Source organism: Dreissena polymorpha, chromosome 13 (assembly GCF_020536995.1).
Source record: "Dreissena polymorpha isolate Duluth1 chromosome 13, UMN_Dpol_1.0, whole genome shotgun sequence".
Lineage (NCBI taxonomy): Eukaryota > Metazoa > Mollusca > Bivalvia > Myida > Dreissenidae > Dreissena > Dreissena polymorpha.
Genome location: NC_068367.1, coordinates 75,169,671 through 75,313,849, shown reverse-complemented (window position 1 = coordinate 75,313,849; position 144,179 = coordinate 75,169,671). Strand labels below are relative to the sequence as shown.

The following is a 144,179-nucleotide window of genomic DNA, read 5'->3' as shown; positions in this document are numbered from 1 at the left end:
TAAACTTGCTAAATAGGCTCAATAACCTGTTAAATGGGCTTAATTGGATGTATGCGTCTACATATGTACTAAGCTTTCTGAATTGGCTGTTAAATAGGCTGAATATGCTATGTAGGATGTATGAGTTAATAAGGATTTATGTGTCTACATAATTTCTAAATAGGCTGTAAAATTGGCTAAATAGGATGTTTATGTCTACCTATGTACTAAACTTGCTAAATAGGCTAAATAGGCTGTTAAATAGGCTAAATATGATGTATGTTTTAACCTTTGTACTTAACTTTCTAAATGGGCCGAAAAGGCTGTTAAATAGTCTAAATGGGTTTAAATATGATGTTAAATAGGATAAATATGCTAAAGAGGATGTTTATCTACGTATGTACTTCACTTGCTAAAAAGACTGTTAAATAGGCTAAAAAGGATGTATTTTTAATCTTTGTACTCAACATTCTAAATAGGCTGAACAGGCTGTTAAATAGGCTAAATAGGATGAATGTGTCTACGTATGTACTTTACTTGCTAAACATGCTGTTAAAAGGCTAAATAGGCTTTATACGATGTAAGTGTCTACGTATGTACTAATCTTGCTAAAAAGGCTGTCAAAAAGGATGTATGTGTCTACGTATTTACTAAAATTGCTAAATAGGCTGTTAAATAGGCTACATAGGATGTATGTGTCTACGTATGTACTTAACTTGCTAAATAGGCTGTTAAATAGGATGTATGTGTCTACGTATTTACTAAAATTGCTAAAAAAGGCTAAATAGGATGTATTTTTTTAACCTTTGTACTTACTTTCTAGATAGGCTAAATAGGCTAAAATGGCTATTAAATAGGCTAAAAAAGATGTTTGTTTAAACCTTTGTACTAAACTTTCTAAATAGGCTGAAAAGGCTTTTAAATAGACTAAAAAGGCTAAATAGGATGTTGAAAAGGGTAGCTAAATAGGCTAAGAAGGATGTTTATGTGTACGTGTGTACTTAACTTGCTAAATAGGCTAAATAAGCTGTTAAATACTAAATAAGATGCATTTTTAACCTTTGTACTAAACTTTCTAAAATGGCTGAAAGGCTGTTAAATAGGCTAAATAGGATGTATTTTTTAATCTTTGTTCTAAACTTTCTGAATAGGCTGAAAATGCTGTTAAATAGACTAAATAGGCTAAATAGGATGTTTAATAAGCTAAACATGATGTATATGTCTACGTATGTACTAAACTTGTAAATAGGCTAAAAAGGCTAGGCTGAATAGGATGTATTTTTGAAAACCTTTGTACTAAACTTTCTAAATAGGATGAAAAGGCTGTTTAATAAGCTAAATATTTTAACTAGGATGTATGTTTGAACCGAAGTACTAAATCGGCTAAATATGCTAAAAAGGCTGTCTAATAGGCTTAATAGAATATATGTTTCAACCTTTGTACTAAAAAGGCTAAATAGGCTTATAGGCTGAAAAGGCGGTTTAATAGGCTAAATAGGATGTACTGAGTATGTTTCAACCTATGTACTAAATAGGTTGAAAAGGCTGTTCAATAGGCTAAATAGGATATTATGTTCAACATATGTACTAAATAGGCTGAAAAGGCTTTTAAATATGCTAAATAGGATGTGTGTTTCAACCTATGGGCTAAATAGGCTAAACAGGATGTATATTTCTACCTATGAACTAAACTTGCCAAATATGCTAAATAAGCTGTTTAATATGCTAAATAGGATGTAATTTTTAACCTTCGTTCTAAACTTTCTAATTTGGCTAATTAGGCTAAAAAAGCTGTGAAATAAGCCAAATAGGCTTAATATGATGTATGTTTGAACCTATGTACTAAGGCTAAATAGGCTGATAAGGCTGTTAAAAAGGCTAAATGGGATGTATATTAAGACCTATGTACTGCATAGGCTAAATATGCTTATATGTTGAAAATTCTGTAAAAAAGGCTGAATAGGATGTATTATTTTTCAACCTATGTTCTAAATAAGCTAAATAGGTTGAAAAGGCTGTTAAATATGCTAAATAGGATGTTGATTGTTTCAACCTATGTACTAAATAGGCTAAAAAGGCTGAAAAGGCTGTTAAATAGAATTAATAGGATGTATTTTTCAACCTATGTACTTAGCATGCTAAATAGGCTGAAAATGCTGTTAAATAGGCTAAATAGACTAAATAGAATGTATATTTCAACCTATACTTAATAGGCTTAATAGGCTGAAAAGGCTGTTAAATAGGCTAAATAGGGTGTATATTTCAATCTATGTACTAAATAGGCTGAAAAGGCTGTTAAATAGGATTGATAGAGAGTATGTTGCAACCTATGTACTAAATACATGTGTAGGCTAAATAGGTTGAAAATGCTGTTAAATAGGCTAAATTGAATTTATTTGTGGTTCAACCTATTTACTAAATAGGTTAAATAGGCTGAAAAGGCTGTTAAATAGGCTAAATAGAATGTATGTTTCAACCTATGTACTAAATAGGCTGAAAAGGCTGTTAAATAGGCTAAATAGGGTGTATATTTCAACCTATGTACTACATGTATATAGGCTAAATAGGCTGAAAAGGCAGTAAAATAGGCTAAATAGGCTAAACTATGTACTTATAGGCTGAAAAGACTGTTAAATAGGCTCAATAGAACGTATTTTTCAACCTATGTACTAAATCGGCTAAATAGGCTGAAAATGCTGTTAAATAGGCTAAATAGGATGTATTTTTCAACCTTTGTACTAAATAAGCTAAATAGACTGAAAAGGCTGTTAAATAGGCTAAAAAGGATGTATGTTTCAACTTATGTACTAAATAGGCTAAATAGGCTGAAAATGCTGTTAAATAGGCTAAATATGCTAAAAGGATGTATGTTTCAACCAATTTATCAAATAGGCTAAATACGCTAAAATACGCTAAAAAGGCTGAAGAGGCTGTAAAATTGGCTAAATAGGCTAAATAGGATGTATGTTTCAACCTATGTACTAAATAGGCTAAATATGCTGACAATGCTGTTAAATAGGCTAAATATGCTGTATTTTTCAACTTATGTACTAAATAAGCTAAATAGGCTGAAAAAGTTGTTAAATAGGCTAACTAGGATGTTGTTTGTTTTAACCTATGTACTAAATAGGCTAAATAGGCTGAAAAGGATGTTAAATAGGCTAAAAAGGCATGTGCTAAATAGTCTGAAAAGGCTGTTATATAGGCTAAATAGGTTAAATACAGTGTTTATTTCAACATATGTACTTTCTAAATTGGATGTTAAATATGCTAAAAAGGCTAAATAGGATGTATGTTTCAACTACTGTTCTAAATAGGCTAAATAGGCTGAAAATGTTGTTAAATAGGCTAAATTGGCTAATTAGGATATGTGTTTCAACCTTTTTACTAAATAGGCTAAAAAGGCTGAAGAGGCTTTTAAATTGACTAAACAGGCTAAATAGGATGTATGTTTCAAATAATGTACTAAATAGGCTAAATAGGCTGAAAATGCTGTAAAAGAGGCTAAATAGGATGTATGTTTCAACCTATTTACTAAATAGGCTAAATAGGCTAAAAAGGCTGAAGAGGCTATTAAATTGGCTTAATAGGCTAAATAGGATGTTTGTTTCAATATTATGTTCTAAATATGCTTAAAAGGCTGAAAAGGATGTTAAATAGGCTAAATAGGCATGTGCTAAATAGGCTGAAAAGACTGTTAAATAGGCAAAATAGGCTTAATACAATGTATGTTTCAACCTATGTACTAAACTTTCTAAATAGGCTGTTTAATATGCTAAATAGGCAAAATAGGATGTATGTTTCAACGCATGTACTCAATAGGCTAAATATAATTACAATGCTGTTAAATAGGCTAAATAGGCTGAAAATACTGTTAACTATAGGCTGAAAATGCTGTTAAATAGGCTTAATAGGCCAAATAGGATGTATGTTTTAACCTGTGTACTAAATAGGCTAAATAGGCTAAATAAGCTGAAAATGCTGTTAAATAGGCTAAATAGGCTAAATAGGATGTATGCTTCAACCTAAATACTAAATAGGCTAAATATGCTAAATATGCTGAAAATGCTGCTAAATAGGCTAAATAGGCTAAATAGGATGTATGTTTCAACCTATTTACTAAATAGGCTCAATAGACTGGCATAGGCTAAAAAGGCTGAAAAGGCTGTTAAATTGGCTAAATAGGCTAAACAGGATGTTTGTTTTAACCTACGTACTAAATAGGCTAAATAGGCTAAATAGGATGTATGTTTCAACCCATGTACTAAATAGGCTAAATAGGCTGAAAAGGCTGTTAAATAGGCTAAATAGGCTAAAATAGGCTAAAAAGGCTGAAGAGGCTGTTAAATTGGCTAAATAGGCTAAATAGGATGTTTGTTTCAACCTATGTACTAAATAGGCTAAATAGGCTAAATAGGATGTATGTTTCAACCTATGTACTAAATAGGCTAAATAGGCTGAAAAGGCTGTTAAATAGGCTAAATAGGCTAAATAGGATGTGTGTTTCAACCTATATACTAAAAAGGCTAAATAGGCTGAAAATGCTGTTAAATAGGCTAAATAGGCTAAATAGGCTAAATAGGCTAAATAGGATGTATGTTTCAACCTATTTACTAAATAAGCGAAATATGCTAAAATAGGCTAAAAAGGCTGAAGAGGCTGTTAAATTGGCTAAATAGGCTAAATAGGATGTTTGTTTCAACCTATGTACTAAATAGGCTAAATAGGCTAAATAGGATGTATGTTTCAACCTATGTACTAAATAGGCTAAATAGGCTGAAAAGGCTGTTAAATAGGCTAAATAGGCTAAATAGGATGTGCGTTTCAACCTGTACACTAAATAGGCTAAATAGGCTGAAAATGCTGTTAAATAGGCTAAATAGGCTAAATAGGCTAAATAGGCTAAATAGGATGTATGTTTCAACCTATTTACTAAATAAGCTAAATAGGCTAAAATAGGCTAAAAAGGCTGAAGAGGCTGTTAAATTGGCTAAATAGGCTAAATAGGATGTTTGTTACAACCTATGTACTAAATAGGCTAAATAGGCTAAATAGGATGTATGTTTCAACCTATGTACTAAATAGGCTTAATAGGCTGAAAAGGCTGTTAAATAGGCTAAATAGGCTAAATAGGATGTGTGTTTCAACCTATATACTAAATAGGCTAAATAGGCTGAAAATGCTGTTAAATAGGCTAAATAGGCTAAATAGGCTAAATAGGCTAAATAGGATGTATGTTTCAACCTATTTACTAAATAAGCTAAATTGGCTAAAATAGGCTAAAAAGGCTGAAGAGGCTGTTAAATTGGCTAAATAGGCTAAATAGGATGTTTGTTTCAACCTATTTACAAAATAGGCTAAATAGGCTAAATAGGCTAAATAGGCTAACTTCACACACGTCACAAATCCCTCCCTGCATAGGCACACTGGTCCTGTCGATTCGCTCACGCAAATACTTTCGCAAGAACTATTTGCACAGTGATCTGAATATTGAAGATAAAATCAATACTTAAAGCAGCTTAGACGTTTATATGAAAGTAAATAAAAATCAAGTGAAATAATTAAAACTCTAAGAATATTAGATCTTTTTAAATACAGGAATTTCGAAAAAGCGCAAACAATAGACCTGTCGGCGCCGGTAATGGTGCGTAGAACGCCACACATGTGGCCTCTAGTATGTTGTATTCCAGAAGAGGCGAACCTCTATCCACTTCGCCAGAATCCTTGTTGAATAGGCGCACCTTGCAACCAAAGTTTATGTCAATGACAAAGACCACGTCCTTAAATATAAAATTAATGTATTTACCTACCGAAACCAAATTTATTTCAAATTTATCACTAAATTAATGGGTACATTGCACAGAAAGTATAAGCGATAAATTTAGTCAGCTTAAATAAATGTCATAAAACATAGGTACTTGATAATTGCACCTTGCCACCCAAGTTTATGTCAATGACAAAGACCACGTCCTTAAATATGAAATTAATGTATTAACCTACCGAAACCAAATTTATTTCAAATTTATCACTAAATTAATGGTTACATTTCACAGAAAGTATCAGCGATATATTTAGTCAGCTTAAATAAATGTCATAAAAAATAGGTACTTGATAATTGTACAAGCAATAGAAATAAAATGCTGCAAAAGGCATGTGTTGTGGTATAGTTTTTGCCTAATCCTAATATTACAGTTAATTCAAGTGTGTTTATTTATATTTCAATTTCGTTGCAGCTGATAATCATGGAATTGTATTTCTTAACATATGTGAAAACGTGTGTATCTTTAAAAGCAAACGATTCTTGTCCAAAACGTACACCTAAGACGTAAACAAACACGTATGTTTTCTTATAAAACAAATGATCGAAAATAAGATAATAGCTTTTACAGCTTCAGATTTTAAAGCTACATTAAATACACACCTTATAACATACAATGAAACATGTAATACTCATTAACATGTTTTAATCAAGTTGAAAAGTACAAAAAAGCTTACAGCAAATACTGCTATATCAAAGAATGTCGAAGATATCAATCTCCGAATCGTGGTTCTCTCTGTACCATCCAAATTTGATCTCTCCACAGTGTCGCGTTCAGAATCCACCCAGTATAGTTTTGACAACGCGATGTCAACATCCAGAGCTATCGGATAGACAATGCCCTGAGATACAATTGTTTTCCGGTCACTTCCGGTGAGACTGGAACGCTCAATCTTTGGCAATGACCCTACATCGCTCCAAAACAAATATCTACAACAAAACGGTGCACCGATTTGCAATCAAAGTACTGGAAGTACTGGTTTGACGATGCTTTTGAAGAGGATGGATATATAGAGGATATTTGTTGGATTCGGTGGAATATCGATTTTCCCAGAAAAACAGCGAAAAATATCGATATTTTCACTGTTATTTTTCAATGTTTAAAACAGTGAAATACCAGTTTGTTTTACTGATATTTCTGTATAAATCACCGAAAACATAAAATAAATAAGCATCCATTTAAGAAAATCTACATCACCGCAATTGTGAAAGTGTATTGCTTATCATTTATCCGCAGGTCAATAGTTTATGATTGTGGTGCAATCGTTTTCGTTCTTGGACACTGCACTCCCTTCAATGAGATTTATTTACCTAAATATCTCATATTTGAACTTACAATTCTTTTGGGAGTAATGGTCCAGACAACTTGATAAAACAGCAACAATATGCTAACCCATTATTTTTCGATGAACATAATTGAGAATTCATGTGCTAGCCCCCAATCACAGTATGTTGGGGTAAAATAATAGTCAAATTTTGTTTTTCTTCTCAAAAGATTGTCGTAGATTATAAGTTGAGGAATATATCATCCAAGACTACAACTTTTAGAAAGCCATTTTTTTCATTTATTTATATTGATAAACAAGGTTTTGTAACAATCTATACTATACATAGATAGCTTTAACAGCGCAATGTGGCTCACATGAAACTGATTGTTTCCTAGAGGAGTTAACTAATTTTTCATGAAGATCTAGAAAAAAGGCATTGTGAGTATGAAGAAACTATTTGCGTCTATCCGATCTAGTTGAGCCTTGTTACCGAGTTCCTACTTTTATTTATTTGAACATTCTGATCAACTGCCATGAAAATCAGGTAAAAAATGTCAGTGTTAACATAGACTTTAATGATTTAGTTATTGATCAAATGCTTGGAAGCACATGACCCACTTTGGAACGTGACCTGTTAATCACTGAGACTAGACCTTGTGACCTAAATGTTGAATATGCTACTTTCAAGCTTGACTTTGAAATCATTTAAAATAATGTTCTAACCAATTTACAAGTGCATCAGAGAGAGAATGTGACCACTTAAGTATTAACAGACCTGTTCTTATATTTGACCTAGTGCCCTAATTTTTGATAGAATATGAAACTCAAATGACATAGATGTGACTAGTTTCATAAGAATCTGACAAAGAGGTGACACCCAAATTTAAACATTGTAAAATGATATCTTATGTGTTCACACTTAACTTTGGATAAAATGCAACAGACAAAGAGTGATAACAAAAGCTCACCTTGTCACATCATAACAAGTGAGCAAAATAACCAAAACTATGACATCATATAATTGCTCAGTTTCTTCCAATAACAATAAAATGTTACTTTTGAAACAAATACAATACCTTCCCTTTCTTACTACAGGCTGTTCTAAAACAAGATAGCCATGTATCGCTCACCCAAAACTCCTTCTATAGTGTCAAAAACTTGTGTATGATTTGACTAAGTTGTAACCTAGCTTTAGGCTGCACATGACCAACGTGCAAATTCAGCTTTTGATTTGATTACGATGGACATTGTAAGCAATTTTCATGAAAATCAGGAAGGTAATGTGACCTGTAGAAAGGTAAAGGAAGTTTTCTATATTTTGACCTAATGACCTAGTTTTTGACAAACTACCAACTTTCAAACTGAAACTTTATTTCATCGAGATAACATTTTGTCCAATTTTCATGAAGATCTGGCAGAAAATGTGACCTCTGGAGTGTTCACTCACCTTTTCTGTGGTTTGGTTTGTTGACCTAGTTTGGACCACATATGACCTACTTTCAAACTTAACCTAGAATTGACCGAGATGAACATTTACCAATATAAGACAAACAAGGGCTTTTTGTAAAACATGCATGCCCCCCATATGGGCTGTCAATTGTAGTGGTAGCCATTGTATGAATACATTTTTTGTCACTGTGACCTTGACCTTTGACCTAGTGACCTGAAAATAAATAGGGATCATCTGCCAATCATGATTAATTTACCTATGACGTTTCATGATCCCAGGCCTTACTATTCTTGAGTTACCATCAGGAAACCTTTTTACTGTAATGAGTCACTGTGACCTTGACCTTTGACCAAGTGATCTGAACATCAATAAGGGTTTTTGATTTGTCTTGTGCAGGCTCTTTTTCCATGACTGTCAAAGTGAAATTTCCATGTGAAAAGGATGTCATTTTTTTCATTCAACCATTGTGTATAAAGAACGGTTCTGCATATAATTTGCCATTTTGATAGGAGATGACCAGGGTGACAGAGAAAAGGGATATGCATTTGAGATCTGGTCAGGACTCCATATAAAAGTGGTTATATTTAAAATGTTTAATTACCACATGACCACGGACTCTAGATCTCTGTGACATGACTACGGTTCTAAATTAATATAGTATGAACATTTGAACTATATCTTTTTAAAACAATTAAAAAATAATATTTGATGTACAAATTTAATGTACCAATGTGTACAGATACTACATAACATATATTTGACTATATTGAATGTAGGAACTAGTTAAACTATCCATTAGAAAAAGAGATCAGGATATGAAATATTCATTGCCTGAAGCAAAGACCCTGGAGCTATGTTTTATATGTTTAAACACTCTGATTAAAGAAGTAAAACAATACATTGATACAACAGAGGTTAAATCATCCCCTCTGAACAATATGATACATAATTATGTATCATATCTTTTTATCTGGATCTGGATAGGTACACAGCAGGATGTTTAGGTGTGCGCGATGCGGGAGAGATATAGGAGTAACTTATATTTTGGATTTAATTTAATTCACTGAAATTCATCACTGAAGTTACAGTATGATCTCATTTGATATAGATGTACATGATTGTATCAAGCAAAATGTATTAAATAATTATCAGTATTAATTCACTGTCATGATTTCAGTATCATTAAAATGATTTTAGTAAAGGCTATCATCCATATGCATATATTTTGTAAATATCAATATAAGTATACTACATAAAAACATTTTTGAAACAAGGGCTGTTTGTAAAACATGCATGCCCCCCATATGGGCTGTCAGTTGTAGTGGCAGCCATTGTGTGAATACGTTTTTTGGCACTGAGACCTTGACCTTTGACCTAGTGACCTGAAAATCAATAGGGGTCATCTGCGAGTCATGATCAATGTACCTATGAAGTTTCATGATCATAGGCATAAGCTTTCTTGTGTTATCATCCGGAAACCATTTTACTGTGTCAAGTCACCGTGACCTTGACCTTTGACTTCGTGACCTGAAAGTCAATAGGTGTCATCTGCGAGTCATGATCAATGTACCTAAGAAGTTTCATGATCATAGGCGTAAGCATTCTTGAGTTATCATCCGGAAACCATTTTGCAAAGTTGAGTCACTGTGACCTTGACCTTTGACCTTGTGACCTGAAAATCATTAGGGGTCATCTGCGAGTCATGATCAATGTACCTATGAAGTTTCATGATCCTAGGCATAAACGTTGTTGAGTTATCATCCGGAAACTATTTTACTATTTCGGGTCACCGTGACCTTGACCTTTGACCTAGTGACCTGAAATTCAATAGGGATCATCTGCGAGTCATGATCAATGTATCTATAAAGTTTCATGATCCTAGGCATAAGCCTTTTTGAGTTATCATCCGGAAACCATTTAACTATTTCGGGTCACCGTGACCTTGACATTTGACCTAGTGACCTCAAAAGGGGTCATCTGTGAGTCATAATCAATGTATCTATGAAGTTTCATGATCCTAAGCATAATCGTTCTTGAGTTATCATCCGAAAACCATTTTACTATTTCGGGTCACAGTGACCTTGACCTCTGACCTAGTGACCTGAAAATCAATAGGGTTCATCTGCGAGTCATGATCAATGAACCTATGAAGTTTTATTATCCTAGGCATAAGCGTTCTTGAGTTATCATCCTGAAACCGTTTTACTATTTCGGGTCACCGTGACCTTGACCTTTGACCTAGTGACCTCAAAATCAATAGTTGTCATCTGCAAGTAATGATAAATGTACACATGAAGTTTCATGATCCTAGGCATAAGCGTTCTTGAGTTATCATCAGGAAATCAATTTACTATTTCGGGCCACCGTGACCTTGCTCTTTAACCTAGTGACCTCAAAAACAATATGGATCATTTGCGAGTCATGATCAATGTACCTATGAATTTGCATGATCCTAGGAATAAGCATTCTTGAGTTATCATCCGGAAACCATCTGGTGGAGGGACATACGGACATACGGACCGACATGTGCAAAACAATATACCCTCTCTTCTTTGAAGGGGAGCATAATAATACAGTAGCATGAACCGACAAGGGAGGTAACTTGTTATGTCACAATTTCGCAGTGTTTAAAAAGTGGTACTTAATTATCTCGCTAAACATGGGTCTAAATTACATTTAAAGCTATTTTCTGATTGGATGAAACAGTCCGAAATCATCCAAAAAACAAAGTCGAGATATTTATCTTGCGGAACAATCATGCATCGCATGCAAGCTATTTATAAAGTAAATATCGTAAATCAAAAAGTTTGTTATGTTTTTTTGCGCGGTCATAGACAGTGTTCCTGGCTGAAAACGATGCAATATTACTTTTAAATCTGTCGTGCATTAGTTTTTAGCAAGAAAGAGGTAAAATATTAGTGTGAAACATAATTTGTTTTATTTAAACTTGTGTCTGCTACAATTAAACGGGTGGTTACGGAAATTACCGATTGTACAGATGTATCGACAGACATATGCAAAACAAAAGAATAGCTTGCATATTTCAACTTTATCAGCCTTGAAATTACCTATTAATAAAATGAGAATCAAAATTATTAAAATATAAACCAGTAATGTTCATTAACACCAAAATCTTTGGGCACAACCATCATATTTTTGGAAACCGTGACGTATTGTTTTTCGGAAACCGACGATCGGTAATTTCCATAACCATATAGAAAATTTCATCACTGACATGTTTCGTTTCTTATGTTTTTCTCAAATATTCTACCACAAAATTATTGTATACCATTAACCAAATGAATGACAAGTAATAATTTCTTGATTTTGGGGAGGGACATTGTCTATAAATGCTTATAAAAACGCATTATGGCTAAACTTAAGTGCATAAAATATTGAAAAATAAATCATAATTCAAGTGTTTTTATCTTTAAACTTCCATTTCATAAATGTTTTTTTGGTAAACGTCGTCAATTATTAATTGTATATAGATTTCTCTATAGTTTGAAAAACATTTAGGCAAAAATTTCTCATGTAAGATAAAATGCAAATAATTAATAAAATATTCCCTTTGAATCAGTATGTTGGTTTATCGGTCAATAACAATATCACTTTGAACATTGAATTATTTAAAAGTTATAACAAACATTAAATGTTCTCCGAACAAATGATTCATAACACATATAACAGATTGATAGGAATATATGAACAAATCAAGGTTGCTAGGATGCCCGCCTAAAATGGTTCTGTTAGTATGGAAGTATTTGATATATAAATGTATTAGCCTGTCGGTGTTGTAAAGACATAAAATATTTTATGAATGTCTCAAAGTGTAGAATTATTTTGCATTTAGTAAAAGAAAGGCAACATAAAACACTTAAGTGGCTGACAAGAACTTGTGGCAGAATACAACTAAAAAGAGGCATTTGGCTTCTTGAAAATAAAGGTAAACATCATTATATATGTATTTTCAGATCAAAAGTGTTATTTTTAGTTAATAGGGGAAATACAACTTCAAGAATAAACAATATAATTTTAAATGTTTTGGCGAAGTGCATCATAGTATTATCATAGTACCAGTTTTGGTCTAAAAATCCAGTAACATTTTTTACCTATTAAAATAAAATAAAAAATGCTTTCTTAGACCCTAGATATTATTTTTGCAATCATTTTTCATCAATAACAAATGTTTAAAAAATATTGTTTCATGCTATTCATGGTACCAGTTTTTTGTCAGAAAATTAATTACATTTTTAAAAAATGCGTTACCCCTTGTTGCCAAAAAATTCATAAAAAATATAATTTTCAAAGATATCCTTTAAAACAAAAAGAAAATGCCTTCTTAAACCTTAATATTATTCCTTCAAGCATTTTACATCAATTATTTATGTTTGAAAAAAACCATTGGTTCATGCTAAATACTGTTTGATATACTGTAAATAATGTAACTACACATCCAAGTAGTGAGTCCATCAAACTATTGCAACCGAAACACCTGGTGTGCCAAGGCACCAGCCGAAGTCAAATGCCTTCTGACTTAGTGCATTTCACAATTTATATTTGAATGCATTTGTTTGTGTTTGAAAAAACGTATAATCTTAAATGACATCTTCTGACCATGCATGTCCTAGATTTCAAAATCCAGGCCCTGGTCTGACACATTGGTAAAATTAACGTTAAACTGTTACCAGGCTTCTGAATTTAATTAGCCAGGTCACAGGAAAATGGCAGTCTAATCAGTATCCAATTAAACTATGCGTCATTGTCAGAAAACCGCTCTTAAGCAAACAGCTTTCAAGCAACTGCAGGCTGAACTGGATCTAAACTGGCCACAATCGCCTTAATGTCTCTTTTATTGGGATACAGACACAGTTCATTTAACATTTAAGGGATCTTTTCACGGTTTGGTAAATTGACAAAAATTAAAAAAAGTTGTATCGGATTCGCACATTTTCGTTTTAGTTATGTTATTTTTAGGAAGCAGTATTACTGAACATTTACCATGGTCTAATATAGCCATTATATGCATCTTTTAACGATTTAAAAATTAAAAAGCGTTGCAACGCGAAACGATTGAATAATTTGGAGAGTTATGTTGTTGCTGTTTAATTGTGTGAAACTACGAAGATTGCTTATATTAGGTATAAAATACGTCAACCATTTATACTTGGCAGAATAGTCGAGCAGGTTAATGCGTTTTTACTCCAGGACTAAGGGGGTCACTGGTTCGAGCCCTGCTGCGGACTACTTTTTTTTAAGAATTTTATTCTGGATTTTTAACTGGAGCTTTTAAGATCCAATGTTTACATTTATCAATATAAAGCATTTAATGACTAACTTCAAAACATGTCAAAATCTGTGAAAAGGCCCCTTTAACATAATATCTACTCCTATAAATATGAGGTCGATATACATGGACTAAACGGTAAATTACGTCTAATTATTTGGACTATAATGATATCAACTACTTAAATAGAAAGAAGAAAGAATTCATACAAACCAGAATTTGAGTAAAGAGTTTGTAATCAATGTTGTATTTCAGGACAGCTTGGTGATATGCAAATCCCATATGACATGTTGATATCGGGTATCATAGCCATTCAATAAGTCGAAAAATGCTCGAACAAAATTTATAAAGCAAAATGTAACTTAAATTGATAACTAAAAATGCCAGTATCATCAGTATGCCAGTTCTGCTTGTCAAGCTGTCGAGATCCAGAAAGTGCTTCATTCACATTGAATATATCCTTCGAATTCCATTTATTGTTGAATTTCTAAATAGCGAAACAAGCCGATTTAAGCTGTAAGAAAGTTTTGACACGAGTGTTATCAAGTCTATCATGCCGTCATAGGCGAAGCCATTGTTGTAGAAAGTGATCAATTCACATCGAATATATCCTTCGAATTCCATCCATTGTTGTCATTAGCGGAGATTTAGTGAATAAATAATTCATATATCATAAATGACAGCTTCTAAATAGCGAAACAAGCCAATTTATGCACTAAGAAAGTTTTGACTCGAGACTCTCATGGGGGCGGCCATTGTTGAATGTTGAAACACGAACGACAACTCTGCTAGGAGAATGTTATCAATGAAAATCAACGAGGTCGATGTATTTCGATTAGAAAAATCGAGTTATCTCAATCTCAATCGGATTGGCTCGGTCTTTTACATAGGTCGCCATTGTGAAGATTTTTTTATGGTAATCATACCTTAGACGATGCTGTTCCAGCATCGTCAAAAAGCACACGAAATTAACGGATGAATTACTACATTGAATATTCAAAACATATGTAATGATGTCACATAACAGGGTAATCAGTATGACACCACGTTGTGTTTGACCGTTTCGTTACAAAGTTTCATCTCTAAACACCTTTCTTCTGCATACCTGTAGTTTATGTTGTTATTACAAAATATTATTTTATAGAAAGTTTTTTAAGTGTCCTTAATTTTGTCTTTTAGTATATTGCGATTGCTATTGAGGCATTTGAAGACTAAAACGTTGTAATAAAAACAAAATCACGAGATACAATTTAATTAAGTAATACAGATAGTGAAAAATATTTATTCACACTTGATCAATCAAAAGTTTGGTTAATGTGCTTCATTTAAATATCTTAAATATCTTTATATAAGCCATTTTAAGCAGTGTAACTTACTTGTGGATCGGATTTAGGGCGATTCCCGTCGGCCTCTCGCCACTGTCGTGAATGAGAATCATGTAATGCGAATGATTTTGCAGCGACTGAATTGCTATCCATCTAAACGTTGGATCTGTCCAGTAAATATTGTTGGAAATCCAATCAATAGCTATTTTCACGTGCGACCTTGACAGACCAGAATGCAGAATCTTAAATGCCAGATTGCGGCCATTGATTTCGGGATCAAACTGAACGTTTTGAAGCGTCGCCGTGTAGCTGTTATAAACATACAATTGCTTACGAGTGTAATCAACGTCAATGCTCATAGGCTGTTCCAAGAAGTCTTCGTAGTGAAGCCATCTTGATGATGTGTTTGTGTAAACTTTTGTGTGGCCGTTAGCAGTTTCAGTCGGTAGAGAGAGAAAATGAGCAATATTATCTGACGAGTCATGCATACCGGATCCACCAAGTACAAGATAGCCCGATGACATGGCATCTGAAAATATTAATATTCTCTGGAACACTTTCACATTAAATGTTTATGGAGGGCATATGAAGAAAACCGAATAAATGAAAATAACCATTTTATTAACCATGTGATAGTGTATTACAGTGAATATCTCTTTTTCTTTTATCAACTTTCGTTATATTGTTTGAATGGAAATGCATACACCTCGTAAATTGTAGAGTTCACTCTAAAGTTTTCGTCGTGCGTTCAGAATTATCGTAAGTGTATAAGTATGCGCATTGCACCGATTTTTTTCTAATGCCTTCTGCTAAATACAAAGAGACGAATGAAAATGGACAATATGATTGCAGTTTAAATAAGTACTATTTAGTATTAAATGTTGCAACTTCCTTTATGTCAATGCTTGATAATCCGATCGCTAACCAGCTCCATTTCCCAATTAGCCCGTTCCGAATGTAAATAGAAAATATTAATTACCGAAAAACTACGTTTTGATAACGACTCTATTTTGCAAGAATTGTAATGGTTGTGTTTTTTATATTCTTCAATCGCGAAAATACGTGATAGTTTGGCGCGATATTTGTATATATATATATATATATATATAACTGATTAATTAACGGTTGCATTATGTTTGTGTAATTGTGAATACATTTAAACAGAATAATTGTTCATTTATGCACATACAATTCGCATCTCGTCATTTACATGAAGTTTACAATGTTTATCTACTTTGCCTTCCATAAGTTTATACAATTGCATCTAAAGTAAGACACATGCGAAATGTAAGGATAGTACCCGTAAACATAGCGTTTTGGTTTAGTGTTAATCGGCAAACTTAGCAACAATCCGTATGCAGGGACACAAAGTTCGTTACATGTTAGATAATAGCTTGAGTCACAACAGATTACCATGTTAAATGCTTAACGTGTTTAAAGGCTCTTCACGTTTTGGTTAATTGACAAAAAAATTAAAAATTGTTTCAGATTGGCTGTTATGATGGTATTTGTGAGAAAACAATAATACTGAACATTTACCATGCTTAAAAAAATCCATTATAATTATGCATCTGTCGATGACTTTAAAACCTTAAAATTATAAAGCGTTGCAACGCGAAACGGTTGAATAATTTGGAGTGTTCTGTTGTTGTCGTTATTTTTTGTGACACTGCGAGGATTGGTTATATAGTATAAAATACATCACTATATGAGCACGGATGGCCGAGTAGTCTAAGCGATATACTTTTACTCCAGGGGTCAGTGGATCGAGCCCTGTTGAGTTTTTTTTTTCTTAAATGTTATTTTTAGATGCAATGTTTACTTTTATCAATATAAAGCATTTAATGACAAACTTCAATAGATGCCAAAATCTGTGAAAAGGCCCCTTTAATGCAGAAATAGATAATGTATCAAGTATCTAAATTGTTTTCAAATGCTATACATCGAGTTAGATAAATATATTTACCTAAATTGTTATTAAATCTATATAATTAAGTGTGTTTTAAATAAATAATATTCTCATATAGCATCAACGTGTTTGTTAAATTATAACAAAAATGTGAATTTATATTGCAGATACATATAATGGAAAAAAATACGAAATTTTCAAAGCGGATTTAACATGCTGCAACTGTGTTACATGTCATTTAACTTGCTATAGCGTAAGTGTTCTTATCAAACAGTTGTTCGATTACGTATTTTGGTGTAATGTTACCCATCGTCTGTTTTATGTTATTCGCGCACACATATCGACTCATGTAAAGTCAGTTGTGAATCAAGTTTGTAGTGCAATACAAAGTATTTAAGTTTCGCATACGCGTTCCAATCGCAATTAAATGGAATTGCATTTCTTACAGATAATGTTTTTATATGATAGCTTTTTATTCAATTAAATATATTAACGCAAAATGTAGGCAACGACGAAATTGCTTCGATATATCGTATCTTTTTGATGGTAATACAACCTGGTAGATGCATACCAGAAATCACTGTACCGTAACCTTTGCTTTATTTGGGTAAATATTAATATGTACCCGATGAGCATAATGATCTCACCCGATACCTTTACGTAGTTACGCAGTTGAAATGATCTTCGTATCATTCTGCTTGATATATGATCGGTTTTTGTTTTGTTTAATATCAAGAACAAGTGTTTTCGTTCATTAAGTGCCAATTTATTATGATAATATAAATTCCTATAAAAATAGTATTTTTAGGTAAGTGACTGTTTAGTACTATTAACCTATTATGCCTAGCGTCTAGTAAAAAGGCCTTTGCAAACAGCGTAGACCCAGATGAGACGCCGCATCAGCTAGGGTCTGCGCTGTTTGCTTTAAGGAATTTCTGTAAGAAATATTCTAAATATAGAAATAAATATACTAGACATCCCTAATTTGGGAAATAAATTGACCCAATTTTGAAGCTGGGAGAATCCACTAGGCATAAATGGGTTAATTGAGTTATCTAAGGCAGCATAACCTCGCACAAAATCTGGAGTGTGATAAGAAGGCTCTAGTTATAATGCATTACATATAAACGAGTTGAAAGAACAAACAACACAATACTTATGAGCGTACTGACAGTATATATGAGTTTAATTCAAATAAGTTCATACTACATTATATTAATTTGTGCTGTGTGGTCTAAGTTCTAAATTAGGGTAATTGTCTGTAAAACAACATCAAACATATTGAAGAAGATGTAGATTAAAAAGATCTATTTTCATAGTCATTCTTAATATTCGGACAGATACTTTTGGAAATATTTTCGTGCATTCAAAGTGTGTCACAAGACAAAATATTTATTTTCTAATGTCCCAAATCTTAGAGTAATTACGGGATGTTATAATAACAATTAATAAAGCGGGTAGGGTGAAATCAAGCTATCGCAAGATTTCGAGGTCGACTTTAAAAAACATAATATAATCAAAATCATTAAAGGCCTAGTAAATCATGTTTGGTCTTTTGTCAGACACTCTTTATTCTGCATTCAACATAACTCTTGTTTTATTTATTATGTTGATTAAGTGGCGGTCCATTGTTTTTGCAAATCTCAACATGCATACATGTATACGCAGTATAATAGTAAAATATCGGGCTACATGTAATTGCCAATTAAATACAGTTAAAAAATTAGGAACAAAAGAACATAAGCAACTATTCGAAGCTTTAAATAACTCACTTACTTGAAACGAAAATTTCACCAGCAAATATAAACACCACAAATATGCGAGAAATCCAAATTTCTGCAAACATGTTTAAATGTTTATCGGTCGTTAGTACAAATGTGACATTTCAATGCGGAAGTCTTACATCTTATGTTCAGTACATCAGCTTGTTTAGTTTTGTTCATAGGCAAGTGAATTAAATGCATTCAACCATGATTTTTAATCTGCAAGCAGTCTTACACTTTACCCAACGATACTTCCATAAACATTTTAACATTTTCACTAACCTTATTAACATAAACCTAATATAATTTTCCTAACCTTGTTTTAAAACAATGTGCTCTAGTCGTATGTTTTTAATCACTTAAACGTTTTTATGTCCATTTACATTTAAACCATATACTGAAATGTCTATAAAACACACCCGGTGTCGGTTTTTAAATAAAGCAGTGCGCAACATACTTTAAATTATGTCTTTAAGAGACGCTAATATTACTTTGGTATTGCCCATCGAACTCTTCAAAACATTGTGACTAAGTTAGACGTGTAAAACGAATTCGCATAAGTATCCAACATCAACACTTGCAAAATCATTTAAAATACAATTTATACTTCGTTTTTTTTTTAATATTGCTGTAGAGTTCAACTATACCATGATATCGCATTTTTAAAAAGCACTTCGTGTTTATGATACTTCCTTATACTTTACAATAGCATAGCATCATATTTGTTTTCTTTTACAACTGTAATATTGTTGTGCTTTTACAATGACTGTATTGACTTGAATTAAATTATACACATGTATATGATATGAATTTCATTTAATCAATAAGGTTTGACGCTTTGTTCTTCTAGATTGTAAAACCGAGTATTTTGTTAATTACGAAATGTTTTTGGATACAGAGTATTTTGTAAATTGCAAATTGTTTAAGGTTATTTTATTATTAAGTAAATGATATTATAAACACGTGCTTTCATTATGTTAACTGACATTATGTTCAAATAATTAGTATTATTGCTTTTGTCGATTAAAGTAGGTAGACATTGTATTTAGATTCTTTTCAATGGTTGCCCTCTGCCGAAGCACAACACGAACACGGGACATAAATGGTCTCGCATTTACAATGAGTAAAAGGTATTTATAGATTGGTCCTCAAATAAAGATATTTAAAAACGCCCACACGCGCACACAAACGCACACCTGCATAATTCAGATCCTGTAGTTGTGATGAAAATTATAATTTGCATCGCTCAGCTTCGAATCTGATCTATTCAGTTTTAATTAATTATCAACTTTGTCCGCATGCGTCATTTCTCAACTGACCTGTGTGAGTCTACGCTGTGAATGATGGGTAGGAATTACTTTCATGGTGGAGGCAGTTACCCCGCGAAGCGTTGTTATGTGAAGTAAGTTGGCAATACATTTTTTTTATAAATACAAATATTTATAGAGTTGTATAAGTAAAAGATAAAATCAGAAGGTTACGTAAATTTGAGAATAAAAAACGCAATAATTTACAAAACACATTTTTTTCATGACAAAATTGTTAGTAATCGCGTTTTAAAATCCAAACACATATAATAGAGAAGAGGGTGAACCATATTCCCTGCAGCACTATGAAGGGTATTTTATACGAGTCCTTTCCTAAGAATGGTCTGAACATTATATATTGTGGTTTTAGTTTTCCAAGGTTTCGATGCACATATTGAATTATGGATAATTCATATACGCATACTATAGAACTATGTTTGCATGTATTTTATACGTGGCACATGTATTCTCAATATTTGCCCAATTTCTGTATATATGAAATATATGAAATTTATCGCATTATGAAATACGTGCACAGTGTTTATTAGCATTAACGGTGGTGTTTACAGATTCGCTTCAAAAGGCGTGAGTTATAAAAAAAATAAAACCGGTCGACTGCGACAGGCAACTAGGAAGAGGAATATAGTCACTGATATGTGATACATATCATAAGGGTTGTTAGCTAGGTTAATTTAACTTGGCGTGTGGACCAAATATCTATATTAATAATATTTGGGTTGCTATGCTTACGCAACTGAAATATGGAGTACACGATAAATCAAAAAGTGCCAGCGTCGGCATCCGAGAGAGGGTCATAGCAAAATATGAACGTAAGTACTGTTTTGTCGTAAGACAATACTTGTGGTTGCTATGGGTACAGATTCAGGAATTGAAATCTTAAACCTGGATCTTACGATACCTCCCATGAACGTAAGCTAGTTTGATGACACTAAGTATGCCGAGGGCCTTATGTTGAATATATAAGTTTTTTCAGTTTTACCTGTCTGTCCGTCCGTCTGTCCTTCCAAATATTCTGAAGCTGCAATTACTCAAGGATTAACTTAAGCTAAGTCGTAATGGTAATTAAATTGAATGCATTTTAATTCCCTTTTATTATTGTTTAATTTGAGTTGCAATGCTATGAGGTTAAATTTTATTTACACTTATATGTATCATGAATATTGCTGGACCAAGTGTGAGGTTGAGCGCTCTAATACCGGTTTAAAACCCAAATGTTTTGCATTGACCGTTCCAAAGTGGTGAACCCAGGTTTATTCTTCTATGTGTGTATGCTGTTTCGTATAGTGCCGTTGACTTACTGTTTTGGCAATTGGTCACTTGCCTTTAATAAAGAACCAACTAATTATTTATAATGAGAATGCAATACTGCTTCAGCTGCTCGAGTTTCACTTCTTTATATTAAATAAAAGAATGATAACTCTTATACATTGTTTATATGTTATGTCTTGTTCAAAGACAAAAAGTTATTATTATAGCTTGGATATGTTTTATATATGTAGTTGATTTTCAAAATTTTAACATTTAAATAAAGATTTTTCATGCATCCAATAATTATAATTCCATTTCTTAAGTAGAAGTTGTTTTAATAAATATGGATTGTGCAATGTAACATTATATATACATGTATCTACACTGATACTCAAATATTATAATATTTTGTTAAAATTCCCAAGGTCTAAACGTTGTGCATATATGCTAGTTGTGTGTGTGCGTGCGTGCGTTTGTGTTTAAGTCAGAGTTTTCAAGCCCTGCTGCGTCTTCACGACTACGTTTATGTGAAGACCAGCCATGTGACCTTTCAATGGATTTTTATTTGAGCACATGTAATTCGAATTTACCCCCCCCCCCCGGCTGCTTAATTTAAACCCAATGTATACCCCGTTGGGATCCTCACTGTTCGCAATGATAATGTTCACGAATTATGTATACATGTATTTGTATTCAGAGAAAAATGAATTAATTAAGCCTGTATTTACATATTGTTTCGTAAACACAGTTGCATCTTAAAGAAAAGGAAAATAAAATAAAACAGATTCTTCTTGAAAGGCGTTATTGGCGGTAAAACACGCCCAAAAAGGAATAAACACAAGTATATAAAAACAAATACAAAAACTAAAAAGGTATACACAAGAAAAACCTGAGATGCAATATAACAATGAAAACGATGAAATGCTGTTATAGATCGCTATTTCTCAATAATAAGGAACACCGAAATATGAAAAACGTATTTTGTAATATGTTTCGTACACACAATATAATACTTTTGGCGTCTTTTAATGTAATTTGAGCCACATCAAACATTTTATGAAAACGCTAGAGCTGTTTTATAAAAGACGAAGAAAAATCAACAATATTTACGTTGCCTACTCGCTATGGCCATGTTTAATCAATTTATATTATTTGCTTTTTTTGTATTCTTGAACAGTTTTATATCAAAATGGTTTATAATGCATCTGTTGATACATCTGCCAAATTTCATATAAGCAAGTCAACAACCTATTCGCTTATTGTTTGCGCAAAAGTTTTGTTAACAAAAAAAATTGTGTTTGAAAATTAACATATTAAAATCGAATATTTGTCAATACACTTAATATATTAGACATTCATAATAGGACTATTTCAGATGTATGTTCATAAAATCGCATACTTATTGTTAAAAAATAACACATATTAACACCATTGAAAACTATTTTATTTGTTATGTTTTAACCTCACAACATAAGAGTAACGTAATGTATGTATCCAACACAATAATCATGGTAACTTAAATCCAATCCAATCAAAGTAAACGAAAACATAAACTCACAAACATACAACCGTTAAACATTTAAACAATGCAAATGGTTTACATGGTAAATAAAAATCTCGAGAATCTTTTGCACCTTTCGTAAAGCTAAAACCTGATATTGACTGATAACGTAAATAGCTCTATAACTTTAGAATATCTAGCGGTATGTTTTGCCACTTAAAGTCTGGACAGATTGTGCTTAAAATATGTCGTTTAGAATAACAATACATCTTTATACAGACTCCAAGGACGATGAATGCATTCAAAAATTGTAAATTCATATGCAAATATGCTATAAAATGTATGGTAACATGGGTATGAAGTAGTAAGTAACGCAGATATATTTATTCTGTCATTTCTGGGTTTCTATTACTAACTGATACCAGTTGTTCTCATCATGTACATTCTTACACAGTTCAGCCATTTATGATGTTTTTTTCGTTGTAACGGATACTTAATAGTCGTTTCGATCTTCTGGTTTATTTTGGTGTTTCCAGCTTCATTATTATATCTTCGTTTTTTAACCATATAATGTCAACTGATTTTGGCCACCTATAACATTCTTCGTTGACCTTTTCCATGAAGGTAACTTTACAGTCTTGGTCCACCTTATCAATCTCAAGCACCTTTCCAACATACGCACTCCCTTCATACCAATCTGCAACAAAATCTCCAACCTTCAATCCATGTATAATGTCACTTGCTTCATGTTCTGTTCTATTTTCTTTGTCACCGTTTTCTTTTTTTCGCCAACTTTGATCACATTATCTTCTGCCGATTTTGCATTACATTCAGCATTCTCACTTACTTCAACAAGAATAACCTGTTGCTCCTGCATTTTGTTTTCGCAAACTTTGATCACATTATTATCTGCCGATTTTGCATTACGCACAGCATTCTCACTTACTTCAACAGGAGTAACCTGTTGCTCCTGCATTTCGATATCACTTCGACTTTGGACATCAACCCATTCACATTTTTCTTCAATCCACGATTCACAGAAACGACCAGTAATACACGTTGTGCAGTAACAAGATGTCGTCCTTGTCTTGAACACCTTGTCAGTTGCACATAGAGCAATAGCATGCACTTTCATGGTGTTCTTCACTGGTTTTATGTTCAGATTTGAGAATAGTTCTTGTTTGGCTTCGCACTTTGCTTTGTCGACATAGACTACAAGAATTTTATGTCTTTCATAGTTGTGTTTCGGGCCCAATTGTAAGTCATCTGCGCCTTGGATGAGTGACTTACCCTGACGTGAAGCCTCGTCTACCATGCGTTTAGTTGTTCCGCCAATTCCATCGCATGCACTTTTGCCATGCCCAGCCTCAAAGAAATTCATTTGAGCGTCGCAGCCGTACATCTTTTTGTAATAAGCCATGGTATAAAACATGAATCGATTCCTGTTTTGGCTCGACGGACTGTCTGTCCAATGGTAGAACAGAAATGGGGGTTATTTCTGTATATTATAAAAACAACCATCCATTCAAAATCAATGATCAATATTTTGCGGGTTTAATGACAGTGATTTATTGACATTAAAAATATATCTTAATAAGTTGATTCCTACGTTACTACTAAGTAACGTTGGTATCGTTTCATGTACGGCATACCACGTGTTTATTGTAGGTCTAAATTACAAACTTATTGCAATTAATAAAGAAAAAATATTTCCGGAAGTGATTTTGCTAAACAATTTTTCTTTAAAATAATAAAATACAAATCTTACCTTAAGATCCAGTGGCTAGGGAAAACTCCTCCTTTTTGCTCATTAGTTTATATAGGGACAACTTTGAAATAACTTTTCTCAAAAATCAACTGCAAGGAATTTGTGGACTTGATGACGTTTTACTAAAATGATGACGCACTAACTACGTAATCAACACTTAAACCGATTGCGAAATTATGTAGTTACGCATGTATTTGTAACCTATGTATTTCAAATGATAATAATGAACTATCAGATCATAAATGAAACATCAATTTTAGATGTTTGCACTGTTTTAGAAATATAGTTATATATTAAGGCATTTTTCTTACTAAATTTCAGTTTATGTTTATATCAATTTGTCTTAAACCCGGTCACGTTTGTATTGAGCTTAAATATACGATTCCAGATAATGAGTGTTATTGGCTTATTTATCTGGAAAAAAATAAATCAACGGCGTTGATTTGTGCATTTATTTTATTTATAAGTCTTTATTGTCAGTATGAAACACTTTTATGTGAAGTTTATAATGCAGATAAATGTGATTATTGAAAGAACTAAGACTCAGTAACGTTGGTATCATACTTTTAGCGACACCGTAGAACATAAAATATAAACTGACAGTAATACATGCAAAAAGTTTATAATTTTATAAAAGGTATATTCCATTGTAACCTAGGTTAGAATGTGTTATTCAATCAGTCCTTGTTAAGTATTGAGTACACCTGGTTCGATCGGCGACAAGTAACGAAAGTATCATTGTTATTAACATTCGCAGTTAGTTCACTAGCATAAAATAGACGTATAACATTTTAAACTGTTTGTTTTTTTCCAATACATATGGTTATACTATTATATCAATAGAACATATCTCAAGTAAAAGCAAGTTTAGTTTCATTCTACAGCGACATCGAAAATAAAATATGTTCCTTATTACTGAGAATTGGCGACATTACAAATACAGAATTTGAAAGTATACCAATCAACTATATGGGTGAGAAAGGATGTAGGTGGGTCTTAAGCACAATAAATCGTGAGGCAGCTGACTAATTCAAAATCCGAGCAATTCTGGCGGATATCGAATTTGGTTTAACAAAAGTGCTCATGTGACCCTTAACCTAAATATGATTAGAGGATAACAAAATAATGTTGTTGTTTTAAACACAAGTAAGGTTAAAAACAACTCTTACGGTAACCGAAATTTTTTAGTTTAGATGGCGAATAAAAAAATGTGTTCATGGCATGCTATAAATCTTATCTGTTTTGGATATGATTGCATGGAGTTAACAATAAGGACATTATGTTCATAGAGATCAAACAGACATGGGCTTACCGTTTCTGTCACAAGATGTCTGCTCGTTGATCAAATGGAACTACTTCCGCTTCATCGGGCTGCACGGGTGATAGCATTCGGACGTGAATTTCGTCTATGCAACCAACGCCGGATGGAATTCGCCTTACCCGGAAGATGTCGCTTACTAGACACTATTTGTCGGTCTTCGTCGCTGATTGGAAACTTAATTAAACAGGCATTCAGTCCGAAAATAGTGTCGACGACAGCGGTCACTAGCCGAGACACAGTACTGGTACTTATTTCGACGCCGAATGTGTCGGCGATAACATGATAATTCCGAGTAGCCAAGCATCGCAAGAGTAATTGTGGTAGCGTTGACAGATTCCTGTTCCGCCACTTATGTCGTCGTAAAATAAGTTCGAACAGTTTTTCTTAGATCGGGTAAGAAACCCTACAACTTCGCGACAGGTCGTCGTCAGTAATTAAGACCAGCAGGCCTTTGCTAGTCAATTCGTCGAAATCGTCTCAGTACATGTTTATTAAAAGTTTCTATTAAATGACGTAAACAGTGAAGTGATTCGAACGGTTAGCTCTTGTGGGTTCTTACACGTATGGCCAATAATCATATATCAGTGGGTAAATAGCAATAAATTGGGCCTGGGGCCAAATACAATGCAATACACTTATACTACCTCGTGCACAAATAAATTCTCTAGTTGTACGTCTGGTCACTGCGCAGTCCGCTGTCTGGCGGTCCCAGCAGGCATCAGCTTCCATCTGATTGGTCGCGAGCTCCATCCCTGGCAGCATGGTCCCGTCATCCTAATGTCTCACAAGCCGGGTACCTCTCTGCAGGGGGGGCGTGGCACCGGATGTCACTGGCACTACACTCCCCTCACTCTTCTCTTTTTGGGACGACCCCCTACTCACCAAGGAATCGTCCCACCGAATGTCATAGTCAGTCCGCCACAGACGTCCCGTCGCACCCGAGGAAGTATATTGACTATCTCTCGGACCCCAATGCCCCTTTCGTAAGCAAGGAGGGCGCCTTTGCCATGCAACGTACTCTAAAGCCACTGCGCCCAAGCCGTCCCATGCAATCCAAGGAAGTATATTGACTATCTCTCGGACCCCAATGCCCCTTTCGTAAGCATTGAGGGCGCCTTTGCCATGCGATGTACGCCTAGACGCAGCGACTTAGCGGAACTATGACAGTGCCCAGACTCCCCAAAGTCGGGACAACCTAATTGTATCAATACTACGGGCACGCCGCAACATGCAGATTTGGGGCCCCAACCCTAGACAGGTGGTCACGGATCAACCCTTTAAAACCACAGTCGGCCATGTCCAACACCGGTCTGAGTATATTGGTATATGTACTTATTTACTTATTTATTTATCTTTTATTCTATTCTACTTGTATGTGTTATTCTTTATCTATCTTTTATTCTATTCTACTTGTATGTGTTATTCTGTCTTTTATTCTATTCTACTTGTATGCGTTATTCATTTACTCTATTCTGATTATTACTAATTGTATCACTATTTTCATCTATTCTATTCGTATTATTAGTAGTAATTTACACTGTAATGTATCGTTATTTCTATCTGCTCTATTGATGAGGTATTTACCTATGGAACATTATACATCCTGAACTTTAGTGAAAGAGGTAACTAAACTGCGCCCAACGCAACACTAAAGACTAATGAAACACACTTGCAAGGCAGCCTTAACACAAGAAAATGGGAACTTAATAAAGAATGAACAACAAGTACAAAAAAAGAAAACTTCTGTCCACAAAACTGGACAAACCCTGCTGGACTATTCCAGTAGGATTCCGACGACAATACCTAGTCATCTTTAAACATGCTAACACCTCAAATCCTTAAAATGACAGATGCAAACATTAAATTGTTCCCGGACAAGAATATTTATAATACGTATGCAAACAGTGTTATTTTGATTTATAGTGTACTGCAGTGGGCGACTCGTTTACAGACGAAATCAGGAACTATTACAAAAACAAGAAAGAAGGGACTCTGGGATAAATGGGCTCGCCCTGCCAGTTTATCTACAAAGTGGAACCATTAACAGCCTTCGGCTGCAAACAGCTACAGCATTGAAATTGGCCATTATAAAGGCATGGATAGACAGCAAAACACGCTACCGAAAAAAAACACTGACATAATGTGCCATGTCACAGACTGGAGGGGGCAGGGTTACGCACAATTATGTTGATAGAATCGATGTGTTTGATTAATCAGGCACGCGTCCACTTATTCGATTTGTCCCCCATATGTCAATTGCCATAGCGGTGGCTCTAAATAACAACATAAATTATTATTAATATTTAAATAACCATAACACCACGGGAGACGAAAAACTACAACGGGCGAGGCATGGTCAGGGGTGATAACCCCAAAAAAGGGTTAGGGTAAGGGTTAGGGTTAGGGGTCGGGTTAGGGTTAGGGTTGGGTTTAGGCTAACCCAAACCCTAACCCGACCCCTAACATTAACCCAAACCCTAACCATAACCCTCTAACCCCCCCCCCCTTGCGCAATACCATACCATGCCTCGCCCGTTGTAGTTTTCCGTCTCCCTAACACCACAGGGAGTGGTATGCAACAGTTTCCCACGGCATTGACATGCCACAAGTCCGGATTTTCAGAGAACTACCAATGATAGTTGGCTGAAAGAGATCACCGTTAGACTACACTAGATGCAACTTATTACTGCCTGAATTTCTCGCCCTGCCGCCAACTACCCGCCAGTATTTGGCGAGGCTACGCGTACCTATTTACGACCTTATGCGTGTTACACTTGGGTGAAAACACACCCTCGGTACAGGCACGAAAATAGAAATAATAAAAATGTTAATATATAAATTATTTTTTTTTTAAACTCTAATAACAAAATTGTAATAATCTTTATTTATTCTCTATTTATTTCCGGGTGGCAATACCAACTTCAGCATATCCACTCCCAATCAGGGAAACATGAATAAACAGATATACTAAACAATCAGACAAGAAAAAATGGTAAGAGTACACGAATGATGTACACAAAGAGGGGAAGCCGAGGTATGAGTGTCAGGTCTACAACCACCGCCTTACAGTGGCCAACGTGCACCTACATCCTACCAGCCAAATTTTATATTACAAAAAATATCCGAATTATAAAAAAAATAGAGACGGTATATTAAACAAGAAAAATGAAAAGAACATACCAGTGAGTTCTACTCACAGGAGACCGTACAAAAATAAAAAGAACCAAAAGACAAAAGAATAATGGACTGGTGGGCGAGGCCAATAAAAGGCTAATGGAATAAATGGCCTGAGCCCTAAAATAAAACAACTCTCCCACACTCACAGCCCAGGCTTATAGCCTGTGACGGTGTCTTAAAAATAAATCAACTACAGTGAACTTGCACCGGATAAACAAAGCAAAGAAAGCTGTAAAAAACAAGAAGTTATGAATTTGAACACTTGAACCCCAATCAGCCTGCGCAAACTTCGCAGGCCAGGCCACTAGCACCACCATCATCACAACCTACTACATCCACCACCGCCCTAATCATTAAAAAATCATCACCACATTTACCAGCTAAACTACAAAGACTGTCATCATCACTAGCACCACCATCATCACAAACTACTACATCCGCCACCGCCATAATCATTAAAAAAATCATCATCACATTTACCAGCTAAACTACAAAGACTGTCATCATCACTTTTACCAGCTATACTACAAAGACTGTCATCATCACTAGCACCACCATCATCACAAACTACATGTGGGTCATTTGGCATGGAGAAATCACCCACAACTTGCCACCTTGCTAGATCACCATCAACAATAATGTTCTGTACTTAAGAAAAAAACAAAAGCATTTATAGGAAAAAAAATTGTGGTGTCAGACTAATGCAACATGCGGACAATTCCCGGAAAAAAATAACTAAAAAACATAATGGAAGAAAATTGAAATGCGGACTGGAATGAAAAATCCTCTCACTACCGAAAAATGCAACATGCGGAAGATTTAACTTTCAATTCTATACAGAAAAATGGCAAAGACCCGTACACCAAGGAAATTAAAAGAAATGGAATGCAACAACAATCCGTACAAGAAAATAAAAGAGACTATCGCCCCCTACCTACATTACACTAACGGTACTATCCACAGACAGAAAAGAAATGGAATGCAACAACAATCCGTACAAGAAAATTAAAAAAACTATCGCCCCCTACCTACATTACACTTACAGTACAACCTACAGACAGAAAAGAAATGGAATGCAACAACAATCCGTATGTAAGAAAATAAAAAAAACTATCGCCCCCTACCTACATTACACTTACAGTACAACCTACAGACAGAAAAGAAATGGAATGCAACAACAATCCGTACAAAAAAAATAAATATAAGAAACTATCGCCCCCTACCTACATTACACTTACAGTACAACCTACAGACAGCCCTCATCCCTTACCAGTTTAAACGATACTCTAGTGCCCGAGTGTTAGCCACTGTGGCCCTGAGCACACTTTTGGTGCTCTCGCCTCTAAACCGACCCACATGTTTGGCTGCCCACCCAACCACCATTGGGGATGACGTATTCCCAATGGTGGGGCCACCAAAATACGGGGCATCTGTCTCAATAAGCAAACGGTCGGAAGGGACTAACCGAAGTGCCATTTCCGCATCATCAGACAAATCGTCCACATTGTGTGTATATCCCACGTAAGTGTTGGGGAAAGAATTCAAGAAGGTACGTAGAACCTCCATGTCTCCTTGGAAACAATGTAAGTGGATACGCTGCTCTGGACTCACTACTCCGAGCATGATGGACAAGAGGCACATGTGTATCTCTTTTCCATATATGTCCCCATCTGCCCCCCTACAGTGTAGGACCAGAACATGGCGTTCTTTAAGGAAACTAAGGACTCTTTTAAGTAAGATTGCTTGCCCCAGCCACTCTGCATAAGGCACTGAGTGGTCGAGCCCGACTTCCCCGAAACCAACTACCTCTGGCCTTTCCAGTAACATACAGAATTTCTGAATGTCGGCGTCCGTATACTTCGAGGCTCCCTTAGGGTGCAAACCAATCGTTGAAAAACAACGGACGCCATATAGGGTCTCAAGTAGAGAGTTATCAGGATAAGTGGAAGGGTCACAGAAATTAGTGACAACGGCTCTCAAATTGATCTCAATATCCACCACTGGGGACATACAGGCCATACTATTCCAGATGATAATATCCAGGTTGACGTAAACCCTCCGTGACCACCTGTCTAGGTGACAATGGCTGTCTACAGCCTCCGGCCACCTAGACTCCCTATCCTAAAGAGAAAGTGCATATGTGGATCTAAAAAATTCCTGCTCATTAACTGGAAGAAGGGCCCACAATTTGGTCAGAATGATCCAGTGTAGCAAATCAAGGAACGCCACTGCCTCTTCCCCAGAGGCTCTTGCGAGAGCTCCAGCGGCCTCAATCTGGGACGGGTTTCCGGATGCCCCATGATGAGTGTACCCCAAGGTCGAACAAAGCCTCATTAAATCCACCAAGGTAGTGCCCTCCCGATTTACCCGGGCCCCCATAGCCAAAAGGAAACCTAGCCTCCTACGGGTAAGATTATCATGTACTGGTACCCGAAGGTCCATTACTTCTGGAAGGTGTGACCTTAAAGTATGGCGTAGCGAGAAATCCCCTCTGCATCCACGTATTGGGCACGAATCAGACTTGGTCATCTTGGTGGACCTTATATCCTCATTCCCGGACCCATCCCTTGGAGCATGACGTTTTCTAGCACTTAAATGTTTCCCAGATCCCCCATCCCTCCCTAGATTTTCATGACTAGACCTATGTCTTAGCTGTCGTTTTTCCCGGGAGTTGTGGGCGACGTTATAACCGTACGCACCGCCAGGGCGGTTTACCGAGGAGTTGCTATTACTACGATGATCCCTCTGGGTGTTACCCGCGGTGGGAAACCGGCGACTGGACGACATCTGGTGGTTACCATAGCCAAAAAACTCCTGTTGGTGGTCACATGTGTGATACCGGTACCCGGACGACTCACCGCGATTTACTCCCATAACTGGGCAATCCCTGCTCGGCCTCGGTGCAATGCCAGCAGGATTCCCATAGCCGGACGATACAAACCTGGAAGACCCCTGATGGACTATACCAGTGGAAAAGTTGGGCAATCCATGTTGGGCTATGCCAACAGGATTCCCATGACTAGACGATACAAACCTGGAAGATCCCTGATGGGCTATGCCAGTGGAAAAGTTGGGCAATCCATGTTGGACTATGCCAACAGGATTCCCATGGCTAGACGACTCTACGAATCTGGAAGGTTCCTGTGGGTCTATGCCGACAGGTCTCTTGGGCAACCCTGTAAGGACTGTGCCGACATGGTTCCCGTAGCTAGACGATTCTTCTGACGTGCTCCGAAAACTGGACAACTGCTGCGGGACTATGCCGGCAGGTCTCTTGGGCAACTCTGTAAGGACTATGCCGACAGAGTTCCCGTAGATAGACGATTCTTCTGACGTGTTCCGAAAACTGGACAACTCCTGCGGGACTATGCCGGCAGGTCTCTTGGGCAACTCTGTAAGGACTATACCGACAAAGTTCCCGTAGCTAGACGATTCCTCTGACGTGCTCCGAAAACTGGACAACTCCTGCGGGACTATGCCGGCAGGTCTCTTGGGCAACTCTGTAAGGACTATGCCGACAAAGTTCCCGTAGCTAGACGATTCTTCTGACGTGCTCCGAAAACTGGACAACTCCTGCGGGACTATGCCGGCAGGTCTCTTGGGCAACTCTGTAAGGACTATGCCGACAGAGTTCCCGTAGCTAGACGACTCTTCTAGGGCTGCGTTGCCCACACTGGACACCTCCTGCGGGACTATGCCGGCAGGTCTCTTGGGCAACTCTGTAAGGACTATGCCGACAGAGTCCCCGTAGATAGACGACTCTTCTAGGCCTGCGATCGGGACGATGTCGCTAGTGTCCATCTCGACAACCTCCTGTTCCGCCCTGTCTTTGTCGTCCATCTGTGCCGCCTAACTTGGGTTAGATCGAGGGCCCAACCCATCCATATATTTTAGAAGCAGAATCTCATCCATTTCAAAGCTATAGTCCATACTGAAAGGAAATGGGAACGTGAATACTCCGCAACGCCGATGGCGAAGCCAAGCATAACAGAAAATAAAAATATAATAAACAAATCTGGAAGATCCCTGCTGGACTGGATACGGCTTGCAACTGTTTTCTCACTCCGCTGTAGCTTCACCGTCACCGACGCCGCCAGTCTCACCGTTGCACCTTACAGGGCTCATGTCGGTGCACACCCCAATGTGACGGACAACTTCGCAAACTGTAGGTAGCTGCAACGGAACCGCATCATCGATGACTTCGGTGAACTCGTCTTCTCTGCCGCCGACGCCGCTAGTCTTACCGTTGCCTCCTTCAAGTCTCTCGTCGGTGCAAACCCCAATGTGACGGACAACTTCTTGAACGGTCGGCAGCTTGATGTTACTAGTGGAGACTCGGTAACCGCACGCACTGTTCCAGCGGACTTCCGATGTTACGCCATAACCGGAAGCCCTTTTCCGAGGGTCTGCCGCGGTGACACCACAACTGGACGCTTTCTCCCGGCTGTCTTCCGCGGTGACGCCAGCCGGATCTGCATGTCCGGCGGTCGGGGTGGCCCTAACTCCAGACTGGACCGCCACCCGCTGCACACAAAACGTACCGACATAACTAGAACCCCCACAGTCCCGCTCAGTGCACTCATCGGTGACCATCTGTGGATCCCGGGCGACTTCTGAAGCTGTCGGCAACGCAAACGTAACTGCGTCATGCACGTGGTCGGTATGCTGTAGGCTCCCCCTTCGAGGCTCAAAACCTGCCCATCAAAAATAATAGTGGCCTCAGCCATATTGATGATGGCCCTGCCCGGATTCATCAAAATGTCGAAACCAAGTAGCATATCGACATCTGTCGGGGCTACATACAAATGCTGCTGATACCAGTTGTTACCAATCTTTAACTTAACTGGGCCTACGACAAAACCTTGCATGGAGGCATCTCTTCCTGTCATCAACAGCTTGACATCACGCTGCTTGGGAGGTGGCTGCTTCATGGCCTTATAGACCCGATCTGAGATGAGGCTGACCTCCGCTGCCGAATCAATCACTGCATCAACCATTACGTCACCAACCTGAACCTTCAAACAAAACTGCGCAGCTGAACCCAACTGGTTGACGCGACCTACTTCCGGTCTACTCTGCTGCTCAGCCGCCTCGGTAACTGACATCGGTATTGACTCATTGTTGGCAACGGACCCGGCGCCCACACGACAACCACACCGGAAATGTTCCAAATCACCAAACACGCACCATATGTCCCGCCTCGCCATCCCGGGATACTCGCCCCAATTTGAACCATACCTGCCTCGCTTCGATCCCTCGGGGCGGACATTTGAATTTTGGTACCCACTACGGTACCCGTTGTTTCGCCGGTTACCGGCGCTCCCTTGGTAAGCATTTGGGCCGGATCCCCTTTCGTAGGCATGTTGGTCCCGATGCCCACGTGGACCGCCGCCACCCGAACCCTCGTGACACCTAACGTGGCGTTGCTTGTTGAACCCCCGGTTCTGGGTGCCGTCTTCATTGGAACCTTCGGCCGCATACTCGCCATACAATCCCTCGTCTTCATCGGAACGGAACACCTGAACCGGTTGTCTGACGCGAGAATCATCGTCCTGGCTCCCACAAGAGTCCGATAATTGCCCCACAGAACCCAGCAGCCGATCGACCACCTGGGTCAATTTGTCGACCGCCGACCCAATTACCGTATCTGGAGAGGGTGCTCTCCTCACGAACACACCTCGACACTTCTCGCTCTCTCTCTTGGCTATCCCTCGTAGCCGCGGCGCAAGCCAACTGAACATGGCTATATATCTTCATCATGTTCATCGCATCCCCCATTGATGTGGGTAATATGCAGGCTTACATGCTTGTCGGCCTCCTTGTCAAGCAAACCGTGACAAAACTTCGTCACTGCATGCTCAGTGGCGTACGCATAGGGTAGATCACGAAATGCCGTTGTTGCCAGTATCAGCACCTGATCGGACCAATCGTCCAGGGACTCGCCTACTTCTTGTTGGACATCCTGAAAACGACCCTGCGCGATGGCTGGGAGCTCCCTGGCACCAAAGCGCTCCTGAAGCCGCTGCATAAGCTAGGCGTAAGGTACCGTCTCCCTTCCTTCGGTCAGTAATGCATAAAAGTCCACCGCGTTACCAGTTAAACACCAACTAAGACAATCACCGCATTCTTCGTCAGACTAATCTTGCATTCTGGCGTAACGCTCAAACTTCCTCTTAAACAACAACCAATTGCTGCACCCATCAAATAGCAGGCTATTTGGCAGCTTGGTCAAAACATCCCGATCACGCTGGGTCGGGGGTTTATTGGGACTGGAGGGCTTATCTGAACGGGGATACTGTTGGGTAAGGCAACGGTTGGGTCGTTTGGTGCAATTGTATTACCTAATATGGGTAAATTGCTGGCTGCTATAAGATTACCTACCACTGGTAGGGTGCTTTGCACGGGAACACTACTCACAACGGTTGGGTTATTAGGCATTGAGAAGCCACTTACAACAGGTTGGTTGTTATACAATGAAACGCCACTTACAACAGGTTGGTTGCTACGCAGTGAGACGCCACTTGCAACAGGTTGGCTGTTATACAATGAGACGCCACTTACAATAGGTTGGTTGCTAGGCAGTGAGACGCCACTTGCAACAGGTTGGTTGTTATACAACGGGACGCCACTTACAACAGGTTGGTTGCTAGGCAGTGAGACGCCACTTGCAACAGGTTGGCTGTTAGGCATGGTGAAATGGGTTGGACATGGACGCGTTATAGGAGCAGGGAGGCTTCTTGTGGCCCGAAAGTGTCCCAAATATTCTGCAGACATCTCTCTAAGTAATGTTGGCATGTCGTGATCTGCCGTGCGCCAGGGATTATGCACTGGAAGGGCCATGGAAGAGGCCTCTGAAACAACCGAACGACAAGGGCTACTTCGCCTAGGTCGCTCGATTGCCCTATCCGCCCTCTTCCGGGGAAATGCTAATGACTGGGGCGGGATGGGGACGCTTGATGCGACATCAGACGGTATCTGCGTGCCTGTCACCACCACAGGATCTTGCTGAAACAACAGATGCTTCGGGAACAAAGGCTTTGCAAACTGGGGAAGGAAATCGCTCCATATCCCCGGGATCTCCTCCCATCGAGTAATGTCCGCCTCTAAATCTGATATCTGAGAGGCTAGCTCTGCCTTCATCTGGTCCTGGTTTAGGTATGGCGCGCTTTCAAACATTGGCTCAGGGGCCCTGGACCTACTTGGTTGTTCTTCTTCCGTTCCACTGGCTTGGGACGCCGCTGCAAGCATCGGATTTTCTGCAAAATCCAGCTGGTCTAACTCCCTCTCACTTAGGGGCCGCCCAATTAGTACCTCCAAGGTGTCCAGGTCTAAGTTACCTGACCCTTGTCTAAGTTGGACAATGACCCTCGCCAATTTGGGCCTTATTCCGGAGATCAACATCAACGTTTGTGGGGGATCGAAATTTACCCTTACAAGACCCGGAGACATATTTCGGCTACTCATTTCTAATGGATCACATTACATAAAAAAATTGAAGAAACACAGCACGCACAATAAAAATACGTCTTACAATTTATTTCCAAATTCAATGCAAATATTAATTGCAATAAAACAATTATTTCACCATATACATTACACCAATCCAAACAAAACACTACCCAACCCGCGCTGCTCTAGCTACACCACAGACGGACTTGCTCATAAACCCCGATTTCTCGTACTCTGTTTACATTTTGAACAGCGACGCAAACATTGTAAACATTCAGGTCAGCGAGTGCACTTAAACTACTCCGCACCAATAATCACGCGACCTCAAACGCAGACAAGGTAAATTCCCAGCAGTCAGACCACGTGGTCACCTTGCGACACGTCTAAAAATAGACGGCTAGCGCGTTACACATGTCTAGCATAGACCACTTTACGGTACAATTGGATTGGAAAAATAAAAAAAATAAAAACGATTCGTGGTTAAATTTAATCACAGGGTGCCGACTTTTGCAAAGAATAAGCCTAACCGTTAAAACACGACTGCACTAATCCCACTTCTGACACCATTGAAGGGATTCGAACGGTTAGCTCTTGTGGGTTCTTACATGTATGGCCAATAATCATATATCAGTGGGTAAATAGCAATAAATTGGGCCTGGGGGCAAATACAATGCAATACACTTATACTACCTTGTGCACAAATGAATTCTCTAGTTGTACGTGTGGTCACTGCGCTGTCTGCATCGAAAGAGAGCGTGGTCAGGGAGTGGCGGTCCCAGCAGGCATCAGCTTCCATCTGATTGGTCGCGAGCTCCATCCCTGGCGGCATTGTCCCGTCATCCTAACGTCTCACAAGCCGAGTACCTCTCTGCAGGGGGCGTGGCACCGGATTCACTGGCACTACAACAGTAATCCAGACTTTCGTTAAAGTCTAATACATAATCAGTCTTGCCTAAATATATTGATTATACGGGCAAAAGCCCGCGAAGCGGGCGTTAACCGTTCATACATATGGAAATTTATACCATAAAATAACATAAGAATACCATACAGGGATGCGCCTCAAAAAAATTTGCCACGCGACATATATTTTCGCGATGCTATTTATGACCTTGAACAAATCAAAAACACTTTGACATATGCTAAATCACATGTAAATACATACCTCAGGAATCATAATTGTGTAGCGAATTGCACTTAATATTCTCGCATTATTTGTTTTTCTTCGCAACCGTTCCAGAATTAAGTCATTACTCAATTATCTCCCCTGAATGCTCTTCTTCATTGGGTATAAGCCGAAGACTGGTTCACTACATATAGTGACAGTCTTTACCAAACACAATTTAGGTGAACATAACCCGTCTTTACTATATTGCCGAATCTCAGATTTCTGTCGAATTTATTTGCTTTGATCTTTTCGATATCTTATTGTTATTATTATCCTGACAAATCACAAACGCTTGTTAAAAAATTATTTGTTTTAAACATTATAGTTGGCATCTCTAGATATTCTTCCAGTATTCTCAATAACGACACCCTACTGTTTATTTGTCAGAATTTGTGACGCATTTTTCATTCGCTTTCAGAAAGAAGTTTTACGTGTGCTCATGAGCAATATTCTGGTAAGTTGTCGTTGTTATCCACCAGAAACACATTTATTCACAAAATTTAAAGATATTCCGATCTAACTTTTTAGTCTTTTAGCTTTAATTTTTAACGTATTTACACCTCGTCTGCTCGCACTTTACCGATATCCCGAAAGGTTACATATCACTACAATTAGTTTAGGCCTAAAACCACAAAATCCGATACCGTTGGATTTTCGTACCACAATCTTACGTAAAAAAAATCTTCCAGATTCGAAATCAATAAAAAACAAGACTGATTTCCGTTCTTTTGTGTAATTAATAAATTGGTTGTTACTTGTTAATCCATGATAAATGTTTTATGGCTAGTACAAAACCAGCAATGTTAATTTTGTAAAAGGTAATACAATAACACCACTTTGTAATTTCGTATACGTAAATATTCTTGAAATGTAGGTTGATGACAGTGTTTTAGTTTTACTTATTTTGTAAGTAATATTTTGTGTGCAAATAAATGATGTGAAGTGTTTTGTATCTCCACACAATACCACATAGCTTTTTATATATGTACTGTGTTATGTTTTATTTGAATGTTTAAATAAAAATACATGTATATGGATGATATAACATGATGCATTCTAACATTTGCATTCAAATTGTAACTATAGAGCTAAGTGTATGCAGTTTAGACTGTGATGTTAGAATTGCTACAAAGTGGCTAGTTTTTTACTGGCGACAAAATTTAAACTATTCAACAATAGTTTGCGAAAGAAAATTAGAAACCTGCAAGATACCTGTATTTATTAAATATTTTAATTGCGAAACAAGTATGTTGTTATGCTGTTACACATAATCATACATTGATAATAAATAAGAAGACAATTAGTGGTGTTAACGTTTCCCAACAGTAGAAATCATTCTTCTGATGAAGTCAGTGATATACAGACGAAAGCTCCAGGTATGGCTTTCAATACAAAGTGTTTGTTATTTGACAGTCTAAAACATATTGGATAAAAAAAATCCTGTTAAATTTCTCAATCAAATTTGATTTGACACATCACATGATTTTGATTATGTTAAATCTGTACTGTATGCTAAATGCAACTGCTTTAGCAAGCTGCCAAGTTGAATTGCGACATTTGATGAAACAAACTGTTTCCTGGGTAGGACCAGTACTTAGTGTCTATATGACGTACCATGACGTCGAAAGTCTACAAGACCTACTAGGTATAACGAGTAATGTACTTCGACGTACAATTTTCACCAACCCTTGAGTGTTAGCCAATCAGAAGACACCTTACGTCTGTTGCTTTTAGAGATATTTGACATTGAACATTATTATTATTATTATTATTTATACCGAATTATGCGACTATCGACCGCTAACTCATAAATATTGTGCGTATTTATTAAACATTATTATTTTCATAATTTATACCAAATACGCACAATATGAGTTAGCGGTCGATAGTCACATAATTTGGTATAAATTACCCACTTAAGGGATCAATACAGAGACCTCCCAGTGACTAAGCCAGTAAGCAGACACTCCATCCACTATACCACAGACACCGAACCAGCTATAAATTCCTGTGGCTAGAAAACAAAAAAATATAAGATGCTAGATCTTTAAGCTTGGAACATGTAACTCGTTTGAAGATTGATTTTTTTGGATGCATTACTTAATTATTGCAACAATTATAATATTTGAACACAATCATGTCCATATATTTATAAAAAATACATGGTTGTCAAAAAAACTTAAAAGCTTTTGCCCGTAAATTAGGTAGCACCTATAATCATATTATAATAGATCTCTTATCAAGGCACGTTCGACAACATTAATTTTGCGACCTTCTTAAAAGAAAAAAAGATTTTTTTGTGTCTAGTGATTTTTAACCGCAAACGATTTATATGAACTATACAAATTTCAAGATGGCCTCCACTGTCAAAAAATTAACAATCCTCTCAAAATCATTTTCAAAGAACGCATTCGTAAGATGTTGAATATTATTGATTTATTAAGAATGGCTTTCAATGTATATTCAATGGCATTTTAGCTTGAAATGTAGTACGTATTTTACGAATGTCACGGTTTTTGCATAGTTGACATTCCGATGAAAACCAAAGTCACGCTGCAAATAATGAGAAGTGACATAGCTTTCGGATAGTACATTTCGGATGACAATAATAAGATGCTAATTCACTGCAGATACAATATATCATGATGTCCCATGTATCGCAAGTCGGCTTTGGACCACATTTTTTGAACTCACTAAAGTGTTCTCTTTAATCTGACTCTTATAACAAAATTAAGATTGGTCCAGATATTTGTGCATTGTACATTACATTTACACTTGTGTAGTGTAACAAACAAAACCTTAACTTGCAAAACATCCAAGACATGTTGCCAGCTGTTCTTAATGTTCTCCTTTTCTGGTAATCATATCAGCCAATCAGCGCTAAGGCATCCAAATACTTGGCAGGGGTTTTCCTGCTATTTAAAAAAGGCTGTTAACGGACCCAATCACATATCAAAACTGTTTTTCCCACTTAAGAAGAACAAATTATTTAAAAAATTCATCGAGTGTAAATTTTTTTTTTGTTTAAATTAAATGTTAATTGATAGTGATTCAAGTACACATGTGTTTAGTAACATGCCAAGACCAGCATTTCTGCCCACAATCACCGCAACATGTTCTTAACATGACTCAATCATATATCATTAGGAGATAGCCTAATAAATTAGAATTGTGTCTATCCGGAATCCATGCCAATTTACGTATGCAACATAGTGATATGGAGAATGATTACTATTGCAAAAATCACACATAATTTTTTACTGAGCATAACATGCCTTTTAACAAAAGTGAAAATTATGCGTTAACGATCAAAAAGTTCAATGCTTGGGGTTGTTCCAAACGAACAGATTTAATTTCTTAACAAACTGCTGGCAAATTTTGTTCGTGTCAGAAATGATACTGAATCTATCCTTACCCAAGGTCCTTGAACTCATTATACATAAATATCAAAAGTAAAATGTGTCTAATGTGTTTTTATGCCCCCCTTCGAAGAAGAGGGGGTATATTGCTTTGCACATGTCGGTCGGTCTGTCGGTCGGTCCGTCCACCAGGTAGTTTCTGGATGATAACTCAAGAACGCTTGGGCCTAGGATCATGAAACTTCATAGGTACATTGATAATGACTCGCAGGTGACCCCTATTGATTTTGAGGTCACTAGGTCAAACGTCAAGGTAAAGGTGACCCGAAATAGTAAAATGGTTTCCGGATGATAACTCAAGAACGCTCATGCCTAGGATCATGAAACTTCATAGGTACATTGATCATGACTCGCAGATGACCCCTATTGATTTTCAGGTCACTAGGTCAAAGGTCAAGGTCACGGTGTCCCAAAATAGTAAAATGGTTTCCGGATGATAACTGAAGAACGCTTATGCCTAGGATCATGAAATTTGATAGGTAGATTGATCATGACTCGCAGATGACCCCTATTGATTTTCAGGTCACTAGGTCAATGGTCAAGGTGACGGTGACCCGAAATAGTAAAATGGTTTCCGGATGATATCTCAAGAACGCTTATGGCTAGGATCATGAATTTTCATAGGTACATTGATCATGACTGGCAGATGACCCCTATTGATTTTCAGGTCACTAGGTCAAAGGTCAAGGTCACAGTGACAAAAAACATATTCACACAATTGCTGTCACTACAACGAAGAGCCCATATGGGGGGCATGCATGTTTTACAAACAGCCCTTGTTTTATTCAGCCATCCAATTATAAAGCCCATGATTTCCTCAAGGAGGAATGATGTGTTGGTGTGTGTGGACCTACTTGGTTGTTCTGCTTCATGGCCTTATAGACCCGATCTGAGATGAGGCTGACCTCCGCTGCCGAATCAATCACTGCATCAACCATTACGTCACCAACCTGAACCTTCAAACAAAACTGCGCAGCTGAACCCAACTGGTTGACGCGACCTACTTCCGGTCTACTCTGCTGCTCAGCCGCCTCGGTAACTGACATCGGTATTGACTCATTGTTGGCAACGGACCCGGCGCCCACACGACAACCACACCGGAAATGTTCCAAATCACCAAACACGCACCATATGTCCCGCCTCGCCATCCCGGGATACTCGCCCCAATTTGAACCATACCTGCCTCGCTTCGATCCCTCGGGGCGGACATTTGAATTTTGGTACCCACTACGGTACCCGTTGTTTCGCCGGTTACCGGCGCTCCCTTGGTAAGCATTTGGGCCGGATCCCCTTTCGTAGGCATGTTGGTCCCGATGCCCACGTGGACCGCCGCCACCCGAACCCTCGTGACACCTAACGTGGCGTTGCTTGTTGAACCCCCGGTTCTGGGTGCCGTCTTCATTGGAACCTTCGGCCGCATACTCGCCATACAATCCCTCGTCTTCATCGGAACGGAACACCTGAACCGGTTGTCTGACGCGAGAATCATCGTCCTGGCTCCCACAAGAGTCCGATAATTGCCCCACAGAACCCAGCAGCCGATCGACCACCTGGGTCAATTTGTCGACCGCCGACCCAATTACCGTATCTGGAGAGGGTGCTCTCCTCACGAACACACCTCGACACTTCTCGCTCTCTCTCTTGGCTATCCCTCGTAGCCGCGGCGCAAGCCAACTGAACATGGCTATATATCTTCATCATGTTCATCGCATCCCCCATTGATGTGGGTAATATGCAGGCTTACATGCTTGTCGGCCTCCTTGTCAAGCAAACCGTGACAAAACTTCGTCACTGCATGCTCAGTGGCGTACGCATAGGGTAGATCACGAAATGCCGTTGTTGCCAGTATCAGCACCTGATCGGACCAATCGTCCAGGGACTCGCCTACTTCTTGTTGGACATCCTGAAAACGACCCTGCGCGATGGCTGGGAGCTCCCTGGCACCAAAGCGCTCCTGAAGCCGCTGCATAAGCTAGGCGTAAGGTACCGTCTCCCTTCCTTCGGTCAGTAATGCATAAAAGTCCACCGCGTTACCAGTTAAACACCAACTAAGACAATCACCGCATTCTTCGTCAGACTAATCTTGCATTCTGGCGTAACGCTCAAACTTCCTCTTAAACAACAACCAATTGCTGCACCCATCAAATAGCAGGCTATTTGGCAGCTTGGTCAAAACATCCCGATCACGCTGGGTCGGGGGTTTATTGGGACTGGAGGGCTTATCTGAACGGGGATACTGTTGGGTAAGGCAACGGTTGGGTCGTTTGGTGCAATTGTATTACCTAATATGGGTAAATTGCTGGCTGCTATAAGATTACCTACCACTGGTAGGGTGCTTTGCACGGGAACACTACTCACAACGGTTGGGTTATTAGGCATTGAGAAGCCACTTACAACAGGTTGGTTGTTATACAATGAAACGCCACTTACAACAGGTTGGTTGCTACGCAGTGAGACGCCACTTGCAACAGGTTGGCTGTTATACAATGAGACGCCACTTACAATAGGTTGGTTGCTAGGCAGTGAGACGCCACTTGCAACAGGTTGGTTGTTATACAACGGGACGCCACTTACAACAGGTTGGTTGCTAGGCAGTGAGACGCCACTTGCAACAGGTTGGCTGTTAGGCATGGTGAAATGGGTTGGACATGGACGCGTTATAGGAGCAGGGAGGCTTCTTGTGGCCCGAAAGTGTCCCAAATATTCTGCAGACATCTCTCTAAGTAATGTTGGCATGTCGTGATCTGCCGTGCGCCAGGGATTATGCACTGGAAGGGCCATGGAAGAGGCCTCTGAAACAACCGAACGACAAGGGCTACTTCGCCTAGGTCGCTCGATTGCCCTATCCGCCCTCTTCCGGGGAAATGCTAATGACTGGGGCGGGATGGGGACGCTTGATGCGACATCAGACGGTATCTGCGTGCCTGTCACCACCACAGGATCTTGCTGAAACAACAGATGCTTCGGGAACAAAGGCTTTGCAAACTGGGGAAGGAAATCGCTCCATATCCCCGGGATCTCCTCCCATCGAGTAATGTCCGCCTCTAAATCTGATATCTGAGAGGCTAGCTCTGCCTTCATCTGGTCCTGGTTTAGGTATGGCGCGCTTTCAAACATTGGCTCAGGGGCCCTGGACCTACTTGGTTGTTCTTCTTCCGTTCCACTGGCTTGGGACGCCGCTGCAAGCATCGGATTTTCTGCAAAATCCAGCTGGTCTAACTCCCTCTCACTTAGGGGCCGCCCAATTAGTACCTCCAAGGTGTCCAGGTCTAAGTTACCTGACCCTTGTCTAAGTTGGACAATGACCCTCGCCAATTTGGGCCTTATTCCGGAGATCAACATCAACGTTTGTGGGGGATCGAAATTTACCCTTACAAGACCCGGAGACATATTTCGGCTACTCATTTCTAATGGATCACATTACATAAAAAAATTGAAGAAACACAGCACGCACAATAAAAATACGTCTTACAATTTATTTCCAAATTCAATGCAAATATTAATTGCAATAAAACAATTATTTCACCATATACATTACACCAATCCAAACAAAACACTACCCAACCCGCGCTGCTCTAGCTACACCACAGACGGACTTGCTCATAAACCCCGATTTCTCGTACTCTGTTTACATTTTGAACAGCGACGCAAACATTGTAAACATTCAGGTCAGCGAGTGCACTTAAACTACTCCGCACCAATAATCACGCGACCTCAAACGCAGACAAGGTAAATTCCCAGCAGTCAGACCACGTGGTCACCTTGCGACACGTCTAAAAATAGACGGCTAGCGCGTTACACATGTCTAGCATAGACCACTTTACGGTACAATTGGATTGGAAAAATAAAAAAAATAAAAACGATTCGTGGTTAAATTTAAACACAGGGTGCCGACTTTTGCAAAGAATAAGCCTAACCGTTAAAACACGACTGCACTAATCCCACTTCTGACACCATTGAAGGGATTCGAACGGTTAGCTCTTGTGGGTTCTTACATGTATGGCCAATAATCATATATCAGTGGGTAAATAGCAATAAATTGGGCCTGGGGGCAAATACAATGCAATACACTTATACTACCTTGTGCACAAATGAATTCTCTAGTTGTACGTGTGGTCACTGCGCTGTCTGCATCGAAAGAGAGCGTGGTCAGGGAGTGGCGGTCCCAGCAGGCATCAGCTTCCATCTGATTGGTCGCGAGCTCCATCCCTGGCGGCATTGTCCCGTCATCCTAACGTCTCACAAGCCGAGTACCTCTCTGCAGGGGGCGTGGCACCGGATTCACTGGCACTACAACAGTAATCCAGACTTTCGTTAAAGTCTAATACATAATCAGTCTTGCCTAAATATATTGATTATACGGGCAAAAGCCCGCGAAGCGGGCGTTAACCGTTCATACATATGGAAATTTATACCATAAAATAACATAAGAATACCATACAGGGATGCGCCTCAAAAAAATTTGCCACGCGACATATATTTTCGCGATGCTATTTATGACCTTGAACAAATCAAAAACACTTTGACATATGCTAAATCACATGTAAATACATACCTCAGGAATCATAATTGTGTAGCGAATTGCACTTAATATTCTCGCATTATTTGTTTTTCTTCGCAACCGTTCCAGAATTAAGTCATTACTCAATTATCTCCCCTGAATGCTCTTCTTCATTGGGTATAAGCCGAAGACTGGTTCACTACATATAGTGACAGTCTTTACCAAACACAATTTAGGTGAACATAACCCGTCTTTACTATATTGCCGAATCTCAGATTTCTGTCGAATTTATTTGCTTTGATCTTTTCGATATCTTATTGTTATTATTATCCTGACAAATCACAAACGCTTGTTAAAAAATTATTTGTTTTAAACATTATAGTTGGCATCTCTAGATATTCTTCCAGTATTCTCAATAACGACACCCTACTGTTTATTTGTCAGAATTTGTGACGCATTTTTCATTCGCTTTCAGAAAGAAGTTTTACGTGTGCTCATGAGCAATATTCTGGTAAGTTGTCGTTGTTATCCACCAGAAACACATTTATTCACAAAATTTAAAGATATTCCGATCTAACTTTTTAGTCTTTTAGCTTTAATTTTTAACGTATTTACACCTCGTCTGCTCGCACTTTACCGATATCCCGAAAGGTTACATATCACTACAATTAGTTTAGGCCTAAAACCACAAAATCCGATACCGTTGGATTTTCGTACCACAATCTTACGTAAAAAAAATCTTCCAGATTCGAAATCAATAAAAAACAAGACATTTATAAATTGTCTGCATTATTGATCAAATTTTAAGATATTTGTTGGTTTTCCGTTTTTAGAAGCTGTTCTGCCAAGGCAAGAGCTGGGCATCATACAAGCCATTCTATCCAGCAAAACTGACAGTTTTGGTTTACAGAAATCAACAAAGGAGGGATTCCCGAACTTTCAAAATTTCCAAAGCTATACACACAGTTATTATCTGTGGTGATCTTTATTGGTTCTGTTTGTTTACTTGGATGGAACATGTGTGAACTTTTATAGAACTTTGAAAAGTCTATATATGTCTATCTATAAACAAAAATCAGCTATGGTATAATAAGATCAGATGTGCAAACAATGTCAAAGGGTTGTTAAATTAACAATTTGAAGGCAATTATGCGGAAAAAAATATGAAAGTTCCCATGCAAATTTTGTCTGTATATCGACAAGTGTCTGCCGATAATTGTCAAACTAGTAATACAAAACTTACCACAAGTATGTAAAAGCACTAAGTACCTGTGATCATTTTTAGTAAGATAGTGTAATTCTAAACAGTAGCAAATAGCTTGTTTAGTAAATGCATAATGCAATTAATATGATTTCCGTTCTTTTGTGTAATTAATAAATTGGTTGTTACTTGTTAATCCATGATAAATGTTTTATGGCTAGTACAAAACCAGCAATGTTAATTTTGTAAAAGGTAATACAATAACACCACTTTGTAATTTCGTATACGTAAATATTCTTGAAATGTAGGTTGATGACAGTGTTTTAGTTTTACTTATTTTGTAAGTAATATTTTGTGTGCAAATAAATGATGTGAAGTGTTTTGTATCTCCACACAATACCACATAGCTTTTTATATATGTACTGTGTTATGTTTTATTTGAATGTTTAAATAAAAATACATGTATATGGATGATATAACATGATGCATTCTAACATTTGCATTCAAATTGTAACTATAGAGCTAAGTGTATGCAGTTTAGACTGTGATGTTAGAATTGCTACAAAGTGGCTAGTTTTTTACTGGCGACAAAATTTAAACTATTCAACAATAGTTTGCGAAAGAAAATTAGAAACCTGCAAGATACCTGTATTTATTAAATATTTTAATTGCGAAACAAGTATGTTGTTATGCTGTTACACATAATCATACATTGATAATAAATAAGAAGACAATTAGTGGTGTTAACGTTTCCCAACAGTAGAAATCATTCTTCTGATGAAGTCAGTGATATACAGACGAAAGCTCCAGGTATGGCTTTCAATACAAAGTGTTTGTTATTTGACAGTCTAAAACATATTGGATTAAAAAAATCCTGTTAAATTTCTCAATCAAATTTGATTTGACACATCACATGATTTTGATTATGTTAAATCTGTACTGTATGCTAAATGCAACTGCTTTAGCAAGCTGCCAAGTTGAATTGCGACATTTGATGAAACAAACTGTTTCCTGGGTAGGACCAGTACTTAGTGTCTATATGACGTACCATGACGTCGAAAGTCTACAAGACCTACTAGGTATAACGAGTAATGTACTTCGACGTACAATTTTCACCAACCCTTGAGTGTTAGCCAATCAGAAGACACCTTACGTCTGTTGCTTTTAGAGATATTTGACATTGAACATTATTATTATTATTATTATTTATACCGAATTATGCGACTATCGACCGCTAACTCATAAATATTGTGCGTATTTATTAAACATTATTATTTTCATAATTTATACCAAATACGCACAATATGAGTTAGCGGTCGATAGTCACATAATTTGGTATAAATTACCCACTTAAGGGATCAATACAGAGACCTCCCAGTGACTAAGCCAGTAAGCAGACACTCCATCCACTATACCACAGACACCGAACCAGCTATAAATTCCTGTGGCTAGAAAACAAAAAAATATAAGATGCTAGATCTTTAAGCTTGGAACATGTAACTCGTTTGAAGATTGATTTTTTTGGATGCATTACTTAATTATTGCAACAATTATAATATTTGAACACAATCATGTCCATATATTTATAAAAAATACATGGTTGTCAAAAAAACTTAAAAGCTTTTGCCCGTAAATTAGGTAGCACCTATAATCATATTATAATAGATCTCTTATCAAGGCACGTTCGACAACATTAATTTTGCGACCTTCTTAAAAGAAAAAAAGATTTTTTTGTGTCTAGTGATTTTTAACCGCAAACGATTTATATGAACTATACAAATTTCAAGATGGCCTCCACTGTCAAAAAATTAACAATCCTCTCAAAATCATTTTCAAAGAACGCATTCGTAAGATGTTGAATATTATTGATTTATTAAGAATGGCTTTCAATGTATATTCAATGGCATTTTAGCTTGAAATGTAGTACGTATTTTACGAATGTCACGGTTTTTGCATAGTTGACATTCCGATGAAAACCAAAGTCACGCTGCAAATAATGAGAAGTGACATAGCTTTCGGATAGTACATTTCGGATGACAATAATAAGATGCTAATTCACTGCAGATACAATATATCATGATGTCCCATGTATCGCAAGTCGGCTTTGGACCACATTTTTTGAACTCACTAAAGTGTTCTCTTTAATCTGACTCTTATAACAAAATTAAGATTGGTCCAGATATTTGTGCATTGTACATTACATTTACACTTGTGTAGTGTAACAAACAAAACCTTAACTTGCAAAACATCCAAGACATGTTGCCAGCTGTTCTTAATGTTCTCCTTTTCTGGTAATCATATCAGCCAATCAGCGCTAAGGCATCCAAATACTTGGCAGGGGTTTTCCTGCTATTTAAAAAAGGCTGTTAACGGACCCAATCACATATCAAAACTGTTTTTCCCACTTAAGAAGAACAAATTATTTAAAAAATTCATCGAGTGTAAATTTTTTTTTTGTTTAAATTAAATGTTAATTGATAGTGATTCAAGTACACATGTGTTTAGTAACATGCCAAGACCAGCATTTCTGCCCACAATCACCGCAACATGTTCTTAACATGACTCAATCATATATCATTAGGAGATAGCCTAATAAATTAGAATTGTGTCTATCCGGAATCCATGCCAATTTACGTATGCAACATAGTGATATGGAGAATGATTACTATTGCAAAAATCACACATAATTTTTTACTGAGCATAACATGCCTTTTAACAAAAGTGAAAATTATGCGTTAACGATCAAAAAGTTCAATGCTTGGGGTTGTTCCAAACGAACAGATTTAATTTCTTAACAAACTGCTGGCAAATTTTGTTCGTGTCAGAAATGATACTGAATCTATCCTTACCCAAGGTCCTTGAACTCATTATACATAAATATCAAAAGTACAATGTGTCTAATGTGTTTTTATGCCCCCCTTCGAAGAAGAGGGGGTATATTGCTTTGCACATGTCGGTCGGTCTGTCGGTCGGTCCGTCCACCAGGTAGTTTCTGGATGATAACTCAAGAACGCTTGGGCCTAGGATCATGAAACTTCATAGGTACATTGATAATGACTCGCAGGTGACCCCTATTGATTTTGAGGTCACTAGGTCAAACGTCAAGGTAAAGGTGACCCGAAATAGTAAAATGGTTTCCGGATGATAACTCAAGAACGCTCATGCCTAGGATCATGAAACTTCATAGGTACATTGATCATGACTCGCAGATGACCCCTATTGATTTTCAGGTCACTAGGTCAAAGGTCAAGGTCACGGTGTCCCAAAATAGTAAAATGGTTTCCGGATGATAACTGAAGAACGCTTATGCCTAGGATCATGAAATTTGATAGGTAGATTGATCATGACTCGCAGATGACCCCTATTGATTTTCAGGTCACTAGGTCAATGGTCAAGGTGACGGTGACCCGAAATAGTAAAATGGTTTCCGGATGATATCTCAAGAACGCTTATGGCTAGGATCATGAATTTTCATAGGTACATTGATCATGACTGGCAGATGACCCCTATTGATTTTCAGGTCACTAGGTCAAAGGTCAAGGTCACAGTGACAAAAAACATATTCACACAATTGCTGTCACTACAACGAAGAGCCCATATGGGGGGCATGCATGTTTTACAAACAGCCCTTGTTTTATTCAGCCATCCAATTATAAAGCCCATGATTTCCTCAAGGAGGAATGATGTGTTGGTGTGTGTGAAGTCTTATGTTTGCATGCTTTAAATCATTGCAGAAGATTTGCCTGAAATTCATGAGAATTGTGTATGTGTGGCAAGATTTACTTAATGTTGCCTGAACAATAAAAGTTGTTAAAACTTGCCAATGCTTTTACATGCATTTGAAAATACTATCCTGGTAGGAGTGGCATATAGCAGTCTAGTCTGTCTGTCTGTCTGTTGGGCATTCCCTTTTCCTGAGAGTGTTTTACAAAACGCTGTCAGATATTTAGCTGATTTTTGGTTTGTAAGTTTGCCTACATACCCTACACAACACGGTGAATGCAGTTTTCCATAGGCTTTTTACGTAAGTCTCTCAGATATTGAGCTGATTTTTGGTATGTGAGTCTACCTACATGAGTTTGACATACAGATGAAGTATGATATTCACTCGGTCCATTGAAGTTTTGCCTCTATGCTTATCCATTAACATATATATATATATATATATGCATGAATGGCCTATATTGCAATCTTGATTTATTGCAATCACGATTTGTAGATCCTCGAAACAATGGAACTGTAGGGTGAATTTTTTAATAATCTGATGTAGCAACATACGGCACTGTTAATTATTTTACAGATAACGTGATTGTTGTTTAAAACGTGATTTATGTGTAATAAATAAAGCAAAAATCATATAACTTCGTACACCATGCAGAATCTTTTGAACATGCAATGACAATTGATTTTGTGTCTATTTACAGGTTTGTTCGAGACATTTACATTACAGATGCGAAAAGAACTTATCATGGCAGCGTCACTTCCTACACAAAGCAAGACCACAGCACACAATATTCTTGTTGTCAGCAAGATTAGCAAGTACAAATGTAAGTGACAATACAGTCTTTCAACATTCTTCAAAAACAATCTACCTTTTGTCTACCATTCACCTTCAAGGGACTTTCAATAGCTCTAACATTATTTGTTTCCTTTCAACTTAATAAATATCCCCACAAATCTAGCCACCTCACAATTTTTGTGAAGCAGCTGTTGGCCTGTGAATTAGCTAACGTGAAAAATTGATACACAAATTTCTCCAAATTGGTGAAAAAACCAATGAATAAAAAAATGATTGGCAAAATCTCAACATTGTAAAATTCATTTTTTTTGTGAATTCCTATATAAAAGCTCCTTTAAATAATGGTGTCTGGACACTTTCTTTTTTCAAATTACAACATACATTCATATCTAATGATGTCTTAGCTGAGTTAAAAAATGGTTCTGGTTCAAGACATAACCCACCCTTGTCAAAAAATAACCCACTTTCATACCAAAACACACTTAAACCAACATAAAACTGTGTTTTTTCGGAGTTTTTCTTAGCGGAAGTTGGTTTTTGCTAATAAAAGTGAGTTTTATGTGCGCTAAACTGTGCTTAACTGAGTTTAAAGTTGGTTATTTTAAGAAGATGTGTGTTTAAGCGAGTTTTTTTCTGTAAGAAGTCGGTTTTTTGTGTGTCAAAAGTGAGCCTTTTTATTTATGAGTTGGTTTATGTGTGTTTAAGTGTGTCTTTTTGTTTTATAAGCGAGTCTTTTACAACAGAAGTTGTTCTTTTTTTAAACAGAAGTGGGTTTAAGCGAGTTTAACTTGGTCCTTTTGTAAATAAGTTGAGAGCTGCAACGAGGCTTAAAGACTCACTTTAACACACTTTTCAACAAGTTGGTCTTTTGTTTATTAATATAACTCATCAATGAAACAATAATTCTTCAACTGGGTCTTTGTTTGATGTTTATAGCCATAAATAAAACAAGTCAATTGTAAAGGGGCTTTTTTTTACAGCTTGTTTGCCATTGTCCCTATTGTACATTTGTGTGATCCCCATAATTTTTAGGGAAAATTGGATGAAAATGGCTCTTTCAAAACATCACAGGTTCACAGATGGACAACAAGTATCACTGACAAAAACTATAACAATGGTCAAGCTTAGTTTTATACATGGAAATGAAAGAGTTTGTGTTTCACTTTGAATTTTTATCTTTATGTTTGTTTTTATTATAAACAATATCTTATGATTGTTTTATGTCTTTATTTTTTATTTTTTTTTAACAATCTCATATGATTTATCTCATATGATTGTTTATATTTGTTTAAAACAGTATTTACTTGTTAAATCTGCATATTTAAATAATTATGGTATTGGAAACATTATTTTGGAAATAATCTATTTATTTTTGTACATAAGTTATGCAAGATTTTGATATTTGCATATGATACCATCATATCCATTTTCTTAATTTGCAATAAAATAATAAAATGCCAAACATGCTAAATGAACCCTTATTTCACACCACTAACAATAAACAGATAACAATCTGTCAGGCATTCAGAGCTAAACAGGGTACTGCTTATCTAGGGGCAGATAAGGCTACTGATGGGGTTTGCCTAGAGATAAAGCTGTGTGGAATAAGATATAAGGCTTTTGATTGGCTATTGCACTGAGGAAGTTATCTTTTTGAAAACAACAACTTTTGAAAAACAAGCTGGTGTCAGCAATTGAATATTGAGCTAAATTTAATTCAGCAACATTAATATAAAGAAGTGAAAGACTTATAATGGTAGTGTAAAATGTCTTGAAATTCTGTCAGCATGAAGTATTGTGTGATGAAAACAATGTGTTTTTTACTGCAATGTGGAAATCAATAATAAGTTGGTTGGAAAGGGGGTTGAACTGCCTGTTGTTGTTTTTGGAATACTGAAGAACAGTTTTAACAGGTTTGTATTGTCATTTCTTCACCCCTTTTTTATTTAGTTTATTGAATTAATTATGATAATTATCATATTTATGTATTGTCACTGGGAAATGTAAATGGATAAGTTATTGTATTGCAATTTAAAGGATAAACAACACATTTTGAAGCAAAAATAGATAAACTTACACATGAAAAAGTGTAAATGTTGTGTACAGTGAATAATTATGGTTGTGTTTCATGGTTATTGTCATCTAAAATTTTATTTATATCTATTTCTGGTTATTACTGAACGGATTTCTTTCCCTCATACTTAATTAGAACTTATATATTTTAATTTTGAAGGTTAAACTCTTGCCACAAGGCAAAATTGACATCGATGGGAAGATCCTTTGGAAAGAATGTGCATCATCGCCTGCCTGATGTATGGACTTTTAAACCTGGTTTTTACCCTGCACAAGCTGGCAAACTTGAGGGGAACAAGAGTGGGAAAACCTCGCCCTGTCCTTGACCAAGAAAGCTCGATTTGTTGAGAGGTAAACTATACAGGTTATTGCATTTACAATGCCACCAGACCACACAGCCAAATGAGACCACGCATCTCGGTACATTTTCAAACTGCATTTTCTACCAAACGCAATTTCTTTTAATAATTGATGAAAAGTGCTAAGTCACATGTGATCACGGGATTAAAATTTCAAAAATAAACAAACAAAAACAACAAGCAAATAACTTAAATTGATTATTATTAAAGCAACAAGATTACCATAACAGCAATATTTCATAGTTAAGTGGAACGAAAACATAACCAATCAACATGTTTGAAGAATGCCTTGCCCTTTTGAAAGTGATATGGTATTAATCCTTTGCAGATCAACTGGCATAAGAGATGCTCAAGAGGAGAAGGACACAAGCAGCATCAATGGTACAACTACATGTCGCTCCAGCGCCCGCTTTCCAGGTCGCTACCAGCTGCTTTCCAGGTCCCTCCACCCGCCAAGATCAGGTCTAGGTCCCTGCACTGGCTGCTTTCCAGGTCCCCTAGCGGTCAAGGTCTCTCCAGTAGCTGCTGTGCAGGTCCCAACACCGTATGCCGTCAAGGTCCCTCCATAAGCTGAAATCCAGGTTCCTCATTCCATTGCGGTTCAGGTACCTCCAACAGCTGAGATCCAGGTCTCTGCAGCAGCTGCGGTCTAAATACTCCATCCGCAGTGGTCCATTGCGGTCAACCTTTTGCTTTAAAATCTTCCATAAATGTCTATTATTGTATAATGTATTGTAAAAATATTCTGTTTGTATTAATTTGCGGTGTACTATTTTTGTCATATAAACATAATTTTGTACACATTGTGTTTTTTTCCCTTTTAACCACATGGGGCTTATAATGAACTGTTGTAATTGCTTCACAAAAACCATTTTTTCTAGAACATATCAGTCCAAAATTATTTTTTTTCACACTGCAAAATCCCACAAAAGGCTCACAAAAAACCTACTTTCTTAAAAAAACTCACTAAAACACTGTTAAAACTGACAAAAATCAACTTACCCAAACCCACAAATTGCTTTTGTTTTTTTCACAGATAAAATACTGTTAATAACTAGGTTTAAAGCGAGTTAAAAGCATGTTTTCACTTTGAAAAAAACTAACAAAGGCGTGCTTTCAGCTCACTTTTCGCTCACTTAAAAACCGTGTTTAGCCTGCTTATAGCTCACATAAAAAAAACACTTTTTACCCACTTAAAACCAACTCCACAGACAGAAGTTGGTCTAAGCATGTTTAAAAAACCCCAAAAAACCAACTTGTAGAAAATCATACTCACTTTAAACCCACTTAAGATGGTTAAAAAACCCACTATGTTGGTTTGAAGCGAGTTAAACCAAGATTTAACTCAGAAAAAACCAAGTCGGTAAGCTAAAAAACCCAGTCGGTAAGCTAAAAGCGTGTCTGAAAAACCCGCTTTTAGCACAGTGCAAATACCGCAGAGTTAAACACAGATGCCTGAAAATAACTCACTTTAAACCCACTTAAGACGGTTAAAAAAACCACTATGTTGGCTTTAAGCGAGTTAAACCAAGATTTAACTCGGATAAAACCAAGTCGGTAAGCAAAAAGTGTGTTTAAAAGACTCGCTTTTAGCTCGGTGCCAATACCGCAGGGTTAAACCCAGTTTAAAACTGGGTTATAACCGGATTTTGCTCACTTTTTTGGCAAGGGAGGGGGATGGGGGGGGTTACCTTATATGGCCATCTCAACACCTTTTTAACACACTAGAAGTCACTTTTATAGTCCAATATTCATGAAACATGGTCAGAATATACAGAGTTCAAAATGGTTGTGGTTTGTCAAACAAAAAAAACATGGCCGCCAGGAGAAAGGCAGTTTTCCTTATATGGCTGTAGTAAAACTTAGTTGAGAGTCTTAGTAGAAGTCACATTTTTAGTCCAACCATTGTGAAACCTGGTCAGAAGGTTTGTTCTAATTGTAGCATTTCCGAGTTTAAAAATTGTTGTGGTTTGTAAGAAAACATGGCCTCCAGTGAAGTGCAGTTGTAATTATATGGCTACAGTGAAACATTGATAACATTTAAGAAGTCACATTTCTAGTTCAATCTTCATGCAATTGGGTCAGAACATTTAGTACAAATAATAGCATGACTGAGTTCAAAAATGATTGGGGTTCGTTGAAAAACATGGCTGCCAGGAAGGCAGGGGCAGTTTTCCTTACATGGCTACAGTGAAACCTTGTTTACATTCTAGAAATCGCATTTTTTGTCCAATCTTTATGCAACTTGGTAAGAACCTAATAATCTAATGATATATCACCTGACTTTGTAAATGGCTCAGGTCCTCTAATAACATGTCTGTCAGAGGGCAAATGTTATATTCTTATGATCTGAAGATGGGTATACCAAGCGGCTACATACCAGATGTCCCGACGCCACCCAAGCTGGACATTATTGAGCACCTCCCACAACTAAATTCTCTCGGAGAGCCCTATCTGTCGAGCCTTGGCCTTGGGTCCTGGTTCCCACCTGGCAGGATGCAGGCCATATTGGAGTTCTTCCACGTGTCTGTCGATATACCTTGGTGGGCCAGCATCACTGCTGGTAAGTGTTGCTCTTTTAACCCTTTACCACTTAGATATGTATTTAACCCTTTACCACTTAGATACGTATTTAACCCTTTACCACTTAGAAATGTATTTTTACTCTTTTGTAGTCCCTTAGAAAATTAAATTTAATTAACAAGCTTTGTTACTTAATTCAAGTTTTAAAGGCTTAATTTCCATCCCTTAGATACTGATGAGCAGCAAACAGCATAAAACCTGAACATACTGTGAGTTACTCACAGTCTGTTCAGGTTTTATGATGTTTGCTGCTCATCAGTATTTAAGGTTTGGAAATGAAGCCTTAAAAACTTGAATTTAGTAAGAAAGTTCTTAAATTAAATTCTTTGGCAATTAAATATTACGTTCTAAGGGACAACAAATGCCTAAAAATATGTATCTAAGTTGTAAAGGGTTAACCAATTTTTATGAGACTGTAGATAAAGCAAGCTTTCATGGAGACCTGACTTTGGATTGTATTTGCTGTCTGTGGGTCCGCATGCAAGGTCACTGTGACTAAAAATGAAAAATTGTTTCTGCTTGATTACTTGAGTTTGAATGATTGTATTGCTCTGACATTATGTATGTAGATTACAGAAAAAAAGAATTGTTTGGGGATTGTACAATTCCTTACATTATTAAACTAATAAGTACAGTTGTTATTCATTACTGTTCTGTTAATTAAACCGAATGTTTGCTTAAAGTCACTATCACGCTCACCAATACATACGGCTACTGTATTATGCTATATAAAAACATTCAACAACAAGTAGTACCATACGATGGTTAATTACAATGGGAAGACCCTAAAAACAAGTAACATTGATGTAAAAACGTTATATTACAAGTTTTCAGCATCTAAATATCGTTCCACGATGTAATCTACTTTCGCTTTCGAGTCAGAATCGGATTCATTCGGGTTGCGTTCATTTGCATAATTTATACAAGCCATTTTCGCATTCGCTAAGTTCCAGTTACCCAGAATTCATTTGGATTTCACAGAATGATTATTCATGCAGGCTGTCAAGCGGTCATACTTTTTCCTACTTTTTCCTACTATTTCCTACTTTTTCATCAGGATCCTACTTTTTCCTATTTTTTTACCAAATCTTCCTACTATTCCTACTTTTGCATTTTCAATGGAGAAAAAAAAAGAGTTTATTTAGTAAACTTGCAGGATGAATGAATCTATGGCATGACTGTATCCCTGTTAATGTGCATTCATCTAGATGAGACCTGACAACCCATGCTGACTGTCTGCTAGCACCTCTTCAGGAAGCATAAATATTTATTTCTTATGTAACTTTTGAAATTATTGACACGTTTTTTTTAAGTAACAATAGTGCCTTGTTTACTTCCTTAGCATTTGTACACTGCAGACTTCACTACCTTACACAGTTCCAAGTGATGCACGAGCTGAGGGAAGCCATTGTTTATTCCAGTTTTATTTTGTTTCCATTGACAACAATTTAACCAAACCTTATGCATGTTTACATGATATTGCTGTTTGGAATGTAGAGATATAGAGATACATGTATTGTTTGAGTGGTTATGTAATATGGAATTTATTACACAAGTTATTGGAAAAAGATAAAACTGATGCTTTGCCGAGTTTTCATCATTTACAAATATAATGTAATAAATTCTGTATTACATGACAACGGATATGATGTTCTATTGATATCATAGGTACATCATGTTTAGTAATTAAAGATAAATGCACAGAGCCTAAATGCCCTGATACATTTTTATGCTCCCGGTAGGGTGGCATAAAGCAGTTGTTGTTGTTTTTCTTTTTCTTTTGTCCGTTTGTCTGTCTGTCTGTCTGTGTGTCCGTCCGAAAACTTTAATATGGGCCATAACTTTTGCAATATTTAAGATAGCAACTTGATATTTGGCATGCATGTATATCTCATAAAGCTGCACATTTCAAGTGGTGAAAGGTGAAGGTCATCCTTCAAGGTCAAAAGTAAAAAAAATACAATCCAAGGAAGTAATAAGCTTTAAAAGGGAGATAATTTCTAAACCTGCCAAATGATATATTGAAATTTTATTTCAAAGCGGCGCAATAGTGGGCATTGTGTTTCTGACAAACATAATTCTTGTATAATGATGCCATAGCTAGTGAGGTAACTTCAATGTGTTACAGCGTAGTATTCAAATTATTAGACGGCATTATTACACTCCCGCGAAGTCATCAATAATGTAAAAAAACATTATTTGAAATTGGAATAAACAATGTAGTGCAACTGTTTCATTACCCAATCAATGATGTCATAAAAGATGTCAGGTGATAAGGACATATCTCCAGTTGCATAATCTGCTCTGCAATGACCAGTCATTTTGAATATTTTGAATGTAACTGAAGTCATTATAACTGCACCCTATTGTCGATTAAAAGGTTTCACAATGTAGCTGTAGCAGAGCATTGACACTGCTTTATATACTAGTATTAATCTTATACAACAAGTTGGTGTATCACTAAATAAATTTGGTCTTCTGCTTAAGGATATAACATGCACAATATTTACCATTTTATATTGATACACAGAAGACCTCTAACCACTTATTTGATGATACACCAAAATGAACAGCATCTAATTATACTTATTTATCAGGGTAGCTTTGCTTGAAACTTAATTATCATAGACACACTATAAGTGCTAAAATGCCTAGTGGAAAAACAAATTTTAACCCTTCATGGATGGAGAAGTTGGACAACAGTGGAAAAACACTTGGATCATGGTGCAAGAGAGATACCGGCAATAAGTTTGCAAGATATTTTACTGTCTGAATGAAGTCCATCTTGTAGTAATTCTGGTGCTAATCAACTGATGAGTCATGCAGATGGATAAAAACACAAGGAAAACATGAAATACATGCATGATAATTCACAAAAGCGTTTGTTTGGAAGTGTCCCAAAGCCAAGTAGCTCTCAGGGTGGTGGGGATAAATCTATATGTATGCAAGTACATCCATCACACAAGGAACAGATACAAAAGGCTGAAATCTTCTGGGCCCTTAAGGTAGCTTCAAGTTGGTATCCATACAGTTCATGTGATGGCACTCCGACTCTGTTTCAAGCTATGTTTCCTGGACCTGTGTCTAAAAAATAAGTATTATCTATTCCTACTTTTGAGGGAAAAGTTCCTACTTTTTCCTACTTTTTCCTACTTTTTTCCTACTTTTCTTGCAAAAGTAGTTCCTATTTTTTCCTACTTTTTGAAAAAAGGTCACTTGACAGCCTGTTCATGAGAGCTACGTCATGCTTCCGACGCTTACCGTATCCAATCTCGTGTTCACCCGTAAATGTTCGGATATTTCACGGGAGATATAAATGGAATTATTTGTGGCCACAAAAAATAAAAACGAGCATTTTGTATCTCGTTAAATCAATTCTACCAGACAACATCTAACGTTGAAATTTTGCATTTTGCTAAAAGAAACATTGATTTTTTTATGGGTTAGCTTTATTTAACAAAATATTCAATATTTTTGAGCGTGATTGTTACTTTAAAGAAATTTCTGTGAGAAATATCTAAAAATAGAAATAAATATACCAGACATCTCTAATTTTGGAAACAAATTGATCCAATTTAGAAGGATGGCAGAGTCCACCAGGCATAAATGGGTTAACAGAGCAAGTCTCATATGCTTTTAGTGGCGATCACAGTCCGTTGTTTGTTGTTTCCCTTGCTGGTAAAACAGAGGAGGGTCCTCACAAACATGGTGAACCACAAACCCACTGTTGAAAGACTACAAAAGAGGGTTGAAATTGCAAAGGTCAAGGGAAACAATGTAGAAGGTAAGTTTCTATATTAACCCTTTGCATGCTGGGAAATTTGTCGTCTGCTAAAATGTTGTGTGCTGAATTTCTAGAATTAGCATTTTGTTCGATTTTTTTTTCAAAGAATACTATCAGAATAGCAAACAGTTTTGATCCTGATGAGACACCACGTTCTGTGGCGTCTCATCTGGATCCAAACTGTTTGCAAAGGCCTTCAAAATTCGTTGCCAAGCACTGAAAGAGTTAATTATATCAAGAATATGTGTACATAGAAAGAACAGTACACAAGAATCCGCTAACAACATACACGACCCATAATTCTAGAGGCAAGGTCAAGTTCACACATTGATGTCTAAGATAACAAATTTGATGATTTTTGTATCCTTAATTTAGCCATTACTTCATTATCAGGGGATTCTGGAATAACTATCTACAATGGTCTCCATTATTTGGCTGTGTGTCACAGGTTAGATTCAGGTCGCTAGGGTCAAGGTCAAGGTCACACAATAAGGTAAAATGTTACCAATTTTGCGAGGATTGTACCATACATAAAGAGATTTTCAAATTCCCTGATGTAATTGTTCATTATTATTAGGCAATGAGGCACATTCAAGTCCCATGTCCCTATGACCAAGGTCAAGGTCACACAATTAACATTGCACACCCCTTTTTAATAGCTTAGTTATCCCCCGCCATAGGCGGCGGGATATTGTTTTCGCGTTGTCCGTCCTTCCGTCTTTCCGTCGTCCGGCACTTTTTGTCCGGAGCCATCAGTGAGTCATTTTGATGTGCGTCCCGCGTGCCAGACGCACATTTTTTTCTGGGGACGCATCATTCTCAAACAGGTGCGTACTCGGGACGCATTGTTTTAAAAACTCAGATTTTCAACATCGTCAAAGTTGTACATGATACCGAGTTCGATTAGTGGAGATAAGCGAAACACATGTAAACACCGTTTTGAAAAGTAGAACGGAAGTAACATTACTACATTCAAAATGTAATACGCGTATTTTGATTGGTTGAAATATATCAATTACGGCGATATATTAAAAGTTCATTGGACATTTAATTTGCTGTCCCGAATGGTAAACAAAGAAAATGCCACCCAAAAAGGTTTTCAAAATTGATCCTCAACAATTTAAACTCACTGTGTAGATATTTATCGATAACGCAGCCTCGATGTAAAACATGTGGTTTAAATGTGAAGAATAAACGGTGGAAAACACATTTTGTGTTCGTCTGTTGTGAGCGCAAACAATTATATAGTAAAGCGATGTTATTATACTTTTCTGGATTAATTGATCATTGTTGTTTTTTTCTAAAGTGACAATTAAAAATGTGCAAGTTCTGAAATAAATAGCATCTTTTATTTTTATACGGTACATACATAATAGTGATACAGATTGTACAGTATTCCGTCCTATGTAACGTAGAATGTCAGTACATATAACAACACAGACATCTGCTGTTCATACTGGAGGATGTGAGAGGGGTTTTTATGTACAGAATAATGTCTTGACCAAATTCAGAAACAGTTTAACTGTAGGGAAACAAGACAAACTTATGAGAGTGAAGTTGTGCAATTTTGTCAGGAATGAATTTATGGAAAAAGCTCTCCCTGTAAGAAGAAAAAACAAGGCGAGAAGGCTATACACCTTAAATACAGTATGAGTGTTGTTACACTAAATCTGTATTGAAGGTGTAAACGTTTGGACCAAAGCAGAAATTGTCTTTTGTCACACTGTTTGAAAGGGCTAATTTTGAACAAAATTATAAACACTAGTCATCCAATTTATTAAAACTCTAGTCAGTCCAAATTGTTAAATATGTTAAAAGTTCTCTGTTTAAGATGTTATATGTTTCACTGTTTGTTATTTAAAGTAAAACAAATAAAGATTTTACTTGCTATAAACCTATTTCTTTTTTTAGCTGTAAAATTGCATAAATTTTGAGAGCCCCTGGCTAAGGCGTATCATGTTAAGTAGATTATTTGTAACTAATTTACAAAGACACAATCTTGGACTCATTGTTTTCAGTTTGGACCCATTGTTTCAAAATATGTGAGTCCCAGGGACTCATTGATGTAGATTTCAAAATGAATCACTGAGCCATATCTTGGAAATGCTTTGGCGGATTTCATTGAAACTTGGTATGAGTATATATATATGGATAAGAGGATAATGCACGCCAAATGGCATTGTACACCATCTGTTAATAATGGAGTGATGGCCCATTGTATCTTAAAAAAAATGCTTTTTAAGCTGAGTGTCAAATATAACACTTTTGTGTCCAGAAGCATATTGTCGGGGATATCAATTGAACGAATTTGCTTGTTATCATAATTTCTTCCTAAAACATATATTTTAATGATTTTTTTTTAAATAAACTAAATTAAAACACACTGATAGCTGAGAGAGGCACAAGCTTGTCCTTACACACCATCTTTAAAGAACATTATTAATGGCATCCTTTGTAACTTAAACAAAATCATTTTCATTTTGGATATTTTCAGGCAGATCTTCATTTTAAAACTGCTTTTATAAGTTAAACCTTTATTTAAGTATATGAATGAATGATTCTATCAGTAGCTGTGTACAGAGTTATGTGTTGCAAGAATTTGGTGGGAGATATCCTTTCAACAAATTTGCTTGTTCAAACTTAAAATATGTCAACTCATCCTATAGTGAGAAAAAGTGGGGATATTGTGGTGATGTGCTTCTGTCCGTCCTGGCCACCTGCTCCTCCTACACTATTAGCACTAGAACCTTATAACTTACAAACATGGTAGCTATGAGCATATGTGCGACGGTGACAGTGACGAAATTTTGATCTGACCCCTGGGTCAAAAGTTATGGGGGTTGGGGCGGGGCCAGGTCAGAGTTTTTCACTCATTTTTATGTCCCCCACCCACTATAGTGGGGGACATATTGTTTTTGCCCTGTTTGTCTGTTGGTCTGTTTGCTCCAACTTTAACATTTGCAATAACTTTTTCAATATTCAAGATAGCAACATGATATTTGGTATGCATGTGTGTATCATGGAGCTGCACATTTTGAGTGGTGAAAGGTCAAGGTCATCCTTCAAGGTCAGAGGTCAAATTTATGTGGCCAAAATCGCTCATTTTATGAATACTTTTGCAATATTGAAGATAGCAACTTGATATTTGGCATGCATGTGTATCTCATGGAGCCGCACATTTTGAGTGGTAAAAGGTCAAGGTCAAGGTCATCCTTCAAGGTCAAAGGTAAAAAAAATAAAATCAAAGCGGCTCAGAAGGGGACATAGTGTTTCTGACAAACACATTTCTTGTTTTATGTTATTTTACATTAACTTCTTCATTTCTGCACTGATTTACTTCAAATTGATACTGAGCCTCTCTTATGACAATACAGTCAATCTCAACTATGCATGGCCCCATTACCAACCCTGGGGCGCCCCGGCCACATAGGCCACGCCCACCCAAAATTGCCTTTTACTATAATTTATTCATTTCTACACCGATTCATTCAAATTGATACTGAACCTCTCTTATGACAATACTGTCAATCTCAGCTATGCATGGCCCCATTACCAACCCTAAGGCACCCCGCCCACATAGGCCACGCCCACCCAAAATTGCCTTTTACTATAATTTCTTCATTTCTACACCGATTCACTTCAAATCGATACTGAACCTTTCTTATGACATACGGTCAATCTCAGCTATGCATGGCCCCATTACCAACCCTTGGACACCCCGCCCACATAGGCCACGCCCACCCAAAATTGCCTTTTACTATAATTTCTTCATTTCTACACTGATTCACTTCAAATTGATACTGAACCTCTCTTATGACAATACAGTCAATCTCAACTATGCATGGCCCCATTACCAACCCTGGAGCGCCCCCCACATAGGCCATGCCCACCCAAAATTGCCTTTTACTATAATTTCTTCATTTCTACACCGATTTACTTCAAATTGATACTGAACATCTCTTATGACAATACTGCCAATCTCAGCTATGCATGGCCCCATTACCAACCCTAAGGCACCCCGACCACATAGGCCACGCCCACCCAAAATTGCCTTTTACTATAATTTCTTCATTTCTACACCGATTCACTTCAAATCGATACTGAACCTTTCTTATGACATACGGTCAATCTCAGCTATGCATGGCCCCATTACCAACCCTTGGACACCCCGCCCACATAGGCCACGCCCACCCAAAATTGCCTTTTACTATAATTTCTTCATTTCTACACTGATTCACTTCAAATTGATACTGAACCTCTCTTATGACAATACAGTCAATCTCAACTATGCATGGCCCCATTACCAACCCTGGAGCGGCCCCAACATAGGCCATGCCCACCCAAAATTGCCTTTTACTATAATTTCTTCATTTATACACAGATTTACTTCAAATTGATACTGAACATCTCTTATGACAATACGGTCAATCTCAACTATGTATGGCCCCATTACCATCCCTGGGGCGCCCCGCCCATAATAGGCCACACCCACGCAAAATTGTCTTTTACTATAATTTCTTCATTTCTACACATATTTACCTCTAATTGATACTGAACTTCTCTTATGACAATATGGTCAATCTCAACTATGCATGGCCCCAATACCAACCCTGGGGCCCCCCTGGGTCAAACATGCGGCGTGGGGATACGCATCGGCCTCTGCCGCGCCATTTCTAGTTTGCCCTTAGTAATTGCTGATCAAGCTGCTTGGTGGTATTAGTCATTGTTGTTACAAGGCTCTAGTTTTCAGTTGACTGGGTTGTTGACCCAGTTGTTACAAGGCTCTAGTTTTCAGTTGGCTGGGTTGTTGATCCAGTTGTTACAAGGCTCTAGTTTTCAGTTGGCCATGTTATTAACCCAGTTGTTACAAGGCTCTAGTTTTCAGTTGGCTGGGTTATTAACCCAGTTGTTACAAGGCTCTAGTTTTCAGTTGGCTGGGTTATGAACCCAGTTGTTCAATGCTCTAGTTTTCAGTTGGCTGGGTTATTAACCCAAATGTTACAAGGCACTAGTTTTCAGTTGGCTGGGTTATTAACCCAGTTGTTACAAGGCTCTAGTTTTCAGTTGACTGGGTTGTTGACCCAGTTGTTGCAAGGCTCTAGTTTTCAGTTGACTGGGTTGTTGACCCAGTTGTTACAAGGCTCTAGTTTTCAGATGACTGGGTTGTTGACCTAGTTGTTACAAGGCTCTTGTTTTATGTTGGCTGGGTTGTTGACCCAGTTGTTTCAAGGCTCTAGTTATCCCCATGCTTTTTGGAGAAAAAGTGAGGATTATGTGGTTATCTCCGCCGTCTGTCCGTCCTGGCCACTATCTCCTCCTACACTATTAGCACTAGAACCTTAAAACTTACACACGTGGTAGCTATGAGCATATGTGCGACCGTGCACTGTTATGAATTTTGATCTGACCCCTTGGTCAAAAGTTATGGGGGTTGGGGTGGGGCCGAGATTTTCACTCATTTTTTATGTCCCCCACCCACTATAGTGGGGGACATATTGTTTTTGCCCTGTCTGTTGGTCTGTACGTTTGCTCCAACTTTAACATTTGCAATAACTTTTTCAATATTCAAGATAGCACCTTGATATTTGGCATGCATGTGTATCTCATAGAGCTGCACATTTTGAGTGGTGAAAGGTCAAGGTCATCCTTCAAGGTCAGAGGTCAAATATATGTGGCCAAAAATCGCTAATTTTATGAATACTTTTGCAATATTGAAGATAGCAACTTGATATTTGGCATGCATGTGTATCTCATGGAGCCGCACATTTTGAGTGGTGAAAAGTCAAGGTGAAGGTCATCCTTCAAGGTCAGAGGTCAAATATTTGTGGCCAAAATCGCTCATTTTATGAATACTTTGGCAATATTGAAGATACCAACTTGATATTTGACATGTATGTGTATCTCATGGAGCCGCACATTTTGAGTGGTGAAAGGTCAAGGTCATCCTTCAAGGTCAGAGGTCAAGTATATGTGGCCAAAATTGCTCATTTTATGAATACTTTAGCAATATTGAAGATACCAATTTGATATTTGGCATGCATGTGTATCTCATGGAGCCGCACATTTTGAGTGGTGGAAGTTCAAGGTCAAGGTCATCCTTCAAGGTCAAGGTCATCCTTCAAGGTCAAAGGTCAATTATTATTTTTTAAGCAACGTTCTCATGAAGCTGCACATTTTGAGTGGTGGAAGTTCAAGGTCAAGGTCATCCTTCAAGGTCAAGGTCATCCTTCAAGGTTAAAAAAAATATAAAAATTTCAAAGCGGCGTTCTCATGAAGCTGCACATTTTGAGTGGTGGAAGTTCAAGGTCAAGGTCATCCTTCAAGGTCAAAGGTAAAAAAATAAATTCAAAGCGGCGCAGAAGGGGACATAGTGTTTCCGACAAACACATTTCTTGATTTAGGTTATTTTACATTAACTTCTTCATTTCAACACAGATTTACTTCAAATTAATACTGAACATCTCTTATGGCAATAGGCTGAATCTCAACTATACATGGCCCCATTACCAACCCAGGGGCGCCCCTGGGTCAAACATTAGGCGTGGGGATACGCGTAGGCCTCTGCCTCGCCATTTTTAGTTTTCAGTTGGCTGGGTTGTTAACCCTTTAACACTTAGATACGTATTTACCCTTTACCACTTAGATACGTATTTTTAGGTTTTTGAAGTCCCTTAGAAAGTTAAATTGAATTTTAGACCTTTCAAGTTTTAAAGGCTTCAACTCCAAACCTTAGAAACTGAAGAAGTCGCAGTCTGTTCAGGTTTTATACTGTTTGCACATAACCATTTTCACTTTGCTTCTAAGTGGGAAAGGTTTAAGAGAATGGAATATTGGGTTTTAGTTTCATTTTTACAGTGTAACAGATTTTGTCCATTTTAGTTGCGAAGTACGCACAACAGTTGAGAGAGTTCATGGTACAGAATGAGATAAATCCATTAAAATCTCTCTACGCGCCACTTGTGCAGGTAATGCAGCTCCAAGCTGTGTTTTGGATTATAGCGTGTATTTTTTTTAGCTCACTGAGCACATATGCTCATGGTGAGCTTTTCTACTCGCCTTTTGTCCGTCATGTGGCGTCAACATTTGCCTTGTTAACACTCTAGAGGCCACATTTATTGTCCGATCTTAATGAATTTTAGTCAGAAGATTTGTGCCAATCATAGTTTGGACGAGTTTGAAAATAGCTCCGGTTGGTTGAAAAACATTGGCTTTAGTAAAATCTTGTTAACACTCTAGAGACCACATTTATTTTCCGATCATCATGAAAAACGGTCAGAAAATATCATGGAGATTTTAAAATGGTTCCACCAGGGGGGGGGGGCATTTTGCCTTTTATGGCTATTGTAAAAATTTGTTAACACTCTATAGAGGCCACATTTATTGTCCGATCATTATGAAACTTGGTCAGAAAATTTGTCCCAATGATATCTTGGACTAGTTTGAAAATGGTTCCACTTGGTTGAAAAACATGGCTGCCAGGGGCAGGGCATTTTTTCCTTATATGGCTATAGTGAAATCTTGTTAACACTCTTAAAGTCAAATTGATGGTCCAATCTTCATGAAACTTTGTCAGAACATTGGTTCTAATGATATCTTGGACGAGTTTGAAAATGGTTCCAGTTGGTTGAAAAACATGGCCACCAGGAGGGCAGGGCATTCTTTATATGGCTTGAGTAAAACCTTGTGTACATTCTAAAAGTCACATTTATTGTCGAATCTTCATGAAACTTGGTTAGAACATTCTAATGATATCTTGGGCTGCACAGAACAGGTCAGCTGCTTTGTTTCTCAGGTTAGCGGCCCTTGGCCTTTCAGGCCCTCTTGTTGCTTTATATTTTACAACCTGTGCCTTTTGGGTTTGGAAAAATAGCACGATGAACCATGAAATCAGGCAAAATGGATCATTATTAATATGATTATAAATGACAGTATTCCATGGTTTGTAAGTGCATGCTTAACTGCATTTTTTTAAATTATAAAGTGATACAGAATTATATAGCTGTGTGTTAAAACTAAAAAAAACAATTATTGAGTTTATTGGAAAAGTTTGGCATCATTTTACGGAAAGTTTAGTCAGATGTTTTGGGAAAAAATTTAATTCTTGCCATTGCGAAACTTCCTGTTAAGAGGCTGTTATTTAGGGCAAACAAATCACTTTAAAGCTATGTTTTGCGTTACGATTCACTGCTTTTTTTATGCCCGGTTGGAGTGGAAGGCATTAACCCTTTGCATGCTGGGAAATTTGTTGTCTGCTAAAAATGTTGTCTGCTGAATTTCTAAAATTAGCATTTTCTGTGATTTTTCTTTCAATGAATACTATCAAAATAGCAAACAGTTTGGATCCTGATGAGACGTTCTGTGGCATCTCTTCTAGATCCAAACTGTTTGCAAAGGCCTTCAAAATTCGGTTCCAGCACTGAAAGAGTTAAGAATTGCACTTGTCTGTCTGTCAGTACTTAAGTTTTTATGTCCAGAAGATTATTGCTTTGAACTCATCTTGAGCTTCTGGATGGATCTTGCTCAAACTTGTACAGTTTAATGTCCTTAATTTGTGGATGAAGGCAAAGAAAGGAATTTGGGTTGCGAATATTTTGGCAGAGCAATGGCAGTTTGTCTGTATTTTTGTCCCCTACAGGTGAAACCGGAGGGGACTTATGGTTTGCACTCTGTGTGTCAGTCTGTCTGCACAGGCTAATATGGGAGGTTACTTTATGCACATGAATTATGCCCAGAACGCCACTTCATTTATTATTGCAAAATTGCTGTAATTAAAAATATTGAGATCAAATTAACACATAGTACGTCCTTTGCTTTTAATTAAATAAGTGTGTCTTAAGTTGCTTTCACGCATGTACATACGCAGCTATTTACATTTTCAGAATATCATATTTGTCAAAACGAAACACATAAAAGTCTATGTTTAAAAGTTAATGACCTTGGCTTTCAAAAAACTGATGCATGTAGAGATATATGATTTTTTTTTTGTTAAACCAAGTGCCTATTGAAAATTGATGTATTATATATATTTTGAAAAGCATTTATCAATTCTTAGATTAAAGGGAATTTGTGGAAAACCTGTGCTTCTTTTTAAAGGCCTTACAGTTAGTGAGTTATATATAAAATAAAAACGTTTTCGGTGGGGGGGGGGGGTTCGGTATAATTTTCCAGCGTCATTTCACATGGCCCACTTTTTGGACCTATGAAAATTTACTATGCAAAATGAAGTGAAGTATAGTAATACTCAATAATCAGCACTTAACGTCATTGTAATATTTGAGATTTTTAAATATGAGCTCTGTGAAAAGGGGTTTTAATAGATGTTCACAAAGTGTCTTCACAAATTAGACTGCGAAGACCGCAGAGGCTCATCAGAGATTACAATTTTTGACTCATGGAATTTTTTGTCTCCTCTTTACAAAAATCCAGTTGAGGTAGACAGTGTCATCCCTGATAAGCCTGTGCGGACTGCACATGCTTAACTGGGACGACACTTAACACCCATGCATTTAACACCGTTTTATTACAGCTTGACTTGTATTTTTTCTCTCTCTTGATAGTTTCCGCTGATGTTGTCCATGTTTCTCGGACTGAGAAGCATGGCCGCTCTCCCCGTGGAGAGTTTCAAGTCGGGAGGGGCCCTCTGGTTCACGGATCTCACAGTGCCGGACCCCTACTTTGTGCTGCCTGTTGTCACCTTTGCCTCCCTGTTGCTAATTGTAGAGGTATGTTAATATAGTTTCTGATCCATGCTTTATCTAGTATCAGACAGATGCTTACACAAATGGTAACATTTACATGATAGTTTTTACGTTTTTTCTACAGCATTATTGCTTGTCGCCAAAAAGTTGTTAACTTCCGTGATCGCTGTTATAGAATACTGTTTGAAACATATGCACGTTATATAAAGCAGTGGTTGACTTTATTTGAAAGTTGTATAACTCGGCTTTTTCAAAGATCGATTCTGTTTATATATAATCATAAAGATATTTATGGTAATGATCACATACAGAATCACGGATAGAGAAGGATAAAAACGAAATTAACCTCCGTGATTGCAGTAAACAGAAATTCTAATAAGTTTTCATGTCACTGATTGCATTTCAATTTAATTTTTTGCTTATATACAAAATCAGGACCACTTAATTTCTTTAATTTCATTGTTTTCTTATTTAAAGTGCCAAAAACATTGCCATATTTTAACTTCTGTGACCGTTAACATCTGTTATAAAATCGGTATAAATCGATTAACCTTAAGTGAGTCGCAGACACTGACAATAGTAACGCTGAGCAATGGAATAAAGTTGATATTGGTGATTATTGTGCAGCTTTGTACGATTCTGAGTGGTACATAGGGTTTGTTACGGAAATTGATGACACAGAAAGCAAAACAAAAATCAACTTTATGGACGAAGTTGGGAAGAGAGAAATATCTTTCCACTGGCCATCAAAACGTGACGAAACTTGGATATCTTAACGAAGATCCTAGTGCCGTACGCTTATGGGTCTAGAAAAAGATTCTTTACACCAGGGAGTGATCTACTTGATCTTATTGAGCGAATATATGAACAGAGTACAGAGGTAAAAAATTATTAACTTCCGTTTCCAAACATACTGATATCTGAAAGACCATTAACGCATGTAAAGTTTGCAAATATGAACTATTTAGAAGTTTGTCGTCTTAAACATGTAAAGAATGTTGCTTAGGCGATCGAATCTGTGTGTGAATTTATATATAATATGGTGAAGTTTGAGTAGTAGATCCAATATTCATGAGTTAAAAATGTTACTAGTTTTTAGGGCTGTTACCACAGTAATTCAGTATGTTTATTTAAATATTAACAGCCATTTCTGCAGTGTATGATGACAAATACTTACATAGTTGTGATAAAACTAGCCTTAGCATATGGTTTTTTTTGTTTAAATTTACAACGAAGTAAACGGAAAATAAACTTCCGTTACATTTCACATTTCTTAAAAATATATATTTACTCACACGTGGCGGCGCATAGGTTGGTGTCAATATGTATCTAACGCTGCGCTACATATAAATTAATACTTGTATGGTATAATTTGAAATTTAGAAAGTTATTCGTGTGTTTGTATTAGAATGTTCCAGTTAAAACTACATTCTTCTTATTTGTGAGGTTGTCGATACGCTCCCAAAATGCCGCGTATGTGTGTGAATATGTTTCCAGTAACCTTACTAAAATTTTTATTTATATTTAGCTACTAAATATTATATTATATTTTATTGTATTCTAAGAAAATAAGGACCGTGTTTGTCATTTGAAAAAAGTTGATGTTACTGTTAACTTCCGTTACTTTTTACTTTTGCTTGTTTGTTTAAGTGTTACACAGCAAATACGTTGGTTTCTAGGGCTTGTCATGCTGTTATGTCAGATACATAATGAATGGCTGGTTTAAAAAATATACAAAATTATTCTGTTGATCTTTTCTTTTCTTGCAATGTAAATGTAACTAATGCAAAATGAAGGAATAACTGTAAACAAAAGCTATGCCATCTGAATAGTCAAATATCTCATCAGCTGTTGGTGATTTGTATCATGATTCTATCGTACCATACGTTGGAATGTGTTCATGATATCGTCATTTGCCAGAAATTTCCGATTTATATCTCCAGAACAGAAGGATTGACAATAAAATGATCCAAGTAGAAGTTTAACTTCCGTTACTTGAAAAATACTCTAATTAATACGATTGTGAATATTTTGAAAAAGGTAAATAATTGATTAGAGCAAAAAAATGCTCATACTTCTGAATAATTGTTCTTTTGAAAACCGTTTCTAATTGTATGATCTAATGACATTGATTTTTTACTATTTTGCAAGGTCTATGGCACCAAAAAAACGAGAATGGCTGATTAAAGCTTACTTTAATATCAGATCCATTCTTACACACATATCTTAGCCATGATTACTTGCATAACTGACAATCATATTTACACCATATCTTACCAAATGCTTACACCATATCTTACCAATGCTTACACTATATCTTATGAATGCTTACACCATATCTTTCCAAAGGCTTACACCATATCTTACCAAAACTTACACCATATCTTACCAATGCTTACGCCATATTATAACAATGCTTACACCATATCTAACCAATGCTTTCACCATATTTAACAAATGCTTACACCCATATATTACCAATACTTACATCCATATGTAACTTATGCTCACACCATATCTTACCAATGCTTACACCATATCTTACCAATATTTACACCCATATCATACCAATGCTTGCACCCATATCTTACCAATTCTTACACATATCTTACCAATGCTTACACCATATCTTACCAATTCTTACATCATATCTTACCAATGCTTACACCATATCTTACCCATACTTACACCCATATCTTATCAATGCTTACATCATATCTTACCAATGCTTACACCACATATTTTCAATGCTTACACCATATCTTGCCAATGCTTACACCTATATTTTACTAATGCTGACATCATATCTTACCAATACGTACACCAATATATTACCAATGTTTACACCATGTCTTACTCATGCTTACATTTATATCTTACCAATACTTAAACCAAATCTTACCAATGCTTACACCATATCTTACCAATGCCTAAACCATATCTTACCAATGCTTAAATCTTAGCCTACAAATGCTTACACCATATCTTACCAACACTAACACCAATATCTAACCAATGCTTACACCATATCTTACTACTGCTTACACCATATCTTACCAATGCTTACACCCACATCTTACCAATACTAACACCCATATCTTACCAAACATACACCATATCTTACCAATGCTCACACCATATTTTACCAATATACACCCATATCTTACCAATGCTTACACCATATCTTACCAAAGCTTACACCATATCTTACCGCTTACACCTTATCATAACAATGCTAACACAATATCTTACTAAAGCTTACACCATATCTTACCAATACTTAAACCTATATCTTACCAATGCTTACACCATATCTTACCAATGCTTAAACAATATATTTACAATGCTTACACCATATATTACCAATGCTTAAACAATATCTTAACAATGCTTACACCATATCTTACCAATTCTTAAACAATATCTTAAAAATGCTAAAACCATATCTTACCAATACTTACACCATATCTTACCAATGCTTACACCATATCTTACCAAAGGCTTACACCATATCATAACAATGGTTACACCATATCTTACCAATGCTTACACCATATCTTACCAATACTTACACCCATATCTTACCAATGCTTACACCATATCTTACCAATGCTTAAAGCCACACACCTTGAAATGAAGTACATGGCATATAAAATTTAAGTATAAATAAGAAACATATTTTATCTATGCCAATTAGAATATATTTGGTGGTTACAAGATAGAAATCCGTCTCTTTTGGGCTTTAAAACTTATAAAATAATCGCGTTTGTCGAAATGGACGTATTTGTCTTGAAATCCTACTTTCGGTTTTAAATGCGGTACCGTTTGAAAAATAATAAATTACATGCAAACTAGGCTAAAGATTTAATTTTATCTATCTCAATTAGAATATATCTGGTGGTTACAAGGTAGAAATGCATCTGTTTACGCTGTAAAACTTAAAATTAATCGCGTTTGTCCAAATGGGACGTATAAGTATAGAAATCCTACTTTCGGTTTAACAATTTAAAATAATAATAAATTTCTTGCTAACTAAGCTATAGATTTAAGGACAATTTTTCACACTTTCAAATTACATCTTTATGTATTGATTAACGTGTACTTCATTTCAAGGTGTGTGGCTTTAAACAATATCTTAACAATGATTACACCATATCTTACCAATGCTTAAATGATATAACAACAATTTTTACACCACATCTTAACAATGCTTACACCAAATCTTACCAATGCTTAAATGATATCTTAACAATGCTTACACCATATCTTACCAATGCTTAAACAATATCTTAACAATGCTTACACCATATCTTACCAATGCTTAAACTATATCTTAACAATGCTTACACCATATCTTACCAATGCTTAAACAATATCCTAGCAATGCTTACACCATGTCTTACCAACGCTTAAACGATATCTTAACAATGCTTACACCATATGTTACCAATACTTAAACAATATCTTAACAATGCTTACACCATATCTACCCATGCTTACATCACATCTTACCTATGCTTACACCATATCTTACCTATGCTAACACCATATTTTACCAATGCTTAAAACGATGAATGCTAACACCCATATCTGAATGATGCTTACCCCCGTATTTGACCCAAAACTTACTTTATGACTCTTACTTGCTCACATTTATCATGAAATCATTTCCTGTGTCTGGTCAATTTACATAATATAAATAGAACACTTTTACTGTAGTAAAGCATAGACTCAGTTTATTTTTAACAATTTTTTTTCTGGGTTTATAGAAACCATAGCATGAAATTATAATTCAGGGCATACGTTTAAAGCTATAAATTTAAGTGAAAATTACTTATGCATAAAATATATTATTCAAAGCTGTAGGAGGTTAATAATCTCCTTGGGTTGTACCTATGGTTTATAGCTTTATCATTGCAGATAAATCATTCTGGTTCATGGGTGAAGTAATTACCAAAGTGATAGATCTTGTATATTAATAGCTTTGTGATATTAAATGAAAGATCTAGTATATGAATAGCTTTTGTGTGCTTAGGTGATAGATCTAGTATATTAATAGCATGTGTATGTTTAAATGATATATATTGTATACTAAGAGATCTGGTGTGCTTAATTGATAAATCTTATATATTTATAGCTTGGGTGTGCTTAAGAGATAGATCTTGTATAGTAAGAGCTCTGGTTCGATTAAGTTATAAATCTTGTATATTAATAGCTTTGTGAGATTACATGAAAGATCTAGTATATGAATAGCATTTGTGTGCTTAAGTGATAGATCTGGAATAGTAAGAGCTTGGATGTGCTTAAGTGAGAAATTTTGTATACTCAGAGCTAGGGTGTGCTTAAATGATAAATTTAGCATTATCAGAGCTTGGGTGTGCTTAAGTAATAAATCTTGTGTAGTCAGAGCCAGAGTGTATCTTGATATATCTTGTATAGTAAGAGCTTGGGTGTGTTAATTGAAAAAAAATAGTATACTCAGAGCTCTGGTGTGCTTAAGTGATAGATTGTGTATAGTAAGAGCTTGGGTGTGCTTAAGTGATAAATTTAGTATACTCAGAGCTCTGGTGTAAAGTATTAAGGTTTATTTATTAATGTAATAACAGCTCTGGTGTGTTTAAGTGATTTATCTTGTATTGAAAGGGCTTGGGTGTGCTTAAGTGTGATATATCTTATATAAAAAGAGCTTTGGTGTGTGTGTTTCCAGGTTGGATCTGAGTCTACAAAGGCGTCCCATATGGCCCATCACATGAAGTGGTTCATGCGAGCCATGCCTGTAGTAGCTATGGTCATCACAGCCAGTCAGCCTGCGGTAAGCAAGCTTACTGATATTTTAAATTAGTTTATTCGCATACACATTGGTGTATTACATGTTGGATGCAAATTGTTATTGATATAAACAATTTATTTCATATGCCAATATTCACCAAATTTTGTACTTGGAGAAAGCACCCCTTACCACTTAGATACACATGTTGATGCATTTGTAGTCCCATAGAAAGTTAAATTTAATTAAATACCTTTATTACTAAATTCACGTTGTAAAGGCTTCATATCCATCCCTTAGCTACTGATTAGCAGCAAACAGCATACAATCTGAACAGACTGCGAATGACTTGCAGGCTGTTCTGGTTTTATGCTGTTTGCACATAGCCATTTCACTTTGCTTTTAAGTGGGAAAGGGTTAAGAAAGAAAGAAATATGCAACTGTGTTAGTTTATGCGTCTGATGTTTACTTATCAAATTGGGAAGGAATTGTAATGTACAAAAAAAAAACAATAATGTGGTAATTGCTCCTAAGATAGTAATCTTTAAATATAAGACTCATCCCTTTTTACTCTGTCATAAAAGTAACAAGGTAAGATTAAGATATCATCATTTTAATCTACCGGTATTTGTATTTTCATAGCATGATTTAATTGATATGATTTTCAAACGTGGACAAAGTTCTTTGACCATAAATTGATTTTTCATTTTCCATATTTTTGTGTAATTTTGGCCGGAGTCCTGTGTTTACAAACATGTTTTTTTTTAAACTGAACTTGTACATTTGCTTGTTATCCCTTGCCATAGGCGGAGGGATACTGTTTTGGTGTTGTCCGTCTTTCCGTCCGTCCTTCCGTCTTTCCGTCCGTCTGTCCGGAGCCATATCTTGGTAGTGCTTTGGCGGATTTCATTGAAACTTGGTATGAGGATATTTATGGATAAGAGAAAGATGCACGCAAAATGGTATTGTACACCATCTGTAAATAACAGAGTTATGGCCCTTTGTTTCTTGAAAAAATGCTTTTTGTGTGTGTCCAGAGCAATATCTTGGAAATGCTCTGGCGGATTTCATTGAAACTTAGTATGGGTATGTATATCAATAAGAGGATGATGCACACCAAATGGCATTGTACACCATCTGTTAATAACGGAGTCCTTTGTATCTTGTAAAAATGCTTTTTTAAGTGTCAAATATAACACTTTTGTGTCCAGAAGCATATTGGCGGGGGATATCAATTCAACGAATTTGCTTGTTTTTAATCTTTTCATTTAAATTTTGAAATGCATGTCTCAAAATGTTTTCATTATGTCATCTGAAATTGGAGGAATACAAGGAACTTATCTGTGCAATATTGTCTTATGTATAAACATGGTTGCTTTTAAGCAAATACATATTAGAAAAGGCGCACATGTATTATAGTTTTATTATGCCCCTGGTAGGTTAGCATATAGCGGTTGAACTGTATGTCAGCTTGTCAGTCTGTGCGTCTGTCCGAAAACTTTAACATTGGCCATAACTTTTTCAATATTGAAGATAGCAACTTGATATTTGGCATGCATGTGTATCTCATGAAGCTGCACATTTTAAGTGGTGAAAGGTCAAGGTAAAGGTCATCCTTCAAGGTCGAAAGTAAAAAATACAATCCAAGGGAGGTAATAATCTTTAAATGGGAGATAATTTCTAAACCTGCCAAATGATATATTGAAATTTTATTTCAAAGCGGCGCAATAGGGGGCATTGTGTTTCTGGCAAACACATCTCTTGTTTCTTCTCTAGTTTACAACCTTTGGTCAACAACTAAAGACATTAAAATGTGCGCACACAAATGCATCCAAGTACAGGTACTGTATTAAAATCACTAGAAGAGGAAAGTGAGGAATTATTTTGAATTGTTCACCATTTCAGGCACTTGCCTTTTACTGGACGGTAAACAACATAATGAGTCTTATAGTGGCCATGCTGTTTAAGACAGATGTAGTTAAACGAGTGTTCAAGATTCCACAGATCTACAATGAAAAAGTCAAGCCAGAGAGCAAGGGCTTTGTGCAAGGCTTTAAGGATAGTAGGTACCACAGTATTCCCTAGGCTCTATCCCTATAACCTTGAATACTCCAGCCAAGTATTACTGGGCTAATTGATATATGTACAGCCATAGGGATAGTAGAAACCGGAGTGGATTATTGCAAAGCTCAATGATATATGCAATGCCTTAGGGATAGTAGGTACCAGAGAGGATTATTGCCAAGCTCAATGATATATGCATAGCCATAGGGATAGTAGGTAACAGAGTGGATTATTGCAAAGCTCAATGATATATGAAATGCCATAGCGATAGTAGGTATCAGAGAGGATTATTGCCAAGCTCAATGATATATGCATAGCCTTAGGGATAGTAGGTAACAGAGTGGATTATTGCAAAGCTCAATGATACATGCAAGGCTTGAGGGATAGTAGGTACCAGAGTGGTTTATTGCCAAGGTCAATGATATATATGCACAGCCATAGGGATAGTAGGTACCAGAGTGGATTATAGCCAAGCTCAATGATATACATGTATGCAAGGCCATAGGAAAAGTAGGAAGGTACCAGTGTGGATTATTGCCAAGCTCAATGATATATGCAAGGCAATAGGGATAGTAGGTACCAGAATGGATTATGCCAAGCCCAATGATATATGCACAGCCATAGGGATAGTAGGTACCAGAGTGGATTATTGCCAAGCTCAATGATATATGCAAGGCCATAGGGATAGTAGGTACCAGAGTGGATTATTGCCAAGCTCAATGATATGTGCAAGGCCATAGGGATAGTAGGTACCAGCCTGGATTATTGCCAAGCTCAATGATATGTGCACAGCCATAGAGATCGTAGGTACCAGAGTGGATTATTGCAAAGCTCAATGATATATGCAAAGCCATAGGGATGGTAGGTACCAGAGTAGATTATTTCCAAGCTCAATGGTATATGCAAGGGGATAGTAGGTACCAGAGTGGATTATTGCAAAGCTCAATGTTATATGCAAGGCTTTAGGGATAGTAGGTGCCAGAGTGGATTATTGCAAAGCTCAATGATACATGCAAGGCTTTATGGATAGTAGGTACCAGAATGGATTATTGCAAAGTTCAATGATATATGCAAGGCTTTAGGGATAGTAGGTACCAGAGTGGATTATTGCAAAGCTCAATGATACATGCAAGGTTTAGGGATAGTAGGTGCCAGAGTGGATTATTGCAAAGCTCAATGATATACGCAAGGCTTTAGGGATATTAGGTACCAGAGTGGATCATTACTTAGGTCAATGAGATATGCACTGTCATAGGGTTAGTACGTATCAGAGTGGATCATTGCAAAGCTCAATGATATATGCAATGCCATAGGGATAGTATGTACCAGAGTGGATAATTGCAAAGCTAAATGATACATGCAAGGCTTTTGGGATAGTAGGTACCAGAGTGGATTATTACAAAGCTCAATGATATATGCACAGCCATAGGGATAGTAGGTAGCAGAGTGGATTATTGCAAAGCTCAATGATACATGCAAGGCTTTAGCGATAGAAGGTACCAGAGTGGATTATTGCAAAGCTAAATGATACATGCACAGCCATAGGGATAATAGGTACCAGAGTGGATTATTGCAAAGCTCAATGGTACATGCAAGGCTTTAGGGATAGTAGGTACCAGAGTGGATTATTGCAAAGCTAAATGATATATGCACAGCCATAGGGATAATAGGTACCAGAGTGGATTATTGCAAAGCTGAATGGTACATGCAAGGCTTTAGGGATAGTAGGTACCAGAGTGGATTATTGAAAAGCTCAATGATATGTGCACAGCCATAGGGATAGTAGGTACCAGAGTGGATTATTGCAAAGCTCAATGATACATGCAAGGCTTTAGGGATCGTAAGTACCAGAGTGAATTATTACAAAAGTAAATGATACATGCAAGGCTTTTGGGATAGTAGGTACCAGAGTGGATTATTGTAAAGCTAAATGATACATGCAAGACCATAGGGATAGTAGGTACCAAAGTGGATTATTGCATAGCTCAATGATATATGCAAGGCCATAGGGATAGTAGGTACCAGAGCGGATTCTTACAAAGCTCAAAGATATATGCAAGGCCATAGGGATAGTTGGTACCAGAGTGGATTATTGCAAACCTCAAAGATATATGCACAGCCATAGTAATAGTAGGTACCAGAGTAGATTATTGTAAAGCTAAATGATACATGCAAGGCCATAGGGATAGTAGGTACCAAAGTGGATTATTGCATAGCTCAATGATATATGCAAGGCCATAGGGATAGTAGGTACCAGAGCCGATTCTTACAAAGCTCAAAGATATACGCAAGGCCATAGGGATAGTAGGTACCAGAGTGCATTATTGCAAACCTCGAAGATATATGCACAGCCATAGTGATAGTAGGTACCAGAGTGCATTATTGCAAAGTTATTAAATGAGATATTCACTAATGTGAGGATAGCAGTATTTATTGAGGAGTGTAATTGGGCTTTATGAAATATTCAAGGCCATAGGGATAATAGGAACCATCATAGATTATAACAAGTCTAATTAATCCATGCGTGGCTTTAAGTATAGGTAAGTACCAATATGGAGTGTGAGCACAATTAAAATATTAAGGCTAGGCCATAGGGATGGTATTAACAACTGTGGATTATTTCAAAGCTAAAAATTATATGCAAAGCTTAAGGGAGAGCAAATAACACTTTGAAGTGTAAGTAGGCTCAATGATATGTATAAGGCTTTAGGGATAGAAGATAGCATTGTTGAGTATAACTTGGCTTAATATCCCCGGCCTTAGGCGGAGGGATATTGTTTTGGCATTTTCCGTCGATCCTTCCGTCCGTCTGGAGCCATATCTTGGAAGTGCTTTTGCGGATTTCAATGAAACTTGGTATGAGTATATATATATGGATAATAGGATTATGCACGCCAAATGGCATTGTACACCATCTGTTAATAACAGAGTTATTGCCCTTTGTATCTTGAAAAAATGCTTTTTTGTGTGTCCGGAGCCATATCTTGGAAGTGCTTAGGCGGATTTCATTGAAATTTGGTATGTGTGTCCAGAAGCATATTGGCGGGGGATATCAATTCAACAAATTTGCTTGTTGATTATACAAGATTTAAGTGGATACTAGGTTCTACTGTGGAGCATAACTTGGTTAAATGATATATACAAGGCTTATGGGTAAGTAATTACATCTGTGTAGTATAACCTATGATATATTCAATACTTTCGTGGAGTATAGGTACCACTGGGGAGTAAACGTGTAGCTGGGCTCAATAATATATTCAAGGCTTTAAGGATAGTAGGTGCCACTGTGGAATATTACTGGCCTAAATGATAAATGAATGTCTTTAAGGATAGTTGTGAAATACAAGTGGGCTTAATGTTATATGTAAGACTTACGTGGATAGCAGGTACTATTGTGGATTATAACTGGTTCATTGATATGAGTCGCGTTCTGAGAAAACTGGGCATAATGCATGTGCGTAAAGTGTCGTCCCAGGTTAGCCTGTGCAGTCTAAATTGGATTTTTGCCAAGAAGAGACTTCATTTAAACGAAAAATGTCATAAAAGCGTCAAGTTTTGGCCCTGATTAGCCTGTGCTAATGCAGTATGCCCTGTTTTCTCAGAACAAGACACATATATTTAAGACTTTGGGGATTGTAGGCTAAGCAATGGGGAGTATTACTTAAGTCATTGATATATGTAAGGCTTTAAGAATAGTAGGTTCAACTATGGATTATTGCAAGGCTAATGTTTGAATGAATTGCTTAAAGGATAGTGGGTACAACTGTTGAATATACGTGGGTTCATCGATGTATTCAAGACTTGAGGGATAGTAGGTATCACTGTGGATTCATGCTGGTCTCAATCAGATATGCAAGGCTTCAAGGATATCAAGTCACACTGCGAACTATTACAAGGATCAATGACATATCTGTGATAGCAGATACAGCTAGGGATTTTCTAGGCCCCATGATACTTGTATATGGAAGGAACTATGGAAATTTGAAACCACTCTGCAATGATGTATGGACACACTATAGGTACCACTGTAAATTATTATTGGCCAGGATGATCCATGAAGGGCATTATGGATAGTAGGTACTGTTGGCAATTATTGCAAGGCTCAGTGGTAAACGCAGGGCATATGGGGGTAGTAGGTACACTGGTGTATTATTACAAGATTTAATGATATATGGAAGGCTTTAGAGATAGCATTTGTCAATGAATTATCATACTGCTCAATGATATATGGAAGGCTCTAGGAATAGTATGTTCCTCTTGGCATTATTTCATGGCATTTAGGTTTTAGGTAACTAGGTGGATTGTTGCAAGGCGTATTTATGTATGGAAGGCTTTAGGAATTATTGGTTGCACTGTTAAGTATTGGAATTATTTGTTCCACTGTTAGGTATTGGAAGGCTAAATGATATATATGAGTCATAACTAACGTTCAATAAAAAATAGGTTAACTGTTTAACGTACTTTTGTTCATGATCATACCCATTTGTGAAACAATATTCTTATCAAAGTTTGCGTAAGTAGATATATCTGTTTTATTATTAGCATGTGACAGATGGAATATGTATAGTATCAAACCTTAACAAATAGTTTGTTATGCTTTCTTGAGTATATCTTAGTTGCCTCCTGCATTAATTGATGCAGCAATTGGATAGCCAAATTTATGCTCTGAGCGAGTGTTCGATACATAGATAAAGTCAAGGTTTTATATTTATAATATATTATTGATAGTTTCAATTTTTCTTCCATATTGAATGCATAATTTTAGACTCACATGAGCTGCAAATTCCTGACTTTATTACTTCAGTAATGGAGGATTCAAAACGTAAGAAGAGTGCAGTCAACAGGAAAGTTATCGAAGACATGGAGTTCAGAAAGGCGGGAACTGGCCCGGTACCTAAAACGTATGCATATGACCCAACCAAGAGGAGGAGTGCAACTGGGTAACCATGGAAACGAATACTTGAGAAACGCTAGGTGTTTGCTAGATCGTTTACGGCACATAAATATCTTCTTTTTATTGTGCTGATGTATTTTTAAAATGTTGAAGTAATACAAAAATTCATGCAATTGTTATTGTGGTTTATCGACAGCTGTGCATTTGATATCTAAAGCGTGTCATTCTTAAGTATTTTTACTATTGACTGCGCCGCTTGTAGTTGGAAAACGGCATGTAGTCAGAGGTTGAATACGAACATAAGAGACCTTGTTAAAAATTAATCCTTTGTTCCAAAAAAAGAAGCAGGGCATAACTCTGGGTGCTCACTAGCTTTTTTACAGCGCTGACTTTTCCATTGTGCTATGGTAGTTAAAATGTTGAGAGCATATTATAGTTTGTGACATGTTACCATCTTAAAAAACACTTCATGCTTTAAGTTTTTCTATGAAACTGTTATTGTTAATGTGGTATTAAAATGTCATTGCAGTGTGTACAAAAAAAGCACTAAAATTATGTAACTGATTTTTGAGTTGTTTATTAATTTTTTTTTTCTCATTTATTTTTCCATGTTTGATATTTATATTGACACCAGTAACATTTGCAAATATAAAACATGGGTTCTATAAAATAAAAGTCACATTCATTCAAATTATTTTGAGATGTACATAAGTATATCGAAATATGCTACAGTGTAAACATTCATAAAAGTCTTTACACAAACAACATATATTGTTACACAAAACACGCACACAGACATACACACACACACACATAATCACACACACGCATTCACACACAACAAACAATGTGTTTAGACGGTTCTTGAAAAAAATACAAAAAATATAAACATAACATTTTCAAACATGTTCAAATCATAATAAAAAAGCTCTTAATTCTAGCTTGGGTTAAAGTTATACGTTAGGTTGACGTTTAATAAAAACATAAAACATACTAGTGTTAAGATTATGGGCACATATGTATTCAAAGAAATTATCTAAGTAGTATTGGTTGAAAAATATCTAATAAAGTGGATCCATTTTTGATTATGTTTTTCAAGTTTGTTTTTAATGAGGGCAATTTCTGCTTCTGTCTGTATTTTTAGCTTAAGATAATTCTTAAAAATATTGAAGTTTGTGATGCATTTTTTAATTTTCATGTTAAATATGAATGTTTTTATTAAAATTAATATAAAATTCAAAACATTGCTGTAAACTTTTTTGTCGATAATGCCAAAAAAGGCCATTTCTTTGTTTAATTTTACTTCAATATTCACTTGTTTTAGAAAGTACTGCAGTTTTGTCCATAATTCTTGAATGTGAGCGCATTCCCAAAATAAGTGGTCAATTGTTTCAATGTCTGATTGGCAAAACTCGCACAAACTACACTCTTTCAGTCCGCATTTTGTTAAAAATTTATTTGTTGGTATTATTCGAGATAAGAATTTATATTGGAAGTTACGCAGATATGTATCAATTGTTGACTTAATAGGAATTATATATATAATTCTCCAGTCGGTATTTTCGTTTAGATTCAATTGTTTTTTCCATTTCATTTCAGTACTGTTTATTAATTTTTAGGCTTTAAACAAAACAACTATATCAATATTTGAGTAACCTCATAAATGTGCCATTAAGAACAAAATTTAGCCTAAAAAGTGAGACAACTGTTGAAAATGATGTATCTCTGTATATACATTATAAACTTTATCATTATCAGTTTATCACTGACACAAATTGACACGAACATTTGTTCATGAGTTATCATAAGATAAGCAAATTAGGAGAAAAAACTAGCGCATTAAGGGTGTTTTGTTTGGCAATTACAGTTTAAATGCATATAGTAGAATAAATTTATGATAACAGTAAAACGAATCTGTGCTAAACTTATGCACAGTTAATTGCAATCGAAAAGAATCTTAGTATTAAGTTCTGGGTGCTAATTATTATGTGAGGGATTGCTGTAATACAGATGTATCTGATTGAGATAACACACATAAATCATTGCGATCAAACGCATATCTCATTGAGATAACATACATATAAAATTGAGACAAACACATATCTCATTGAGTTTATGCATACAAATTGAGATCAAACATATCTCATTGAAATCACACACATGTCTAATTGAAATCACGCACATTTCTAATTGAGATCACACACATCTCATTAAGATCATACATATCTTATTGAGATCACACACATCTGTTTTGCATGGGATATTTAAAACGTGTCATAAATAAATATTTTCACTCTAGTCTAGGCAGTTCGTAGTAAGGTAACCGCATGCCGTCAGAGATTTATACACACAATAGAGACATCGGCGAAAATTACTCATCCGTCCTAAAAAAATACATCCATAAAAATATATCAAACGCTGTTCTCCTGTTAGCTGTGACCAGTGCACAACTCAGGGCGCACACGTTTCTTGAGTAAATGCCTGGTAATGTTCTGATATTAGCATAAAGTAGCCGACAGCTATCCCCTTAAAAAATCTCGTAATCAGACATACAATTATAAATATGTTTCTTGGACTGGCTTTCAATGACCTTCATTTTCAAATCACTGTTTTCACGTGAACTTGTCCAATTGCACATAATTCGAAGGAAGCCTTCCCTTTATTAAAGTAAGCATCGGGGTCCAAAAAATACTTTTTATATGGTCTCTAAAGTGCTTTTTTTATTGAAAATGGGACAAGACATTGATTTAATTGTGAAGTTCAAATTGAATACGTACAAATGACAATGTTTAACGGATTAAGTTGAAAATAATGATATATAGAAAATTAATCTATTCTGAGGTGACAATCAATTAACGAGGAATTCATGAGTATTCATCAGAATATCAAGATCACAATCAACATTGAAAAAGCCTTTTTATGCCCCCGGATCGAAAGATCGGGGGTATAATGTGTATGGCCTGTCTGTCAGTCAGTCAGGCATTGTGTGTGTCACAAAACTTTAACTTTGGGTAAACTTTTATAACTTGCAATATTGGAGATATCAACTTCATATTTGGCATGCATGTGTATCTCATGGAGCTGCACATTTTGAGGGGTGAAAAGTCAATGTCAAGGTCATCCTTCAAGGTCAAAGGTCAAATATTGTATTTTTCGTTCCTAAAACTTTAACCTTCGTTAAAGTTTGGTCATAACTTTTTGAATATTGAAGATAGCAACTTGATATTTGGCATGCATGTGCATCTCATGGAGCTGCACATTTTGAGTGGCTAAAGGTCAAGATCATCGTTCAAGGTCAAAGGTAAAATTTATGGCTTCAAAGCGGCGCAATAGGGGGGCATTGTGTTTCTGACAAACACATCTCTTGTTTATCATATAATTGTCAGATTGGGTATGATAATTGCTACAATACACCATGTCACATATTGCCTACGATATAATACTAATAATAGTTTTAAATAGATATGCAAACGTACACCATAACGTCAAACTAGATGAGAAGAACGCACAAAGAAATGGCCTATTGCTCATTTCGCTGATGAGTTATGCCTTGGGTAAGCATGCGGCTAATTGTTGTTTAATCTTATGTAACTGGCGGACTAACGTCCATATACGTCCGTTGCATGCGTCATATTACGGCATTGCCTTTGGGCACGTGCTTTTGCACACGTTCCCGTCGGAAATTCACACGTCACGTGAAGATTGGGTGTTCCAATCTATATTAACACGGTGTTCTTCAGAAGAGAACTCTGTATCACACACACCGCTAGATATTGCAGTAATAAAACTTGTTAATGGCATGGGGTCGATAGGCCGCTGCATTTAGCTTGTTGTTCAGAATATATTTTACGAATATCGGAAAACGTTGTTAGAATTAAATCAACATAAATAAATCGCTATACACTGAAACTGAGTTGTGTACGTTTATTATGCTTCAAAGACTACGTGACAACCGACGATGTCAATGATTCTTTTAAATTATGTGTTTATCATGATCAAGGTGATAACTTATAACGTCATGACTAAATAGATCTGGTCACTCGAAATAGTTTGATCATAGATGCTCTCAATTGTCTGGGACTGAGTCACCTGCATGCTTTGTAACCCAAGAGGAACAGATTGAGATCGAAGCTCACACATTTGATGAATTATTCGCATTTTACCCATAACCTCAATACGCATGAAGAGTTTCTGTAAGTAATTTCTTCAAGTTTTCTCCTTTATCGGGCTGTGTCACCGATAAGACTCTGGTCTCTAGGGTCGAAATCACATACTGATGTCAAGTGCAAATAATTTTGATTGAATATGCCTTATTTTGTTATTATTAATTTTGATTAAACACGTCTTATTTTGTTTGGAATCTACCTTAAATCAAGGTTCTCAATCATCTGGCACCGAGTAACATTCAAGACACACAACTCTTGATGCTAGGTCGAAATTACACATTTAGGTCAAGGATCACAAATTCGATGAAATTTTTTATATAAGTTTGACATAACTTCACTTTGCATGAAGCGATTTTGCAATAAATGTCTACAATGTATCTGAATGTGTGTCACAGGTAAGACTCCGGTCTTTATGGTTAAGGTCACACACGGATGTCAAATGTTACAGATTGCGATTAAATGTGCATAATTATTGGGTTTGGGTTCAACCATACATCAAAATTTTAGATCATTCGTGACTAGGTCGCCTGCAAAACTCATAAGCCTAGACGCAAGGTCATGGTTACACTATGATGTCAAACATCACAGATTTAATGCCTTTATCTTATTAAGCCAGTACTTTTCTACGCATCAAGGGATTCTGTATCAACCATTATACGTACGTGTTAACCTTTATGGCTGTGTGTCACAGGTAAGACTTGGGTCTTTAATGTCAAGTTTAAATACTCGTATTTTATTAGGATGCTACTGTACATCAACGTATTTGCAACTTTCCGCATACACAATTTATTTGGCGGAGGATATCAATTCAAAGAATTGTTATCTATGGTTCTTTCAACCACAAACGTAACCAAATGCATAGATCAAAGGAACATACATTTCGTAACGCTAATATGAACATAAATTTAACATGCATCACATAACTGAGTATATTTTTGTACAACAAATTTCACATCTAGTGAACAACTTACAAAGCGGTAAAGCGCTTTTATTTTTCATCAGTAAGAAGAAAAATGAAAATGCGACGGAGTTTACATGTATATACTAATTTGGAATACAAATGTTATCTAAACACAAGGATAAGTCATTTATACAAACGAATCAGTCATTAACATGAAGCTAATATATACTTCAATTCCCTTTCGAACTTAAATGGTATGCAACGACATTGATCAGATATCCTGCTTAAAAAGTGTAATAAACAAATGTAGGTATCAAAGTAATAGTCAAACATTCGCTGATATCTATATTCAGTGGTAAGACACCGGCAGCGATTTAAGTTTTAAGTTCCTGTACGTATTAAAAATAAACACGCGACAATAAAAGTGCAAAAGAAAATCGACAGGTTATGACCTTACAAAACAACATTTGAATGTTTAATCATTAATCACACAACATGAAACGTTTTGGGTCGGCTTATTGGGGGTAAAAAATCTTAATGCTAAGGAGACATATTTTTTTTATTGTACTCTTATTTCTGGCTTCGAGTGATTTTAAGTCAGTCCAAACCAGTAAGATGCTTTTTAATTATTAACACCTTGGTTTACTGCTTTCCTTGTTTTGAAAGGTCGAACACACACCCGATCATATATATATAATCTTGCGTGTTCCATTTTATGTCATCGTCTCCGAATGTGTAGATGGTTATAAGAAGAGAGACGATGTTAACGTGAAATGTGTACTAAAGAAAGAATATGGGGCAGTCTCAAAGTTAAATAACTTTAAGCAATCTATCTATTCAATAATATTTTTTAACAAACATGTTTGCGATGATTAATAACATATAACGCATCCATGAATACACAATGTATAATGAATTTCCTTCGGAAAACATGAGCAGAACAAATACTGAACACGTGGGGAAGATTTTGCTTGTTCACGACGTGCCCCTGTACCTTATTTGATACCGATACCAATTAGTGCCAACGCCAATTTTCTTAAACATGTTTTACGGAATACCGTAAGGACCATTGTGTTTACACATTAAAATCCAGAGGGCGACAATGCGATAGTAAGTTGGCGACAATGCGAAAGTACGATGGTAACAATGCGAAAACGCGATAGTACGATGGCGACAATACGATGGCGACAGTGCGATAGTACGATGGCGACAATGCGATAGTGCGATAATACGAGGACGACAGTGCGACAATACGATGGTGACGTACACGTGTGTAGACATACCTTCTTTAATTGACCACTCGCCAGCTGTCAATCAAACTCACGTAATAATCAATCAGATTTCGTTTATTGCGACCACATGGTCCGACAAACAAAGACTGTCGGAGTAATGGAATAAGCCTTTTATGAAAACACAACTTAGTGGGCGTATTTGGCGAAATATTTCAAAATACGTTTGTAATCACACACAAAAAACCTATTTATGCACTGAATACATCATTATTTAGTTTGGCCACTGTTTACACATTCCTAATAAAAATACGAACGAAACAATCATTTCATTTTAAGTAATAAGTCTATTTCGTGGTGATAGCAGTTTACAGGTGGGCTACTACTTTTCACCACGACTGAAACATTATTATTTTACATTATTAAAATTTTGACTCAATTTGCGGTGCATATTGTATATATTACATCAATGAATACGACATAAATTATACTGAAAATAAATGCTGAGGAGCGTTAAGAGTATTATTCCTGCATTTTTATATTTAGAGCATCTGGTTGGTTCACTGCATAATTTTTTAGCAATTTCATTTGTGATTTTGTTTGATTTTTTTTAAACATAGTTTTGTGGATTTAAGGCAACTCTTCTAAGATAAGAATTAAACATTCAAATAATCATATTGGCATCGACCTTTAAAAAACAATTTACATTAATAAAAAATAAGTATTTATGAAATTAACATACATCTTTATCAGTAATAGTATAAAACATATTTTTAATAAAATACGCTTAAATCGAGTTTGTCCAACAAAAACCCGACTACCGAATGGGTCATTTTATACATGTTTTGTTCCAATCAGCGCGCTTCCATTATATGATAAATCACTCATTTTTTATTGGACCCAAACATTTCTTTAATGTCAAGACATCCACATTTTTATAAACATGCACTATGTACATTTCAAATTGATAGTTTATTACAATATAATATAGAACCGCTTCGACTCTACTTAATTTGTTAACTGTTAATGTATTTATAACAAAATACATTTGATAGAATTTAACTAGTAACAAGCATTTTTACTAGTTTATCATGCGTTAAAGACGTATTGTGGAACTAATATACAAACGAAAAACACGCTGTCTACTTTAATATTACACGTGTGTTAAAAATTGGTTATAATTTCCGATAATAGTTCGCACACACCACATACCGGTATAAATAAGAATTTATGTATTGAAACAAATTAAAATATTTAACAAGAAATAATGGTTAATAATTTGTTTTCACACTTATTAGATATCATAACTTACATTTATGACAAAATGAAAGATGCTTTCGTGAGAGATATCATGCGTTATACTAGTTGCGGTCTCTTGATAAATTATTATTACATATACGATGTATAACTTTATATTTAAGATTTAGTTAGATTGCTGATATATTCTTGTAGATTACCGGCACTGTGGTTTCCTGTAGCTTCCGGTATGTCATGTTACCGTTAGTTATATTATATACAATGGCAAAACCGGAATACGCCTCTGTTGTGAACTTATGGTCTTGTGTTTTACAAGTAATTTCATTTCAGGATTTCGGGAATATTTTTAAGCACTAAGATTAGCTTCCTAAAATATTAGTGTAGTGAACTTTGAAGATGAATACTGCAAACAAGTTCAGACCAAACTCCACTATAGCAGCATTATGGAAACAGGTAGATGAGCAGAGCCAAGTTTGCGACTTCACTATCAAAGTCGGCGATTGGGTAAGAAGCAGAACTATATGTATGCTTACATTTATTTTTGAAAAGGGGGTCCTCATAGTTTTTAGTTGTGAGTGTTAGCTCAAAACTAATTTAGAGAGGCAGTTTTGCAAGTCAGTCTGCTGTAACTACGCTAGGAACGACAACTGCAAGTCACTACGATAGGAAAGCAACGATAACCACTACCTGTTTATACTTAACCACTGGTAAACTGCAGCAGAAAATAAACAATAGGCTTAAAAGTTTATCATTGAAATCTGTACATATTGGCTGCTTTAAGGGAAAACGTGGCTTAATGCTGCATTAAAAGTCTGTCATGTGGGCAAAATTGTTGCTCAATAATTGAAAGAAAACAGATAAAGTATTAGATACACATAACACAACATGTACATGATTATAGTCTTGTTATTCTTTAGCAAGGAAACAAAATTCTAAAGATGGTTGCCAGTGCAGCAACCAATTGTGAAAAAAGAAACATGTTGTTATTTTTTCTAAGTTACCTCTATAACATAAATATGAGGATAAACAGTGCACACACATCTCGAACTGTGCTTTAAGACGCACTCATTATAAATTTGAATGGGTTGTGTTCATTTCAAACTTGCGATATAAAAAGCTATAATATTATTTTGAAAACAGAGTTGCGTCTAAGATTATGCAATAGCGAACAACTTCAGTGCCTTCAGCGCTTTGATTTGTGTTATGTGATTGATGCGCCAACCTCCACTGCTGTTGATCCTATTACCACTAAGAAATAAGTGTTATTTAATCAGTGTTTGCTCCACTAAATTATGTTGGGTATAATTGCGTTTACCGCGCTGAATTGCATCTACGTATACCGTAACACATATATGTCATGTAAGAAGAATATTTTTATTTTTTTTAAAGGAAAAGAAATTCCACTCGAGTATTGTCATGGCCAGTCCATTCTTTTACTGTATCATCGATGGAGGATTCCTATCTAGAAGACCAGGTAAATAAGATTTCCTGAAACTTGTTTGAATAGCGTCTAGATAGAGGATCTGATATGTGTTTGGTTAGTCAAGGAAATTGAAACTAAACTGAAAATGCTATGTATGACCTCATTAAAGTGCATTATCAAGTACATCTTTGATTTGTAACAAACTAGAATAAAGGGTCTGAACAGTAATTTCCCGAAAATATCGAACAAACTCGGATTGTTGTACAACTCATTCATGTACACTAGTCCAAAATTATCTATGCTGATATGTTCGTACCATACATGGACACAATATTTTTGATTCAACAAAAACGAGTTACGTGTCCGAAATTACGTATCATAAGAAACTTATTGTCGTTATGATGTTGTCGTTTTGAATATAAAAAAGTAACACAATTTTAACTATCGATAATAATTTATTCCTTATTAACGTTCGTGTGTTGTTTAAGTCAGGGTAAATGTCAGAGTGTTGACATTAAAATCGTATTTACCTCATGGATACATGTTTGTAATTACCATACTCGAAATGTATGTCTTGATCATCAACACATGATATAAAAAAGTGTGTAAGAGTAAGAGTTTAATATACTAATTAACTTGTGTAAATGAATGAGTTGGTTAAATTGTACAACAAGTTTGCATGAGTGTGTATATGTTAATCAATTTAAGACACACATGTTTAATCATCTAACGTCATATTGCATGTAGTATTTGATTTAGTTAGAGAGTTGCACATTATTGTTTCTTTTCATTGGCAGCAATCGCAGAAGTTCCAAACACTAGTCCTGTAAATGTTGACATGGCTTTAATGTTCCTGTACGGAAAATGGCCCATAATAAGCGAAACAAACATTAACGAAATGTTCGACCTTGCCGAGTTCTTCATGATTCCTACACTAAAATCACTGAGTGTAAACCTCGTACAATACATTAACATAAGCGAGACAAACGTTGTAACCTATTTAGAAATGGCGTCACTATACGAGTTTGACAATCATCGTGCCTTGCAATATGTCCATAGCCATCTTGATGAACTCCTTGCAACCGATGCGCTTGTCCGAGCTTCAAAGGATTTCATTGCAGATCTCTTTGCTAATAAAACTCTTCGTTATGTTTCCATGGATACCAGGCTTCAATTTCTAAAACGATGGGCGCAGTTTAATATAAATGAAAGAAAAGGCGAGTTTAAAGAGTTGTTTGCATTACTAGACACTAGAATGTTAAATAAGCAATGTATTCAGATGGCTACATCTGCTCTGGACTGTTGCGAGCAGATTATGTCGTTGTCATTTGACAAAGAAGTTGATGGCTCTAAATCATGTGAGGTAGTTGCTTTAATGTCGAGATACGATTTGAAGCATTCACATTGGTTTGACATATGCAATGATCAATGGGTGAAACCTTCAGTGTCCGTTCATTCCAATGGCTCTTTAAGCCCTATGTACATATTTGCCTGCGCTCTAGACAGCTTTTGTTACGGTTTATGCTACTCTACCAAAATAGACATTGTGGATGCCTCGACGGATACATTTCGAACAATCGATATATCAGGGGAATATTCTGAAAATTTTGAAGAAGTTTGTGCAAATAAGAGTACAGTTTTAGCATGCTCTTTTCATCGAGTGCAGAGGTTTATTTTTCCAAACATGTATCGAACACCGCCAGAAACGATACGAACATATGTATTTCATATCGGAAAACTTGAGGCCTGCTCTTCTACCGTCGCTATGAAACCCTTGTTTTCGTTACAATTATCCGAATGTTGCAGAATATGTATAAATGAAGAGAACATATGTGCAATTGTCAATGAACAAAGTGTTATTTTATTCGACACCGTGACTTGCCAAGTTGACAAGCTGGAATTCAAAGTATTGACCTCAGACAGGATAACACCTTTTGGTCATGGCTTTGTCATTCAACGAGATAAATTTGCAGTTTGCTTACAAAGAATATTTGGGCCCAACCTCAATAAGCGATTTCAAAGGCGAATTTTTCGTTTACCACAGGAAAGCGAAGCATACGACTATGGACAAGACTATAGAATGACATATCGGCTGATAGGTAATATATGGTTTCGCTGCTCAAAAAACAACCATTGTAATTTTGAAAGGGCTACCAGAAGATTTTCTCTTCGTTGCTTAACTCTTCTGAATTCTTTTACTTGGCTTCGAATCACTTTGCCTCCAACTTTGTTACACGAATTATTTTCAAATGATCCAACGACAACAGCTATATTACTAACGGTCCCGATAGGGAGGTTGAGGTGTCATATGGATTGTCCTCATTGCAAAGTGCAGCGAATCACAAACTTCAAAAAGGAATCTGAGTACATAAAAACAATTTTTCAACGGAAACATGGCGACTATGATTCGAGTGATTACAATTTCAGAAAATACGATCCAAACGATGAGTATGATGAGGGCGAGTATTATTATTTGAACTAATAAACTGTAAACGGAAATTCTTTCTGAAAACTATCAAATTAACACAATTGTTTCAGAACATGTTTATGTAAATGAGCAAGTACAAAACAATACATTTGTTTGACCATACAGCTTTTGTTTACAACACAGTCTGGTTTAATCTGTATGATTCTTACTGTTTACAGATGTGCACACTATATGTTACTCTATGTGTAATTATACATATAATGCACAGACGATAATTATTTCGGTTCCACAAACTAAATTGAATTTTGTTTATCTTGTTTGTTTATTTTTATGTTCCGCCGTGAAACAGTATTTCAGTCATATCACGGTAGTATTTAACCTGATCACGACTTTTCCCGGCACGGCATTCGAACTTTTCTTTATTCGATCTCGGAATTTCTTTTAATTCTATACCAGTTTAGCTGGCCGGCCCTGCAATTGTATGAAACTAAGTATTAAATCCCCGTTATTTGCATACTCGTATTGCCTTTATTTAGGTAAGTATTTTGGAATGGGAGAGCGCTGAGGGACCACGGACGAGGTGACACAGCCAATCACAAAACCTATAGATATATTGATACTCAGTTCTTAACAATCATGCAATTTTGTATTTCGATTAAATAGACTTATCATATTAAAAGTGATAATTATGTTGCAAAGTAAGATTATTACAGCTAAAATTATGTTTTTGAAAAATGACATGTTCAAAGACGCTTTCCAATATTCCACTGAGTTGAAATCGGTGCAATTGAGCAATATATAATTCCGAGGATTTCTGTTTTTAAATGTAGATATAAATGATTACGCTCCAGTTCTTATTAAATCAAAAGAGCTTTAATAAATGTTTGAACCATTATCTTCTTTACTACATAGTCCTTTTTATGGAGACAGGATTTATTATTGTCTTATTCCCTACATATGTTATATCCATCGTTCCGGTATGTTCGAAATGTGTGAGTATGTAACTGTAAAATAAATTACAATATTCAACGTGACAATTAAAAAAGATATCTCTTAACCAAGGATATCAAACTGCAAAAGATGAGCAATTGACAGTCCTCGTTAAAAGTTACATAAATGGTCCCATTCTGTTGCAGATTTGAGGCAGCTAGAAAATAAATGTTCAAGGGAAAACCTTTAACGACGCCATCTAAACTACCATACCAACTTTGATTGCATCAGTAGTAAACTAGTAAGGGGATGATTGAGGTTAAATTATCAAACGACACTTAAATCACTGAATGGTGTCATCAGACTTATAGTTTTTGATTATGTTGCTACACAGAGACATGAGACGTGAATGTCGAGAAACATATATCAGTTCCTCATACATTAATTATAAATAGTTTGGATTCGTTACTTGTTAGATTTGGTTTAATGTGGACAGTGTTTGAGTTTATGCACCACAATCTTATTTTAACTGACTAGTGGCGTTTAAATGTACGTAAAAATGGCAAGCCAAAAGTATAATTCAGACAAATGATACTGATCGGATACGAAAAGGATCGGATTCACCTGCGCCATTTTCATATACTATTATAAATATGTTGCACGTTAGCTTATCAAATACTGTTATAGTAACATGAATCAGCAACAGAGTTGATAAAAACGTGGAATTATAAATTAACTTAAAACTTAAACTTAAGTGAGTAGCTTAGTTTATACATATGTAAAAACAACATTAGTATTTAAGAACAATGATCAAAGAATCGGAAATATAAGGCAACATCAAGGTCAAATTTGCCTTTAGTATTCTGATTGTTCAGACATACGTCGCTCGAATTCATCTTGCAAAATCCATTATGGTCGACGACCTGATGACCATTTAAATACTTATCGAGTTGAAATGCTTTTATACTCATCAGTCGTCAAAAATGCTCAACGTTATATTTAAAAGGTGATTTTGATGGCAGAGCTAATTTTGTTTTGATAAACAGAATACTTTATTAGTATTGAATACCTTTATTATTCAGCGGATCTTAGACAATCTGAACATGAGCCGTGGCTAATATTTTATGCCTAGCAAATGAACGTAAAAAAGCGAAATGAAATGTACCCTTCATATTTTATTGATACTTTTATCTCAAAGCGAAAATGCCTAAAATAAACATTCCAAAATTATTATGACGTCTTATTATTATCATAAAGCATCAAACGCAAAGTTATTTTATCAGTTTTATGCATTCTTGATCGAGTTCATGGTCTTCTTGGACAAAATTGGTAACATTTGGACTAGACTAAACAAACAATTGGGTAAATGGGCGATGGAAGTGATGTATCAACATTTGAAACATAAATATGTTTTATTCAAACTCCCAGCAAACTTTAAATGTGTACTAATTTATAAGCAATTTTGATGTATTAATATTTACATATATTGTATATAGTCTACCATTTACTCGAATTACTATCACTGCATCAATAGTGTAGGCTAAAGACTGAAGACTTTTAAGTCTACAATATTTGTAACAATAAAAACACTGCATAGCTTATACATGCCACGTTACATGTCTTGTTTTTTATTAGAACGTTACTTTTGATATAATACTACTTTTAACCTGCCTATGCACGAAGGACAAGACGGGATTTACATCGAGCTTAGAAAGACGCTCGAGAATATTGTTTTCTGATTCATTACTAGATTATTATGATAAACAAAATCTCAAGAACGATGAAAGTATTCGCAATTAGAATAAACAATACGATTAAGCAGTTAAATGTAGAGCAATTGTATTAATCAGTTTTAAGATTCTGAAGAGAGCACCCAATAATATTAACGTCAACATGGTCTGTTTATATGCACATTTCATTTCAGAATTTACTAAGCAAGCTGCATTATATTGCATTGTAGTTTGTTTTGCTAATATTTGAAGTTTTAATGTACATTTGTAATATAATGTTTGACTTAGTTTAAAAATATTTTAAATAATTTCTTTTATGTAAGGAACGTCCCTTCTGCAGCGCTCATTGAAACAATGCTGTCTTCACCGTCGCTCGGAAATATTGTACTTTAACTACTTTTGAAATTTAACAGGCTGATACCGAAAATTGCTCAAAAGCCCATGTAATTGCTTGAAAAGACTTTGCAGATATGTCTGAATTTAAGTAAGACAACGTAGTGTTAAAAGTGGCGTTTTAACATTTCCTGCTAAGGTAAATTTTGCCGTCGGCTCTCTTGTCTTGCTCAAACTAATGTTCTAAAATTGTGTTCAGATCTTATCCTAAAAGGTATATTATGTATCGAATTGAAACTTAAAAGTGGGGATGTGCAGTGCACAGGAACCATATAAGTCGTGCTTCCATATTTTGATATTTAAATCGTCAATGTTTTCTAAACTATACGAGGTAAAAGAAAAACAATACAATTGATTGTGTAAAGGGAATATCTCGACTATAATTTGAGATTTCAATGATGAACTTTGTAGGGATGAAGCTTGCGTTATCGTAGAACAGTAGAACAATGTCCTAAAACTGACCTGCATAGCCATCTGACACATGAGCTTTGTGGAGGGGGGGGGGGGGGTCGGAAACTACAGTGAAATTTCTATTTTTACATTAAAATCAGCTTTGCAATTATATCAACAATAACGTTTGTTAACATAGAATCTCAGCCGACTGAAAGTGAGTTTTATATCATGTATCCTGAATGTGTTTTGCAACAAATTTTAGTATTTTGCCTAATTTACTTTATTTTTTCAACATTAAGTAATATTTAGTTTTCCAGTGTTAATATATAGGCCAATCAGAAATAAAAACATCTGCTGTTAATAACCCTTTATTACATAACTGTGTCATAGTTGCTTTTTTTTATTGAAATAGTATTTTTATAATTTGCTGAAGAAACGGATAAGCTTTTTGTTTGCATTGGTATGTTACTATGCTTGGTTGGGGGTCAGCATGCATTAATTTCATGATAGCTGGAGGGCTAAATTTGTTAACTGTTTTCCTGGTCTTTGTTTAAAGTTACTGTTGTTACTTATATCAAATTATCTAATTGACATAATTAAAATTTATAGGTTGATAATCTCGTTGATTAGTGGAAACTTATTGTAGGTGTATACGTGATAAAGTACAACTACTGAGATTGATTAGTTTAATTACAGATGCGTTCACGCTTATTTTTTTCCTCGTGTCGAAACTGCTGAATGGCGCTAATTTTATGCTGTCGTCCATTGCTTAATTCTAGATTAGTATTATAAAAATGTTTCATTAGAATCGCGAAAGTGTCTAGTTGGTTCATTCGAATTAATTTAAAATTGAATATGCAATGAAAACAATGTGCATATCGTCTTTGCATACATAATTTCACAAATCGTGTCCAGGAAGTCCATAACCTTGTGTAATTAAATATGACATAAAATGGCAACTCGTGCTAGATCCTATCAACATGTATACTACTCAAAATTTGCTAAGGATCACTTTTTATTTTCACATTATCTTCAATTTTATTTAATTTAAATTGTTATTTTGCAGGTTTTGATATTAGAAAGTGTGTATTTTATTTTATTTTTATATATTGATTTATCATTGATGGTGATGCTGGCGAAATCTAGCTAGGGGTGAAGTTCAAATTACACATACTATAAAAAGTGATCCTTAACAAATTTTGAGTAGTATATATGAATAATATTATTTGTTAACCTCAACTAAATGCAAATTTAACGTCGACATGACATTGTTTATGAACATACACCGGAACGTATTGGAGTGTTCCATAACTATTTTCGTTGTGAAGAACTGTTAGTCTGTTTATGATTTTTTTCCGATGTAAAAATTACTCGTGTAACCACCGTGTTAATGAACGTTTTTCTAACATTATATTGATTAAAAATGTACTCCCTAGGAAAACTTCATTCTTAACGAAAAGACGCCATTTAAAAAAACTCGTTAAATGAATTAAATGTAAATATTAAAATTCGTTAAATATAAACAAACGCATAAAAAGTTTTAAGCCATGAAGAATAAAAGAAGATTTCTATGTTCTATATTTCAGAAACTTACTTATAGCTTACATATTAATGTAAATAATCGGCAATACGGAATGTTAACAATACATTCGTTCCTTATGACTTCAATGTCAATCTAGATCAGGACGCTAAAATCATGGAATCCTGCAGTTCCTTCACGTTATCGTTCAAATCTTGTTCCCCATTCTTCCCAGTGGCGGGCACCTCGGCCTGAATCGCGCCCTCCTTCTCCTTCTCGACCCTGACGGTGATGAAGCCTATGATGTCCAACATCTCCTGACAGTGGAAGGTGACCGAGATGTCCAATAAATTGCTACGGACTGGTAACAGGTTCACGATACCCGTCCATTCGCATTCCGCGGGAACGTTCCTGGAATAATTTCAGAAAACTGAGCTTAATGAATGTGCGAAAAGTGTCCCAGATAAGCCTGTGCAGTCCGCTTAGGCTAATCACTTTCCGCTTTTATGGAATATTTCGTTAAAGAAGGTCTCTTCTAAACAAAAATCCATTACAGGCAGAAAGCGTCGCCCCTGATTTGCCTGTGCGGGCGACACTCTACTCATATGCTATAAGACCAGTTTTCCTAGAACGAGGTTCATTTAATTATCACGTTGTTGAGTTGTTGTTTTTTTCCCAATTTATATGAATTGCCGTAAAGTTAAAAAAAAGGTCAATGATGCATCTTATCATAATGTTCAACAGTCAGACTTGAACATTAAACAAAATATATAAGTTACTCCTCTATTTTTTTTCTCTCGTTCATGTACATATTATGTTAATATTTCATTTACTACAATTATTGAATCAAATATGTTCGTTGATATCTGCTTTAGTTTCGTTAAGAACATGTAACTGCACCTGCACACTCCATATTTCACAAAGGTAAATATGAAACGCGTTCTAACAAAATTGGACTTAATGCATGTGCGTAAAGTGTCGTCCCAGATAGAGCCTGTGCAGTCCGCACAGGCTAATCAGGGACGACACTTTCCGCTTTTATGGTATTTTTCGTTTAAAAGTCTCTCCTCACCGAAAATCTAGTTTAGGCGGAAAGTGTCGTCCCTGATTAGCCTATGCGGACTGCACAGGCTAATCTGGGACGACACTTTACGCACATGCATTAAGCCCAATTTTATCAGAACGCGTCTCATATTGTCAATCGTGATTATAACATGAAAAACATTTATTCAGAATTGTGTGATTGCAACGTTGAAATATATAAAGTGTCATGCTATATTTGTAGAAATCGTGTTCAAAACGGAATAAAAGATCAGTGATTTATCACAACCAACAACATAATATTGAATAACAACTTGCTTTCTAAGATTTCCAAACAATCGTTTCGGAGTAAAGTTTAAATATTTTTTAATTTCTATATATTTAAAAAATCAAAATGCGTGATATGACATTTAAACATTCGTATTAAAAGCGGACTGTAAGGCGATGAAAAAAAATCCGCCGTTTACTTACTGGAACTTTCTGACAAACATCATGGACTCCAGGCCTACGCCTTCCACGCTGACAGAACAGTTGGTCAGTGGACGGTGAAGTGGGTTCTTAAATTGCAGCTTTAAAGCGAAGTTTGAGTTCTTGTAAATTGTCTCATCCACCTAGTTACAAAAATACATTAAGCCTCGTTTTGGGTAAATGAGTATAATACATGTGCGTAAAGTGTCTTCCCATATTAGCCTGTGAACTCTTTACAGGCTAATCTGGGATGACACTTTCCGCTTTAATGTATTTTTTTCAATTAAAGGAAGTCTCTTCTAAACAAAAAATCAAGTTAAGGTCAAAAGTGTCGTCCCTGATTAAATTGTGCCAAATCAACAGGCTAGTCGGGATGATACTTTACGCCCATGCATTAACGCCCAGTTTCCCCAGCACGAGGCTCAAAAGATATGTCTCCATAATATATACGCTTCTTTTTTAAACCTTTTTATTTGAGCTCGATTGAATTGTCATACTACGTCTTTTACTGGAACGCTCTCGTATACGTTTCCAGGGTAAAAGTATCACTCGTTGTCTATGCGTGAGATCCTTAGAATGAACCCACAGTTGGGATCAAACCCGTGACCTCCTGTTCGCTGGGTGGACACCATATCTACTTCGCCATTGGTAAGCATTAATTGTTTAAGTTGGGTTTCAGACGTTTCAAGTATAAGTATGCTTTAGATAAAACTTTCCATCGCGTTAATAATTAACCAGTTTATCGTTGTAAGTTTTACCTTGGTCTGTTTGGTAGTCCAACTTATGATGAAACGGTTAACTTTTCTTCCATGTTGATTATAAATAGATTATACAAAATGTGTGTGGACGATATGTCAATCAATTTACCAACCATATTGCAACGAAAAACATAATGAACTCACAGACATCTCTAAATGCGGTTTCTCTAGAAGGAAGTCGTCCACGCATGCGTTAATTTGATCGGTTTCGGTGACCCGCATGTACGCCACCTGGCGGAGGCACGCATGCTCCGCGAGCTTACCGATGTAGTCGCTCTCGTAAATGCCCAATTGTAGCGGCTCGCCTGAAACAAAAGAGCGATGGAGTTTTTAAATGCATAATACAATGACGGTTGAAAGAGGAAATTCATGTTACGAAGTTCCGTTATAAGTATGATGTGAAGTTCCAATACAACTAGGTAAATCATCACTCAAAGACATGAAACGTACATTTTGCGCCATTGTTCGACTCCATTACTTTTTGAACCGTTAAAGCAGACAGCTTTGTCTGTGAGCGTTTCCAGGTAATGGCGAATAATTTAGTGTGTAATGTGATCATTCTGATCATACCCGAACAGAGGAGATGCCTATCAAAAGAAAGTGCAAAGCGAGGATTTTATAGCAAACTCTCTATTAAATACTTTGCTCAGGTTCAAGCGTTTTATTCCACTCCACTTTCTTGATAATCTCGTGCCGTCGTCCCGTGTAGTGCATAGACTCGCACAGCAGTATCACGTGACATGTCCTGGCGTCCCTTCCATGGTTTGTGATGTTTGCCTTCACCATGAAGTCGTCACCTATGTACTCGAATTCTTTACTGGCCATCTTGAATTCGACATCCTGCAAGATATGTGAGCCTCGTTCTGGGAAAAATGGGCTTAATGCATATGCGTGAAGTGTCGACTCGGATTAGCCTGTGCAGTCTACACATCGTTTACATGAGGTCTCTTCTTAAAAGAGATGATCGGCTAAATAAGTGTCCATGAAAATGTGGCATCCGATTCCTTAAACATTTGAATTTTCTATAATAAGCCTGTAGACTACAAATTTAACATATTGTGACATCTGTTGACATATTTATGTTCTAATTCGAATAGTCGATGGACCGGGCTCTGTGAAAAATGGGTTTAATGCATGTGCGTACAGTGTCGTCACAGATTACACTTTCCGCAAAAACTTGAATTTTGCAAAGAAGAGACTTTCTTGAAATGAAAAATGTCATAAAAGCGGAAAGTGTCGTCCCTGATTAGCCTGTGCGGACTGCACAGGATAATCTGGGACGACACTTTACGCTCATGCATTAAACCCCCTTATAACAGAGCACGGCCCAAACATATTTATCACATACCTTGGCTTTGCATCGATGCGTCGGCCTCTGCTTGTGTTCAGGCTTTTTGGTTATCTCACTCTCCATTTTCGTTCCTAAAATGCAACCAATTTACTATGATAGTGCTGCACAAACACTTCAATACAACAATCACGTTTCCCGAAATTTTAAGAAAATGTTGCCTGCGAAACATCATCACGTCATTGGATTTAATTTACCACGTTTTATTTGTTTACCCGATACAAGAATAAGAGTCTGATACCTTGACATTGCAAACGTGACTTTAACTGTATGCCTAGAACACTTGACCATTTACTTAACGACAGCAGTGTTACTTTTTTCCGCTTAATTGATAATTTGAACATGTTTCCGATGTATTGACCAACAAAACCACGTGACGTGTTCTTATTCAGACACGTTCGTATTATTTTCTTGCATGTCTAGTAATTGACATTCTGTAGGGACGACCCGAGTTTTTCTACACGGCTGTCGATCGATGTTTAAAACATTGTTATATTAGGTTTATTGTAGCACTGCGCTCTCACGTAATGACGCCCTAACGAGAACCCACTACTGTGTGATTTCATAATATTATCGACTTAAAGAACTGACCACTAATAGTGATAAAATTATATTCAATCGGATTTCCGATGGCTTAATGTTGAAGACAACGATTAATCAAAGCACTGAAGTTGTTCGCTATTGCATAATTTAAGACGCAACTAATTTTTCAAATTTAATCGCAAGTTTGAAATGAACACACGCCATTCAAATATATAAAGAATGTGTAATAACGCACGGGTCGAGATGTGTGTGCACTTTTTATTATCGTATTTATTTTATAGAGATAACTTGCACAAAATAACAACAACATGGCCCTTTTTGGACGTTCTGAAAGCATAGAATGTATGATAAAATGGTAATGACAACTGAATATAAAGACAATTTGCAATCACCATCATTTAAAATTAAAATAGCACGAATATCGAATACCTATCTCACTAAGAATATCGTTTCATGATGAAAATTCCCTGTACAAAACTTCTGATTGTTGACACCATATACAAATATACAATAAGATAATTGAGGGAAATAAATAAATAATAAGTCTGCGAGCAATACTTTTTACTCACGAATAAGGTAGTCATAAAGATAGCCCTGTTGAACCGTACTTTGTTGTTTATGCATTACTTGTAACCCTAGCAGTTCACACGGTGCCAACAACTCTGACCTTAACATAGGTATAGAGCACTAATGCGCTTTTTCGGGTTAGCTGTTTTACCCAGCTATTCGCCTTAAATGACTTTTACATAACGCCAGCAGACAAGCGTGAATAATTTCGAATATTTCATAGGCTGATTCGAGATAAAACCTCTGAATTATGGCTTCATCACCGTGTCTGTGCTAAGCGCAAAGGATGTAGCAATGTTCAGTGTAAGGAATTCCGGACTACTCTCTGTATGCTCAAAGACACAAATTGTGGCCCAGTTACAATTACGCGTTAAAACCCATCTCGTAGAATTTCAGTGTCATTACTCGTTCACTAATTCGTCCGGGGAATATGTAATTGGCTATCGATAAACAAAGTTTTGCTTCAAGATGAGAAAACATACATTACCGAAATAGTATATTGTCACGATAAGAGGAAAATCATTTAATTATCCAACCACAATGTTTGCCGTTCTCGGTCAGCACGTCTGGAAATCGTTCCTGAACGCCTTGATAGGCTGCCCTTATTTACAAGTTTGCTTTTTTGAATTCAATTTTGTATCGAACAGAATTGTTCTAAAATGTGCCATTTACAATTCGCAATGAGATTTTTAATGACCCTCGTCATGCGAAAATGGGTCTTATTCCATATTCGCCCATCATATATATAGCCCATTCAGCCTGCGCATCTTTCAGTCTGGTCAGGAGATGCATAATGAGACCATAACACATTGAGTGATTTTATAGCGAACAGCATCGCCTCTGACCAGACTACGCTGGCCGAAACGCATAAGACCCATTTTCGCACGACGCGGCGGCTATGAACGTGTGATTTAAAGATGTCGAAAATAACTGCGTTTAAATCAAATATTAACTACGGTATATTTCGATAGTGAAGAAATATACTCATTATAAGGCATGTGAGGACACATATGATGTGCACTCCCGTAGTATATTTTTATCTACTTACATTAATTTGTTGTTTGACAATGATAACTCACATTTCATGCGGTGAATATGCGACTTACAAGTGAAAAAAAAATCACAATAGTTAAACTTGTGTTTTCATTTTTTTATTTAGAACCGTAAATTGCAAACTTTATTTCAAAGTCAGCATTTACGCCGACTACCTTTTTAAAAGATATTTCTTGTTATATTTAGGTTTTTTTTTTAATATTTGGTTTTAGCGATTATAAAGCATTTTTGAGGTTGTCTATAGTATACCTGTTGTAATTGGTGAACTCATGTTCAACGTTTATAAATTGAGAACTGTGAATATAAACAAGCTTAACCTTCTACTATTGCGTTGTTAGCACCCGTAAATACAAAAGATCGCCGCTATCTGTTGCGAACAAAAGAACTTTTCCCAGATATAATATCAAATTTAACCCCACTGTAGAAGCATGGACGAGATTATGAAACAGATAATTCTTGTTATATTTAGTTGTTTTTTTATATTCGGTTTAAGCGATTATGAAGCATTTTTGTTGTTGTCTATCGTTTCCCTGAAGTTATTGTTGAACTCATATTAACGTTTTATAAATTGAGAATATGAACAAGCGTAACCTTAAACTATTGCGTTATTTTTCCGAATCTATTAATAGCCTCATATTATAAATGACCTGTACTACGTCATTAAGACGCAGCAGATATTGGACTATTTTAATTTTTTCCGCGACACGTATAATACAAACATTGTTTATTGATTCTTTTCTATATAAGCTCCGTTCAAAAATATTCCATTTTACCATTATTCACATAATGTTTCCATTTGTGAATAAATATAGTTGGAGAACTCAAACCTCTTGTATAAAATTATACAACTCTTTCTCGCGCGGATACGGCAGCTAGGTGTGGCGGTTAGTAGGCTTTCCGTAGATAAGCCGAACTGACTTGAAATTTTCAGTAACAAAATTAGCTGTTCGCTACGCGAACAACTTAAATGAGCTTAGGCACGTTCGAGTTGCGGTGTACTATGTGCTATACACCAGGCACAAATGACCAAGACTCTGCTATGAAACGGTACGCTTCCTGTATCTCGCACTTTACCCGTTTCCCAGCTGATAAGTCTTTTCGGGGCGATGGCCATACGAGAGAGAACCCCCGTCCACTTGATTAACATTCATAAACGTCAGGCGTATATACCGTTTTGATGTTCAACCATGAGTGACGACTCTAAAACCAGAGTGCGAATCTCTCAACTTAATATTGTGCGTGTGAAAATAATCAATCAACTCTGATATGTGAATGGGAACTTACTAACGACGGTTTATTTTACGGTCTCCAAGCTTATAAATTTTTGCTTTGTTCTGAGAAAACTTGGCTTAATACATGTGCGTCAAGTGTCATCGTAGATTAGCCTGTATAATCCGCACAGGCTAATCAGGGACGACGCTTACCTCTTAGACATAATTTTCCTTTCGAAAGGGGTATCCTTTAAACGAAAAAATCAATAAATCCTGTGCGGATTATACAGGCTTATCTGGGACGACACTTTACGGAGATGCATGAAGCCCAGTTTCCTCAGAACGAGGATAAATTTCTCGCATGATTCAGATTGGATACCTTTTTTGTACTTGTAGTCGGCAGTGACGTCCTGACGTACCCGGCTCATCTCGGCCAGGTTGTACTTGTACGTGAGGGCGGGCGGGCGGCCGTCGGGCGTCTTGGAACTTATCGACTGGCCAATCCTGTGAATATTATATTTTTTTTTGAAACTTAAACAATTATATCAATCGAATTACATGCATATTATTTTACATGATTTAACATACAAATAGAAGATCCAAGCATAGCAAATGGTATTCTGAACCCTGGGTGCTATATAATTATAATTTCGTTGATACGGGATCTCTTTCTTTTTAATCCATTTACAATTCTGAGCGAATTTTTTTTATAAATAAACAAAACACTTATGTGTATTGCACTTTTAATTTTCAAAATACACAATTGTAAGACGCACAATTTTTATTTAACATTAGTATAAATCCAATAAAACCAGACGTCAAGTGTTAAGTCTCAATGTCCGAATTTAAATAATGCCAAATGCGTATAAGCAGAGACCTAAACAAACAGTTGTAAGTTGTAGTCCCTTTGGGCTGTTTTTAACCGTTATTCCTACTGGCTAAAGTATATATTTCCCATATTCAGATCCCAAGAGATTGCTTTCGTTCTGAATGTTTAGGAATTAGATAAATACGTGCCAATATCAAGACTTTTGAAGTTGTAATAACCAATTTACAAATTTGTTTCCTTAATAATTTTCTTTTTTATTGATAGTTAATGCATTCAAAGTGAAAATAGTTAAACAAATTGTTTTTCCCAATTTAAGTAAATTAACTTTCAAGTTCCGAATGTCCTGGGTAGAGGTCATAATCCAAAGATGGTGAGAAAAAACCTGGGTTAACCTTGAGGGCTCGCATTGGAAGACCGTCCATTCCCCGACGTCGACCTTCAGCCAATGTAGCACCTCTGAGTTCACTTCCGCGAACAGCTGATCGACGTCGTGCTTCACTTCCGGAAGGTAGTTTTTCACGGCGTGCAAGGGGGCTGGGCCGCTCACTTGTGGAACTGTATTAAGGACCCGTGGTCGAAATGCTCATATTAGATGGCTAAACTTCGATCACGTTAATTGAATTATGTTTCGTGTATATGTACTGTCTGTATATAAAAAAAACAATTAGTGTTGAAAAATATTCGTGCTCATAAAATAAATTTGTACACAAATATCTACATAATCCGTGTTATAAGTTCGAGATTAGTCTTTTGATATTTTGATTACAATACCATAAGTTTGGCTAAAACATTTTGGTCAAATATGAGCAAACCCTACTACGAATTCAGACACTTTTGGTTTGTTAATTTTATGCACACATGTGTCAAATAAGTAAGGGTTGAGCGAATACTGAAAATGATATTTGAATATTCGTTTGTCAATAGTTAAATATATCCGAGTATTCGATTTTTGTTAAAACCTTAGATTTGAATGTTGTAACCTACGAACGTCCGGAGAAAAGTACTTTTCCTGATCGCCACAGCTACCACTATGTATCTTATCTTACAAACAGCTTTGAAAAAGAGTATTGAGTAATATTGTTTTAGGACAAAAATGATTATTATGTTGTTCATTTTCATCTATATATGTTCGAAGCATAACATATTTCCGGGACACATTTTACCTTTACTCTCATTTTTTAATTTTATTTCAATGCTACATCAAATTATTTGGATACAATTTATCAATTAGTTTTCGCTTATTTCTTCTGAACGGACATTAGAACCACGACGATTTAATTGGTTAATATGTAAGTAACTAAATTCTGAATAACTTATTACGGATTTAAAGTATGAATATATAGCAATTAATATGATTTACTATTTGAAGTTATCGCATGTCAGGTTGTCTCATTGTCTTAATATCGAGAGGCTGAACTGCGAATAACATGCAAATAATCCTATTCAATATTTTAAACATGGTATATTAAAAGCCGTATTTACTTCCAGATAAAACCAAAAAAGACAAAATACAACCCCCGAAACCCTCTCGTATGCGAACTCTTATCTCGTTTATTGATGGTAGCTGTTATTCAAACAAGGACTGCACATATCGTTTAAAAAAATCATTAAAGCGGATATTCGAATATGTTTTTTTTATTTGATTACTCGGCCGTTTTTCAAATATTTGACTATTCGAATAGTAGTTCCCATCCCAAGGAATAATATATAACTATGATTGACAAAACTCAATCCTTCTAAAACGTTCCATGCTTATATCAAAATCTGAGAATGTGTCAATTAATACAGACAAAAATACGTACCGTTTCCATTTGTTACCGAGGGCGTGGCGTCAATGGCCTGCCAATCTGGCTCGTTACAAGGCTTGGCAACGTCGATCCGCTTCATCCAGACGTCGTTCCAAACATGAAAGCTCCTGAACAGAATATCAGTCATAGAGCGTGATAGTTTACAGGCCAGGGGGCGCATCATGCAATTTGGCAGGCACATATTTTCGAATCTATGAAGATCAAATCGATTTTACTGAATCTTAGAAACTGTGATCTCTGATTAGAACAATCATAAATTCTTTCACAATTGTGAGAGGACACTAGTGACCTTTGTTTTGTCTCTACTTTGAATCATTTTTTTTAGATTTGCATCGGAATCATTGGGCGTATACATACATTTTTGAGTATATTTCCTAGTAAGAATATGGTAAGATACTAAAAACGATCCCCCGACTTGGATCGAACCAGGGACCTCTCGATCACAAAGACACAAAGACACAACATCCATTATTTTGTCTTTGGCATGAAAGGCTATATATTTTATCAGGGAGTTTAACTTAAGTGCATTTTCTTAAAGGATCGTCGTTGATTCTACAAATGTACATGTCTATGTTAATGGATCGGAACAAACGTTGTTAACAAACGCAATATCAAGAAATCTTGTACTAGAAATCCTGTGACCTAAAATTACCTTATTTTAAGCAAGATAAAAAGTTGTATCAATCCATACTAACAAATAAGTGAGCTTTACAATAGAAATCTTCATATTTAAACAAACAAGTTTATTTTCGGCTGTTTTTAAAATCGACATAATAATTATAAAGAAGTACAAACTAAATATTCTTAAATTCCAAGACATGAAACCTTTTTGAAACAAATACAATATTAGGGTTCCTCAACGTAATATAGTTGACTATAGATATGTCAGCATTAAACGAAAACGATTTCAGGACCTACACGGCCAATCGCAAGATGACTACAAATGGACCAATTTGGCTAAATAAAATTAAATTTGACTCTCTGTTTTTCCACAAATACCTATACAATAGCCGAAGTAAGAAGAATTGTGCCTTAGGGAGGAAAATTTTGCTAAAGAAACCTTTGAGCCAGGGGAAGCCATATATTTTCTTGCAATCCTTACCAAACCAACTCTTGTTCATCCGTCTCCAGCTCTCCTATGGATCCATCGGCCTTGACCTCGTAGTAGAAGTCAATGGCCAGGCGTCCGTCCGTGCCGCGCCCAGAGTTATAGTTGGTCACGCAGCGACACGGGATGCCAACCGCCCTGCAAACTGACAAGGGACGGGCATGCGGATAAATCACAGCCGTTCATCACTGACGCCAGATCTTTTTGAAATGCATTGATCAACGAGCCAATGATACTTTCGAGGTAAAAGTTACTTTGTACTTTTCTCCATGTATATGTTCAACATTCGACTCTTCCCTTATCAAAATTAAGATATTGCTGCTCCTGAAGGATAGCGCTATTTTTTCAGGTTAAGTTATTTTCCTTTTTGCTATCACCCATGACATAATCACTTGTGTTTCTAAAAATGCCTTTGATAAGCGAACGAAACTACAACGAATATATAGTTCTAAACATACAGCGAGATACGCAAAAAACACTCTTCATTTCTAAACTGTATCATTTTAGTATGTTTCGAACTTAAATATATACTTGTGAGTAAAGTTACGAATCAAGAATGTATGTATGTGTATATATTTAAATACCTTAAATCAACTTGACGAAAATGCTGAAGTATGGCTTTTTCGTTTATTTTTGCATAAATCAACTAAAAGGAACTTTATTAAAGCCTTACAAAACACAAAACAAACCGAGACGAACATGTTTCAAGTTAATTGAAAAAGGGGCTCGTACTTGTTGTTACCAAACCCGCGTACACAAAACAGTGTCCATATCGAACCGGTTCTGGATCGTCTCCATTGGCGGATATGACGTTGTCAAGATACTGTTTCAAGATGGCGACACTTCCGCTCCACGTGGTCGGCGATCTGCCATCGGTAAACTCGTTTGTTGACCACGTGCCTTTCAAAATGCCGTTGTTGTTGTCTGCGCTTACCTGGGTAAGTTTTTGAATTGTATATACAGTTCAATAAGTGAACAAACACAATATTTTAATACAAAAGCCGTTTATGTTAATAAATCAACAGTATCATGAAAAAACAACAACATTACATGCACTTTCGTTGGAAATGCTTCTATATAACAAACAACGTGGTATAAAATTGTAAAGTAAATGCAGACAGATTCATTTAAAATATACAAAACGAATATTTAAATAAATGAAATAAAACAAACTCTGTCCTTACTTTTGAAAGCTATCACAATGTTAGTAAAATTATCTTTAAAGGCTTTGAGAAAAGGAGGCGGAAAACTACAACGGGCGAGGCATGGTATGGTATTGCGCAAGGGGGGGGGGGGGTTAGAGGGTTAGGGTTAGGGTTAGTGCTAGGGGTCGGATTAGGGTTTGGGTTAGCCTAAACCCAACCCTAACCCTCTAACCCCCCCTAACCCGACCCCTAACCTAACCCTTACCCTAACCCTTTTTTGGGGTTATCACCCCTGACCATGCCTCGCCCGTTGTAGTTTTCCGCCTCCCGTTGAGAAACGAAACTTCGGTTCTTTAGGAATCATCACAATACTCACGATGGACGCAATGACTCTGACCACGGCGGCTGGGTCCCCCATTCGCTGAGAGGTCCGGAAATTGAATCCCCTCTTGATGACGTACAAACATGCCTCAAGTATGCCACTCTCGAACTAGAGGCAGAGATCAAATGCTAAGGGGGAAATCGATGTTCAAAAGTGTTCATTTTGTGTATCTTAAATACAATAATTTCAATTTCTGTGAAATGTTGTTAATGGTTTCATGATTATATTGATTACGCAACCACGTTTTTGTAAATTGGCTTAACCACATACAGACAGACCCACAATAAACCGCTCTTGGACTGATTTAAAGCAAAAGCTTGACATTACGATAATGATAATGCGACAGTGCGATGACGATGACACGAGGTAATTACAAAAGACGATGATAATGCGATATTATATCGTGATATTTCCATCTTCATGTCCTATAATTGTCATTGCAATGTCATGAAGTCGCGTTATCGTCATAGTACTGTCGAATAGCCATGATCGTACTGTCGTGTTATTATGACTGTAGTATCGCCTTCCGGAAAAACGACAACGACGAACGAATGTGCGAACGAACGAAAACATTAACAAAACATCAAGTGCTTCAGAACTGTACTCCAGGCGATTCCCTCTGACTGCAAAATATACGGTTATAATGAAGCAAACAGAATGGCAAAGATGGGATTGGAGGAAGACCAACAGGAGAAAAGATTCAATCTAGAAGCAATGAACACCATCATTAAAACTCTGGTCAGAACCAGAAAGCCATAAGCAAGCTAACACCATCTGTTGAAACTTGAACAGGCTCTCCTTACTGCTTCCAGAGCAAGAGATTCGACCTCTTATCGTCTCCAAAGAGTGAAGAAGCTGACTATAACGATAAAACGTCCTCCGGAATGCATGAACCACCAACCCCTGAAGAAAAATGTAGGTACAGAACCCGTTAGTCTCCAGGAGAAGCTGAATGGACAGATGAATGCCCTACAGAAGACCAGCCGTTTCATTCTTGCCCCCAGACTCCAAGTGAAGAGAACATCGAGAAGAAGAAGAACAAACGAGTCAGTTTTAAATTTGGCCAATTGTCGAAAGTGACATATTGGCTTACACATTTTGTCGAAGCGTCTTGTTTAAACATGGTAGTGAATGTCCCAGAAAACCATATGGAAATGATCTCATGCTTTACAGAGATCAAATTAGAGGGTTTTAATTGGAATAGGCATACGCACATTGAAATAATTATTAGCGTTAATTTTTCCGACATATAAACTTGCGCAATACACAGCCGCTAAACAAATTCACCGGAAATCCCAATACTACGGAATACCCTTAGGGCCATCGTGGTTACACATAAAAATCCAGAGGGCGACAATGCGATAGTGCAATAGTACGATGGCGACAATGCGAAAGTACGATGACGACAATGCGATAGTATGATGGCGACAATGCGATAGTACGATGGCGACCATGCGACAACGCGATAGTACGATGACGACAATTCGACAGTGCGACAATACGATGGCGACAGTGCGATAGTACGATGGCGACAATGCGATAATCATATCGTACTGTCGCAATCGTATCATCGCATTGTCGCCATCGTACTATCGCATTATCGTACTGTCATCATCGTATTATCGCATTGTCGTCATCGAACTATCGCCATCTTATTGTCGCACTGTCGTCATCGTATTATCGCATTCTCGCCATCGTAGTAGCTCACTATCGCATTGTCGCCATCGTACTATTGCACTGTCGCCATCGTATTGTCGCACTGTCGACATCGTATTATCGCACTATCGAATTGTCATATTGTAGCCATCGTACTATCGCAGTTTCGCCATAATATTGTCGCACGGTCGTCATCGTATCATTGCATTGTCGCCATCGTACTATCGCGTTATCGTACTGTCGTCATCGTATTGTCGCATTGTCGCCATCGTACTATCGCGCTGTCGCCATCGTATTGTCGCACTGTCGTCATCGTACTATCGAACTGTCGCCATCGTACTATCGCACTATCGTATTGTCGCCCTCTGGATTTAAATGTGTAACCACGATTCCCTAACGGTATATCGTACCGTTCTAACACTGTTTGGTATTCGCTCAAAAACATGTTTACTTTCAAATGCACATGAATATTAAAATGACGTCATCTCATAGGTCCCGTCCTTATACCTGGCCAAATATCCAGGGTTTATACATCATGCGCTTCCGACAGCCCGTGAACAGCAGACCGGAAGCGTTGAGGATGTACTCGTCCAGCAGTGGTTCCGCCGGAAGGTAGACGGCGTCGTCTGAAAGGAATTGCAGGAAGCAGGTGGAAGAAGGTCTGTTTATATACATATATATTTCTTAGCAAAATTCACAAGATATATCATTGCAATGAGATTACATTTATGCTGCGTTGTTACCAACAACGACTGTTCGTTTGAAAAGGTCATCAAAGGGAACATAAAAATACATGTACATGTTGTTGTATTTGCTGGTTGCTATAAATGATATTGTATGTGAAACTGATTAATAAAGCGCCTTAACCATGTAGTACGGTTAATAAATATTGTTTGTTAGTTTGTATGATCACTTGAATATGGGTTGTGATGACCTGACTTAGATATACAAATTACACTTAAGCACTGTCGGTTTACTTTATAGTGTACTAGAAACAAAATGTAAGGATACTTAACAAAATGCTCACTTTAAAAGTTAAGAGGGGATGATGCTAAATGTAGAGTGGTCAGAAACATTTGTTATATGTATATGTCACACATTCGAACAATAAAGAGATTCCATTTATCTGAATAAATTAGGGTAATTAAAAATACTGATCTAGATTGATGAAACGGATTTGTGTACGATTGTCTACACTTTATTAGCCATTATCCACGTGTCATGTGGTAAGTATCTACTTACTTTTGCACCAGGGGTTGAAAAGAATATATATCCGGTCCGGATGTTCATAGGAGACGGTGGCGGTCTCCACTTCCGTTCTGAGTATGCTCTGCAGCGCGAACCTCCAGTCGGACACGATGCAGTCTGGGGGCGTGAACACCCACAGGTGAGCCTGTATGCAGTCCTGTAAGACACGCGCACCTTGAAATGTTTATGTGTCTATATTGCGAAGTTTATGAGCTCCTCTCGCGTCCCAGAATGCATAATGTGTAGACCCGGAGAGTTTCCCAGCGCTTCTTGCTAATTAACTTACTAGACTCGCGAAAGTTTCGGCCAACATGAATTAAAGCTATAATTTCCATCTATTTCTGGTTGTTACTGAAATAATTTGTGTGTTCTTGTGCAGTGGGGAGAAGCCGGATAAAACCCAACCTGTCTCGTTTGGCGACCACCTATCAAACTCACATGCTTCCAGATATTGGGCTTGAACCAGGTAAGAACTGCACTAACAGGACAGTCGACATTGAGATTTAAAAACCATTGTTTCACGTATGAAACTTTTCTATATATTTAGAACCAAACGAATGAACGAAAAATGGTTTTGTCTTGGGAATACAAAATATGAATGATTTTGTCAGGAAAATAACATTTGTTTCTGTGCAATATTATAATTTCACCATAGAGTATTGCATACATGCATGCTATGTACATAGTAGTTCGTGTACATATACTTGAAGGGTGCATACACAAAGTTGTTATCTAATATTCAAATTATAAAATTAACTGACATTAACCAACGAAAATAACCCCATCTAATTACACTAATAAACAAGTAAAAATGACATAAAACACAGCATATTTATTTTATTAAACGTTCACCACTTCTCACACTAAGTTCATCTGCATTCTCATTAACGGTTTATGCTTCGTACTTCAATCACTTTGATAATAGAAGAAGGAAGGAACGTGAATCATGAATGCATTCTTTTTCAGTACGGTTTTAAGTGTGATCTATTTTATGTCACCTATTTGTAGCGCATAAGTACAAAGATTTACTGACTAGTAGCCTAGGGAATTAAGAAGTAGTTCAAACAAGACCAGTTTCTAAATGCGCCTTCTTAATAATGTTGATTTCCACAAAAAGTCTAATATATAATTATGACTAACCTTATCCTTGGTCCCTATTACCGGAAGGAAGTCCGATTTCCATCCGCTGGAACCCTGTGAGGTGTATGACGACAGACACACCATCGTGTCGTTGCCGGGTAACGGGTTCTCGCCTAACAACATGTAATAACGGCATGGCTGTTGTTTGTCGATGCAAAAATTTTCTAGACAAGTTTGTTAAACTAGAAATATGGTTAAGTGGTAATGCCGATTTTGATTTGATTATGTTATTGTTTGGGCGAATTAATTATATTCTTATAAAGAAGATATACCCATTGTTTAATATGATTAGGCTTTGTGAGTTCTGCTGTTCGATATGTACATATTTTCAAACGATAAAAGTTTAAAAGCTTTATTCAAAGGAAAATCGGCGGCAAGTAATGCGACATTAAAGGCGAAACGGCTGTAAATAACTTACCGCCGACATTACATGTCTAAATACGAACTTGATACGCATGCCGTCAGTAGCGTGCTAGGAATATGACCACTTAAAGTCAAATCAATTGTACCTGTTTCAAAATAGAACTTCAGTTCGTCTGTGAGGGAGTTGTAGGGCCGGTTGAAGGTCAGCGTGATCTTGAAGGGCTGGCCCCGGCGCACGACCAGGGTTCCTGCTTTGGGTAGAGGAAAGCGTTTCGTGTGATGATGTTCTGCGTTTTCCCAGGCCCAAGTGTACATCTTCCGTACATACAGTGGCGCTGTAAAATTTTAAAGCTTATAAAGATGGACGAGATTTTCGCATGACCAATATCTCAGTCTGCGTCACGCGTGTGTGGGGTGGGTGGGTGTGTGGGTGGGTGGGGGGCGGGGGCTTTTAATGTTGATGCATGCGTTCTCCCTGGTCGGTTGGTACACATGGAGAGTTTTAGAAATTTCGTTCCTTGGTGGTTCAGGTGTATTTGTCACAACCATCTTAATAATATACTAAGATTTACAAAAATAAAATTAATATAAATTCAAATATAGAAAAACCACTGAAGACTCTATGGCATAATATTAACCTGGCATACAACCCCGTATTGAATATACCCGGTAGGCCGAAGCCGAAATCCATGGTCCATACACGGTTTTTGGCTGCCTTGAAAAGTAAACTGACTGTTCCAAAATACAATTCTGTATGTTCTATAACATATTTATAAAAATGAGAAGTAGTTGTTGATGTTTAATTATGTATAACCTCATCACTCTTTATTAAAACATTCATTACCCTATGACGCGTGCGGTCAGTTTTCATAGTGCTAAATAATGCACTTTAGGCGCATTTGCATACTGATGAGGGCACCATAACGTTTCAAAACCCAAGGACATCACAAAATAGTATCCGCTTGTTTAAAAAAATAAATAATCAGTACAACATGTGTAACTAGCATTTATAAACTGCGGTATGCACTACAAGAAAAAGTGACGTGTCAATATATATTCTTGATTGACTCCGTTGAAAATTACAGAATCGAGCCGGTCATAAAGACAAAGAAGCACAAATTAATGTGAGGTTCGATATACATCTATAATGAAAGGTAAAAAATTATAGACACGTTATTACCTTAATAAATAATTATTTTTATTTATTTATGATTTAAATTTGTTTTTGAATTTCATAATTAAGGACACGTCATTCTTGTCTTCCGTAAATGTTTTAATGAAGAAAAATATATGTTTCTTGTCTCAGACAATAAAATCAACCGTAACATTTTGAATATTACCGTTTTTGTCTTGTATATAGGCTCCGCTTAACGTCTGCTTGGCCGGTTTCCTTGGAAAAACCACCTCACCGGAAGTGTAGAGAGTTGGTGGAGTAAGTACTATCGTCTGCTCGATCTTCTTATCTTTCCGAAAGGCTGACTATCGATGCGAAATTGTCATTGAGTTTGTTGGTGTTGTTTTGTTGATGTTGTTTTGTTGATGTTGTTTTGTTGGTGTTGGTTTGTTGGTGTTGGTTTGTTGTTGTTGGGAAAGGTGATGGTGCTGAATGGGGTTTCGAAAATGATATGGTTGTTGTTGGCGGTGGCGAATGTGGTGGTTTTGGTTGTGGTGATGGTGGCGCTGTTTTGGTTGCAAGTAGTGGTGGCGGTGATAATGATGGATGTGGTTGATGATTGTAGTGGTAGGTACTGGAGATTGTCGTCGTGATGTTTGTGGTTGTTGTAAATATGATGTGCTTGATGATTGTAGTGGTAGGTACTGGAGGTTTTCGTTTTTCGTCCTGATGTTGTGGTGGTGGTAATGGTGGGTCTGGTTGGCAATGTGAACGTGATGGGGTTAGGGTGGGTGTATTTTGTGTTGGTGGAGATGTTCACGCTGCTGTTGCTGATTTTTGTAAGTGTACAGAGTAAATTCCTTAATTTGATAAAATGAGTCGCGTTCTGAGAAAGCTGGGCCGTCCGCACAGGCTAATCAGGGACAGCAATTTTCGCTTTTATGATATCTTCTGTTTAAAGAAAGTCTCATCTTAGCAAAAATCTAGTTTAGGCGGAAAGTGTCGTCACTGATTAACCTGTGCGGACTGCACAGGCTAATCTGGGACGACACTTTACACACATGCATTAAGCCCAGTTTTCTCATAACGCGACTCATATTAAGCAATATGTACACACACAAGTTCACTGGTGTGTATATGATCAACAATTACTTAAGCGCATACAGGTTAGATAGCAATCATTTGTTATCGAAGCAACTTTAGAATGTTAGTTTTAATAATGTTTTGGCAATTTAAAAGGATCTTTAAGTGACGTAACCTTTGTTTTCTATATTTTACAAACAAAAAGTACCCATAAACTACATTAAGTGTTGTGGTTTATGTTGTTTTTTAGTTGGTATTTTAACACTTGAATTCATATCTGGCCAATATTACAATCAATGGGCGTAAAATGACACATTAATGTTTGATCACAGATCCCCACTGACAGATTTTCCATAGGTCACTTCTACAGTATCGTTGTCGACGTCCCTTTTTAACCAGGAATGGTCACGCAACATTCCTCAATTGCTGCGACATGCCTTAATTAACCATCCGGGGTGTCATAAGGCCACCCTGATTTTATTTTTTGTCAACCGTCAACCTCATATTTTGAAATCCTATTCACAAAAACGTGTTTCAAAAACAACATATCAATGCTTGGTTGCATATTAATAGCATTATATATATTGTCATAACTTAATAACAAGAGCGCGTGCACAGCATGTTGAACACAATGAAAAAAATACAAAATACTTCGCAAACATTGAAAAAACGTAGAAGTGAACAAAAAACTATACACAAATTAGTAGTCAATGGCAAAGATATAACAAACATGACTCAAATACTAGAAGAACAACGTTTATTTTTCGAAACCCTCTATAAACGAAAACATGTTGAAAATAACACCCTTTTTAAAAATACACATCATGCTTTAAACGAAGAGGAAAAACAACTGTGCGACGGATTGCTTAATGAATATGAATGTGGATTAGCCCTAAAAGATATGCAAAATAACAAAAGCCCAGGATCTGATGGCATCACAATCGAATTTTATAAAATATTCTGGAATGATATAAAAACACATCTAATTAATTCACTAAACTATTCATTTAACAACGAAAACTTAACTACGCTACAAAAACAAGGTATTATATCACTTATTCCAAAACCTGGAAAAAACTTAGAATCCTTATCAAACTGGCGCCCGATTAGTGTACTAAACAATGATTATAAAATTGCAACTAAAAGTATAGCAAACAGAATAAAAAAAGTATTACCAGCAATCATTTCAAGATCTCAATCTGGTTTCATAAAGGGACGTTACATTGGTGAAAACGTTCGTCTTATCCAAGAATGCATAAACTATTTCAACAATTCAAATAATCCTGGTCTAATATTCTTTGCAGACTTCGAAAAGGCATTCGATTCGCTTGACCATTCATTTATGTTCTCTTGCTTAGAAAATATGAACTTTGGTGAAAGTCTCATTCAATGGGTCAAACTATTCTATACCGATATTAACAGTTTAATCATTAACAATGGCTTCTTTTCAAACAGTTTTAACATCGAACGAGGGGTTCGACAAGGATGTCCACTCTCATCATCGCTATTTATTATCTGCATCGAGTATCTATCACATCACATCCAATCAAATAAACACATAAAAGGCATATCACTAGAACCTGACGAAGAAATCAAACAGTCCCTATTTGCTGACGATGCAACTTATTTTTTAAACGACAATTACGATTCTTTCCATAACCTAATAGAATCGCTAACCCTTTACGGAATGACATCGGGTCTGAAACTAAACAAAAGTAAATGTACTGTGCTACGAGCAGGTAAATTAAAACAAAGTAATGTCCTATATAAAAAAGAAATGAAATTTAATTGGACATCCGATGAAGCCACAACGTTAGGAATTACTTTCACAAATAATGAAAAAGATACAGTTCTTAAAAACATACTACCTAAATTACAGAATTTTAAAAACTGCTTAAAATCATGGCATCACCGTAAACTTACACTTATCGGAAAAAATACAGTATTGAAAACGTTTGCACTTCCTAAATTAATTTATGTATTAACAGTCCTCCCAAATCCACCAAATGATATTATTAACGATATAAAATCAGCAATATTTAATTTCATATGGGACGGTAAGCCTGATAAAATAAAACGAACTCAGTTAATTCAATCTGTAGAAAATGGAGGTATCCAATTAACGAACATTGACTCATTCTTGAATGCAATCAAATGCAGCTGGGTTAAAAGATACCTAGACAATGCCAATACAAGTAAATGGAAATTATTCTATCAGAAAATCCTAAAAAAATATGGTGACTCCTTACTCTTTGAATGTAACATCAGCAAATCTATCTTACATGAAATTGCAAACGAAAACATATTTCTGTCTGATGTTCTATAAGCATGGTGTGATGTCACGCATAACCTAGAAACCCAAACAAGCAGTAAAAATATTCTATGGAACAATAAAGACATAACTTCAAACAATAAGACGTTTTTCTATAAAGATTGGTTTGAACGAAGCATTAAATATGTCGACCAATTATATGACTACAGAATTAAGGATTTCTACTCTTTTAATGATATATGCTACATATACAGAATACCTTCAAATAATTTTCTGAAGTACTACACATTAATCAAAAGCATACCCATACATATTAAATCTGAAATCAATACAAATAATACACCATGTACTCAAACAACATTCGTAGAAAATATACTTGGAAGAAAAAACAAAACAAATAAAATATTTTACACACTACAAATTAAAAACCCTACAGAAAACTCAAAAACCCAAAATAAATGGCAAGTCCTTTTCGGAGTACATGAACTTAATTGGAAACACATATTTACCATGTCATATAAAGCAACTATTGAAAGCACTCTGAGAAATTTTCAATATAAATACATACATAGAATTATAGCTACAAATAAATACCTCTTTAAATGCAAATTATCTAACTCAAATCTGTGTGACTTCTGCAGTGAAAACATCGAAACTATAGAACACCAGTTTTGGGAGTGCAAACACATCCAGCCTATTTGGAATCATTTAACATCTTTTCTTGAACAACAGCAACTAAACGTTAAATTATCTTTCTTAAATGTAAGTTTCGGAATTTACTCATTGAAATCAAAAGATTGTAATAATATTGTGAATTTTATTCTTATAATGATGAAATTGTTCATCTTTAACATGAAGTTCAAAAAACAAGTACCAAATTTTAATTGTTTTATACATAGTCTTAAACTTAAAATCCAGATTGAGAAAGAAATAGCCCTCAGTAATGACACATTACAAAACTTTGAACAAAAATGGAATCGGATTAAATTCTCATGATGCTTGTCCACTTATATACATTTCACTCTAATGTAAGTTATCTTTCTAAAATATTTTTGTATGTTTTTTTTTCAATCTTATAAGATCATCTTGAATATACAACGAAACACACAAGTCCAGTATGCTTTCTTCCGACTTTATACAACTCATCATTTTTCATAACAATTCTTCTATTATTTTTTTCTTTTCTCTTTAAAAAAAAATACATATTAGCATATCTTGTATAACATGTCTGAACTTTATTGCTTTGTACAATCACTATGTTGTATATATTCATGTATACATTGTATGTATTATATTGAATTAAAAAAAAAAAATAACTTAATAACAGACAAGCACATGCATGTCAAATGAAACAAATTTGAACGTTCGTATTAGTTAATATACTATGATATTGATTAAAATTGTATACACATGCAATACTAAACTATCAAAATTTAACAAAAAATATCATTAAGACATTTTTTTCTTAATTATTTGCACATGACTTTGCACATTAAGAAAGGTATACACATATTTTACAATGAATTTCAATGTATATCAAATTATCATTTTAAGGGCAGAGGAAATTTCTGAGATGTATATTAATGAATTTAAACTAGCAGTTGTTCACAAACAAATCCATCAAATTCCCACATTATTCATTTGGTTACTTTTCACATGTGTTTATCTCAAATTTTTCGTATTTCTCTGTCTTTCGGCTGACAGAGTGTCTTTCGGCTGACAGAGTTGAAAACCCAGTCACACGAGTTGGGTTTACAAAATAACAAAACATCATTGCCTAAATATATATCAATTAACTGAAGAAAAAATCTCAACACGGTGGACTCGCTTGTTTTAATTAGACGATATTGGATTAAATATCGTGACGTAAATGTCAGAGCTAATCGATTCAAAATCCGGTTCGCTAATGATGGCCCTTAAGACAATGAGCGAATGGTTGATACATATACATGTAATCTTAAACGGCATTGCATTAGCGATAATCAGCTGTTACATTCTTTGTTATTATTTATATTGGAATTTAAAACGACAGAACGAATGAAGTTTACAAAAAAATATATGTGTAGGTTATAAAAATGTAATTGCACTTTGATCATCTCCCCTTTAAAATGTGTTTACTTATTTTCATACAAATTGCCATTTGCTTTTAAAGGGGCCTTTTCACAGATTTTGGCATTTTTTAACTTATTCATTAAATGCTTTATATCGATAAATGTAAACATTGGATCGTAAAAGCTCCAGTAAAAAATCAAGAATAAAATTTAAAAAAGGAAAAGAACATTGCCCGGACCAGGTTTCGAACCAGTGACCCCTGGAGTCCTGCCAGAGTCCTGAAGTAAAAACGCTTTAGCCTACTGAGCTATTCCGCCAAGTACGCATACTTAACGTATTTTATACCTAATATAAGCAATCTTCGTAGTTTCACAAAATTTAACGACAAAAACAGAACTCTCCAAATTATTCAATCGTTTCGCGTTGCAACGCTTTATAATTTTTAGGTTTTAAAATCGTCAAAAAATGCATATAATGGCTATATTAGACCATGGTAAATGTTCAGTATTACTGTTTCCTCACAAATATCATAACTAAAACGAAAATTTGCGAATCTGAAACAACTTTTTTCAATTTTTTCAATTTACCAAACCGTGAAAAGATCCCTTTAATGCTTTTACACTTTCATGTAGACTAAGTAAGTAAAACAAAACTTACCCCCATTTCGGATTATATCCTATAAAAACTATGTTATTGTAGAATAATGTGATCGATTTCTACAGATCAGCTATCGTTGTCGTCTTATTGTACATAGTCGGCTATGGTAGGACGCTTCAAAGTATTACGTTTCATGCATACAAGTGAACTCAAGTGAGTGTTACAGAAATGTAAGTGATCATTCGTCATGGTATGATATTATCGTTCAAGCGCACCGGCAGGATTGAAGTCGTTTTACAGTTCCTTAATTTTTCAAGTTAAGAAGGCTAACATCTTGATAAGCATTTGATCGAGGAGAGATTCAAAGAGAATGTTAACAGTGAAATGTGCACCACTTTAATTATTGTTTCAAACAAAACAATCAATGAAAGCGTTGAATAATAACACCACTTTTCAATGAAACTATTTATATATGAATTGTATAATCATTAAAGAAAGAAAATGCAGATACAATTTTTTATTTTTTATTTTACTTACACGCTGTTTCACCATTCACTCTTGTTAAATTTGCATTTTGTTAAATTCTCATACAAATGCGCGAGATGAAAATGCCTCAATTTGTATACTGAAAATATACTTCGCAAATAAGTAAAGCGATATATTTTTATATTTAATATTTAGAACTAAAACAAATATTATCTACGTTTATAAATTAATTAATGCATGTAATGTGTGAGTGTAATTATGTTACTAAATAAGAATTTATGTCTTTATTCAAATCTTCTAAAATGAGGCGCCCAATGTCAAATGTCAAGGGACCATATCCTGACAAGAGAACATCCCCGTGGAAAGAGCCCGTATAATGTTTATGACGAAAAATAGCCCGCGCCTTACGAAGTCTTTCCGCATACATGATCCCTTCGTCTCTATATGCATCATATTGTGACGTCACCATATATAACGTAGGCAGTCGCGTTAAATCATCGTTCATCATTGGAGAGTAAAGCGCGTTTGTTGCAATAGCGTCAAAAGCAGACGTGACAATAAAATTGGCACCAGCTCTTTTACGTGACACCATCTTGTTTTCGGGAAGATAAAGTTTCCTGTCTACGAATGACGCAAACTCCGATTGTCGAATCTTTTGCGACAGGTGCTTGTTCTGAATCGCAAACTGCAAATAGTCCTTCGAAATTCCACCATACGACAACCAATGGTACACGTTCCTGAACGCAGACGACAATCCAGGCAAATTTTCGGCTGTTTCCTTATACGAAGATGTTTCGAAATCAAATATTTGCAAAGCCGGATTTATAAGAACTTGCATCGCAATTTTGTCATTCATCGAATACGCAACGGCGGCTGCTAAATTTCCACCAGCTCCGTCGCCCGCCACGATTAGTTTTCCCGCCAAAATTCGAAAGTCGTTTGCACGTTTTTCTAAACCCGTCGTCGCTGTCAGACAGTCTTGTAGCGGAACCGGAAAGGAATATTGTGGAGCTTTTCTGTAACTAGACCAAAACAGACACAGGTTTAATTTATGAGCTCTAAGGAAATTAGTGCGTTTGTGATTTTAATCAGATATCATTTTACTCTTCATGTCGTAAACATTATTTGAATCAAAAAACGTCATGTAAAATGCTTACAACACAAACATGTTTTCCATGTTACGGAGAGACTATGGTCGGAAATAAGTCAGATATCATAATAACTAATATCCAACATAACATGAGTACTGTAATATAGATTGATGTGATATGGAATGTGAATGCCTCGCAAGAAAGTAGGTCTAGTGCAACAAACATTTAATAAAATATACTGCGAATGTTTTTCACTTACTCTACAGCTATGATCTGTAATCCTGAAAGTTTTGCAAAATGAGCCAGAAAGCCGGAATACACACCTGAAATGTCAAACCAAAATAAAAATGTTTCTCCTATTCAAACATGCGTTAGATATACATCTGTGTCAAATATACTGAGTGGATTTGTCAAGAGTTGGAACGTTTTTTTTAAATCATTACTGCATTTTAAGCGATTTGTATGTAAATATGAGTCGTGTCCTGAGAAAATTGGGCTTAATGCATGTGCGTGAAGTGTCATCCCAGATTAGCCTGTGCAGTCCGCACAGGCTTATCAGGGACGACACTTTCCGCCTAAAATGGATTTTTGCGAAGAATATACTCCCTGTAAACGAAAAATATCATAAAAGCGGAAAGTGTCGTACCTTCTACAGTTGGAGCGTTCTTTTGAACAAACACAAAGACACCAATTACCGGTTCTACCCAGGACACGGACTCAATAGAGTTTCAATAATCCTTCGGCTCTCGATGCAATCGAGCTCAAATACATTGGTTTAATTTCGAAACTTTACCGACAGAGAGCCACGTCCACCCCCCGCCGTGAAAGTACACCATTGTGGGAACAGGACCGGTAGACGGGGCACTGTCTGGTAGAAAAATCTTCACCGGCACGTTGTCCACCGTCGTGTGGCGGATCTGAAGGTATGTACGGGTAATAGCTGTAATATTGTGTCCGTAATTAGCAAGCCATTCTTATACATAAGAACAAAGAATATGAGCTTTGCTCTGTGAAAAGGGGGTTTAATGCATGTGCGTAAATGTCGTCCCAGATAAGCCTGTGCAGTTCGCACAGGCTTATCAGGGACGACACTTTCCGCCTAAACTGGAATTTTGCTAAGAATATACTCTCTGTAAACGAAAAATATCATAAAAGCGGAAAGTGTCGTCCCGGATTAGCATGTGTGGACTGCACAGGCTAATCTAGGACGGCACTTTACGCGCATGCATTGAACCCCCTTTTCACGGAGCATGGCTCATATGTACTTAGAGCCAAGAAATATACATCCAGCGTTTTAATATATACAGGCTTCGAGTGGTGAGAATGCCTTTAAACGAATGATTTACTCGAAGAATCATGCCGACAGAGGCAGGTAATGCCGAATTTGACTTTATTTGAAAGCAATTCTTGAATATCTTAATTTAAATAACATTTTGTGTTCTAAGATTTAAATCTAAGAATTGTTTGGTGAATACGGGCCCAGGTTGAAGCTGTTATCCGAATCTCCAAAATGTAGATATAAAAACTATCTGATCCGTAAATACAAACAAAGCCGGCCCATTTTATGCAGCAATTGTAGTTTCCAGAAGAAAATTATATTTGAAACGGAATGCGATTGATTCAGCTTTATTTGTACCCATTGATAAGTGAGTTTTTCCCATATATATCGAATTCCGGAATTAACTCACTGAGTTCGCGCATCAGGACGATCATTTAAAAAAACCTATTGCAATGATCAAATTAAAATATAGTATAAAGACGTAGGGTTAGTTGTGCTGCATAATACTCGTATAAAATCATGTACATGTATATGTCTTTAATGTGTATACTTGTTCATGAACAATAATTTCTTTAAGTGTTTCAAAGGCCACACGTAAAATTTAGTAGTGAGCATACGGGAGGCATCAAATAGTATACTGCATACTGAACTGCCAAGATTTGAAAATTAACAAATCGTTGAATTTACCTATTATTACTGCGTTTGTTGTTTACTTTGGACGGTTAAATATGCGTTCGAAACGATTAATACAACGTGATTTTTTTTCAGAAAACAACCATGCTTTTCGACAAAAGCAATACGTCGTACTCACAGTGATATTAAACAAGTTCTCATGAAAACCACCAAGTATAAGGCGAGCAGCTGCATTAACGACCATTTTCACAGGCCATGTGGCGAGTTCGACGCCCAGCTGGTGGCTCACTTTCACCTGAAACATCGCATGTCTGACTCTATGTCAACTACAACGAGTAAGTTGTTTAATATACTACACAATAATCTCAATATACTTAAATGTATATTTAAAACAAATAATGGCTGTTTTGGAGGGGGGGATTAGCTAGTTCCCGCGGCATTTTTATTTGTGGATCAAAATATAAATACACACAAAAATCGAATAAATCCAATATTTTGTTGCCATGAGTGTAAGATAAAAATCACGTTATTAGTACGCGGTGTAAAGGGTTAATTATGTTTGACAACGATTCCACAAGTTTCGAAAAGTCTTAAAATGGAAAGCTAGAAATGGCATGAATGTTACATTTGTAACTTACGACCACATTCGCGGCTCTGCCCGCCTCGTCTAGCCAGCGTACCACATCCGGATGCTGGATCCCGGCAGGAACATCGCGGTGCAGCACGACGTACACTCTCGCGGCCACAAGTATAATACAGAGGCTGCCAAACAGGAACCACGTCCGCCAGAGCTACAGGGAGACAGGGGATGCGGAATATAAGCGATTTATTGAATGTGTAGATTTTCATAATAAATAAAACATCACCATCCTCATCCTCATTCATATCCTCCTCATCATCATCACCAAACATCATTAATCATCATAATCACCAACACAAACCCCATCATCATTGTAATAATAATCATCATCATCATAGAGTATTTAAAATTATACATACGTCAGACATACACATATGTATCTATCCGAAAAACAACAGAAAATAAACTTTACCATTTTAGTCAAATCCAAACAAATGTCAAAGGCTTATTTGGTTATCAAACGTAAATGTAAGCTCGATTTCACATCGTAGAAAGTGCAATGTTTAAGTGTTTTGGTACAAAGTGCAGACCTCGCGAGTATGAATATTAGTTATCTGTAGACCGTAAACGGGCCTTCATGATAACAAAGTAGAAGCTAAAGTAGGGAAAAGAAGGGATAGCAGTAGTAGAAGTAGTAGTAGTAGTAGTAGTAGTAGTAGTAGTAGTAGTAGTAGTAGTAGTAGTAGTAGTAGTAGTAGTTGTTGTTGTAGTAGTAGTAGTAGTAGTAGTAGTAGTAGTAGTAGTAGTAGTAGTAGTAGTAGTAGTGGTAGTAGTAGTAGCAGTAGCAGTAGCAGTAGCAGTTGTAGTAGTATTAGTATTAGTAGTGGCAGTGGTAGTGGTAGTGGTAGTGGTAGTAGTAGTAGTAGTAGTAGTAGTAGTAGTAGTAGTAGTAGTAGTAGTAGTAGTAGTAGTAGTAGTAGCAGTAATAGAAGTAGTATTAATACATAAATAATACATTTCATTGCAACACTACACACATTTATTATTAAAAACAAGGTTCTTATATTAACAACCATCGATATTATGTATGTTATTAGATAGTTGTAATAACTTCAAATTCTAATGGAGATTATTAATTGCAAACATATATGAACTATATTATTATTATGCACATATGTTAGGACTACATGTTAAATAATATAGTAATACTTTGTACTAACCTCAAGTAATAACTTTCGTTTCATGAGGCACATGCCTATAATATTAGCGCTTAGTTAAATAGTTGAATCGTATTTAATAGTTGTAATACAATGTAATACAATTCCTATAATACATCTTGTAACAATTCCTTTATTGAAAAGATAATGCTGACAATTGTTAAAAACAACAACAAAAACAAGCCAACATTCAAATACAGTTTTTACGGTAAATTTAAAGCGACCCTTTAACACATACATAGGTCAACAAGGAACATATGTATGTATATCCCTTACTTAAAATGATTTGTATATGTAACAGCATAGTTTGTGTAGTCACGTTTGATTTTTAGATGTAAGTAATTCAATAAACTTGTGCATGTTAGGTCGGTGTCTGTGAGTTCATTCTACACTCTAAAGCAAAGTGAAACTCATCTTCTGATATATTAAACACATTACACTTTCTTTCGCCTATAGCAACGTGAGGTTTGGCCAATTTTCCACCTTAAACAAACAATCTTTGTGAAGAGCATCTTAATTTAGAAAAACTTATACAATTTTTTTTAAGTGTGCACATATTTAAATAAGTAAAAAAATAAGTTAATAAATACGAAAATAAGAAAAAAATAAGTAGTGGAAGTAGACGTTAAAGCAGATGGGTTATCAGCAGCAGCAGTAGAAAGAGCCGCGGTGATAAGTAATAACAGAAACGTTATATGAGCAGAAGTAGTATTAGTCGTAAAAATTGTAGTAGTGGTAGTTGTTGTTGTTGTTGTTATTTTTGTGTTTTTGTTGTTGTTTTCGTTTAAGTTTCTGTGTTTGTTGAAAAAACAACAACATACACAACGATGCATACATAGACTGGTTATATGCAATATCTTCATTCGACTAAAATGTATTTCTGGATAAAATACCACTTTGAAAATTATGTATTGAAATCGGTATGCTGCCACATAGTTTCTTTTTGCTGCATGAACACTTGCTTGTTTTAGCGTTAACATTTAAAGCCTTATTACACGTGTTTGCGGCAGCGTTCACGTGAATTGTTACAATCGTAGCAAGATACGTTGAAGACATTATTTATGAGCGCCAATTGTGAACAAACGTAAAGGCGCGAAAACGTCTTTGACGTTTCAGTAAATCGACGTCAAGGCGTCGCTAACTTTGTAGCCAAAGCGTTTAAATGTTGAAGTTAAATATGGCGTGTATGATGTTTATCATGTTGACGCATACTGCAAACCTGAACTGTAAGTATATCTTACGTTATTAAATATTATTGGGTTGGTGTGGGTTTTTCTTTTGATTTAAGTATTGCCGCCTTTTATACATGTTTTATATAAACACATATGCGAGTGTAGATAAATGATTTATGCCGATATATTAACATACAATGAAAATAATATTATTCTATATTAAGCATTCTTTTTAAGTGTTGTTTTACGTTGTTGTTTAATATCGTAGTTTAATTGTATTGTACTTTAATATTCCTCGATAACATTATTTCAGTTATTCGCACGAGCTGACAAAATGGCGTTTTTTAACCGAGACTGGTTTTACTCGCCCTCCGATCCGTGGTGCAGATTTAGGAGCGAAGCAAACACCATAGTCAACAATATCAATATCAACTGCCATACAGCACAAGAAAGAAAATGCTTAGATACCCCGAATAACAAAACCGATGAATGTTCTGCTGAGATATTCAAACAAGACAGACATGCGAGCGAGCATCCTCTCAAAGACGTCAATAAAATATCGAGAAAATTATTCCATCGTGGCGAAAGCATAAACGCTAATGCAAGTGATGAGAGGAATAATACTGTACACGAACTACCAAGTAGTCCAAAGTCACCTAATTACGCTAAATTTGAACAATCGAAGGAATCAATGTCTTTCAACGAAAACGAGTATTCGATGGCCAACATTACAGAATTATCTGACGAAGGGCTGTTTAGCGATCTACTCTATGATGAAAAGGGGGGCGATGATATAATTAAATCACCAGGTATGAAATGTGTCGTGGAATTCGCGTTAGACTGTACAATAGAAAATTGCGAATGTCACGAAAACTGGGACAGCAAAAAGATGCTAATACAACCAATGGATTTCAGTGGTGATGTACTCAACACAGCTCGTGGACGTGTAGAAAAGCAAGTTTACAGAAAGAAATCATCAAACAATTGGAATCCGTGTTTCGTTTGCATCGATTCGCCATGCTGTTGTCAGGACAATGAATGGGCCCCATTCGTGCGAACTGGTATGGTACGGAAAGAACAGACAAGCGTCAACGACGAAACGGAGAATGCTACTACTATCTCTATTACTTCCACAGATGATAGCGATGAATACGACGAGGGCTCGAATTTCAATAAGATACCGCACGCAGCACACGATGCATACGAGGTAGTCTCGTGGGACGCTGCTTCGAACAGAGAATTTTCCCACTTCGTCATGAATTCTAAGTTGAATAACGAGTACCGAAATGGTGTGCAGGACTCGCCTCAACTTGATCTGAGCGGACTGGATGGCTACCACACGGCACCTTCAACGCCGTCGTATGACTCAAACGATTACATAATCATCGATCGAACTGATAGCGAAGATTCGACGAACACTATACTGACCAACCATTCAACCAATGCTTCCTTAAAGGCAATGAGCGAGTCAAGCCAATGTCACGACTCGTGCAACAACCACGCCCTTTGCTTTCCGCTAGAATCGTTCTCCGCGGATATGGCAAACAGTATCAATTCTATTGACGATGATGGTACCGGACATCGCGATTCCCAGAACAACGCGTGCACAGCACTAGGGCGCCCAGAAGAAGCGACCCAAACGCTCCACAACCTGCATACCTCCACCGTTCTCGCTCAATCGCGCATCCGGCTACCAATGCCACCATATATCGACGCGACCTCCATACAGTACGAAGGGAACCCAAGCACCGGTGAAATTCTCGTCGTAGGAAAAGGCAGCTTCGGTGTGGTCTATAAGGCGCAATTCTCGGACCCCGCGTTCTTTCATTTGCCCATCGTCGTAAAGGAGTTCGACGAAGAGTATTCGAACTGCAAGGAAATCATCCAGGAAGCGCAGCGTCTGTTTTACCTTAAAGACACGCGCTATGTGCCGATTTGCTACGGGATACTGACTTATGGAGAGAACGACAAGCAGAAATACGGCATCGTGCAAGAGTACGTAGGGACTGGTTTGACGCTGGAGGAACTTCTATGGGAGCAGTATAATATGCCTTTCGAATACTGGCTCATAATCGCTTACCAGTGCTGCGAAGGGCTAGCCATGTTCCACGAGAAAGGCATCCTCTTGAATGACATCAAATCGAACAATATCCTTCTGGAATTCAACGCGCGTTCCGTACGGATACGCTACATCGACTTTGGGCTTGCTACGGATATGACGGGGAAGAGGTACAAAAACACGAAATCGCTCGAGAACTTTGTTTACCTCGCACCGGAAGTTCGGCGTTACGGTGAGAGCACAACTATCGCCTCGGACATATTTTCCCTTGGCTACATGCTGGAGCAAATCAGAAGGACTTCCGGAGTGTTTGAGCTAACGGTCGTCTCGCGACTGTGCATGGACAGGGATCCGACAATGCGACTTCCTGTTAGGGGCGCCATGTCGCTAATCAGCGAAACCATGGAGAAGCTCGGATACGCAGAATATATCATGTGAGCCGATGCTAATACAGTAATTGTTACCTGGGTTAACTCTACAACGTTGTTGTTAAAAAAAAATCTAGCCATGGGCTTATCAGCACGGTTGCAATAATATATTATGATGTAATGATGCACGTGTATCATTTAAATACTCCTATTTAAATCATATACATGTATATTCTGGTTAAGTTGGACTGCCAATTAAAAATCGATGATAGGCCCTAGTTGAATCTGTAACATAATGGCTTTAGACTTTGTGAATAAAGCACTAATAAATCAATACAAGATTAAATAACTTTTAGAAATTTAACATGTTCTGCATACATTATAATGTATTAAAAGCTGAATAAACCCTTTGCATATTTAATTATTATTTTCTATGAGCGGACTGCACAGGCTAATCTGGGACGACACTTTACGCACATGCATTAAACCCAGTTTTCTCAAAACGTTTAAAATATATATGCAGAGAGTTTTAATGAACATTTCACCGCAGCAAACGCGCCTTTAATACCCAATAGTCGTGTTATAGAATGAAGGATACATGTATCATGCAAAACAAAAACAAAACACAAGACTTCCTTGTTGCTTTAAAATAAATCAATGTCTCAAAGATTGTTGAAATCTTCCCTGTTAAGTCTGTATGTACTTCTGTTAAAAAAAGAAACGCTGCGATTTCTCCGGTTCGGTTAATTTGAAAAGCTTGTCAGTACTGGTGTTTTTTCAAATGATGTTCGTCATGCGGAAACGGGTATTTTGCCATATTCGGCAGGGTTAGCTCTTTACGAGCGTGCTCATTCTTGCAGTCAGGGTCTCCCATGTTCGCTATGGAGACCACGAAACATTGCGGGACTTTATAGCGGACACTGCTGCTCTTGACCAGACTGTGCGCACGCGCAGGCTCTCGAGGATCAGCGCCGGTCGCATATGGATAAGAACCATTTTCGCTGGTCAAATGATGTCTGCAATATACTATATTCTGACAATTATTATTGTTGAATGTTTTCTTTATTTGATTTTATTGAATTCGTGATTTCTGTCGTATTTCTTTTATATTTTTCAATATTTTATAATATATTTACACCGGTTTATTGTTTGGTATATTAAAAAAAGTTAATATAGTACATGTAATTGGTTACTTTTTATGTCAATGATCCTTCCAGCGAAATTGTAAACAAATTGAAAAAATGCTTTAAAATGGTTGGAATTTTATCAATTTCAATTTGCTAATTCGTCATTTCAAACCGTGAAAAATAAATTTGAAATCACATGCGAAATTGACAAAGCGGACGTATCACACGCTAGACTTGAACAGTGTGGACGTATGGCAATAATACCGACGAAATAGTACAACATATCGAACCCTCGTATCATCGCGAGATAATCAACCAGTACGAGATAAAGGATCACAAGTTGGGGTATCTACCACGTGTCATATCATTCTCCACGTTAACGGGTTATGATATAAAATTACAACACATGGGATTAAAAATCGAAACACTGTTGCCTGACCCCTGTAAGGCATCAATAACGAATGTGTTTGTGTCCGATGATAGTATATATAAAAACCCAATTCACTTGTACAATACATAATTCGGATTTACAACATGAGGAGAGCTGTTGCTTGTTTCGCTTTGTTGGGTTTTCTTGCGTCCGTTTCGACACATGGACCTTTGGCAGGGTAAGTAGACATATTTCGAATATGTATTAGTTATAAATACTGTTTAATCAAACGATGTTTAATTAATCGAAATAAGTTTTATAAGGGAAAAAACGCGTTTTTGCACTTTTACCTGGAATTAAAAAAACTTTTACCTTCAATTAAAAAAAAAGAACATAAGCATTTTGTATGATTTAATGTTCAACATGATTTAATTAAGTGTTCGATTGTGCACATTTTATCAAGTTGTGTATGAAGCGTTTTTATTCGCAATATTTTATGTATGCATTGTTGAAGAAGTGTCGACATTGTATTAATCAAATCCATATACTAGTATGCATTTACATATGAAATTAAAAAATGGTATAAAAATACTTACTTAAAAAAAGTTATGAACTTTTTTAAACACCTATGGGATTATGTCCTAGCGTGCACTTTTTTGAAGGGGCTAATGCCCTAGGGGCTAATGTCCTAGGGGCTAATGTCCCAGAGATATGTCCGTACCCCATATATCCCACGTAAACACACTCATCCTGTGAAAATATCCAAATGGTAACTCGAGCGAATATCCATGTGCACTCGTTACACATGTTTGACATACACGTAAGAGTTTTATTCGCCATGGTGCCAGTGTTAATATGGGATCCCCATTGCAGGCATTCTGTGGTCCGTGTGGTTCCAGAGACCGAGCTCATGCTAACCATTCTACAGAGCTTACTAGCACAACGGCAGGTCAGTAAAGATACATCTCTTAATGGATTAATATTTCATTGGGCGTTTGTTTCGCTCCTCCAAATATATTAGAATTAGAGTGAAGAGGATATTTCAAACACGAGTTGGCAATTTTAAAAACCGAAATATGTGGCGAATGTGTTACAGATTACTAACAAAATATATTTAACGTGTATTATTATTGGATTATGAACAGTTTATTATTGGATCGCAAATATCCGCCAACGAGTATATAAAAACACAAGCATGTAATTAACACCACTGAAACAACGATTACAATGGAATTCATTTCAGAGTATCGACGTATGGAAAGAACCAGCGTGCGTTTATTGCGCAGTCGACATTCATCTGACACCGTTGGAGTTTGATGACGTCATTTCCGCTCTGAGAGAGCACGGTTTTGAGCCGAAAATCCTCATCGATGACGTCCAGAGTTTACTCGATTCTCAGCGAAGACCTCTTAAGTTCAAGCCAGGGTCAGCAGTTTTCGACTACGGCAAATACCACACTCTAGACGAGGTGAACATATTTCGGCTACATAAAGACCGGTCGTCTTGCTATGGTTTATTGTTAAAAGAAATTATGTCAAGAGCAGAGTTATCGTGCCCTGGATTTAAAAGAACGTATTTCTTTCAAGTCATCAAACGGTGACGTTCCGTAGCATGCATATACTCATCACGAGAATATATGTGGTTAATATGATTACAAATTTCCGCGCAATATTTACAGACATGTGTACTATTTTACATAATTTGCATGAAATTACTAATAGCTTTTGTTAACAAGAATCTATACGTGTAAACGTTAAAGAATGGACATGAATGTTGTAGTCGCAACAATGAGATTGTCCGCTTAGCAAAGCTTTAAACTTACATAGGGAAGATAACCCTATTACTGCTTAATATTTTCTTACTTCAAGGGAATTAATCCTGTCACCCATCCGTTAAGTCACCCACTCACTTATCCACCAACTCAATTATTCTATCACTCACTCACATGTTTGCTCACTCACTAACTCCCTCACTCACAAACGAACACAATTGCTCATTCGCTCACTCGTTCGCTCATTCACCCACTCACTGACTCACTTACAAACTCGCTCGCTCTTTCACCCACTCACTAACAAACTCGCTCGCTCATTCATTCATTCACTAACTAACAAACTCGCGAATTCACTCACTAACTATCAAACTCGCCCATTCACTCACTAACAAACTCGCCCATTCACTCACTAACTAACAAACTCGCCCATTCACTCACTAACAAACTCGCCCATTCACTCACTAACTAACAAACTCGCTCGCCCATTCACTCACTAACTAACAAACTCGCCCATTCACTCACTGACTAACAAACTCGTCCATTCACTCACTAACTAACAAACTCGCCCATTCACTCACTAGCTAACAAACTCGCTCGCTCATTCACTCACTCACTAACAAACTCACCCATTCACTCATTAACTAACAAACTCGCCCATTCACTCACTAACTAACAAACTCGCTCGCTCATTCACTCACTAACTAACAAACTCGCTCACTCATTCACTTAATCACTAACAAACTCGCCCATTCACTCACTAACTAACAAACTCGCCCATTCACTCACTAACTAACAAACGCGCCCATTCACTCACTAATTAACAAACTCGCTCGCTCATTCACTCACTCACTAACAAACTCGCCCATTCATCCACTCACTAACAAACTCGCCCATTCACCCACGCACTAACAACCTCGCCCATTCACTCACGTACTAACAAACTCACACATTCACTCACGCGCTAACAAACTCGCTCGCTCGTTCACTCGCACACTCACTCACTGGCCCACTCATTTACTCATTCATTCATGATTACAGATCAACGGCTGGGTTCTGAACAAGACGAACGTGTACAAGGAAATAACATCGCTCTTCAACATTACCAAGTCCTACGAAGGCAGGATGATGACTGGACTCAAGGTATATGATCATTAAATGAGTCGATAAATCGAAGATTTAACGTGTAATGATTGTAGCTGTTTTTTATAGATATTTCAACACAACAATAAAGAAAGCTAGTTGTTTACATGTGATGGCGAAGTCTAACAGAATATTCTTATTTACCGGTATATACTCATTATTTACATACGAGTCAGCTCGTGTATATTTAACCATTTCATTAAAACTATTGCCTTCCATCGTCACAATGTTAACTGTAAATGGTTTGATACATCAGATCAGCACCCCGTCCCCGTTCACCAAGCCCGCGTTCTTCATCGAGTCAGGGATTCACGCCCGAGAGTGGATCTCTCCGGCCACGGCCATATACATGTTCGGTCAGGTGAGTTTATGTTTTTCGGTCAAGTTAGTTCATGTTTTTCGACCAGGAGATTTAATGTTTTTCGTTCAGGTGAGTCCATGTATTGAATTAATTTAAGTGATAATAACGGTTTATGCATATCAGCAAACCAAGCACTGGATGGAAAATAATATTCACAACCGTTTGGCCAAGTTTGCTTTAACTTAATTCGTTCGTAGATTGAGGCCATTTGAAAATCTATATTGACTATGGACCTTACTGTCGACGTCAAATGGACAAATGATTGAAACAACATCATCTATGAAAGTTTGTTTGGAAATTGCTTGGGACCAAAACAGAGAGAACGTGCGTTTTGTCTTAATGCGTGGAATGATGCCAGAATTAAAATTAAAATAGCGGCAAAATAGATGATAAATTTGTTTTTAATATGTATTTACTTTTTAATCCCCACATGTTAAGAGAAAAACTTATCCCTCGAATGAGGCTGGTTTTACCATGACATGGTAAAAAAAATCACTTTGCTTCCCGAGAAAAATGATAGCAGGCATGATGAAGAGCTGTGAATTGTCTGTGTCTTACACAGAACATTTTAAAGAAATAAAAGACAGTCTAACGCAAATTGTTAAATGTTGCCCGTCTTCTCCAGATGTTGGACCGGTACAAGATCGACTCGGACATAACTAAAATGGTTGACATGTTCGACTGGTATCTACTTCCGGTCACCAACCCTGATGGGTACGCTTTCACGTGGACAGGCGACAAGGTAAGAGATGGTTGTTATGATAACACAATGCTGTAATATTATCCATTCACAAGTTTAATTTTGAAAATAAATTAAAATATTGTTTTCTGTTGTTGAATTTCTAGTGTATGCCTTTGTTTCAGTATGTATTGAATATACTTTAATGTAACCTCTTTCTTGCTTTATGCGTAATCATAATTTTACATCACATTTCCTTGATATGCTATTGATATGCACTATCTATAGTTTATAAGTATAAATATTTATGAACTGATATAAACAATATTCTTTCTGTAAAAACCTTATCATGGCATTTTGTGTTATGGACTTTTGAATACTTGATGAGTTGTAAAATTGCGAGCAAGCTTTTTCCGCTCGATTCGTTTTGGAGTGAATGTCCTGAAAATCTGAAAAAATAAATATGCAATCAAATGAAAGAAACAACAACAACAAAGTATCGAACAAACCGAAAGAACATATAGGTTCGAGTTGGTTTTATCAATTCATGGTATTAACTCATATGGTACATGCATATCTTGCCCCGTATGGATGATACAACATTTTTTTGTAAACCTGCGGATATGCTTGTCAAGCGAGGCATTTGTATAATAATATAAAGAGTATAGGCATATTTCGGGGCATGGTAAATATTCCCCCCCCCCATCGAAGAGTGATGGCGATGTCCATATCTCTCTCCGCTGGTGCAATATTTACTAAACCCTCAACTGCCAGTAGTATAAACATTATGACACGCGCTTGGGGAAATTGGGTTTAATGCATGTTCGTAAATGAATTCCACACGAGTCAGGGAGGAAACTTTCTGCCTAAAATCGATTTTTTCAAAGAGGAAAAGTTACCACAAAAGTGTGTACTGCAAAGGCGGATCTGGGTCGACCATTTACGCATATGCATTAAACCCCGTTATTCCAGGACGAGGCTCATATTAAATACACGTTTCGCCCTGTATGCGATCTTCGGTCCATTGTAACATAGCTCCTTGCTACAAAACTGAAGTAGGGTTCATTTGAATCACTGATGATGGATGTTGTGTTCCGGCTGTTACAAAAGCCCATGTTTGGTACATTTCAGAACCGGCTTTGGAGGAAGACCCGATCTAAGCACGGCCTGTGCTACGGCGTCGACCCCAACCGGAACTGGGACATGCATTGGTCAAGTACGGACATCTTTATATATAAACATTAAATGAGCATCGTTCTGAGAAATCTTTACTTAATACATGTGCTTAAGTGTCGTCCCGGATTTCCCAGTTTAATTTGCAATTGCTCATCAGGGAAAAAACTTTCCACTTTGATGGATTTTTTCCACGCGTTTAACGGAAGCCTCGTCTCAACGACAATCCAGTTAACGCGGGAAGTGTCGTATCTGATTTGCCTGTGCGGACCTCACAGGCTTATTTTGGACGACACTTTACGCACATGCATAAAATCACGCTTTCCCAGAACCAGGCTCAAGTTTTGTAGTCTGCGTTAAAAATCCACTCTTCGAATTCTGATTCAAATTAGATGGCCTTTACCAGAAAATTGTTGGTGAATGTTTTGATACAATTTGGTTATTGGATGTTTTGTGTTCAGAGAAGCTTTTAGTGCTTTTAGATATAACATTTGATTCAAAAATGTTCACGCTATGTACTTTGTATGGATCAAACACTGATCAACCAAATTTCTACAACGAATTACTTTCAGACATAGAAAACTTAGGAAATGATACCTATACTATCTATGGGGATTTGAATCTTGTATTGGATTCTAAATTAGATTATGTCTATAACAAAAATCTTTACAATGTAATAAAAAGTCAAGAGAATTGTTATCTTCTGCAATGCGTGATAGAAACTTACTAGACAGTTTTAGACAAATGAATGGCACTATTTATCAATACACTTGGCGAAAACCAAACACTCTTCAACAACGTAGACTGGATTTCTTCCTCGTCCTCGTCACTAGTAATCTTGTCCAAAATAATAGAAAATCTGATATACAATCAAGCTTTAAATCTGACCATTCAGCTATAACGTTAGAATTAAAAATCTGTGAAACAACTCATGGTAAAGGACTCTGGAAATTCAATATCTCTCTGTTACATGATAAAGAATATCTTGATTGCATGAAAGTAAAAAATGGAGAACAAAAAAAACAACAATATTGTCTGCCTGTATATAATATTGACTCTTTGCACACGATTGATGATAGTGAGATTCAGTTGACCATAAATGACCAGATTTTTTAGAAACCTTGTTAATGAAAATCAGGGGCAAAACTATCTCATTTTCATCATACAGATCTAAACAGAGGAAAGACAGAGAAGATTTTATTATAAAAAATTTGAAATTCTAGAAAAAATATTACTGAAAACAATATTGAAGAACTTCATTTGTTGCAGCAGGAACTTTCTGATATCCGTGATATCAAAATGAAAGGATCATTCATAAGATCTAAAGCAAAATGAAAAACCCACTAAATACTTTTGCAATTTGGAAAAACAGCACTTATCTAGTAAAACAAAACCTTATATTATAAACAATAACGGTCAAAATACATATGATCAAAATGAAATTTTAGTAGAAGCTGCCACATATTATAAGACTTTATACTCAAAAGGTGAAATAAAAGAGAGCGATAACACTATTTTTGATGAACTTAATTTGATACACGGCGCAACATTGAATAACGATGAGGCACAAGTATTAGAGGGCATATTGACAATGGAAGAAATCTCGACTACCCTGAAAAATATGAAACATTTTAAAAGTCCTGGTTCAGATGGCTTCACAAGCATATATACCTCCCTCAGGGACAGCGATCCCAGATTAGCCTAGTCAGTCCGCACAGGCTAATCAGATACGACCCTTTCCACTACTTTTGAAAAACCCAGTTTAGGCGGAAAGTTTCGTCCATGACAAGGCTTCGCAGACAGAAAAGACTAATCTGAAACAGCCATTTACGGGAATAAGTCCGGTTTTTACAGAGCGAGGCATGTAGTTGCTATTTGCTGTTTAGGTTTAAGTTTACTTCATCTTACTTAAAAAAGGCAATGCAAGTTAATTTCAAAATTGTTTTAACTATTAGTTTTCTCAGAACAAGACTCATATGTTAAACGCACATATGCAAACTTCAGGTGGAGGGGCGAGCAAGGACCCATGCTCGGACGAGTTCTGCGGCCCATCGGCGTTTTCGGAAGTGGAAGTAAAAGGGGTAGCAAATTTTCTGCAAGGGATCAAAGGCTTGAAGGGGTTCATCGACTTTCACAGCTACTCGCAGCTCTGGATGTCGCCCTGGGGGTACACAAAAAAGCTTCCCACTGATTTCAAACAGCAGGTGTGAACACTAATCCAATGAATATGACGTTTTAACCGTGAACTAAGTGCTACTTTTTATTTACGTTTTTATGTAAATATTGTTAATATAAAAGTAACTAAAAACGTGTACTTGTTTTAGAGTTGTGAAAACACGCAACTGAACATAATAAGGCTTTATAACTGTGTATGTATTATGTATGTTTCTTTATTTGGTTTAGTTAAAGTCGATACAACGATATATCTTTTGCCTTTGCGCGCTGCATTGAGTCAGAAAACTCCCATACACACAGCAGAAAATCACAAAATGTGTTTTTAACTGTTACAAATCCACAGTACATATTTTGAATGCGTTAAACAAGCTCGTTTAAAGTCTGCTCGTTCCTGATTTACTAGATCAACAAGCAGATCTCGTCCTGGGGAAACTGGGCTAAATGCATGTGCAAAAAGTGTCGTCCCAGATTAGCGTGTACAGTTCGCACAGGCTAATCATGGTTGACATTTTCCTTTTTATGGATTGTTTCGTTTAAAGCGAGGAAAGGAAAAAGCCAGTCTTGATGGAAAGTGTCGGCCCTGATTAGCCTGTGTGGACATCACAAGCTTACATGGGGCGACAGTTTTCGTATACTGTTTGTATGTATTAAGCCCAGTTTTCCAAAAACGATGCTCATGTCTCGGTCTTATGTGGACATTTCAGGACGCGGCCTCAGCGGCCGCCACGGACGCTCTTGAGAAAGTGTATGGCACCAAATACGAGCATGGCAGTATCGCAAACACTATTTGTAAGTAGGACTCAATTGGTCGTTGTCGGCAAAGGTACCACTTAAAAGTAATCCGAGTGATCTTAAGTATCCTATAAAGTACTCGATGTACGGAAAATATACTGAAACGTAACCCGGAGAATGGCCGGGGGCCTCTAAGCGTAATTTCCAAATATCGGATAGGTTTAAAACACTTCTAATGAGTCATTGTATGTGTAACGGAATCAAACAGAAGGAACAATTATGATCACAATTATATGAATTATAAAATCACAAACTAGAATTTTAAAGGGCGGGACTCAAAGCAGTTTATGAGTTTAAGCTCGAAGTAAATATCATGAATTATTGTATTACAAATAGATATGCACATGAATAAAGCGTTGGGTTTTGTTCATCACCTTACTTCACTATTAACCATGTATGTTCATACATATAACTGATATAATTGCGTTGATTTTGTTCGCGGGCAAGTATATCATTCTCTTATTTTCCACGCCACGCTAGACCTCTATAATTTCAAAACAAGTGCGGCCCTTGTCGTACTTCCGCAGCGGCCGGGTTCGATCCACACTGTCGGAGCGTTCTTTCGATCTCCCCAAAAGACACCAAGTACTGGTTCTACCCAGGTAACGGACCCATGAGAGTTTCAATAAGCCTTTGGCTTTCGATGCAAACGATCTAAAATTAAAAGTGTTTAACTTTAAACTTATCCTCGCAGATATCGCGAGTGGAAGCAGCGCCGATTGGACCTACGGCAAGATTAACGTCAAGTACTCGTTTGGCGTGGAACTCCGCGATACGGGCAAGTACGGGTTTTTGCTACCGGAAGACCAGATCATAACGTCGGGAATTGAGACGCTACAAGGACTAATGGCATTGGCCAGTTACGTGAAAGATAACTGAGAAGGGGGCGGGAGATGAAAATCATCAATTCGTATTGATCTCCAAAATGTCCCATACCTTTTGGGTTATTAATAAATATTGCAACAGCAAGACAACGACCACTTTTGTTTTGAGTTTTTTTTTTTTTATTTCTACATGCTAAATTTGTGAGAACGTTTTTGGGTGGGACGTTCTGATTAGTGAACCGTTTAAGCACAGTCCATTTACACATGCGTTGACATTGAACGGCTTGGATTTGTGCCATGTTATATCTAAATACTTGGAGCGTATCCATGCTCCACATTTTATACTGGAATTATTGCAATCGCATGGGTGGAGGTTGTTTATTAAATTATATTGTGTATAGTACTGAGATACGTCTACCTGTACCTTTCTCTGAGTTTCTTACACATGCTGCTACTGTATGAACCTTTCTTGTAGTTTTTAAAAATTGTTGCTACCGCCTCAAACGCGTCTTTTTAAAATAGAAAATACACTTCCGGTATCTTATGCAAATAATCTTATGAAAGTAAAAGTAAATTATTCATTAGAGAGCGTTTCAGAAAGATTTCATACCTGATTTTTCTCGTGCATAAAAGCGTATATTTATCACTCATTTTCACATGAGTAACGTGGTTTGCTCAATGTTTTCAAATATTGTATTACACATTATTTTTGATAAATATGGGCCGTGCTCTGTGCATGTGCGTAGAATGTCGTCCCAGATAAGCGTGTGCACTCCGAAAGGCTAATCAGGGACGACACTTTCCACTTTTATGATATTTTCTGTTTAAAGAAAGTCTCTTCTTAGCAAAAAAATCCATTTTAGGCGGAAATTGAGCATTTTACGTTCGCAACGTGTTTCTTATGCTTACAAACGTAAATCTTCAAATTGCAGCACCTTTCAGCAAGAAACAACACAGATCTCTGGATTATTGTCTCATGTCTGAACGGATTTAATAGTTGTATGAAAGATTGTTCATTTCCGTCACAAATTGTTTACGCGTATAGGAAAGTTGTTTGTTGATTTTTAGTTACAAACTTGACCGAAGTGAGCGTGTTCGTAATCAAATACAAAAATAGTATAGTAATTTACATCATATTCAGTACAACAGCAAAACATTAAATGAAAACATCGTATATAAATTGAAAGCATTCAAACCTTTTAAAATACAATTCAATAACTGAAATGATTTGAACTCGCCTTAACTGTACAATAAATACATATATTACCTAATTACACTGCGAGAATATATGAGTCGCGCTCTTTGAAAAGGTTTTTTTATGCATTTGCGTAAAGTGTCGTCACATATAAGCATGTGCAGTCCGCATGTTGGTTTTATGGGATAAAGGGTGAGATTTTTACCCGCGATTTTTTGTATTGAGTACAATTATATATTTCAAGCAAACTTGCCAATGTTATTTTTGTAGTAGATGTCCCATCGATATGATGACCGAGACATCTCCTTATGCAAGCTGGGTCGTTAAAGCAAGTCAATATATGATCTTACGACATAAGTCAAAACAGTTAGTAGTTTCAAGAATAACAAGATGTGTTTGTGAAAAACTATGTCCCCCCCCCTAATATATATGACCTTTGACCTTGACGGATGACCTTGACCTCTCACCACTCAAAATGTGCAGCTCCATGAGATACACATGCATGCCAGATATCAAGTTGCTATCTTCAATATATTATTGCAAAAGTTATGACCAATGTAAAAATTTGACGCAAACTAACAAACGAACAGACAGGGCAAAGCAATATCTATACTGGGCGACATAAAAACGTAGAATTAAAGTTCGAAAGAAATATTTTTCTCCTGTACAGAAGAAAACTTATTCATGTGCAAAACGTTTACTTTTGGGAAACCCCTCTCTTGCGTCATTTTTAACCCATTTATGACTCTCCCATCCTTCTAAATTGGATCAATTTATTTCCAAAATAAGGAATTTCTAGTTTATTAATTTCTATATTTAGAATATTTGTTTACAGAAATTCCTTTACGCAAACAGCGCAGACCCGGATGAGACGCCGCATCATGCGGCGTCTCATCTGGGTCTTCGCTATT

At 36.6% G+C, this 144,179-nt stretch overlaps 6 protein-coding genes and 1 long non-coding RNA gene across 10 annotated transcripts; 4 read left to right on the top strand and 3 right to left on the bottom strand.

Annotated features, from left to right (window-relative positions):
• Positions 1–6,197: 6,197 nt before the first annotated feature.
• LOC127854786 (low-density lipoprotein receptor-related protein 5-like) lies at positions 6,198–18,930 on the bottom strand. Its single transcript, XM_052389835.1, has 4 exons — positions 18,813–18,930; positions 15,179–15,656; positions 6,475–6,727; positions 6,198–6,212 (listed from the first exon to the last, which is right to left on the bottom strand). Exons 1-4 carry the CDS (start codon positions 18,880–18,882, stop codon positions 6,198–6,200), a joined length of 816 nt encoding a protein of 271 aa, XP_052245795.1. The 5' UTR covers positions 18,883–18,930.
• Positions 18,931–40,082: 21,152 nt separating this feature from the next.
• LOC127856267 (mitochondrial inner membrane protein OXA1L-like) lies at positions 40,083–83,185 on the top strand. Of its 3 annotated transcripts, none has more exons than XM_052392375.1 (9): positions 40,083–40,172; positions 51,305–51,427; positions 56,187–56,394; positions 60,055–60,198; positions 67,078–67,163; positions 69,756–69,920; positions 75,604–75,708; positions 77,569–77,725; positions 82,532–83,185. In XM_052392375.1, exons 1-9 carry the CDS (start codon positions 40,092–40,094, stop codon positions 82,669–82,671), a joined length of 1,209 nt encoding a protein of 402 aa, XP_052248335.1. In that variant the 5' UTR covers positions 40,083–40,091; the 3' UTR covers positions 82,672–83,185. The 3 variants fall into 3 exon arrangements, with proteins under 3 accessions (XP_052248335.1, XP_052248334.1, XP_052248336.1); XM_052392374.1 differs by lacking the exon at positions 40,083–40,172 and adding an exon at positions 48,638–48,727; XM_052392376.1 differs by lacking the exon at positions 40,083–40,172 and adding an exon at positions 48,638–48,727 and having other exon boundaries at positions 77,569–77,729.
• On the top strand, positions 53,034–54,418 carry LOC127856271 (uncharacterized). Its single transcript, XR_008037932.1, has 3 exons — positions 53,034–53,312; positions 53,633–53,823; positions 54,160–54,418. It is a non-coding gene; the product is annotated as an uncharacterized LOC127856271 (long non-coding RNA).
• Positions 83,186–99,031: 15,846 nt separating the features above from the next.
• On the bottom strand, positions 99,032–117,112 carry LOC127854785 (hemocyte protein-glutamine gamma-glutamyltransferase-like). Its single transcript, XM_052389834.1, has 16 exons — positions 116,999–117,112; positions 115,805–115,993; positions 115,296–115,408; positions 114,150–114,312; positions 113,415–113,533; positions 111,246–111,359; positions 110,457–110,658; positions 109,719–109,869; positions 108,611–108,723; positions 107,201–107,363; positions 106,359–106,483; positions 102,606–102,679; positions 101,899–102,097; positions 101,402–101,562; positions 100,503–100,642; positions 99,032–99,401 (listed from the first exon to the last, which is right to left on the bottom strand). The coding sequence occupies exons 2-16, from the start codon at positions 115,971–115,973 to the stop codon at positions 99,152–99,154; spliced, it is 2,256 nt and encodes a 751-aa protein (XP_052245794.1). The 5' UTR covers positions 115,974–115,993; positions 116,999–117,112; the 3' UTR covers positions 99,032–99,151.
• A 1,485-nt stretch (positions 117,113–118,597) lies between these two features.
• Positions 118,598–127,441, bottom strand: LOC127855247 (arylacetamide deacetylase-like). 2 transcript variants are annotated; one of them, XM_052390671.1, is made up of 6 exons: positions 127,318–127,441; positions 126,904–127,056; positions 126,444–126,560; positions 125,147–125,270; positions 124,613–124,676; positions 118,598–124,284 (listed from the first exon to the last, which is right to left on the bottom strand). In XM_052390671.1, the coding sequence occupies exons 1-6, from the start codon at positions 127,318–127,320 to the stop codon at positions 123,519–123,521; spliced, it is 1,227 nt and encodes a 408-aa protein (XP_052246631.1). In that variant the 5' UTR covers positions 127,321–127,441; the 3' UTR covers positions 118,598–123,518. The 2 variants fall into 2 exon arrangements, with proteins under 2 accessions (XP_052246631.1, XP_052246632.1); XM_052390672.1 differs by having other exon boundaries at positions 118,598–124,278.
• A 1,719-nt stretch (positions 127,442–129,160) lies between these two features.
• On the top strand, positions 129,161–132,082 carry LOC127855244 (serine/threonine-protein kinase pakB-like). Its single transcript, XM_052390668.1, has 2 exons — positions 129,161–129,288; positions 129,548–132,082. Exon 2 carries the CDS (start codon positions 129,569–129,571, stop codon positions 131,729–131,731), a length of 2,163 nt encoding a protein of 720 aa, XP_052246628.1. The 5' UTR covers positions 129,161–129,288; positions 129,548–129,568; the 3' UTR covers positions 131,732–132,082.
• Positions 132,083–133,118: 1,036 nt separating this feature from the next.
• LOC127855245 (carboxypeptidase B-like) lies at positions 133,119–142,227 on the top strand. The gene is made up of 10 exons (XM_052390669.1): positions 133,119–133,396; positions 134,032–134,107; positions 134,402–134,626; positions 135,968–136,069; positions 136,326–136,430; positions 137,056–137,172; positions 138,241–138,325; positions 140,287–140,486; positions 141,162–141,246; positions 141,944–142,227. The coding sequence occupies exons 1-10, from the start codon at positions 133,323–133,325 to the stop codon at positions 142,126–142,128; spliced, it is 1,254 nt and encodes a 417-aa protein (XP_052246629.1). The 5' UTR covers positions 133,119–133,322; the 3' UTR covers positions 142,129–142,227.
• The last annotated feature ends 1,952 nt before the right edge of the window (positions 142,228–144,179 follow it).

What these genes read in the sequence shown, in the direction of transcription:
- LOC127854786 (XM_052389835.1), bottom strand. Translation starts at nt 18,882, where the DNA reads ATGTTTGCAGAAATTTGGATTTCTCGCATATTTGTGGTGTTTATATTT. An exon ending in TGGTGAAATTTTCGTTTCAA is followed by an intron (nt 15,657 to 18,812) that starts GTAAGTGAGTTA and finishes TAATATTTTCAG; the next exon opens with ATGCCATGTCATCGGGCTAT. An exon ending in GCCCTAAATCCGATCCACAA is followed by an intron (nt 6,728 to 15,178) that starts GTAAGTTACACT and finishes GTTTTGTTGTAG; the next exon opens with ATATTTGTTTTGGAGCGATG.
- LOC127856267 (XM_052392375.1), top strand. Translation starts at nt 40,092, where the DNA reads ATGAACTATACAAATTTCAAGATGGCCTCCACTGTCAAAAAATTAACA. An exon ending in CAAGGGAAACAATGTAGAAG is followed by an intron (nt 60,199 to 67,077) that starts GTAAGTTTCTAT and finishes TGTCCATTTTAG; the next exon opens with TTGCGAAGTACGCACAACAG. An exon ending in TCTACGCGCCACTTGTGCAG is followed by an intron (nt 67,164 to 69,755) that starts GTAATGCAGCTC and finishes CTCTCTTGATAG; the next exon opens with TTTCCGCTGATGTTGTCCAT.
- LOC127854785 (XM_052389834.1), bottom strand. Translation starts at nt 115,973, where the DNA reads ATGTACACTTGGGCCTGGGAAAACGCAGAACATCATCACACGAAACGC. An exon ending in GATGAACAAGAGTTGGTTTG is followed by an intron (nt 108,724 to 109,718) that starts GTAAGGATTGCA and finishes TATTCTGTTCAG; the next exon opens with GAGCTTTCATGTTTGGAACG. An exon ending in CTCGGTAACAAATGGAAACG is followed by an intron (nt 107,364 to 108,610) that starts GTACGTATTTTT and finishes TCCTTAATACAG; the next exon opens with TTCCACAAGTGAGCGGCCCA.
- LOC127855247 (XM_052390671.1), bottom strand. An exon ending in AGAACTTGTTTAATATCACT is followed by an intron (nt 125,271 to 126,443) that starts GTGAGTACGACG and finishes ACATACCTTCAG; the next exon opens with ATCCGCCACACGACGGTGGA. An exon ending in TTACAGATCATAGCTGTAGA is followed by an intron (nt 124,285 to 124,612) that starts GTAAGTGAAAAA and finishes GTTTTGGTCTAG; the next exon opens with TTACAGAAAAGCTCCACAAT.
- LOC127855244 (XM_052390668.1), top strand. Translation starts at nt 129,569, where the DNA reads ATGGCGTTTTTTAACCGAGACTGGTTTTACTCGCCCTCCGATCCGTGG.
- LOC127855245 (XM_052390669.1), top strand. Translation starts at nt 133,323, where the DNA reads ATGAGGAGAGCTGTTGCTTGTTTCGCTTTGTTGGGTTTTCTTGCGTCC. An exon ending in GGATGATGACTGGACTCAAG is followed by an intron (nt 136,070 to 136,325) that starts GTATATGATCAT and finishes TTGATACATCAG; the next exon opens with ATCAGCACCCCGTCCCCGTT. An exon ending in TCACGTGGACAGGCGACAAG is followed by an intron (nt 137,173 to 138,240) that starts GTAAGAGATGGT and finishes GGTACATTTCAG; the next exon opens with AACCGGCTTTGGAGGAAGAC.